Here is a 144179-nt window from a genome sequence, read left to right on the forward strand (position 1 = left end):
TTGAATTAATGCCAAGAAAGGATCAGTATCAGATGTAGTTTCCCAACCCGGCGAGCAAACCAGATAAGCAGCAGTGCTGATTAGTGTTCGGTACAAACGTGCCTGCTGTGTCTTTCTCAGCCATTATGATACCATTTCCAACGTGTAATAACGCACTCGTATTAAACTTGTTTCACTTAAACCTTGTATATACTGAAGTATGTCATTACCCTATTTTTACACTACTGGCCATTACAATTGCTACACCACGAAAACGCGGGGGTTACAGACGTGAAATTTAACCGACAGGAAGAAGATGTGATACGCAAATGATTAGATTTTCAGAGCATTCACACAAGGATGGCGCCGGTGGCGACACCTACAACGTGCTGATATGACGAAAGATTCCAACCGATTTCTCATACACAAACAGTAGTTGACCGTCGTTGCCTGGTGAAACGTTGTTGTGATGCCTCGTGTAAGGAGGAGAAATGCGTGCCATCAGGTTTCCGACTTTGATAAAGGTCAGATTGTAGTCTATCGCGATTGCGGTTTATCGTATCGCGACATTGCTGCTCCCGTTGGTCGAGATCCAATGACTGTTAGCATAATACGGAATCGGCGGGTTCAGGAGGGTAATACGGAACGCCGTGCTGGATCCCAACGGCCTCGTATCACTAGCAGTCGAGAAGACAGGCATCTTATCCGCATGGCTGTAACGGATCGTGCAGCCACGTCTCGATCCCTGAGTCAAGAGATGGGGACGTTTTCAAGACAACAACCATCTGCACGAACAGTTCGACGACGTTTGCAGCAGCGGACTATCAGCTCGGAGACCATGACTGCGGTTACCCTTGACCTTGCATTACAGACAGGAGCGCCTGCGGTGGTGTACTCAACGACGAACCTGGATACACGAATGGCAAAACGTCATTTTTTCGGACGAATCCAGGTTCTGTTTACAGCATCATGATGGTCGCATCCGTGTTTGGCGACATCGCGGTGAACGTACATTGGAAGCGTGTATTCGTCATCGCCATACTGGCGTATCACCCGGCGTGATGGTATGGGGTGCCACTGGTTACACGTCTCGGTCACCTCTTGTTCGCATTGACGGCACTTTGAACAGTGGACGTTACATTTCAGATGTGTTACGACCTGTGGCTCTACCCTTCATTCGATCCCTGCAAAACCCTACATTTCAGCAGGATAATGCACGACCGCATGTTGCAGGTCCTGTACGGGCCTTTCTGGATACAGAAAATGTTCGACTGCTGCTCTGGCCAGCACATTCTCCAGATCTTTCACCAACTGAAAACGTCTGGTAAATGGTGGCCGAGCAACTGGCTAGTTACAATACGCCAGTCACTCACTACTCTTGATGAACTGTGGTATCGTGTTGAAGCTGCATGGGCAGCTGTACCTGTACACGCCATCCAAGCTCTGTTTGACTCAAGGCCCAGGCGTATCAAGGCCGTTATCCGGCCAGAGATGGTTGTTCTGAGTACTGATTTCTCAGGATCTATGCACCCAAATTGCGTGAAAATGTGCTCACAAGTAAGTTCTAGTATAATATGTTTGTCCGACGAATACCCGTTATCATCCGCATTTCTTCTTGATGTAGCAATTTTAATGGCCAGTAGTGTAATTATGCTTACGTATCAAAGTTTTACCTTAATGATCATATCTGGAGAGACGTACTTCTTGGATGTGTGAACGGTTAAAGCATTTTTCTTCGTGGTGCCAGAGTTTGCTGCTAAACAAGAACTCAAAATTTTCACATCACAGCACTTTTCTGGCATATCGATGAAACCTGTCTATGACCTCCATGACGGTACATATAACAATCTGAGCTTTTTGAAACTGCTAGTCTCCACAGGTGCAGAAGAAGATTTTGAACTGTTCCAGTCACGTGTTTCTTTTGTAAACTCCCTTTGAGGGCCAGGTATTTTATCTGCATATACATGAATAGCGTATATGCAAATTTTAGTGCAGCGTCCTCCAGTTCATTTTGGAGTATCCTCCAGATTCATATTGGAGTACCGTAGCACCTAAGAACAGGTATAGGTTTTCGCGACATGGTATACATTAAAATAAATAAATGAAGCTAAAAAATGAAAAAAGTTATTTGCGTGTAAAGCCTGACAAAGATCTAGAACTGTATTGTTTATAAACATTTTTATAGTATTTATCATAATACAGCCGAATATTAAGTAGATGTTAACAGGTTTCAGTAACTAACAACCATCTTCAGATTGTGCGTTAACTATAGTCGATATCTAAAACACGAGTCTGGTCGGAGAACATCGGTCGATCAGTCTCCTTCCTGTTTTAAATCCAAACAGACGTACTCTGAGCACACGGATAGTTTGACAAGCGACTCACAACACCGTTTTTGTGATGGGTAACACTGTCTGATGTTTTAGGTGTCAACTATAGAGGAACCGTGATCCGAAGCTTTTATCGCACACATATTATTAGATTGGACTGCTATCAAAATTATTAAAATTTGTAACAAAATTATTTGTGGTAATTTACACTAAGACGTCGAGAGGAGCTACAGTTATATTGGCAATTTTATCTTCCTTCCTATGACCTTTATCGAGGCGGCAAGGGAACTGAGGAATAACCTTCTCTCGTTTTTCACAGCTATTCTGTTCCTCGTTCACGTCCTTAGGCTCAAAACATCTTTAAATCAGGCATAAAACCCAGTTGGAGGCTGAGGGGGCGTATGCTGTATTTTCCTGCTCAGTGCTCGTGTATCACAGCCGCCGCATAGCAGTTTTCTTGCGGTAGTGATCTACTTTGGGAACTGTGAAACATGGAGCAAGTTTTAGGATTCATTGCTGCTGCCGAAAGCTTTATGTTTATATCCTCACTGAAGAGTTGTAGCGTCGTTTTCTGTGCAGCGATACCTGCTTAACAGCGAGCCAGTTCAAATTTTCTTTATCAATGGAGCGTGTAGAGTTTCGCGCAGATATGGCGAAAGATGAATAATTTGTCTTGTCCCAAGTGGCTCTCCGTAGATAAACCTTCGAGATTATTTATTACGACAAAGAAACAAATAATAACATGAGCAAAATGGATCAATTCATTTCGGCCTCTACATTTACATCCAATTTTTTACCGTACAGTGATCTCGTTTCGAGAAATTTATTTACAAAAACAAACTGTAGAATTAAATAATTTGTGGAGCGGCAAGAGACATGTCATGTAATAAATAATTAGAAACAGTACCCAAACGGGTACGCATTTTAGAAACATATGTATACAAAAACAGGCATCTATGTCATAAATATGCGTAAGAGTATCAACAGATGATATTATACTCGCGCAATATATCTGGTTGCACTCTGGCGTATTACGACATCGTTGGTCAAATAACGCTCGCGTACACACCCACCCAGACAACCCACAGTTATATATATATATATATATATATATATATATATATAATATAATATAAAACACTGTGGGTATATATAGAAAGAGAGAGAGAGAGAGAGAGAGAGAGAGAGAGAGAGAGAGAGAGAGAGAAAGCTTCACAAAACTCGTGTTCTGAAACCGTTCATAGTACATTAATAATGGAAAATACATACGAACATAAAGTGCCAACATACCACATGAATCTCTTTTTTTCATGGCCGGCTGGTGTGGCCGAGCGGTTGTAGGCGCTGGAACCGCGTGACCGCTACGGTCGCAGGTTCGAATCCTGCCTCGGGCATGAATGTGTGTGATGTCCTTAGGCTAGTTACGTTTAAGTAGTTCTAAGTTCTAGGGGACTGATGACTTCAGATGTTAAGTCCCATAGTGCTCAGAGCCATTTGAACCAATCTTTCTTCCATGAAATTTTAAAAATACCTATTCCGTTACATCTATCAGCGTTTGGGACAGCATAGGTTTACTTTTTTGCTTATAATACCATCTGGATCTCTTAATGTACATTCGCCTATTTCTAAAGCTTTCAGCTACTGACGTTGTCAGATCCGAAACTTAGAACTTGTGGAAAGAAGACGAATGGCAGTTGTAATAATATCTACAACCCACTTCGCGGCAGCTCTGTTTTGGCCTACTGTACATGATCTGTTGGTTCAGTTACTCACCGATTCACATGACAGGAACAAGTGTTATGAAAGTTTGAGATGTAAAAAAAATGTTAACTTGGAGGAAAATTTCACTCTCTACCAATAAAATTTTACTTTGTAATATACAATACACCATCTGCAACTAAATAGAAATATACACTCTTGTTCAGAAGGAACAAGGCACCTTGCACGACTAGAGACAGGACGTTCATATTTATAGGGCGTGTACATTAGTATGTTCTGTAGAGTTTATTAGTATTTGATCAATGCCTGTCCACGGGTTCAAGGTCAACATCGGTATCACTGCGCAAGACCACCTACCGTTAAAATGTGCCGGCGGCTCTCGTAGTCGCTGTAAACCGGAGGAAATGGATTAGGTTGACTTGAAGAGACCTGCACGACGCCTCGTACTATCCTTACCGTCAGATCAATGACTTTGAAAGAGGGCGCTGAACCGTGATTTATTTTCAAAGAATATTCTTAAGAATTTATTTAATTTACTAGCGTTTCATCATGGACATTAACACATTTAATCACACTATGTAAGAATGGAAGTAGTTGCCAGGGAGTAACTGATGAAATCATAACCAAATTCCTTTTAACAAATGGGCATTTTATTAACTTTAATAGTTCCTAAAAGCATTTTTTAAAAGAAACAGATTTTAAATTATAATCATAAAGCACCCACTAAATATAAAATTTAAAATTTATTCAGAGCCAGAAAGAAACAAGTTTTGACTGTATGAGCTTTCGGGCAGAGAACCTTGCCGCTCCCATTTCACACGGTCGTAGTTACTATCGCTCACAACAGCCTCTGAAAGACTACACTGGTGCAAATCTGTAACACACCAGATAACTTTAAATTAAGAGTTTTAACAATTTACACAAGCACACAAACTATGCACCCCCCGTAGGAGGGATGGAAATGGTACAAAACACTAACAATTAAAATATTAACCTTGCCACCGAAGGTGCAACTTGATTTTAACTTCTAAGAAAAGTCTTACGGTGAAAGGGTGGCAACTTTATATACTAAAATGATCATTTAAATGAAAGCCCATGAAATGCAATCTTATATAAAATTCTACAAGGTTGGGCAAACAATAGTTAAGATGCTCTACAGTACACAGATAACGCTTCTCAAGATCATAGGCAATAATATCAAAGTTTCCAAATATCAAAACATATTTCAGGTATTAGGCCGTTACACTCCAAACAATAAATTTGTTAACACACCAAATCCGACAAACATGACAGAGGCAGCTACTAACGTACGGTAGATTGATAGGGAGATTACCGAACAACCCGAACCGCAGGTTGCCCTGACCCGCCCCTACTCCACAAGTGAAAAACGGACCACCCAATTTATAAACAACCACCTTCCTGCGGTTGGGCAAACGGAGAAGAATGGTGGGACGAACCCAAAGCAAAACGGCTGGTGACCTCACCAAGAAAACAAGTAGAATTTAACAAGAATAAATCAAACAACATATCACCAATCACTTAATTTATAATAAACTGCGATTTCTCGAGAAGATCTGGCGCAGCACCCCCAAATCGCTGTCCCGAACCGTCCGCTGCCAGTCGCTTCAACGGATGCAGGAAGACGCGCCGGTCTCCCGTCTCACGGCCTCGCAGCTCGCACCGGCCAGACTGATTTCGTGACAGACACTAACTGCCTAACAAATGCGGACGAGAGACAGACTAGCAAGCTGGGGACGAGAGACTGACCCAGACTGACCGACTGGCGCGCTCATAGCGCCCCTTAAATGCACGTGAACAGGCAACCTTTACCCTTCCCCACCAGAGGGAGACACCAAAGCTGCGATTGCCACAGCGGCGCCACTGCCAGAACCGGAGGGCGACTGCTTCACACTACGCGCTGCGGCGCGCTCTTCAAAACAGCACTTTTTACCACGGCTCAGGCGCATTATTGGCATGAGAGAATGTGATGCATCTATCCGGGAAATTGCTGCTCGTGTGGGACAAAGTGTTTCAGCAGCGCAAAGGGCGTATGCCGAGACGAGATGGGCCAGGTCGCACCACACAGACCCTCCCCCCGACAAGATCGACACCTCATCCGAATACCATTGCAGGACAGATCTGCGTCCTCTTCGGCTATGGCGCAACAACGGAACAGTTTAACACATCGTACATTGTCAGCAAGACAATTCATGACCACTTGTTGCAACATGATCACGTTCCTTCTTGGTATCACAGGATGTCAGCCTTTTGCCCCTGGCTCACCAGATCACTACACTTCTCGCCAATCGAAAATGAGAAATGTTGAAACGATGGTTGCAGTGCTGTGACCGAACGTCAACCAGCCCAGATGATGGTTGGTTGTTTGGTTTATTCGGGAGAGGGGCCCAAACAGCGATGCCATCGGTCCCATTGGATTAGGGAAGGGTGGGGTAGGACGTCGGGCGTGCCCTTTCAAAGGAACCAGCCTGGCGTTTGCCTGAAACGATTTTGGGAAATCACGGAAACCTAAATCAGGATGGCCGGACGCGGACCGTCTTTCTCCCGAATGCGAGTCCAGTGTGCTAACCACTGCGCCACCTCGCTCGGTGCACAGATGAACTTTGGAACCAGACGAATGCAGCAAGGATGCCTATAACACTGTATGCCATCACGCACGCCGACCGGTGTGGCCGAGAGGTTCTAGGCGCTTCAGTCTGGAACCGCGTAACCGCTACGGTCGCAGGTTCGAATCCTGCCTCGGGCATGGATGTGTGATGTCCTTATTTTAGTTAGGTCTAAGTAGTTATAAGTTCTAGGGGACTGATGACGTCAGATGTTAAGTCCCATAGTGCTCAGAGCCATTTGGACCATTTGAACCATCACGCACGGAACAAGTTATCAGGACCTATAGGCGGTCCCTGTGCCCACTAGGCAACAGGACACTTGCGGAACCGAGGTGACTGAAATGCTAATCATTTCTGCAGAACATACAAAACCACATGTCCTGTGAATATGAACTTCCTACCTCTATTCATTCAAAGTGTTCTGTTTTTTTTTTTTTTTTGTTTCTGACTATGAGTATTTGTTTATCGAGATGCAACCGTCGTATACAGAGTTTCGCTAACCGCCTGGGTCAGAAATAAGACAGGGACAGAAGCGACAATACTGTGAGATAACATAGTCCTTGAACACAGTGCGATCAGCAATGAGATAAAACGGAAATCACGAATAAAACACTGCCTCCTCATTGACAAGAGCAGCACACACTGACTGAAGGGAAAAAAAAATTATAGGGAAGCAGACAGCGAGGTGATGAGGAAGCCACTCAGAGAAATTGAAAAAATGTTGCTGGATGGGTAAACATTCTTCAACCACACGAAGAATGTGTTTCACATGTCCACAATATTAGACTATCTGGATATTGCCTAGGACAAACAGTGCTGTAAAAGTGACTAAAAAAACTAAAATCTTAGCTCCTCCCGAACAGGCCATGAAGGCCCAAAGGTACCGACCGGCCGGCGTGTCATCCTGAGCCCACAGGCTTCACTGGATGCGGATACGGAGGGGCATGTGGTCAGAACACCGCTCTCCCGGCCTAATGGCAGTGTCCGAGACCGGAGCCGCTACTTCTCAATCAAGTAGCTTTTCAGTTCGCCTCACAAGGGCAGAGTGCACCCCGCTTGCTAACGGCACTCGGCAGATCGGATGGTCACCCATTCAAGTGCTAGCCCAGCCCGACAGCGCCTAACTTCGGTGATATGACGGGAACAGGTGTTATCACTGCGGCAAGGCCGTTGGCTGTAAAAGTGACTAGTACGTCTTAATCACGCTAGTGTTGTCGGGAGATGACACGTCGAATCAACACGCAAGTATACGGGCGAGACTAAAAAACTCATTTAATTATCACAGGGATGAGAAAACAAAGTGTCTTTTCAAGTGAAGAAATTTATATGTAGCCGGGTTATCAAAATTAGCAAATCAAACTCAGAGCTATAGTGACGTTTGGAAAATTTCAAATGATAATGAACACAAAACGTTGCCTAATCATTGTATACTGCCTGGGGATAGAAAGTTTGAGGCTCGTGAAGACAGTAGAAAACTATACAAGATCGCAATGATGTGCTAGATATATAGTATTTTCCTGCGAAACTATCGAAAGTTGTGTGTAGAATGTATAGCTTGAGAGATGGTAGAAGTTGTTACACCACTTTAGAAGGGAAAAATGTTATTATGTGGACAGAATTAGAGCAGAATGTTTTAAGCGATCCACTTATGGAAGAGAAGGAAGATGTAAATTAATAGTTACAAAATTATCTCTGTTGGTATGCACGACACAATCAGTAGTTAAAAGTTCTTTTCGATCATAAATTTGGATAAAAAAGAATTTCTTTTTTCTTTGTGGAACACAAAAACAGCAGATCCCAGCTTTTAATTCGGCAACTCTTTGAAGAACTATGGTAGTTACAGAGAGAATATGACAGTACACATCTGTAAAACTCATAAATTTATTACATAACCATCTTACCGTATCAGCATCATGTTGTGGTATCTGCATACAATAGAAAACCAAAATAAGGAAACTGCATTATTACGGAAGAAATTCGTAAATTTAATAGTCAGCTTATGTAGCTACTAGAGAACTTATACTCTGAAACGGTAATCAGACGTGGTACAATTCATAAGCATCATAAAAAATTATAATTCAAGTCAACTTCTCAATTTAACTAAAAAAAAAGCAGATATAGCGTCTCGTAATTTCGTGATGAAGCACATGACAAAACTGAATTAGCAAGCGATTCTCTGTACACACCACATCGTCAAAGATGTTGGACTGGTAGGAAGTGATCCTACATTGCAAAATATATGACTACTCTGTGGTGAGATGTTGTATCTCTTCCTACCTGTCCAACGTTTTTGATGATGTGTTCCGTACTGAGGATTGCTTGTTGATTACGTGTTGTCATGTGACTCATCTCGAAATCCTTTCCATTTTTTAGCTGAGCCAAAATGGTTTATAATGGTTACGAGTTCTACCCTATCTGATTACTATTTCAAAGTGTAGATTTTCGATAAAGTATGTGTATTGACAGTTATATTTACGATTTTCTTTTGTAAGGAAGCATTGTGCCTTAGTTTGGTTTACTATTGTATCCAGATGGTCTGTTAACGACTGAATCCGGTTGTGTAATAAATATGTGTAATACAGCTGTGTGTAGTCATGAGTTTTCAACGTTCCCTAAAAGTTATAAATCATCTTCTGCTCAAAATAAGAAGTATTATCTTTTTGTCAACTGATAATCAAATAATAAACACTGGTAAATTTTAACTTATGTATTAACAATTAGTTCCCGCATATCGTGTGTTACCTTGAAGCAAATTCACGTAGAACTAAGTTACAGAATACTGCTTAGGCGGGCATCCCGCTGAAACAAAGCTTGAAATCGTAGCTCATACAGTTTCAGCTGTGGGTTTCGTAGTATTTTTTATTCCTAGCCATAAGAAGTCATAATGAAGCTGATTTGTGATGGATAACAGGAGATCCAATTGCTCACTAAGCAAATTTACCTAGAACGAAGTTTCAGAATACTGTTTAGGCTGGCGTCCCGTTGAAATAGAGCGTGTAATTGTATCTCATTCAGTTTGAGCTGTTGGTTTCGTAGCATTTTTTATTCCTAGCCATCAGAAGTAACAATGAAGCTGATTTGTAATGGATAACGGGAAATCCAATTACTCACTAATCATCACAGTTCCCTCACTCAGCGCGAAACAAAATGAGAATTCCGGAAATGAGCCCATGTATATGCACACGGGGAGTGGAAAACTAAGTACGTGATTTGCTCTAATGTTTCAAAGTTTTTTGCCGGTTTGTGCGAGTATCCTGTTCCGTTATGCGAAACTGATGCCACAGAACTTTATTCACTCAAACGACTGACGCTGTAGTGACTGACGAACAGAACCCTCTCCTAATTTAAAAGCTACGTTATTGCCTGTTTGTTAGCTGGGCTTTCTGTGGACACTGTTTCCATGTCCTCTTCAGAACCGCTTGTTACGCATCGGCAGTGCGAAGAAGGGGCACTTGTTCTCTCCTTTGATGCGCTCGCATTATTCGCTTTACAAATATGTACAAGAGGCATTAGCAATTCATAACTTGTTATCTGGAAGCCGCAGGAGCACTCCAGACATCCGGTTAAGGCAACGTGCGAGGCGGGGGCTGTGCCATGTTTGTTAAATATTGAGTAGGCCCCGCTGTTTGTTGTTGTCTGGCGGCAGCTCCCGAGGGCGGAATAAGCGATCTGCAGCTCTGCGACACCGACTTATTATACAAATTAGTCTCGTTATTCGACGATCCCTGATCTGTAGAGCTCGCCTGGGCGGTGATTTCATTAATGTCCTGTCAGTAGACATTTTTCATCATGTTTGCATAGCAGAAAGAAAGGGAGAAGTAATAGTGATGTCTGCAGCTACAACTACGTTCTTCGGAAGACACTGTTTGGTGGTGGGGAGTCCTACGTACCAATACAACAGAATATCTGTCGTATTCGAATCGCGTATTGAAGGAGAGAAACATACACGAGAGAAACTGTAAGCTTTCAAAAGCCCCTTATTTCCACGGTGTTTATCTGAGATATGTGTTAAAAAATCTTTTGCTGCAACACCTTTATTACTTATTGAACAACGTTTTAAGCACCATCACCAGCAAAAATTCCCCTCTAATGGCAATACACGCGCCCCATTATTTCTTTCACTTTTGGAAAGCTACCTGGAATACATCACCTAAGATGGCGCGCAAGTCTCTTATCGCATTATCCAGAATCTCCTATATGATTTGGAAGCGACGTCCACCCAACGTGATTTTAAGTTTAGAAAAAAGTCTGCTAGGGTTAGGTCCGGAGAATATATTGGGTAGGGCAAAACTGGGATGCGATATTTTGCTAGATCGCTGCGGACAGAAGTGCCTGTAGCACCATCGCATTGGCATGAGACAACATCAAAGTCCGGTTTTCCCACAGTTCAGGCCTACCCTGATGCTCACTTCGTCAACAACTTCTCGAACAGTTAAACGGTGATTTCCGCGAATCACAGCACGAGCCCTCTCAACATGGTCATCACCTCAATAAAATACTCCTGGGCATGTGACCGCTCTGTGAGTGTGTAAAATTCTCCGACGTTTCGGCCACTGTTGGAAATGGTTTTTCCCAGGGTGTTTTTGCTAACTGCTGAATGAGAAGAACTTCACTTCTTGAATACTGTCGGAAGAGGCTGTTATCCTGATCTGATAGGGTACTGAGGATGAAGAAGAGGGGTGTCAGACGTCTTTTATTGTATTTGCGTTATTGATTGTCATCATTAGAAACAGAGGTTCTTGATTCGTGTTTGCTTGATTGCTTCCCATTGATGGAAATAGGCGGATGAGAAACGGGTGGCAGTTGTGATACAGCGCTGTTTATTTGCTGCTGGCAGCCAGAAGTATGTACACATCCTCTCTAATGATGTTGGCTGGACGTTTGGCTATTTCTGTCGTCTCTCTAATCTTCCTCATGAAAGTAAGTTGCTGTTTCACCAGTACGTCGGCTTTTCGGAATTTCATATGTTTTCCGCAATCATAGTTGCATTTTGCCGCTGCTGATATGATGTGTTTCTTTAGACATATATATACTTCATGATCAGATATTCGTGTGTTAACCGGTCGCCCCGTCCACCCTCGCGTCAGATTTAGTAAACTACAGTAGCGTGTGGCTTGTCAACTGCCTCTTTCGTTTAATCATCTACGTCTTCTATTTTGTTGCTGAATCGAAAAAGCGGCTTGATACCTGCTTGGCGTAGAATTTTGCCGATACGGCTCAGTGACCCCTCGAGCATATGGCCGCAGGGCGATGTTTCGTGCTTCCTTCTGCATCTTCCTATTGCCTTCAACCTTGTCGCCTTAGTTTTATGTATCATCTTCAGCCTATAACCATTTGATCCAAAAACGGACCTGAGGTTTTGTAGTTCAGCCTTCAGATGTTCTTCACCGCTGATCCTTTCGATCCTCTTGGTTAAAGTGAATAGGACGGATTTCCCCTGCGTAGGTTTATGTTGGGAGAATATCTCACACTGACAATTGGTCACATATGCAGAAGAACGGCCATGGCAGCCTTCGCTTAGGTTGGCAGAACACTTAGAACATGCGACACACCCACTAAAGAGACAGCCTACATTACACTTGTCCGCCCTCTGCTGGAATATTGCTGCGCGGTATGGGATCCTTACCAGGTAGGATTGACGGACGACATCGAAAGAGTGCATAGAACTGCAGCTCGTTTCGTTTTATCGCGCAATAGGGGTGAGAGTGTCACTGATATGATACGCGAGTTGGGGTGGCAGTCACTGAAACATAGGCGGTTTTCTTTGCGGTGAGATCTATTTATGAAATTTCAATCACCAACTTTCTCTTCCGAATGCGAAAATATTTTGTTGACACCCACCTATGTAAAGAGAAATGATCATCATAATAAAATAAGAGAAATCAGAGCTCGAACGGAAAGATTTAAGTGTTCCTTTTTCCCACGCGCCATTCAGGAGTGGAATGGTAGAGAAGTAGTATGAAAATGGCTCGATGAACCCTATGCCAGGCACTTAAGTGTGAATTGGCGAGTAACCTTGTAGATGTAGATGTAGATGTAGATGTTGATGTGGGAGGTTGTCCAGGGTCGGCATCGTCACTGACCGACATTCTGCCCTGTTGAAAACGCTTAAACCACTTATAGCACTGCGTGGGGCTCGTATAATCCTCTCCCCCCTCCCCATGCTTGGATAAGCAGTTTCAGTTTCTCTGCAAACGTTTTGTCGAATTAGCAAAATTTTACACACACACACACACACACACACACACACACACACACACACACACACACACACACACGCATGAGTTCTTCTTCAAGCTCTTCAGCGGCTATAGCTCGTTTACTACCGTCCAGAGCTAAACGCGGAAAACGGCAGTGTGTCGTCTAAACCTTCCGCATCGTGTCTTCGACACCGCAGAGCGCTCTCTATGTCGGTTTTACGCTGTTTCAAAAGTTAGGTTCCTGGTTTAACATACTTCGTATAAATTGGTACAAGCACAACTGTCACACAATCTTACCCGAGTACTGGTTCTGTAAAGGGGCCTTAAAAATTACATACTTCCCCCGAGAGTGGTATGATATTGCAGACACACAATTGCAGACACTTGTTCGGCTAGATAGCTGCTCACTGTTCCCCCGCAGTTTATTTAGCAGTGTATCTCCGGGTCGGAAGTGTTTACGCGAACCACACTACTGCCGCAAAGTGGACAAAAGCGAGCTATGGAGGTGAGAGTGGATCTCATATTTCTGTATTCCACAAAGGAAAAAGTGGGAAAGAAAGTGCCATCTGTTTTTAGCAAGCAACTGCTTCCGTGCTTTAATTCGTGACCTGATACTGCGTACATACGAGGCGACTTCAAAAAGTGCCGGTGGTGGACAGAAATATGGAAACGGAAAACACAGCACAATGTCATGCCTAATATGGTGTAGAAAATACGTTGGCTCCCGAAACATTTTCCAGTCATTTCGAAATCGGTACATACAGCTCCTGCATGGTTTTCAAGATAATCGTACACCATTCGTCCTGCGAAATAGTTCAAGTTCGGGTAAGGATGGTGGAAGCGGATAGCGATCTTCACTCCAAAGTAGACCACAAAGCCCAATAATAATGAGATATAATGATCTTAGTGATCAGGGGAGATGTGACAATTCATTTTCGTGCTGACAATACTAGTCCTGGATGATGCGAACTGTATGAACTGGGACCCTGTGGCACGGTATCACCATTGCGGAACCAATATTGTAATATCTTATGGCTCCGACAAGCCAAAATGGTCACATAATTCTTGGCAGTAATGCAGTCTTGCAGAGTAAGCATGAAGCCCATGGAACACTAAAATATGACTGCTCAAATCATCACTGAACACCCCGTCCTGCCCCCGCACTTGGTTCACTCTAGGGAGATAAACTTGACTAGAAATCGGAAACACTGTGAAGCAAAACTCCTCCGACCAAATGATATCCTTCCTCGCCCCACAGTCACGGTTTCACATCTTCTACACCACCTTTCCTGTATGCGCGGTTGCATCACTGATGAGTGGTTTTGGAATTCCAAAAATGGTTCAAATGGCTCTGAGCACTACGCGACTTAACTGCTGAGGTCATCAGTCGCCTAGAACTTAGAACTTATTAAACCTAACTAACCTAAGGACATCACACACATCCATGCTCGAAGCAGGATTCGAACCTGTCACCGTAGCGATCGCTCGGCTCCAGACTGTAGCGCCTAGAACCGCACGGCCTTGAATTCCAGGTCGTCCTGCAATTCCCTGCTTAAGAAGCTCCCTTCACGTTGTTTTGGTGCTGTCGGGGTTCGAAAATGCGACATTCCGTTCTGCAGTGACTTTTGCAGCGGTAGTCCTTTATTTTTCGTCAAAATCCTCTTCAATGACTGTCTTTCACGATCACTCAACACAAGTATCATCTGCGTTGTGACTTAGTGTTCAAAGTTTTTCACTTTCCCTGTTTGGAACAGATACCTTCGACAGCGTGCCTCTTGAAACACCAAACACTTCGGCTATCTTGGTTACGGAAACCCCACATACGAACACCAACAATCTGCCCACGTTCTAATTCACATAGCTCCGACGTAATGCACTCACAGCTATACAGAACGCTGTTCTGACCACGGCTGATACTTGAAACGTTTTCAGGGCATTGCACGTGCCGCTGGTGATCAAATACAACACCACAAGCTGAAGAATTGGCTGGCGTCTACATTTCGAGCATGCATCTCTCGCGGTGTTTCTATATTTTTGTCGAACTTCTTCAAGTTACTCATTATTAATGGCATGCCAAGCAACTTGTACTGAATGCTGCATTACCCTTCAACATGACACAGTTATTCAACGTAGTCTCGTCACGTGCTCTCTCTTCTGTCAAAGTGCTACTCTTGTTGCGCTATGTTCTTAGCGTGGGACGCATGTGTAACTTCCTTTCTAAAGTCCCTAAATACTTCTTCGAGTATATGGAAACACGATTTTGAATTAAAAATTTATTTATGGTGTCATCCTCCGCATCAATATATAATTATTCGTTTTCTCACGAAAATCGATTTTTGTTGCTGCACTATAATAATTATTTATGTTTCAGTATAACTTTGTCTCTTCTAGGGATTTGTTTTAGAAAATACAGAGTTAAATCTGAAACAGTGCAAACCATCATTTTTTACATTAAGAAAATGTTAGATCAGTTACTTACCCGTTTTTCTGAAACCTACGTTTTGCCTCACTGATCATGTTTTAGGTGGCTCGCTTCCACTAGATGTGCCGATTTCTCATCAGTGTATTGGAAGTTCGGCCCCCACTCTGTGGCCAGATGAAAGTGAAAGGCGTCCATCTCACCGATGTTTCATGAAAGTACGATACATAATGTTTAATTTGGTTTCGATTAATCCAGAGGATTGCGTTTCTGCTACTTATTGTCCATTGAACCATTCGTGGGAGAAGGATTGCGTGGAGAACCAAATTTATTGATTTTATTTCCTTTTACTTCGTACCAGTAGCCTATGTTACCCTTTACCCATAAACTAATAACGGTAAGCTCTGTGATGTGTGAATGTGCAGTTAGTTTGAAGTGCAAGTGCGCTAGTAAAATCAGTACAGCTTTCTTCGTTTTCGTTGTAAAAGTTTTTAGCACAAATGCTCAGACACTTATAAGATTTAAAAGTGGTGCAAAGACTGGCAACTTGCATTAAATCGAAAGAAATTTATGCATTTCACAAAACGAAAAAAGTAGTATCCTATGACTACAATATGAATGAGTCACAATTAAAAGTAAGTCAGCCGGCCGGGATGGCCGAGCGGTTCTAGGAGCTACAGTCTGGAACCGCGCTATCACTACGGTCGCAGGTTCGAATCCTGCCTCGGGCATGAATGTGTGTGATGTCCTTAGGTTAGTTAGGTTTAAGTAGTTCTAAGTTCTATGGGACTGATGACCTCAAATGTTAAGTCCCATAGTGCTCAGAGCCATTTTTAAAAGTAAGTCATCGTATACAAATGCGTGGGTACAACAGTTTGTTGGGATGTAAAAGGAAACGATCGCAGAGATTCTGCCCCAAGAGCGGTGGCCGACTTCAGTTAGGATGTTGGAAAAATATAGGCCGCAGAGGACCCGTCTTACCAATCACTTCTGCATACCTTTATAATGTTGTTCAAGTATGTGAGACCGTATGAAATATAACTAATAGGGGATGACAAACGTATACGACGATAGGTTGCACTAATGGTAACTGATTTGTTCGATTCATCTGAGAGTGTTGGAGAAATGTTGAAAAACCTGAATTGGCAGACTCTTGCAGGTAGGCTGGCTCTGAGCACTATGGGACTCAACATCTTAGGTCATAAGTCCCCTAGAACTTAGAACTACTTAAACCTAACTAACCTAAGGACATCACACACACCCATGCCCGAGGCAGGATTCGAACCTGCGACCGTAGCAGCCCCGCGGTTCCGGACTGCAGCGCCAGAACCGCTAGACCACCGCGGCCGGCTCTCTTGCAGGTAGACTGCAAATTATTTAGCGGAAGCCTACTTACAAAATTTCAGGAAATAACATTAAGTGATGAATCTAGAGATATTCATTAGCACGTACTTACTGCTCGAGTAGGGATGTACAGACAAAATTAGATTAATTACAACACACGTAGAGGCTTTCTTCCCATGCTCCATACGCAACTGGCAAGGGAAGAAATCCTGTCACAAGGTACCGCGTTAATTATCCTTTGCTTTGTACCTCACAGTGATCTTGAGCGTATGTATGTAAATGTAGATACAGCGAGCATGTAGGAGGGAGCACACGCACGCATTGGGAATCAACTCATTCCGTCCCAGATGTTGCCGTTGCCAAATTGGTGGCCAAGTAATCCATCGGGCAGCGCCTCTTGCGTAAATTACCTGCAGCTTGAGACGCGGCGGGCGGATGCTGCGACCGAGAAGTTGCGGGCGGAACCGGCGAGCGATTCGGGAACGACTTTGAAAGTTGGATGAGGTGGCTGGGCGAGTGCCGCGGGCGGCCTACCAGTTAGGCGCGGCCACGGGCCACGGGTCACGGGTGGCCTAACTGGGGCGCGGGCGAGGGGCGCGCAAGTTGTGAGCCTGATGAGTTTCCGCGGGCAGGTGAGCCTCGCTGAGAACCTCGGCTGCGATCGATCCCACCCTCACGACCACTCAGCCACAAGCCGCGCCTATTTCCAGTCGCTGCGCTTCGACGTGGAGCGGCAGGTGCAGCGCTGCAGTCCACATGGGTGTCAGTGTGCTGCTGCGCTCATCAGCTGACGAGTTCTGTCTCTTTGCTCTGTACAAGTTCTTTATAGATTTAGAAGTTTTACTCATCTGCAGATTACTTTTACAAGTATATTGGTTATGTTATGGTATCACAATTTAGGAACAGCGAAAATAACTTAATTCATATACATGGTTTGTTTATTGTCTAGAGATAACGAAGTGTCTCGAAAACTACGCATCAAATTAGAAAAAAACAGAAAAATATCCTTACAGTATTTTTAAAAGTGCTTTCCGGTGATACCAGTGTTGACTCCCTTCCCCATCCATAGGTGGTGGTGTGGGGACCAACTTAGAAACGTTAAATAGGAAAAATCACATTTCTATTGCAGAATCAGATTCTATGGGAGAAAATAACAACGTTTGAAAGCAATACTTCTGTCGTTATTTGGCAAATGGGGCTGCAACCGACAAATAACAAAACCCAGTTCCAAAAGGGTATTGTCTCGAAAAAATGCATTGGACCAATAACAAGCACAGACGTCTGTGGCAAACGACTCAGTGTTGTATAATTTTCTCCATGTAGATGTTTTGAAACATCCTGAGCCGTGTCAGTTATGGATTGTCCTAAGTTATGATCGGGACATCATTCTGCTGTTATCAAGACATGAACTTTGAGGTGCGTGTACATAATCGTTGGAGAGAGTAACAGAAGGAAAGCCACAGGGTGAAATAGAGACGGGTAGTCAGTAAGAAGCGAAGCTCTAGAAGTAACTGTGGTCACCGACGAAGTGCGTGCTCTTTGAGACCAGCCGTCCCACGGCGCACACAGAGGTCAGTGTGTGGACTCTGCGACTGGAAGCGAGACGGCCAGTATTGTGACGGGAGACTTGTCCGCTGGTAGCAGCGCCACGGGTCTAGATTGTGGTGCGTGGATCTGGAATGCATCCACCATGAGTGATCAAGTCTGGCGCTGGACATCGGCTACGTTTTAGAAGCAAACAGTACGTCCAGCTTGGGATACTTCCAAAGCCGTTGTGAAGATGTAAAGCAAGCATATCAATATTTTGTCACACCAGAAAGAAGCGCTTAATTTACAGATCATAACTGAATCATATTACCGACGTATTTCCTTACAAGTGTAGCCTATCTGCCAACGAATTAGTGCGCTCGGTCTACTTAGTGGTAGTAAGAAGAGCTTCTCCGAACTTTGGGGCTTATTAATACACCTCGTTAATATTAACAACAGTCAGAGACGATACTAGACAGACGATACTAGACCTTTCGGAAATCTGATACGTCCAACCGGAGGGTAGGTACTGAGATGTCAGATTAACTTTACTGTATTGCATAAATTAAGCGTAAAGGAAGAATATGTGTATGAAAAATGTCATTGGGCATAAGCCTGTTAATAGCAGAAGTCCTTATTGAACATTCTGCAGTGTAGTGACAGTAAATGTTTAGTTTTAGCTCATTCATTCAAAGATAATTTCAACTTGCACTTTTTAAAACGATATATAAATCAGCTTGACACATTTTTAATTATGAAAAGGTTCTTTTTTGTTAAGGCTACTAGTTTAATGGACGTGCAGTTGTGTACACACAGCGCGACGTAAGCTTTGGTATTTTCTCATGCAGTCTGCTCTCTCAAACGTTAGTGTACTTTGCTAAGTATAAACTTAAATCCATTAAAAATTACGAGCACTAGCAGCGATACGGAAGAGCACGGTGTAACTGTTTAGCAATGCAGTATTCATGTTGGGCTGCTGAGTGTCAAAGTACTTAAAAGTATTTCTTTAACAACTAGTAATCATTTAGCACGTTCCACTTCTCAAAATCCGTGTCCCTACCCAACTCACATTCATTCATTCACTATATGATTTGATCTCAATGTGTGCACGTTATCCGTCATTTCTTAAATACATTCCTTCATAAATACATTGCGTTATTAGTTGATGTGCGCGCTATTACTACAGAAGACAAAACTGAAATGGTTTATATTTGTGGGAAAGGTGCCAAGAATGATAAGCTATTATCCTTTACGCTCAACGTTTTTTAAACATTGTACGACAAGTGTTTCTTTTTGTTTGCTCATTCTAGTGTTCTCCAAAGAGGTAACTGTACATCCACGAAAAGAAAGAACATCGAAGAACTGCTTCTGGAGAGAATGATGAAACTGCAATATTGGCAGCAACGAATCAGAACCCCCACATTTCTTGGCTATTAAGTCATGAATCGTGTATTTGTCATACTAATCAAACGTAGAAAATGCCATCCGTTTCTCCCTCCATCAGGAACTTGATAACAATAATGTCGAGAAGCGAGTGACACTTTGCAAGTGGTCGCTTCAGCAAATATAGAGAGATCCCAATTTGTATCCTTGAATACTGTTCTCTGACGAGACGATCTTCACGAACCACAGTGCATAACAAAATGCATAACTGGAATGTGGAAAACCCACATTGATTACACCAGGAGAACGTGGAATGTGAATGTTTTGTCTGGAGTAATTGGTAACGAACTCATTTGTCCATTCATTATCGATGGCACCTTAAAGGGAGATAAATATCGAACATTACTGTAGGACGATCTTCCAGTATTGCTTGCAGACCTTCCCTTGGACTTGTGACAGGCAATGTGGTTTCAATGCGATGGTTGGCAAGCACATTTTTCTGCAACTAAATGAAAAGTATTAGATAGCGTGTATAATCGACAATGGATCGGAAGAGGTGGTCCAGGGTCTTGGCCTGCAAGATCCCCAAATGTTACTTACACTGACTTTCGTTTGTGTGGTTACTTGAAGAGTGAAGTTTATAATAAAGTGCCATCAATGCACAATAACTAGATCCGTCGTATCACCAATGCATGTTACAAGATTAGATTATAAACACTTCTTAGTAGGGTAGAATCATTCCATATGTACGTAAATGCGGCGAAGTGGGCGACGGCGCTTTTGATCACTAACTGCGAAATCATTCTTACAAGCAAGCGTACTGTCGATGAGAGGTTGAGACGACACTCATCAGACGAGCATGGCGCTGGTGAGAGGTGAGAGGACACATCTCACAAAAGTTTTTTTCACAATTACTGAACACTTCCGATTCTTTTTCCCGGGATAATATAGTTTTAGAACTCAGTTTCTTTTATCGATTACAGCATCATCTATCACGCAACGACGAAAGTGTTACATACAAAAGTTACATACTTTTTTTTACAGAATCCGATTCTACAATAAAAATGGAGTGTTCGTATTGAAGGTACCGAAGTTGCCCCCCATCCACCCCCCCCCCCTCCCGCCAAAAAGGCGGACCGGGGGTAGGTCAACATTGGTATCGCCAGATAGCATTTAAAAATATTTAACACTTGCTTTTCCTTTTCTTAATCTGATACGAAGTTACTGAGCAATTTTGCTGTCTCAAGAAAAAAAAAAAGCTCACCTTTCAAATGGGCATTTAGATAGTTACATGTCTAGTTCGACAAAGATGGGGCAAGTGTCCAGCTTTAACCTTGCAGTAGAAACCTTTGCCTGAAAGAATTTAGTGAAACCACGAAAAACCTTTATGAGAATGATTGGATGAAGATCTGAACATCCATCCCCTCCAATATAAGGCCAGTCTGTTTAAAACAGTGCTACCCTATTCGGTTTATCCATGGTGTACAGCACAATTTCACAAAGAACTTATTTAACAGTGTAACAGTGTTACACCGTCCATTCTTTTCTCACTCCTATTCAGTGTACACACTACACACAATATACACACATTGTTTCGTAATGAAGTACTACACGCTATCAGCTGATATCAGAACCACAAGACGAGGTACAGTTCCAACTGTATGTACCATAACTTCCAATTTGCAATCCTGAGATACTGAGTCAGCACCCCTCTGCAAAGAGTGAGCTGACTCAGAGAAAGGATAAGGTGTTAGTATTGTACATGGTGTAGCTCTGAGAGTAAGTAAAAGAAGAAAAAAAAGGAAGAAATATAGTGTGATAATGTCAAACTGTTATGTGAAACGATATGTGGGTTGTTATCGTTCTTATTGTTTATAATGAGATACACTTTTACTAAGGTCATACTCAGTGTTACGTAAGTAAGCCTCTAATGTATAGAATATGTTGCTTAACAAATACTTTTTACTGTCTTTTTAGGTAGATTTGGACAACTTATCGAAGTTTTCTTCCTTGGTAAAAAAATGCTGTTTTGACTGTTGTAACTGTTCTTCTTGATAAGTGCAAGCTTAGTGTGGCTCCATTGTCATGGACAGAGTTTGTTGTGCACTAATCACGTTAGTTATGACATGTACAAATTATTGGTAAAATTCTTAGTGTTTTGAACAGCTCGACTACTATTTTTGGTTATTATTCTTATGGACGTGTTCGATAGTTCGAAACCTATGGTCAATTTTGCGCATTTGTTCCCTACAAAAGAATTCCATAGCTAGGTGTTGAGTGTACCTATGAATGGTGTGTAACTAAAAGATACTGATTGTTGTACGCTTATGACAGAACTTTAAGGCACAACTTGCTGATGACATTCTGTTTGCAACTATCTTTGTGCGCTGAGACCACTTCAACTGAAAATCAATATCCACACCTAGAAATTTTAGTTTGTAGTGCTGTCTATAGAGGTGCCTTCTACATTTAATTTCACAGTGTTATTGTCTCTCCTCAAACTCAATTCATGGCGTTTGTTTTCTTTATGTTCTATATCATTATTGCATAGGGACCAACTATAAACTTTCTTGAGGGTTTCATTTACTGGTTCTGCAGGAAGTATTCTTGTTTCCTCAGTTACTGTAATATTGCTGATACCATCAGCGACAATTCTTTCCCATGATTAACGTTATTGGGAAAGGCATTGATGTAAATCAGGAAGACTATCAGGTTTAGTTACTAACTTAAGGGACTCTTATATTCATGTTTATCAGTTCTGATAAGCGTCTTAATAAACGCTTAGACTTATTTATGTATGTGTTAGCTCTCATCCGTTTAACCAATCTGCTTGTTGTTCCTAATGTGTCCAGCTTATTAAGTAAAATCTCATGGTCATCAGTATCAAGTAATTAGAAAGATCAAAAAATATTTCTGTGGCACACATCTTTGTTAAGAGCATCAGTACTTGCAGGGGATATATTGGTTTCTGGAATTTTTGTTGTAATTTCTCTGCGACACTTGAAAAACGCTCATTCACACAGTTTGTTAGGTGGTATCAATCATTTATTACTTTATCCCCCTCCCTCATCAGTATTACGTTATTATACCTTTGATTTTCTGGCCATATTTCTTTATTAATGATTCACAGTCTGCTTTACTTTTGTTCTCTATATTGTATATTATTCTGCTATTAAATGACTTTTTTGCAGTGATCAGCACCTTTATATAGATCTTTTGTATCTGTGTTATAAATTTAAGAGTTCGAATCATTCAGATTCTTTTGCATAGAGCGGAGGTTCTCAGCAATTTGAGAGGATTGCTTAATACCAGATGTTATTAATTTGTTTTCTGTGAGACATTGATAGTGATGTGGGTACTTTTGCAAATCTCTTTTCGCAATTCAGTTTAAATAACGTTAAGATTTGGGTAATTCTGCATTTAGTTGATTGCACTATGTGCTTCATTCCAACTTTGGTTTGCTAGTTCTCTTATTTTGATGTGTTTCGTAGACCTCTCTTATAAACTTTTTCTGTGCCTAGTTTTCCTGGTATATATTTGGCAGAAATGGTGTGCTAGTCTAAGATCTTTTTCAGCTTCAACACACTTCAACCTGTCCTTATTTGTGGTCACATGGTCGACTACTGATGAAGTCATTGTAGTAACCCTTGTTGCACTGTTGATGAACAATGGTATGACAAAACTCTGAAAAATATTTGTGAGGGTGCTACTAGTGTCATTTATGATAATTGTGTTTATGTTTATGTCTTCTCACTATTTTCACATTTGTACGTGAGACTTGGTTTAGTAATTCTAGCTGTTTTTGAAAAAGGTGTCCACGTTAGCACTGGGTGCTCAATACACACACAAAATAGTTAATTCCTTGTTGAAGTCAAGCCCTGTTAATTCAATAGCTGATATTTCTACTGTCTTTCTTTGCTTATTCTACTAAGACCATTTCCTTATTTAAACTGTGTTCCTTTCCTGATAGAACCGTATGATCCACCACCCTTTGAAGTAGTTCTAGAGTAAGAGTCTGTCACTTCGTACAAAGATAGTACTACATGTTAGATTTCTGTGTCTCTACACCAGTGCCCAGAAAGACAAACTACTGTGAAATTCAAAGATTGGAGATCAAATTTAAACTGCTGTGTTTTATATTTTATTGATTGTGTACTTTGATGAAGGATTGAGAAGTCTGTGAATTAATGTCCCATGCTTTTTCCAGTAGTTCTTTTCCTTTATAACTTATAGTACGTGTGTCATTTGGTGTGTTAGAACCTAGCTTGTGAGTGATTAATTTAGAATTGTTTGGACTGCTGGAAATACTCTTTGAGCACGGGAACCTGTTGTCTGGAGTTATCTTAAAAAAGACAACGTTTCCTACAAACAACATGAGGTATTTTACCATGCATGACCCGAAACCTACCCGATGTACTTCCCTGAATAAGCTGTACCAATCCTTCTTTCCCTGACCTTTTCAGGCTGGCCGGTGTGGCCGAGCGGTTCTAGGTGCTTCAGTCTGGAACAGCGCGAATGCTACGGTCGCAGGTTCGAATCCTGCCTCGGACATGGATGGTGTTCTACGGATCGGAGCATGGAATGTCAGATCCCTTAATCGAGCAGGTAGGTTAGAAAATTTAAAAAGGGAAATGGATAGGTTACAGTTAGATATAGTAGGAATTAGTGCGCTGGCGGGAGGAACAAGACCTTTGGTCAGGCGAATACATGTTTATAAATACAAAATTAAAAAGGGGCAATGCAGGAGTTGGTATAATAATGACTAAAAAAATAGGAGTGTGGGTAAGCTACTACTAACAGCATAGCGAACGCATTATTGTGGCCGCGATAGACACGAAGCCCACGCCTAATACAGCAGTACAAGTTTATATGCCAACTAGCTCTGCAGATGACGAAGAAGTTGAAGAAATGTATGATGAAATAAAATAAATTATTCAGATAGTGAAGGGAGACGAAAATTTAATAGTCATGGGTGACTGGAATTCGACAGTAGGAAAAGGAAGAGAAGGAAACATAGTAGGTGAATATGGTATGGGGGTAAGGAATGGAAGAGGAAGCCGCCTGGTAGAATTTTGCACAGAGCATAACTTAATCATAGCTAACACTTGGTTCAAGAATCATAAAAGAAGGTTGTATACGTGGAAGAAGCCTGGAGATACTGACAGGTTTCAGATAGATTATATAATGATAAGACAGAGATTTAGGAACTAGGTTTTAAATTCTAAGACATTTCCAGGGGCAGATGTGGACTCTGAACACAATCTATTGGTTATGAACTGTAGATTAAAACTGAAGAAACTGCAAACTGGTACCTGGATAAAGGAGATGGTACCTGGATAAAGTGACTAAACCAGAGGTTGTACAGAGTTTCACGGAGAGCATTAGGGAACAATTGACAGTGGGGGAAAAAATACAGTAGAAGAAGAGTGGGTAGATTTGAGAGATGAAGTAGTGAAGGCAGAAGAGGATCAAGTAGGTAAAAAGACGAGGGCTAGTAGATATCCTTGGGTAACAGAAGAAATATTGAATTTAATTGATGAAAGGAGAAAATATAAAAATGCACTAAATGAAGCAGGTAAAAAGGAATACAAACGTCTCAAAAATGAGATCGACAGAAAGTGCAAAATGGCTAAGCAGCGATGGCTAGAGGACAAATGTAAGGATCTAGAGGCTTATCTCACTAGGGGTAAGATAGATACCGCCTACAGGAAAATTAAAGAGACATTTGGAGAAAAGAGAACCACTTGTATGAATATCAAGAGCTCAGATGGAAATCCAGTTCTAAGCAAAGAAGGGAAAGCAGAAAGATGGAAGGAGTGTATAGAGGGTCTATACAAGGGCGATGTACTTGAGGACAATATAATGGAAATGGAAGAGGATGTAGATGAAGATGAAATGGGAGATACGATACTGCGTGAAGAGTTTTGACAGAGCACTGAAAGACCTGAGTCGAAACAAGGCCCCAGGTGTAGACAACATTCCATTAGAACTACTGACGGCCTTGGGAGAGCCAGTCCTGACAAAACTCTACCATCTAGTGAGCGAGATGTATGAGACAGGCGACATACCCTCAGAGAAGTTTATGGCACAACTTGACTAGAAGAAGGGATCGGTTGTTAGGACATGTTCTGAGGCATCAAGAAATCATCAATTTAGTATTGGAGGGCAGCGAAGAGGGTAAAAGTCGTAGAGGGAGACCAAGAGATGAATACACTAAGCAGATTCAGAAGGATGTAAGTTGCAGTAGGTACTGGGAGATGAAGAAACTTGCACAGGATAGAGTAACATGGAGAGCTGCATCAAACCAGTCTCAGGACTGAAGACCACAACAACAACAACAAGCTCTAGGGGACTGATGACCTCAGATGTTAAGTCTCATAGTACTCAGAGCCATTTTTGAACCCTGATCTATTTAGATCACACATAGTCAAACCCTATTACGGGTAGCCTATATTGGTGGCAAAGCAACATGCACGAAATACGGCTACCATTCATACTATCTCTAATCGTGGACAAAACCGTTAAGGCGTTGCCGGTCATGACGCTAGGACAGCTCGACAAAGTGTACATTTGTGCTACGTGTCAGTTAAGTTATCCAAGTCACCACCTACGTCATGAATCCCATCCCTGTCCAAATTGTTTCCTGCCCCACCAATTATCACTACATGGAACTGTTTTGAAAAATCCTTACTTGGGGACTCACATCCTCTGACACTTCACCTAGCCCTTCACTTGGTTCGTAAATGCTGATGGCCTGCTACGCTACCCATAAGCTTCCCTGCAACTCGATCATGGTTACTATCAGGCAGCAGAACTTTCTCCCACTTTATTTTGCACATTCTTAGGCTTCCTCTTCTTTGTTCAAGTCTGCTGCAAACTTCCTGCTCATATTTCTACCTGAAGCTCCTTTCTACTTAACAGACAGTTGTTTTTAGTGCTGACAATAAAAATATTTCTTTCTCCCTGCCTTTCTACCGACTGCCAGTTACCAAGGACCCTCCTCAACCTATCGTCCTACATCCTGATGAAAGCCTTCCTTGCATCCTCAAGTTGTGCCTAAAGGACGCAGATTTTCCCTTCATGGTCTTCAGTTAAAATGTTTCTGCTGCAGGATCAGCTGTTCCAGGAGGGAGCCTCTTCTGTTTTCTCAGTATTCTGCGAACTACATATTTCCTGCAAGACTAGCAACAAATCCTCCAACTCACTGCCCTATAACAGCTCCCACATTTCTCATTAATGGTCAACTTCGAAAAAGAAGACTTTAAAGCATGTATTAAGTTCGCCAAAGGCGCGAGTTTAGCATACGTAAACGAAAACGATACTAATGTGTTCCGCACAGTTGCCGCTGTTTTTGTACTGATTTACAAGGGTGTAGTCCACCTCTACAGCGCAGCGGTAGCGTTACCGCTTAGCACGTGGGGGTCCGGTGTTCGATTCCCGATACGGGACTGAGTGTTGTGAGTCCATCATGACTTTTAGAATTATTGACACGCAAGTCGCTGAAGTGGTGTCACCTAAAAAGACTTGCAATACGGCAACCGAACCCCGAAGGGAATATCCCGGTCAGTATTTGCCACACGATCATTTCATTTCATTTACGAGGGTGTGACCAAATAAAATTGACATATTTGCAAGGGGTGATCCAAGATATTTCCGTTCGAGTGCGGTGTTGCAGCGTATATACAACTCCGATGCGTATAAGCGCCTACATGTAGGCAAGGAATTAATGTGCCCTTCGATCGGAAACTTTTTGATCGCTCGTTACAACTTTATTCGTTTTCATGAGTGTTGTTTTCTATATTTCTTTGTCATATAATATCAATTTCTCTGATGCGCAAACATTGTAACTACATGTGAGAAATACACTTGTTACGAATGAAATAGTATCTGAAATTGTAAAAATACAATTTTGTAAAAGTAGTTTCAGGTACTGTATTGTATCGAGTCCCTGAAACAAAGTTTCAGAAACAAAATCTTCAGAGTGTGGACGGTCTTTGAGAACATCACGCCGTTAAGAGATGCGCTTGAGGAGTCATATATTACGGCAGTATCCGGTCGAAAGAGCATTGGCGACAACATTGCTGCAATAGGGCTTCAGTAGAAAGTAATTTTACAGCATGTCTTGCAATATTGCTGATGTTGCAGATTGTTGCAGGTAGTTGCCGACGTATTTCCGACTGGATGCCGCTGTTGTCCTCCAATCAAGTGTAAAGAGTAATAGCAGGGAGATATCTGTCTCTGTCCTTGTCCGTGAATGCTTCCCTCCCGCTGTCACCTTTGTTTCCTACTTTTCACCGACAGCACGGCTGTCATGTGTCTGAGCGAAAACAATATTTTGTTCGAAAGTTTGCTCGCGTACATACAGCCATGAGTTTTGCATTTATTCATTGCCGTTAGTTTGTTGTGTACAGCAATGGAAGAGTGAACAAACTAGAAAACTATGAGTTTTATAAATGCGATTCATCTAGGACCAGAGCTATGGGACGTCGAAAGCGAAGAATACAAAGACTGCGGTCTGAAAAGCAACAGCTGGGAAGCTATTGTAGATGATTTCGGAATCATGCTTTATGAAGCAAACACAAAAATCCGAAGTCTTCGAATCTATCCTAAGTGCATAGGAGGAGTGGAATCGCAGATGGCTCTTCATCGATAAGGTTTATATTTGATAGCATATGTTCGTACTATTTCGAGACGTGCCTGAAGCTGGAATTGATATTGTAAATATAATTCGAGAGGTAAGCAAAATATTTTTATATAAACGTATGTATGATAATACAGTACATAGACGTTTTAGCTTACATCTTGCCAAGCTACACGACAACGATCCCTTACTCTTTGGCCCTTGTAATTGCATTCCTGGGTATTTGTTGAAGGCAGTGTAGTCTTACGTTGCTGTTTCACAAAGATTCTGGTAGTATTCGCACTGACAAAAACCCTGACTTTGTGGATTATGGTGCAAAAATTTGGAGATCGAAATTTCAGGAAAAAGTCTTGCCGCAAAAAATGCGTTTGTTTTAATAACTGCCAACACAATTCGAGTATCATATCCGTGACACACTCTCCCCTTTCTCGTGATAGTGCGGAACAAGCCACTCTTCTTCGAACTTACAAAAGCGATTGGCATATTTCTTCCGGAAGAGGCACACTTTACCCTAATTTTAGAGACGAGTGGGGCTTGACCAAAATCAGTGTGCCAAAAATCTTCGTCATCTAATATCTCCTCTTCACACCCGATGCGCACAGATATAAATAGGTATTTGGACTGACAACTGCAACTATCGAAAAACTGTTTGCAGTTCTAATATTTACTTCCACTGTTAGTTACGCACGCAACAGATATGTGTTTTGCATCCACGGCATCTACATAGTTAGAAAATGCCATCTATCTGGGATTTCTTGGGAAGTTGTTTTCCTCTTTTGAGTAGACGATGGCATCTAGAAAAATAACAGATAACTAAATTGAATATAAAAGTAGGATGTGAACCAGAAAAATATGATTCAAAGCAAATTGTGTGTATCAGATAGCGCCTGATTCTTGCATACTGTTTTATGCCTAGCATTTACCAATGATTTATATTGTTTTCAGTCCCAGTTCAACGCTGACAAGTGGACCGAACGAACTTTCCCGAAAACTGAATTTGAAAATTACGGGTGTGCTTGTACACTTCGTATGGTCGCTAGCATTCGATGAGCAGCAGCTGAGCAAGTAAGCACTTACCCTCATAATCGCGAGGTCTTTGGGTCAAATGTCGCTTCCGACTTATTTCTTTCGTTCAGTGTAATTCTAACAAGGCGTGGTGCTCGACGAAATTATGCGACGATGGAGAAAAAAGTTTTTGAGTACAAACCAAGTTTCTTTTACAATAGACACATTAAAAAAAAACATGCACATGGAAAAATTCGATTTTCATTACATGTGCTGTATTTCGCCATAACTATTTGTTTTCATGTTTCTATGATGAGTAACAACCTCATTCGAGTCGTGCTCTATTTAGGTTACGCGTTATGCTTTCCCGAATGTAGATACACTAATATAAAGTGATTATAGTAATATATTTGAAAGTTCGTGTGTATCATATTTTTTTATATCCAATCTGGTGATGAAAACCATGCATTCTATTATTTTCAAGGTGAGGTTATTGAAATAATAAATGAATCACTAAATATTAATAATTTGCATATTCATAACAAATCTGTTCTTAGAATTACGTGAGAATAAAAAAAAAAGAAAAAAAAAAAGGATTTGCACCAGCAGTGAGATTCGATTCAGAGCTCTCGCACTTATAAAACTAAGCTGTTACCTTTTTTTTTTTTTTAACTTGGGCATTAAGGGATCAGGCCCTGGAGTGGTGGAAGCAGGGTGAGCAGGATGTCGCAACCCGGAGCCCGGCCACCATGTCTCCTTCCTACCGTTCCTGAGTAAGTCATCCAACGGATGGAATTGTTTTTAACTTTTATCTATTTATTTTTTGCGATTTACAGGTGGAAAATCACAACATAAAGAAACTAAAGGTGCCATACGACACATCCAAACGCAAAACGTTTCCAAACGCCGTTTGTATTTAACTAATTCATTAACAAAAAAACGGGACCGTGCAACGGCCCGGTTGACGTATGTCCAGGTTGGCTTCTCGCTGACTTAAAAATGAGATATACTCACCTGAGTCCATCAAGCACGAACGTAACCTGAACCATGATCCATCTTCTCACTTCAATTCTCGCACTCGGAACGCCCCAGCTAGTCCGAGGATCCGTGAATAACGAACCCAAGTAACAAGCGAAACATGCTCTATATTGGCTGCGGACTGTTAGGCTAATACAGATCGTGCAAAGTATTTAGCAATGCGTAAAGTTTTCAGACTCGATTTTTTAGAAACACTGTTGACAGTTGCTCTTCCTGTCTACAAATGTTTAAGTTCTGCTCGCCTCTTGCACTTCCCATCAGTTACGGATCAGATCGGTGAAATGAAGTTCCTACGGTCACCTTGTGAGCTCATGCCGCTAGAGCAACATAGTAGATCGTTGGACCTACAAATGCAAGCAACACCTTGCAGGAAACGCCTCAGTAAACACATGAAAGGACATCAGAAGGCGAGCAGCAGCAAGAAATTCAAAAACCCGTTCACATCATAAATAATGCCCATCAAAATCGTTGCTACTCGCCTGCAGCTTTTGATGAACACAGAGCTAACAAGCTGTATTAGAACAGAGGTCGAATTTGAATTCAGCAACGTGTTGTGTGAAGCAGTTTTAAACATGCTTCACAATGAAAGTGGTCCCTCCAGTTTAGTTTCCAGCACGCCTTCGCCAGAATCACTCTCTAGTATAAGCTCTAGTTCCCTGCACGACGGCGAACACGGGTAGGCATGTACAGACATTGTTGCTGCTACTGTCGTGCAAGAAAAAGATTTGTGGCATATTATTTGAAAATTATCTTAATAAAATATTCCAGTCCTTCTACCAGACGATAGTATACTTTTGGTACCAAGAGGATTCTTGATGAATAGTTTATTTGTAAAGGTACATTAAACTCAAGTACAAATCACCAGTTGCTAAAACCGAAGTCGGATCGCCAGTCGAGTAGCTATTCTCATATTTCTACATGTTTTAGCAATTCTCAAACTACCTGCTTCTATCAGATATCAGAAATCGTGTTTCGACATTCTGGAAAAATTCTGGATCACATGTTCACCTAGAATCAGTTCAGGAGTATAATTTGCTGGAGCATTCCGCTTAGCTCCGTGCAAACACTTTGGTCCGGAAATGCATTGATAGAAACACTGTTGGGCAACAGTATGATAGAACCAAGTGTTTACAGTTAAAGTGCACCTACTCACGGAGGTCCAGTGTGGGTTGTAGTATTACTATCGTGTGGCTACAAAACTTGGTAGATATCTAACGCGTTAATATTGAACCGATCTGTGCTGGAAAAAAAAATAGTTCCAATTCTGGCCACCAGGCGCAAATCTCACGCTGTACAGCATCTCGTCGTCGTTTCCGGTGCTCATACTGAAAAAAAAAAGAAAGAAAAATGTGTAACTGGCCATTAATAAGAAAATCAACATTATGCTATCTCACTCATTTGACCATTTTTGACCATGTCCCGTCCCTAATCCATTACATATGGAAACATTTCTGTACGTCTTTCCTGTATTCAAAGGGTCAGATTTGCATATGGTTGCAAAAACTGGAAATAATTTCGTAAATCGGTTTGACATTAAAGCCCAGTACATGTGGCTATAGTTGAAGTGGTTACAATGTTGTCGGACAAAACTGACGCGATGTATTGCCGGCTGTATGCAATTTTTTATGGTGTATGTAAACGTACCTTAAGAGAGACTTGGCGTAAATGTAAGGACGGAAGTGTGAGCGGGTCTGCCACAGCGAATATATATGGTTGGGAAGAGTCACTGCAAATAATTTGCGCCAACTCCTACATATGCACCTACATCCATACGCCGCAAGCCACCTGATGGTGTGTGGCGGAGGGTACTTTGAGTACTTCTATCGGTTCTCCCTTCTATTCCAGTCTCGTATTGTTCATGGAAAGAAAGATTGTCGGTATGCCTCTGTGTGGGCTCTAATCTGTCTGATTTTATCCTCATGGTCGCTTCGCGAGATATACGTAGGAGGGAGCAATATACGAGGTGCATTCAAGTTCTACGGCCTCCGATTTTTTTAATAATTAACTACTCATCCGAAATCGATGAAACTGGCGTTACTTCTCGACGTAATCGCCCTCCAGACGTACACATTTTTCACAACGCTGACACCATGATTCCATGGCAGCGGCGAAGGCTTCTTTAGGAGTCTGTTTTGACCACTGGAAAATCGCTGAGGCAATAGCAGCACGGCTGGTGAATGTGCGGCGACGGAGAGTGTCTTTCATTGTTGGAAAAAGCCAAAAGTCACTAGGAGCCAGGTCAGGTGAGTAGGGAGCATGAGGAATCACTTCAAAGCTATTATCACGAAGAAACTGTTGCATAACGTTAGCTCGATGCGCGGGTGCGTTGTCTTGGTGAAACAGCACACGCACCGGTCTTCCCGGACGTTTCTGTTGCAGTGCAGGAAGGAATTTGTTCTTCAAAACATTTTCGTAGGATGCACCTGTTACCGTAGTGCCCTTGGGAACGCAATGGGTAAGGATTACGCCCTCGCTGTCCCAGAACATGGACACCATCATTTTTTCAGCACTGGCGGTTACCTAAAATTTTTTTGGTGGCGGTGAATCTGTGTGCTTCCATTGAGCTGACTGGCACTTTGTTTCTGGATTGAAAAATGGCATCCAAGTGTCATCCATTGTCACAACCAACGAAAAGAAAGTCCCATTCATGCTGTCATTGCGCGTCAACATTGCTTGGCAACATGCCACACCGTCAGCCATGTGGTCGTCCGTCAGCATTCGTGGCACCCACCTGGATGACACTTTTCGCATTTTCAGGTCGTCATGCAGGATTGTGTGCACAGAACCCACAGAAATGCCAACCCTGGAGGCGATCTGTTGAACAGTCATTCGGCGATCCCCCAAAAGAATTCTCTCCACTTTCTCGATCATGTCGTCAGACCGGCTTGTGCGAGCCTGAGGTTGTTTCAGTTTGTTGTCACACATGGTTCTGCCTTCATTAAACTGTCGCACCCACGAACGCACTTTCGACACATCCATAACTCCATCACCACATGTCTTCTTCAACTGTCGATGAATTTCAGTTGGTTTCACACCACGCAAATTCAGAAAACGAATGAAAGCAGACTGTTCAAGTAAGGAAAACGTCGCCATTTTAAGTATTTAAAACAGTTCTCATTCTCGCCGTTGGCGGTAAAATTCCATCTGCCATACGGTGCTGCCATCTCTGGGACGTATGTTTCTATCTCTTTCCAGTCCGGAGAAAAAAAAATCGGAGGCCTTAGAACTTGAATGCACCTCGTACTGCTTGACTGCTCGGTGAAGGTATATTTCCGAAACTTCAACAAAAGCCTGTACCGAGCTACTGAGCGTCTCTCTTGCAGAGTCTTCCACTGGAGTTTATCTAGCATCTCTGTAACGCTTTCGCGATTACTAAATGATCCTGTAACGAAGCGCACTGCTCTCTGTTGGATCTTCTCTATCTCTTCTATTAACCCTATCTGGTAAGGATCCCACACTGGTGTGCAATATTCAAGCAGTGGGCGAACAAGTGTACTGTAACCTACTTCCTTTGTTTTCGGATTGCATTTCCTTTGGATTCTTCCAATGAATCTCAGTCTGGCATCTGCTTTACCGACGATCAGCTTCATATGATCATTCCATTTTAAATCACTCGTAATGCCTACTCCCCAATAATTTATGGAATTAACTGCTTCCAGTTGCTGACCTGCTATATTGTTGCTAAATGATAAAGGAACTTTCTTTCTATGTATTCGCAGCACATTACACTTGGCTACATTGAGATTCAATTGCCATTCCCTGCACAGTGCGTCAATTCGTTGCAGACTATCCTGCATTTCAGTACAATTTTCCACTGTTACAACCTCTCGATATACCAGAGCATCATCTGCAAAAAGCCTCAGTGAACTTCCGATGTTATCCACAAGGTCATGTATGTATATTGCGAATAGCAACGGTCCTACGACACTCCCCTGCGGCACACCTGAAATCACTCTTACTTCGGAAGACTTCTCTCCATTGAGAATTACATGCTGCGTTCTGTTATCTAGGAACTCTTCAATCCAATCACACAATTGGTCTGATAGTCCATAAGCTCTTACTTTGTTCATTAAACGACTGTGGAGAACTGTATCGAACGCCTTGCGGAAGTCAAGAAACACGGCATCTGCGTCATTATTTGCACTGTTTTACAGTCGCGCTTTAGGAGCAGTGAAAGCACTGTTTGTGTCACAGATGGTGTGATGGGAAATATAATCTGGAATTCCCGCTGAAAAGCTACTTTGCACATGCAGCACCAAAAACTGTAAAATCTAGCTACTTCAGACTTTTAGCTTCGGAAAAAGCTTACCAACATTAGATTTATTTTGACAATGTAATTTGTCATAGTCGCCATTAATTAGAGTATTACCACATTGAAAAGTATCCACCCCCTATTGTCCTGTGTTCTGAGTGACATTATGAAAGTTAAATTTTTGTAATGTTGATAACATGAACTTTGCCAGAAACTAAAACTAAATTTTCTTTGAGTTTAGAAGTTTAGATCGTTTCTAATTAATTAAAATAATTAACTATTAACTTTTGAAGGTAAAACAAGAACTGTTGAAACCATTAAATCTGACAAATCACCGTAAATTTTACTTGTTATTTAATCATATTAATCAGTTTACTATAATTTTGTAATTTTGTGTATCACTATCTTGGCTGCAGTTTACCAGTCTTGCACTGATCTTTTACTGTTGGCTTGAAGTGATTCAGGCTTAAATGAAGTAATACAGAATGTGAATTTTAAATATCTGTGAATTTTTTAAAATTAAAGTTCGTAATAGTAAGGATTGTAGTGTGCTTAAGTTACGCCTTTGTCACGTCGCGATTTACTGTGATCATTCAGTTTGAATTTTCTTTATCATTACTTTAAACAGTTCTAAAGTTCTGAGAATGAACTGTCTCTTAACTATATTTCTTTTGACACTCTGAGGGAGAGAGTTTACTGCCACTCAAATAATGAAAGACATCATCAACAGTAGTGTAACTGACTGTTACGTGACCTTAAGACTGATTATAACTAATTGGTTTCAGAAATAAACTGACAGGTTCAGGACTGGCGACCGAATTATTTTATTGCGTGACTGAAATTACAAATTTTAATAAATGATAAATTGGAGTAACCAATGTAAATTGACCTTTGTAATTATATTTTTTTTATTACTCCAGTGCAGCCAGTTTCCACGGTGCTGATTAGTTGTACAGCTTTTCACATCGTTTCGTTCAAACTGCTCGCAATGAATATCTTTCCGACAAATTGGGTTCACGTAACAACGGTCAATTAAAGCGTATATTGGAGGAAGCGGGCAAGTTACAGACGGAATTTCGTCAGTACTGTGTTCTGCCTCTACTATCGTATGGAACTACTATACCCGAGTCAGAAAACCAAGCGTCGTCTCTAAAGAAGTTTCCGTTCGACTTGTATGACTTTTTTATTGACTTTTTTTGTGTGCTTGTCATTTCTATAACGCTTGATTCTTGTAAAGTTTCGGGCTTTCTCCAAGACTCTCACAGGTACATGTGTCATGGTGCTCTGGTTACGACTCCGAAGCGAAGCAAGTGAAAGACTTCAGATTCGTCTCCTCCCGGAAAAAAGTGAAGACAAACGTCAAAACAATATGGATCACGTTTTTCGGTGTGAGGGGGACTCGTCCATTTAGAGTTTGTTCTAGAGGGTAAGACATTTAACTAGCCTTTCTACGTAAGTATTTTGAAAAGATTGCGCAATAATTTGCAACGGAAGAGGCCTGAATTGTGGCAGTCCGGCGAACGTTTTTTCCTCATCGATAACACCCCGGTTCCCACAGACCCGTCTGTGCGTCAATTCTTGACGATACTTGTGATGACTCCTGTGCCCCATCCCCCGTATTCAGCCGACCTTGTCCCGTCCGTCATAATTTTTTATTTCATCGAATGAAAAGAGACATGAACATAAAGCTGTCAACCGACGTTCCTGGGTTGCAGAAGAAAAAAATGGAGCTGCTGTCCAGTGTCACAAAATACGAATCTGAAAAATTCGAACAATGGAATAAAATAATAAGGAAGCGTCTGAAATACTGTAGCGAGCTGGGGGTGGTAAGATGTCAGCCCACATAACATAGCATGTTATAACCAGAAATATAACTTTATTTTATCAAACAAATTATTCCTTGTTCTTTCAAACACGTAAAATTTACAATACCAAAAGAATACAGTAAGCTCACAAAGTTATTTTATATTTTCAAACTGAGAAACTTTCTGTCAGTGTTCGAGAATGTGAGCTTGCGTGTAGCTTCTTCCAAAATAACTCAATGCTGTATGGTATGAAATTCGCGCCTGGTTAGAACAAACAGAAAAAAATTGAGTTTTCCAATAATGGACAAAAGTAAATTGAGAAGTTACAAGAAAAGGACAAAATGAAAAAAGAAATTAGTTACTCTACTTCCAAAGAAAAAACATAAGTTAGCCGGCCACTGTGGCCGAGCCGTTCTAGGCGCTTCAGTCCGGAACCGTCCTGCTGCTACGGTCGCAGGTTCGAATCCTGCCTCGGGCATGGATGTGTGTGAGTCCTTAGGTTAGTTAGGTTTAAGTAGTTCTATGCCTAGGGGACTGATGACCTCAGACGTCAAGCCCAATAGTGCTTAGAGCCATTTGAACCATTTTTTAAACAGCAGTTAACATTTAATCAGAACGTGAATAGACGTATGCCCAGCAATTTCGAACAACCGATAGGAAATTATGAAAAGAGAAATTAAGGCTTTATCTAAGTTAGCAAATTGATTTGACTTATGAGCCTAGTGCTATGGAAGAATGTATAATCAAAATTTAACAACAGAGAGACAGAAACAGTTAACTCAATACATTGCTTGACTCTAATTGGACTTCCTTCGACTACCACCATGAAAGAATGTGCAAATAAAATTTGAACAATAGCACGCACAAGGCCTCAAATAAAATAATAAAAAAAATAAAGTGAATCATAAGTGAAAAATTTTAAAGATGTGAACGCCAGTAGTATTCCTATGTTAACAGACTCACAGTTACCTGCGTTGGTGATAAAAGGCGCACTGGACAAAACAGAAGTCCGTGCCTTTAGTTTAAGTTTTCAATAGTTGTGGTAATTTTATTTTTTATTGTAATATGTGTAAATTCAGCCGAATAAATAAAAAATATTTTCTGTTAATGGAAATGCATCATTTGCTACAAATACAAAAGGGGTTAGCCTTTCTCTTCTAGGAAAAGGCACAGGGTCTTTAATGATTGGTCCAGTAGAGATTAGAATCACGAACTACCGTGACATAGAATGTACATAGAATGTACACAATGTAATGGCACTGGTGAACTCGTGGAACAAAGTTTTTATCTCAAATCTAAAAAAAAGAAAATATATTATAAGAACTCCTATGGCGTCGTAGGTAGTTCAAATAAGAGTTCACACAGTCTGCACGCTGTGTACTCAGTCAACATGTCCAACCACGGCTCAGTAACCCCACTTTGCACGCGAATTCTGTAGCAACAGGCAGCCAGTCTAATTCCAGGGCTATTATCCATCAACCCCGAGCGACAAAACACGACAACATAGTGTTAATCGCATTTTGCGAAGTAAAAAGACGTTTATAAAGAAAGCAATGAGACAAAGTACATCAATATATGTGTGCGGTGTACTCAAAAGAAGAAGGATCGGTTATAACAAAACATGGCAAGCTATCAGATCAGGACACCATGAAGTTGGGCTTGTAAAACCATATAATTTAAAATCACGTTTTCAATAAACAGAAACCCGCTGTAAATGGCACAGAGGTTCTGAAACATTTTTGGGTAAAAAGAAAAAACAGCGTGTTTGCAAAAATGGCGGAACCCGTAACCCATAATTTAAGTGCAAACGCGGAACGAAAGGACAAGAGCTACGGATCCAAAAGATGAATATAATCCGAGAAACCTGCTTCTCGAGAATACAAGTTGCCATCTTGGAGAATTATACAGCCGATCCAAGTGATATCCAATCTCGGAAAGTGCTCATGACTTTCATGTTCCAGATACCTGCCAGCACTTGTCCTCGGATGGTCGTTCTCTCGGTATCGGTGGTCAACCACTCGAGGAGAGTTAACGCGCCCCGCTCTACTATACTCGGCTCGCTAGAGATAGTGCATCTCACCTAGAGGGACGCGAAGGAGGCACTTGCTTGGTTGCAGAGGGAAAGAGGTGTAAGTAAAATCACGCTTTCGATACATGTCGAAGCGTCGCAAGGCACAGAGCCAGTCGAGATTGCATTGAAGGCCGTTGAAGTTTTTTCTTTCTTTTTTCTAAGCAGTTGAATCCACAAATTAAAAAAAAAAGATACTAGTCTCTTTTTTCGGTACCCCCGCATGAGATATGGTATCCAGAAGTCCCCAAAATTTTACTTTGTGCGCACATAGATGCGAACACATGAAATCCCTCTAGGTGTCTGCCGACAAATTTTTCTTGAAACCGTGCAGCAAGCTATTAGTGAACATATGCCTACTGCAATAAAATCTACTCATGTTTCTCGCCGCTTCAGTCCTCAGTGAGGCTGCGTCATTACGCAACGCATTTTCTCTTCCTTCATCTTGTCGTGAGATGGCAGATCTTGCACTCCTGCTACTTATATAGCCGTCAGCGGCGACGGTGGACGTTTTAGTTCTGCGCCAACGTCCAGTCGGTATCCGCTCCACCCCATTTCCACCGATCCCTCGTGTCCCTGAACGCCAGGTACTTCACCTCGCTTTCTGCATCCATTTCCCTTTTCCCAAATGGACCATTTAATTATTTACTTATTTATTTCTGAGACATCAGTCTTCTGACTGGTTTGATGTGGCCTCCAGGAGTTTCCCTCCTGTTACATCCTTTTCACCTCAGGGTAGCACGTGTAACCTACGTCATCAATTATTACCTGGCTGTATTAAAATCCCTGTCTTCCTGTACAGTTTTCACTATCTATACCTCCCTCTAGTATCATCGAAGTTATTCCCCGTTGCCTTAGCAATTGTCCTATCATACTGTTCCTTCCTATTATCGGTGTTTTCCATATATTCCTTTCCTGGCAGAATCTGTCAAAAACTTCCTCATTTCTTACCTTCTCAGTCCACCTGATTTTCAATATTCGTCTGTAGCACTACATGTCAAGTGCTTCGATTCTCTTCTATTCCGGTTTTCCCACAATCCGTATTTTACTACCACACAAAAGTAAGTGCTCAGAAATGTATTCCTGAAATTAAGGCCTATGTTTGATACTAGTAAACATTTCTTGGTCATGAATGCTGTTTTCCTCTGTCCAGTCGGCTTTTTATGTCGTCCTTGCTCCGCCCGTCATTGGTTATTTTGCTTTCTAGGTACCAGAATTCCTTAACTTCATCTGCTTCGTGATCATCAGTCTTGTTGTTAAGTGTCTCACTTTTCTCATTTCTGTTACTTCTCACAACTTTCATCTTTCTTCGATTAACTCTCAGTTCACATTCTGTACTCATTAGACTGTTCATTCCGTTCTACACGTTCTGCAATTCTTCTTCAACTTCACTGAGGATTACAGTGTCATCAGCGAATCTTATCATTAATATCCAATCACTTTGAATTTTAATGCCACTTTTAAATCTTTCATTTATTTCTGTCATTGCTTCTTCACTATATGGATTGAACAGTAGAGGCGAAAGAACACATCTCTGCCTTACATACTTTGTAACCCGTGAACTTCATTCTTTGTCTTCCGCTCTTATTGTTCCCTCTTGTGCATATTATATATCACCCGTCTTTCCCTATACCTGTAATCTCAAACATCTTGTACCATCTTACATTGTCGATCGCGTTTTCAGTGTCGACATATCCTATGAATGTGTCTTGATATTTTTATAGCCTTGCTTCCATTATCAACCGTAACGTCAGAACTGCCTCTTTAGTGCTTTCAACTTTCATAAAGCCAAACTGATCGTCATCTAACACATCGTCAATTTTCTTTTCCATTCTTCTGTATATTATTCTTATCAGCAACTTGGATGCATGAGCTGTTAAGCTGATTGTGCGATATTTCTCTCTCGTCTCTTACTATCCTCGCAAATATATGGATGATGTTCTTTTCGAAAGTCTTATGGTATGTCGTCAGTCTCATAAATTCTACACTCCAACGTGAATAGTTGTTTTTTTACCGCCCCCCAATGATTTTAGGAATTCCTGTGGAAAATTATCTATCCCTTCTAACTCATTTAAGTCTTCCAAAGCTATTTTAAATGCTTATTCTAACACTGGCTCCGCTATTTCTTCTATATCGACTCCTGTTTCTCCTTCTATCACGTCATCAGATAAGTCTTCCCATTCATAGAAGTCTCCAATCTACTCTTCCCACCTATCCGCGCTCTCGTCTGCGTTTAACAGTGAATTTTTCATTGCACTCTTAATGTTACCAGCATTGCTTTTAATTCCATCAAATGTAGTTCTGACTTATCTGTATGCTGTCCTTCTGACAGTATTTTGCTTTTCGATTTCTTCACATTGTCCGTGCAGCAATTTTGCTTTAGTTTTCCTGTATATATCTATTTGATTCCTAAATGACTTGTAATTCAGCTCTCCTGAATTTCTCTGATCATTTTTTGTATTTCCTCCTTTCGTCGATCAACTGAAGTATTTTTTCCGTTAGCCATGGGCTTTATCGTAGCTACTTTCCTTGTACCTATGTTTTTCTCTCCAGTGTCTGGTATTTCTCTTTTTAGAGATGTCCATTGCTCTTCATCTGATCTGCCTAATGAGATAGACATTATCGCAGTGTCTATAGGCTTAGAGAACTTCAAGCGTATCTCTTCATTTGTAAACATTTCCCTATCCCATTCCTTTACCACATCAAATACCCACCTCTCCTCTCACAAACCAAACCACACCATACAATGTACACCACTTGGAAACTTGTCTGCAATAACCCTATTGATTCCCATCTAATTTCCAAATGTGGTGTGCTGCCATGCCTCTACAAACACTTGCTTAAATATACTATCGACACTAAACTCTTCCCATCTATTCCATTTCATATCAGTGCTACCCATTCCCTCTCCATCACATAATTCCTTAACACTTTCATCATCATGCTACGCCTCTGCTACTCCCTGTCTGTCTTCCTACAGTCCACCCAACACTTGTTCTCATCTCTATAGATACACTCCAAGGGACCCCTACGCTCACACCACAGCCTTCACTTCATGTTTCCCTCTCCAAAGAATTTTTACTCAGCACAGATCCCTCAACTTTAATGAAAGTGCAGTGCTTTTTCTAAAATTGTCACTTGTCTGTAACGTCTGATACATGTCTTTTCATTATTTTGTAATTGAACTTTTTTGTTTTTGTTTTTTAGCACTGCAACGGAGGAAATGAAGAGTTAAGTTTTTGTAAAAGTATCGTCCATGAAATTCGAAATAGTATGAATTTAAAAAAACATGTGGAAACATTTCATCATTTTAACGTATTATTTTGATCCATTTGGATGAAGAGCCGTCCCCTACACCGCTACCCATATGGACCGAGAGGTATGAAACAGCAGTAAAGTGAAAAAAGAGGATTTCAAAATAATCCTCCCAACGGTCCCTCTGTAACGATTGAACCACAAATCCCTCTGGATAAAGCTGGTGGACGTACAATTGTGAATGTGCTTCATACTCTTCAAGAGTAGTTATATTGCTTACATTGTACTGTTTTGTTGTGAAAGAGGAATTTTACTGTCTTGTTGTATTACTGTCTTTTTTTTTTTTAGCAAGAGCCTTAATGTTTAGGCAACAACATTTTATTTTTTCTCAAAGAAGTTTTTTTTATAATTTGTCAAGCTGATTACTGTAAATGTTTCTTGTAGTGGCTATTCATCACTATTACTACTATTAATATTTTTCTTTCTGAAGACTGAGTTTGTTTACACAATATGTAACTTAGGCAGTGCGGTCGATGCTTTTGGACATGTTTCGATAGAAACATTTTACCGTAGGCTACAATTTTCGGCGACCTCAAGCAGAAGATGTAGGGACTAAACGAAGAAAAACGGTAGACGAGGTCGCTAACGAACAACCGTGCGGTAGAGCTTAAGTCAGAGAAAGCCGTGTAAAACCCTTGTGGTGAAGAAATTTTCACCACCAGTATTTTACCGGCAAGGATGGGCCGGAATGGAAACTCTTCGACCACTTTTTTCGGTCATCACGCTTATGACAGGTTCTATGCGGCCATAAGGAATAATTCCTCTCTTACGCCAACCTCTGCATCTAAGAATAACATTTGCATCCTGTCTCTTTAATTATTTGTTGGAAGTACTCCATTATTTGTCTTCTCCTGTAGTTTATACACTCTGCATGTCCCTGTAGTATCATGGAACTTATTCCTTGCTGTCTTAAGTTATGTCCTATTATCCTGTCCGTTCTTTGTGTTAGTTTTTTCTATTTGTTCCTTTTTTTACAGATACTGCTGAGAAACTTCTGTTTCAGATCTTTTCAGTCCTATCCTTCTATAGCGCTACAGGTAAAAAGTTGCAATTCTCTCTTTTCGGTTTTCCTACAGTTCGTAATTCACTAGCAGGCAATGCCGTGTTCCAAAAGTAAATTCTCAGAAGTTTCTTCCAGAATTAAGTCCCTTGTTTGATACTCCTAGAATTTTTTGACGACGAATTCTCTCTTCGCCTGCGCCAATCTGCTTTTAATGCTTCGCCAGCATTTTACTTCCAACGTAGCAGAAACAAACAGCTTTGTCTGTCGGGTGGACCCCGGTGTGTCCTCCGAAAGATACGGAACACAGCCATACATTAACGTGACCACCTCCTATGTCAACGTCAGCAACTCGGGGAGGGGGCGGGCGGAGGGGCTGGAGGAAAAACTTGCAGCCGTTGTCGTAATGCGGAAATCGTGAGATTTATCTGTCGTCACAAAAGACATGATCGTTGCTTTTTGGGCAAAGGGTGTAACCATTTCTGAAACGGCTAAGTTTGTAAGCCGTCCGCGTGCCACCGTGGCTGAAGTACACCGTGCGTAGCCAAATGGGCCCTACAGAAAACCTGCGCCTAGGCACATCTGGTGCACAACGGACCGTAGATGACAGGCGTTAACAATATACGTAGATATGTGTACAGGCCCCCCCATGAACCATGGACCTTGCCGTTGGTGGGGAGGCTTGCGTGCCTCAGCGATACAGATGGCCGTACCGTAGGCGCAACCACAACGGAGGGGTATCTGTTGAGAGGCCAGACAAACATGTGGTTCCTGAAGAGGGGCAGCAGCCTTTTCAGTAGCTGCAGGGGCAACAGTCTGGATGATTGACTGATCTGGCCTTGTAACATTAACCAAAACGGCCTTGCTGTGCTGGTACTGCGAACGGCTGAAAGCAAGGGGAAACTACAGCCGTAACTTTTCCCGAGGACATGCAGCTCTACTGTATGATTAAATGATGATGGCGTCCTCTTGGGTAAAATATTCCGGAGGTAAAATAGTCCCCCATTCGGATCTCCGGGCGGGGACTACTCAAGAGGACGTCGTTATCAGGAGAAAGAAAACTGGCGTTCTACGGATCGGAGCGTGGAATGTCAGATCACTTAATCGGGCAGGTAGGTTAGAAAATTTAAAAAGGGAGATGGATAGGTTAAAGTTAGATATAGTGGGAATTAGTGAAGTTCGGTGGCAGGAGGAACAAGACTTTTGGTCAGGTGATTGCAGGGTTATAAATACAAAATCAAATAGGGGTAATGCAGGAGTAGGTTTAATAATGAATAAAAAAATAGGAGTGCGGGTTAGCTACTACAAACAGCATAGTGAACGCATTATTGTGGCCAAGATAGACACAAAGCCCATGCCTACTACAGTAGTACAAGTTTATATGCCAACTAGCTCTGCAGATGATGAAGAAATAGATGAAATGCATGACGAGATAAAAGAAACTATTCAGGTAGTGAAGGGAGACGAAAATTTAATAATGATGGGTGACTGGAATTCATCAGTAGGAAAAGGGAGAGAAGGAAACATAGTAGGTGAATATGGATTGGGGGGAAGGAATGAAAGAGGAAGCCGCCTTGTAGAATTTGCACAGAGCATAACTTAATCATAGCTAACACTTGGTTCAAGAATCATGAAAGGAGGCTGTATACATGGAGGAAGCCTGGAGATACTGACAGGTTTCAGATAGATTATATAATGGTAAGACAGAGATTTAGGAACCAGGTATTAAATTGTAAGACATTTCCTGGGGCAGATGTAGATTCTGACCACAATCTATTGGTTATGAACTGCAGATTGAAACTGAAGAAACTGTAAAAAGGTGGGAATTTAAGGAGATGGGACCTGGATAAACTGAAAGAACCAGAGGTTGTAGAGAGTTTTAGGGAGAGCATTAGGGAACAATTGACAGGAATGGGGGAAAGAAATACAGTAGAAGAAGAATGGGTAGCTCTGAGGGATGAAGTGGTGAAGGCAGCAGACGATCAAGTAGGTAAAAAGACGCGGGCTAATAGAAATCCTTGGGTAACAGAAGAAATATTGAATTTAATTGATGAAAGGAGAAAATATAAAAATGCAGTAAATGAAGCAGGCAAAAAGGAGTATAAACGTCTCAAAAATGAAATCGACAAGAAGTGCAAAATGGCTAAGCAGGGATGGCTAGAGGACAAATGTAAGGATGTAGAGGCTTGTCTCACTAGGGGTAAGATAGATACTGCCTACAGGAAAATTAAAGAGACATTTGGAGAGAAGAGAACCACTTGTATGAATATCAAGAGCTCAGATGGTAACCCAGTTCTAAGCAAAGAAGGGAAAGCAGAAAGGTGGAAGGAGTATATAGAGGGTCTATACAAGGGCGATGTACTTGAGGACAATATTATGGAAATGGAAGAGGATGTAGATGAAGATGAAATGGGAGATAAGATACTGCGTGAAGAGTTTGACAGAGCACTGAAAGACCTGAGTCAAAACAAGGCCCCGGGAGTAGACAACATTCCATTAGAACTACTGATGGCCTCAGGAGAGCCAGTCATGACAAAACTCTACCATCTGGTGAGCACGATGTATGAGACAGGCGAAATACCCTCAGACTTTAAGAAGAATATAATAATTCCAATCCCAAAGAAAGCAGGTGTTGACAGATGTGAAAGTTACCGAACTATCAGTTTAATAAGTCACAGCTGCAAAATACTAACGCGAATTCTTTACAGACGAATGGAAAAACTGGTAGAAGCCGACCTCGGGGAAGATCAGTTTGGATTCCGTAGAAATGTTGGAACACGTGAGGCAATACTGACCTTACGACTTATCTTGGAAGAAAGATTAAGAAAAGGCAAACCTACGTTTCTAGCATTTGTAGACTTAGAGAAAGCTTTTGACAATGTTGACTGGAATACTCTCTTTCAAATTCTGAAGGTGGCAGGGGTAAAATACAGGGAGCGAAAGGCTATTTACAATTTGTACAGAAACCAGATGGCAGTTATAAGAGTCGAGGGGCATGAAAGGGAAGCAGTGGTTGGGAAAGGAGTGAGACAGGATTGTAGCCTCTCCCCGATGTTATTCAATCTGCATATTGAGCAAGCAGTAAAGGACACAAAAGAAAAATTCGGAGTAGGTATTAAAATTCATGGAGAAGAAGTAAAAACTTTGAGGTTCGCCGATGACATTGTAATTCTGTCAGAGACAGCAAAGGACTTGGAAGAGCAGTTGAACGGAATGGACAGTGTCTTGAAAGGAGGATATAAGATGAACATCAACAAAAGCAAAACGAGGATAATGGAATGTAGTCAAATTAAGTCGGGTGATGCTGAGGGAATTAGATTAGGAAATGAGACACTTAAAGTAGTAAAGGAGTTTTGCTATTTAGGGAGTAAAATAACCGATGATGGTCGAAGTAGAGAGGATATAAAATGTAGACTGGCAATGGCAAGGAATGCGTTTCTCAAGAAGAGAAATTTGTTAACATCGAATATAGATTTAGGTGTCAGGAAGTCGTATCTGAAAGTATTTGTATGGAGTGTAGCCATGTATGGAAGTGAGACATGGACGATAACTAGTTTGGACAAGAAGAGAATAGAAGCTTTCGAAATGTGGTGCTACAGAAGAATGCTGAAGATAAGGTGGGTAGATCACGTAACTAATGAGGAGGTATTGAATAGGATTGGGGAGAAGAGAAGTTTGTGGCACAACTTGACTAGAAGAAGGGATCGGTTGGTAGGATATGTTCTGAGGCATCGAGGGATCACAAATTTAGCATTGGAGGGCAGCGTGGAGGGTAAAAATCGTAGAGGGAGACCAAGAGATCAATACACTAAGCAGATTCAGAAGGATGTAGGTTGCAGTAGGTACTGGGAGATGAAGAAGCTTGCACAGGATAGAGTAGCATGGAGAGCTGCATCAAACCAGTCTCAGGACTGAAGACCACAACAACAACAACATGTGTACAGGAGAATAGATGTGCAACAGCTGCCCTACTGACAACCCAGATGACTCAAGAAGCTAGAAAAGTGTCTGATCGACCACCGTTCAGCAAACGCTGAGCAAGTGCCTGATTCATGTCGCCTTGCTGACTGCTGTTTGTCGGCGGTCCAGAATCAGTGCTGTGGGCATAATGAGTTGGGGAATGTTTTCGTGACATTTCCGGTGTGATCTCATCATTCTGGAAGGCTCAATGGATCAACAGAAGTATGTCTCTACCCTTGGGAACCATGTTAACCCCTGCATGCCGTCTGCCTTTCCTCGGCGCCATAGCATGTAACGGAAGGACAGTGCAACGTGTCACACAACTCGCAATGTACGTTCGTAATTCGAAGAGCACCAGACTCCCGTAGCCACCAAACTCCCCGCATTAGAACCCAATCGTGAATCTGTGGAACCACATTGATCGCCTTGTTCTCGACATGGATTCTAAACCGAGGAACCTAGCACAGCTGTCCGCAGCACTAGAGTCAGCATAGCTCCACATCCCTGTCGGCCCATTCCATAGCCTCGTTGGCTGTCTTCCTGCACGTCTCGCAGCGGTCCCTGCTACAGAAGGCTTTGGACAGGTGGTCATACCAGTAAGACTGGACAGTGAGAAGGAATGATGAATTGCCTAGTACTCAGGTGCAACAGCATTAAAGCTAGGTTTCAATAGAGGGGACAACGAGGCAAGGCATATTTGACGTTTCTGCCTTCTTTCATATAGATAGTTCCCAAGTTGATATCCATTCGCCAAACAGGGATATAAGTGGACACATAGTTGTTCCCAGTTAGTATCAACAGTATTTCAAGACAGTATCCTGACTCATCAATAGTCGCCGGCACAAAGAGCCAAAGTGAAATTCTACAAGAGATAATAGTATTTGTTTAATGGATTGTGGACTACACCACTACCAAAGACAGACCAATGCTCTCGAACAACGAACTGGTGCCACGCACCTTCTTTGTACTATGCTTAAATATTTCTAAAGCTTCTATTAATAAATTACTGTAAGTTGTTTTTTATCTATTTTAGCAACGTTTTTGCCATAGACGTTGCCTAACCAAACTCAGTTCTTTGACAAGGATATACTGCTGCTATGTGCAAGCAAGATACGTCATATCAGTAACAACTATCTGTGGTGAAGGGCACTATCTATATATTTATATGTTTGCCATCATGAGTATTTTAAATACTGTATTCGTCCACAAGTACGTAGCGTTTTTCCGCAAGTTTAATAAACACAACAGCTAGACATAACAGAGGCTTGACTCACCAAGAATATGTTCTTCTTCGCTATTTACAAACGTCTGCCAATACTGGGGTAACTTTTGATTCCACGAGTGTAGAAATCCCGTCATTTTGTGTCAGGGACCTAGTAGACCATGTTTGGAGCGCATTTCCACCCATAGATGAAGTTCCTTGAAGCTTGTCCTATAGAGAGCGGAAAAGTTAATAATCTGAGGGCGTAAGATCAACTGAATAAGGTGGCCGTGGAATCACTTTCCAATCACTGTATAGTCTTTTTGGCGGTCTAGGAAAATACGGACAGATGTTATCGTGGAATAGCGTCACTTCACTCAGTCTTCCTGGTTGTTGTCTTCGATTGCGTCTGCGAGATGTCTCAGTTGTTAACAACAAATGTCAGCAGTGATGGCTGCACCTCGGGCAAGCAATTCGTAGCACACCACGCCGCCGCCGTTCCACCAGATGCATAACATTGTCTTTTGTGGAAGCACGCAGGCCTTGGTAGGAGAGTTGCTGGTTGTTTGAGAGCAAACATTCCTTTTCTTTTTTTTAAGGCATCAGTGTTCTGATCGGTTTGATGCTGCCCGCCACAAATTCCTTTCCTTTGCCAGCCTATTCGTCTCAGAGTAGCAACTGGAACCTAACTGCTCAGTTATTAGCTGGATGTATTGCAATCTCTGTCTTCCTCTACAGCTTTGTCCTCTACAGCTCCCTCTAGTACCATGAAAATCATTTCCTCATGTCTTAACAGATGGGCTACTATCCTGCCCCTTCTCCTTGGCAGTGTTTTCTACATATTCCTTTCCTCTCCGATTCTGCTCAGAACCGCTTGATTATCCTCTACAGCTCCTGCAGTGTAATGGAAATTATTCCCTGATGTCTTAACAGATGACCTATCATCCTGTTCTTTTTCTTGTTGGTTTTCCACACATATTCCTTCGCTCGCCGATTCTCCGGAGAACCTCTTCATTCCTTAAATTATCAGCCCACCTAATTTTCAACATTCGTCTGTAGCACCAAGTCTCAAATGCTTCGATACTGTCCTTTTCCGGCTTTCCCACAGTCCATAACTCGCTGCCATACGATACTGAGCTCAAAAAGTACAATCTCAGAAATTTCTTCCTCAAATTAAACCCTATGTTTCAATGGTTCAAATGGCTCTGAGCACTATGGGACTTAACATCTGAGGTCATCAGTCCCCTAGAACTTAGAGAACTACTTAAACCTAACCAACCTAAGGACACCACACACATCCATGCCCGAGGCAGGATTCGAACCTGCGACCGTAGCGGTCGCGCGGTTCCAGACTGAAGCTCCTAGAACCGCTCGGCCACACAGGCCGGCCAAACCCTATGTTTGACAGCAGTAAATTTCTCTCGGCCAGGAATGCCCTTTTTTCCAGTGCTAGTCTGCTTTTGATGTCCTCCTTGCTCCATCCGTCCTGGGTTATTTTGCTTCCTAGGTAGCAGAATTCCTTAACTTAATCTATTTTATGATCACCAATCCTGATGTAAAGATTCTCGCTGTTCTAATTTCTACTACTTCTTATGAATTTTTTTTTTCTTCGATTTACTCTCATTCCATATTCTGTACCCGTTAGACTGTTCATTCCACTCAGTATGTCACGTAATTCTTCTTCACTTTCACTCTGGATGGCAATGTCATCCGTGTTATTGATATCGTATCATTGATATTCTTTCACCTTGAATCTTAATTCCACTCCTGAATCTTTCTTTTATTTCAGTTATCGCTTATTCGATGTACAGATTGAACAATATCGGCGAAAGGGTACATTCCTGTCTTACAACCTTTATAAAAAAAGGCCACTTAGATCTTTGTCGTCCACTCTTATTACTCCCTCTTGGCTGTTGTACCTCTTGTATATTATCCGTCTCTCCATATAGCGGCGGCCGAGCGGTTCTTGGCCCTCCAGTCCGGAAACGCGCTACTGCTACGGTCGCAGGTTTGAATCCTGCCTCGGGCATGGATGTGTGTGATGTCCTTAGCTTTAAGTAGTTCTAAGTCTAGGGGACTCATGACCTCAGAAGTTGAGTGCCATAGTGCTCAGAGCCATTTGAACCATTTTTTTCTCCATATAGCTTACCCCTATTTTTCTCAGAATTTTGAACATCTTGCAACATTTAACATCGTCGAACTCTTTCTCGAGGTCGACTAATCAACAGCAACGTGAAAATTGCCTCTTTGGTTCCTTTACCTTTTCTAAAGCCAAACTTATGGATATCTAACACATCCTCAATTTTCGTTTCCATTCTTCTGTATGTTATTCTTGATAGCAACTTGGAAGCGTGGGTTATTAAGCTGATTGTGCCATATTTCTCACACTTGTCACCTCTTGCAGCCCTCGCAATTGTGTCGATGATATTTTTCCGAAAACAGATGGTTTGTCGCCGGACTCATAAACTCTGCATACCAACCTGAATAGTCGTTCTGTTGGCACTTCCCCCAATGATTTAAGAAATTCTGGTGGAATGTTATCCTTCCCTTCTGCCTTATTTGATCTTAAGTCCTCCAAAGCTCTCTGAAATTCTGGTTCTAATCCTGTATCCCCCATCTCTTGTAAATCGACTCCTGTTTCTTCTTCTATAACATCAGACAAACCTTCCCCATAATAGATACCTTGACTGTACTCCTTCCACCTATCTGCTCTCTATCCTGCATGTAACACGGAATTACCATTGCACTCTTAATGCTACCATCATTACTTTTAATTTTACGGTCGGTTGTTTTGACTTTCCTATATGCTAAGCCAGTCTTTCAGACAATCATTTCTTATTACATTTATTCACAGTTTTCATGCGCCATTTCACTTAGCTTCCCTGCACCCCCTTTTTTTTCATTCCACAGCGACTTGCAGTTCTGTATTCCTGAATGTCCCTGAAAATTTTTGTACTTCTTTCTTTCGTCGGTCAGTTGAAGTATTTCTTCTGTTACCTATGGTTTCTTCGCAGTGACCTTCTTTGTATCTATGTTTTTCTTTCCAATTTCTGTGATTGCCCTTTTTTGAGATACCCATTCCTCTTCAACTGAACTACCTACTGAGATATTCCGTATTGCTGTATCTATAGCCTTAGAGAACTTCAAACGTATGTAGCCATTCTTTAGTACTTCCGTATCCCATTTCTTTGCGTGTTGATTCTTCCTGACTAATCCCTTAAACTTCAGCCTACTCTTGATAACTGCTATGTTGTGATCTCTGTATCAGCTCCAGGATAAGCTTTACGATCCAGTATCTGATTTCCGAAACTCTGTCTGACCATGATGTAATTTAAGTGATTCTTGAACAGAGTATTTGCTGTTAATAGCTGAAATTTATTACAGAATTTAATTGGACTTTCTCCACTCTCATTCCTTGTCTCAAGCTCCTATTATCCTGTAAACTGTTCCTTTGCTCCTTCCACTACAATTGCATTCAGTCCCCCATTACTATTAGATTTTCATCTCCCTTTACGTACTGTATTACCCTTCAATATCCTCATATACTTTCTCCACCTCCTCATTTTCAGCTTGCGATGTTGGCACGTACACCTGGACTATCGTTGTGGCTGTTGGTTTGCTGCCGATTCTCATAAGAACTACCCTATCACTGAACTGTTCACAGCAGCACATTCTCTGCCCTACCTTCCTATTCATAACGAATCCTATTCACGTTATACGAGTACCATTTTCTGCTGCTGTTGATATCACCCTCTACTCATCTGACCAGAAATCCTTGTCTTCTTTCCATTTCCCTTCACTGACCCCAACTATATCTGGCTTTAGGCTTTACATTTCCCTTCTCAGATTTTCTATCTTCCCCACAACATTGAAGCTTCTGACATTCGACGCTCCGATTTGTAGATCTTTATTCTTGTTATCTTTGTTATTCAATCATTTTCTCATGGTCGCCTCCCGGAGATGCGAAAGGGGGACTAATAGGAAATTTTTTCCAATGTAAAGTTTAACGCTATATTTTTTTCCGTTACAGGCCTCATGTACTGTGGATAAACTTTATGTGTTTTTAATGCGCTGGTATCCATTAAGCCCTTTCTGCTACTTTGACAAGGCCGTTGACAGAACGACGGTGTCCCTTTATGCTTATTATTAATTGGAATTTAAGAGGTGGTAGGTTTCGAACCTGGATTTATGGCGCTTTGATTACTAATCAAAGACGCTACCCCTAGACCTTAAGGAAGCGTGAAGACACCATTTCTTGTCACCAGTAACGGTTTAAGGTAAGAATGACCGATGTAGTTCACGAGTCAATTGATGATGACCCATCAGAGATGTATGTATGACGTAGGACACGCTGTACCCATACTCTCAATTTTTGAAACTTCCCCTATGAATGCAAATGTCGCACGATAGTGGAACGATAACAATCCATTGCATTTCTCAGTTTCTTAGTACACTGACGTGGATCATTGTGAATTAATGCTTTTAAACGATTTTCATCAAATCCCGAAGGTTATTCTCAAAGAGGAGTGTCACTGAAGTCAAAATGATCCCTGCCGTGCCCTTTCCATGACATTATCCTCGTACACGGCACAAATGCTTCTGGCTGCCTCTGCTGCTGTCAGCCCTCTACAGGACTCAGATGAGTATATCGAAAACGATGCGTTATCTCCACTTTACAATCGAATTTCTAGCGTATACAGCTACATTCACTATCTCCAAATGATAAGATAACAATATGTAAACTAAAGTAGCAACAGCATTGTACAAACAAAAAAATGACAATCGATAAATAAACCCATTGCAAGCGGAATACCAACACGTAAAACAAGAACGCTAGGAACTTAAGCATCACCTTAGTATATCCGAATGTCCCTAATGTTGATATTATGTTTATTAATAATATTGTTTCTGCTAATCCTCGTTACTTTCTTCTTCAGTTTACTCTCAAAGTGTGTTTTCATTAGACTGTCCATTCCATTCAACACGTCCTATAATTCTTCGTTGCCTTCACATAGGATAGTGTGCCGTGGCTGGCTCGTGTTATGCTTTGCATTAAACCTTGGTTGCTGTTCTGTTATTAGTCTCACGCAGTTATCGCTATTATGCTGTTATCCTCTCTCTCCGCGAGTGGTAGCAGCAGCGTGTGTCGATATTCGCACCGTTGTACTATCTTTGGCTTCGCGCTTATGGTTTCCAGCTGTGCTGTGCGCGGGTAGTTGGTCGGTTGGCGTGGAGCAGCGAGCAAGTCTCCGTGGCGCATCTCTGGCCGGAGCCGCTGGCGGCGTCCACGCGATGTCGGAGTGTGAGTGGCTGTTCCCATTGCTACGAGGTCCGTGGCTGACCGATCCCGGACACGAAAGTTGAGTATTTACTTAATCTACGATCAGCCCCAACTGTTCACATTGTGTCGCTTGAATTTAGTTGTGGGCTGTTAGGACATTCGCGCCATCAAGAAAGTGTGTTTTCAAGTTGGCGAAATTTTAGCCGCCCTCCTGTAGAGTTAACTTGATTATTTTTGAATTGAAGTGCACCAGCGGAATCTTCTGCCTTGTGGCCGTTAACGTTCCGGTTGCCTGCCCTGGCCGTTGACGTAAATTCAGGCAGTGAATTTTCCTCGTCGCGTTGTGGCTGTCCAGCACGGCTTGTAGTTTGACGGCTGAATGTGTAATTCGCTGTGGACGCCGATACCTTCTGCGTTGTTCCATTGAACTCCCTGTTGTGTGCTGGTCGGGTGCAGCGGAAGTTACCCTGTCGCTTGGTCCGTTGACTTTCGGTTGGGTTGCCGTCGGATTGAGAATTGTTGGGCCGACTGCCTGTCTCACCTAAACGAGCGTTAGTGGTTGAATTCCAGGCCGACCGTTGGAAATTTCTGAGCGCCGTCTGATGTGCTGCCTTCTCTTATTTGTCCTTGTTGTTTGTTTATGTTTGGCTTCTAGCCGATTTTAAATTAAAGTTGTTTTGCCCTTAAGGCGTGAGATTGTTTGGGCCTTCAGCCTAATTTAGAGAAATGTTTCAAGATATGGCCTTCTGCCTTTTAAATTCAAATTCCTTTTTTGGAGTCTTAAGTTATTGGCCTCCAGCCGGTTACAAATTAAAGTTGTTTTGCCCTTTAGGCGTGAGACTGAATGGCGGATTTAGCCGGGAATTAAGTTCTAAAATTAATGTTTGGCATGTTGTGTTTTTAATGTTTTCTTTACTCTTGTAATTTTTGTCAAATGAATAAAGTAGTATGGTCGAGTGCAACTGACAGCCACTCATTTTGGCCCCTTTCCACAAATTAAACTATCTGTGATGTTCTGCGGGTATAGCAGGGGATCTCAGATCGCAATGTCATCAGCGAAGCTTATGCGAGGGTCGTTAAATAAGTAATGCAACACGTTTCTTTCTCGGTAAATTTCTGTTGAACAAATGCAGAATCGTGGAATATTCCCGCTTCAGTTCCCACATGAAGTTCCGGTTGGTGGCGGCGCTATACGAAGCGTCGAAAGTGGCGTCTGTGATGGATGTGCCTTCCAGAGAATCACAGATATTCATAGATACATGCAGATTGCCTACGGAGACCTGGCAATGAACAAAAGTATGATGAATTATTTAGCGAAGTGTCTATCACAATCTTAAAAAGGTTGTGCAAACCTGTCCGGTCACAATCAAACATCTCGCTGCTCAAATGGACATCTCTGTTGATTATGCTGACACGCGCGTCCAGTAGTTTGGTTATCCAAAGGTGTGTGCCAGAGGGGTTCCTTGCCGCCTAATAGAAGACCGTAAGGAGCAACGAAGGCCATCTGTGCGGAACTGGTAACTCGTTACGAGCCTGGTCGTGAAAATATTTTGTCGAACATCGTCACAGGCGACGATACACGGGTCGATATCTTCGAACCGGAAACAAAATGGCAATCCATATAGTGGCGCCATACATCCTCTCCTCCGGAGAAAAAATTCAAAGCCACACCCTTAGCCGGTAAAGTCACGGCGACGATCTTCTGGGACTCTGAAGATGTCCTCCCTCATGGTGCAACTTCAGACACTGAAGTGCATTGTGCATCCGTCAGGAAATTGAAGAAACGACTTCAGTATGTTCGTCGCCACAATAACGCAAACCAGCTTCCGTTCTCGATGACAAAGCAAGAGCCCGCATCTCGTGGTCGTGCGGTAGCGTTCTCGCTTCCCACGCCCGGGTTCCCGGGTTCGATTCCCGGCGGGGTCAGGGATTTTCTCTGCCTCGTGATGGCTGGGTGTTGTGTGCTGTCCTTAGGTTAGTTAGGTTTAAGTAGTTCTAAGTTCTAGGGGACTTATGACCACAGCAGTTGAGTCCCATAGTGCTCAGAGCCATTTGAACCATTTGACCCAACAAAGCAAGATCTCACGTAAATACCCGCACCCGAGAGGGACTCGCAAAACTTCATTGAACTGTAATTCCTCATCTAAGCTTCTTTCTGATTTGTTTGCCGCGCTGAGTGACCGCGCGGTTTGAGGCTTTATGTCACGGACTGCACGGCCCCTCCCGTCGGAGGTTCGAGTCCTCCCTTGGGCATGGGTGAGTGTGTTGTTCTTAACATAAGTTAGTTTAAGTAGTGTGTAAGTCCAGGGACCTACGACCTACGACCTACGACCTAAGCAGTTTGGTCCCTTGGGAATTCAGACACATTTGAACATTATTCTGATTGGTATGATGTGGCTCGCCATGAATTAGTCTCCTGTGCCGCCCTTTTCATCTCAGAGTAGTTCTCGGAACCTACGTCCTCCAATATTGCCTGGATATTTCCCAATCTATGACTTGCTCTACCCTTTTTGCCTTCTACAGCTTCCTCCAGTATCGTGGAGCCATGGAAGCTAATCTCTAATGTCTTAACATATGTGCTATCATCTTTTCCCCACTTCTTGTCAGTGTTTTCTACCTATACTGCAGAGAACCTCCTCATATCTTACCTTATCAGTGTATACAGTTTACAATATTCTTCTGCAACACCATCACTCAAAGCCTTCTGTTCTCTTCTGTTCCGCTTTTCCTTCAGCCCATATTTCACTAGCATACAATTCTGTGCTCCAAACGCACATTCTCAGAAATTTCTTCCTCAAATTAAGACCGATATTTAAGGCTAGTAGACCTCTCTCTGACAGGTTTGCTGTGTTTGCCAGTGCTAGTCTGCTTTTTATGTCCGCCTTGCTCTATCAGCCATCGCTTATTTTGGTGCCTAGGTAGCAGAAATCGTAATCACCTATTATAGTGTTAAGTTTCTAGCAGTTCTCATTTCTTGTACTTATCTTCAGTTGCATACTACAGCCGGGATGTCGCACCTTCCGACTTGCATCTGTTTGCCGCAATGAAGGATGCACTGTGCGGGAAACACTATGTGGATGATGGGGAGGTTACTGATTCAACAAGACGTTGGCTTCGACGTTGCCCAGAAGAGCGGTACCAGGCGGACATACGGGCTTTCCTAATAAGGTGGCGTAAGGTCGTCGCATTGATGGAGATAAAATAGGATTTTGCAGCCAAGGGAGTGGGCAATAGTATGGCGCATTGGATTCCTAAATAAAACCAATGAGCTTCCAGAAAAAAAATTGCATTACTTATAAACATCCTTCGTAATTGAACCGTGAATTATTTTCAAAGAATATTCATAAGAATTTATTTTATTTACTAGCGATTCATCAATAACATTAACACATTTAATCACCCTATGTAAGCATGGAAGTAGTTACCAGCGAGTAACTGATGAAATCATAACCAAAATCCTTTTAAAAAATGGGAATTTTATTCACTTTAATAGTGCCTAAAAGCATTTTTCAAAAGAAACAGATTAAAAATTATAATCAGAAAACACCATCTAAATATCAAAGTTACAATTTATTCAGGGGCAGAAAGAAACAAGTTTTGACTGTATGAGCTTTCGGGCTGAGAACCTCACCGCTCTCTTTTGACACGGCCGTAGTCACGACCACTCACAACAGCCTCTGAAAGACTACACTGGTGCAAATCTGCAACACACCAGATTACTTTAAACTAAAAGTTTTAACAATTCACACAAGCACACAAACTATGCACCCCGTAGGAGGGATGGAAATGGTACAAAACATAAAAATTAAAAGATTGACTTGCCACGGAAGATGCAACTTGGTTTTAACTTCTAAGAAAAGTCTTATGGTGGAAGGGTGGCAACTTTATATACTAAAATGACCATTTACATAAAAGCCTATGAAATGCAATCTTACATGAAGTTATACAAGGTTGGCCAAACATGCTCTACAGTACACAGTGCACACATACCGCCTCTCAAGATGATAGGCAAGATAAAAACACATTTAAGGAATTAGGCCGTTACACTTCAAGCAATAAATTCGTTAACACACCGAATCCGACGAACATGACAGAGGCAGCTATTAACGTATGGCAGATTGATAGGGAGATTACCGAACAACCCGAACCGCAGGATGCTCTAACTCGCCCTACTCCACAAGGGAAAAACGGACCACCCAATTCATAAATAATCACCTTCCCGCTGGTGGCGAAACGGAGAAGAATGGTGGGACGACCCCAAAGCAAAACTGCTGGTGACCTCACTAAGAAAACAAGCAGAATTTAACAAGAGTAAATCAAACAACATATCAGCAATCACTTAACTTCCAATAAACTATCGTTTCTCGAGAAGTCCTGGCGCAGCACTCCCAAATCGGTCTCCCGAACAGTCCGCTGCCAGCCGCTACAACGGACGCAGGAAGGCGCGCCGATCTCCCGTCTCACGGCGAGCAAACTCAAGCACACTGACGGCCGAACGCACAGACTCAGATGCAGGAACTAAGCCCCGACCGGGCGACCACTCGCTGAGTTCTCTTACTGGCGGAGTGGAAAGACTCTGATTTTGCCGGCTTTAAAGGTTGATCCGAACGACAGACATACTAGCACTCCGAACGACAGACAGACACTAACTACCTAACAAATGCGGACGAGAGACAGACTAGCAAGCTGGGGACGAGAGATTGACCCAGACTGACCAACTGGCGAGCTCATAGCGCCCCTTAAATGCGCGTGGACAGGCAAACTTTCCCCTTTTCCACCAGAGGAAGACACCAAAGCTGCGATTGCCACAGTGGCGCTACCGCCAGAAACGGAGGGTGACTGCTTCACACTACGCGCTGCGGCGCGCTCTTCAAAACAGCAATTTTTACCACGGCTCAGTAATTGACAAGCTTCATCCAGAATTTTAGTCCCATTCTTGAAGCTTTCTCTCACTTTCGTCATTGCTTCTTCGATGTACAGGTTACACAATAGGATCGAAAGAATACATCCTTGTCTGACATCCTCTTTACTCCGAGCACTTCGCCCTTGGTCTTCCCTTCAATGATAGTAACTTTCTTTACCAGTTTTTTTGCAGGCGGCTGTCTGGACGTTGGAATTACTTTATCTGTCTCTGACCGATTTCCTCTCACTTCCGATTCGTGGATGCCGATTCGTGGATGCCGGCGCAGTGACAACCACCTGCTGTGCAGAAAATAGAAGAGTGTCGCCTCACCGCCGGCATATACTTGTGCGATCGGCCCACAAAGGCGGCGAGGACGCTGCACACCGCTCAGCGCTCACCGCCGACGCCCCTGGTGGCCGGCTCGTAAATCGGGCGCGCTCAGACGCAGCACGCACTTTTATTCCAACTTCGCTATCAATTGTGGCGCGCCGCCAGAGAGACGCCAGTCGCCCGTGGAAACCTGCCAGCGCGCCGCGTCGCCCCTTCCTGCAAGCGAAACGCGTGATAAATTTCCTCACCTCGTCGATTCGGCAATAACGAACGAAATGTATCACAAAGACTACCGCGCCAATCTCCAGCACAGTCGAGAGACGCCACGCGCAGGCCTAAACTGAGACGGAGAAATAAAAGGAGAAAGGCGAGTTGTATTCATCGAGGCTGCGAGCATCAGCGCCTAGCGCCGAAAACGGCATTCAGCAACGGGTGCCGTAATCGAGACGTTTTAGCATTGCTTCTCCCTCTTTTTTACTTCTAGCTTAAGTTATCTACGAGATTTATCCTTCTTACTCACCATTTTTCTGAATGTCATCTGTGCTCTTCTTAGTTTTTCTTATTTGTCTGTTGGTTCTTTAAATTATTATTTATCTCTACATCTACATCTACATCCATACTCCGTAAGCCACCTGACGGTGTGTGGCGGAGGTTACTTTGAGTACCTCTATCGGTTCTCCCTTCTATTTCAGTCTCGTATTGTTCGTGGAAAGAAAGATTGTCGGTATGCCTCTGTGTGGGCTCTAATCTCTCTGGTTTTATCCTCATGGTCTCTTCGCAAGATATACATAGGAGGGAGCAATATACTGCCGGACTCCTCGGTGTAGGTATGTTCTCGAAATTTCAACAAAAGTCCGTATCGAGCTACTGAGCGTGTCTCCTGCAGAGTCTTCCACTGAGTTTATCTATCATCTCCGTAACGCTTTCGCGGTTACTAAGTGATCCTGTAACGAAGCGCGCTGCTCTCCGTTGGATCTTCTCTATCTCTTCTATCAACAAAAATGGTTCAAAAAATGGCTCTGAGCACAATGCGACCTAACTTATGAGGTCATCAGTCACCTAGAACTTAGAACTAATTAAACCTAACTAACCTAAGGACATCACACACATCCATGCCCGAGGCAGGATTCGAACCTGCGACCGCAGCGGTCGCTCGGCTCCAGACTGTAGCGCCCAGAACCGCACGGCCACTCCGGCCGGCCTCTTCTGTCAATCCTATCTGGTACGGATCCCACACTGGTGAGCAATATTCAGGCAGTGGGCAAACAAGTGTACTGTGACCTACTTCCATCGTTTTCGGATTGCATTCCTTAGGATTCTTCCAATGAATCTCAGTCTGGCATCTGCCTTACCGACGATTAATTTTATATGGTCATTCCATTTTAAATCAGTCCTAATGCCTCCTCCCAGATAATTTATGGAATTAACTGCTTCCAGTAGCTGACCCGCTATATTGTAGCTAAATGATAAAGGATCTTTCTTTCTGTGTATTCGCAGCACATTACACTTGTCTACATTGAGATTCAATTGCCATTCCCTGCACCATGCGTCAATTCATTGCAGATCCTCTCGCATTTCAGTACAATTTTCCATTGTTACAACCTCTCGATATACCACAGCATCATCTGCAAAAAGCCTCAGCGAACTTTCGATGTTATCCACAAAGTCATTTATGTATATTGTGAATAGGAACGGTCCCACGACACTCCCCTGCGGCACAACTGAAATCACTCTCACTTCGGAAGACTTCTCTCCATTGAGAATGACATGGTGCGTTCTGTTATCTAGGAACTCTTCAATCCAGTCACACAATTGGTCTGATAGCCCATATGTTATTACTTTGTTCATTAAACGACTGTGGGGAACTGTATGGAACGCCTTGCGGAAGTCAAGAAACACGGCATCTACCTGTGAACCCGTGTCTATGGCCCTCTGAGTCTCGTGGACGAATAGCGGGAGCTGCGCTTCACACGATCGTCTTTTTCGAAACCCATGCTGATTCCTACAGAGTAGATTTCTAGTCTCCAGAAAAGTCAATATACTCGAACATAATACGTGTTCCAAAATTTCTTATTGGTTTTCGAAATGGAGGAAGCATTAGTTTTTACACTCCACAGCACTGCAACGTCTGCACTGCTATCACAAATAGATCTGGCACAAGCGAAGAAAGTTTTCTTCAGTAAAGGAGCTCTGCTAGTGTCACATACTGATGCAAAACTTCTTGGAATATTACACGTGCAGCACAATACTGAATGGAAGCGAAACGGAGAAAAAAAAAACAGGAAGCATTTGCAATACGATTCTATCGAGATTTGCTGAAAATTAATTTGACAGATCAGATTCGAAGTGTGTGAGTAAAAAAAGGAAAGGTGAGTACAGAAATCTATGGAAACACTTGCCAGAAGAAGGCGATGCTACGTCATCGAGGAATAGTTGCCGCTGGAAGAGGCAGTAGAGCGAAAACATTAATTACAGACAAAGATTAAAAGATGCAAAATAGTTTCTAGTGCGTAAACATTTTGCTCATTACATTGTAGCAGGGTGGTACAGCAACTGGTTTTGAATTATTTAAGAATAAATCCAGTACTGTTTGCAAACTCATTTAATAGGAAAAATGCGTTTCACCTACGGTCTTGGGGTGGCGTCTTTGATTAGTGCTCAAAACTTTCGAGCTCCCAGCTTCGGACCCAGTAACCGCTTGCATTTTGAATCACAAATCATCAGAAATGGCGGCCGAAGACGTCTGACATAAGAAGTCACCCTCATTCTACCAACGGCCTTGTCAAAGAGGGCGAGGAGCGGACAGAGGTTCAGGGACCCTATTTCGCTTCAGTTGCGAAACTGCCCCTAAAAGCGGAAGAATCAGCTATGATCAACGGTATGAGGATGCAGAAGGCAATGGAAACCTCTGCATTAAAGACACACAAAGCTTATCCACAGGACATGTGGCCTGTAACGGAAAAAAGTGTCGTGTTGAGTTTTCAATTAGCGAAAATTCCCGGACTAATCCCCCGTTCGGATCTCCGGAAGGTGACCAAGAGAAAAAGACTGCATAAAAAACTAAAAATAAGATTCTACGAGTCGGGCCCTGGAATGTCAGAAACTTGAACGTGGTAGTGAAGTTAGAAAATCTGAAAAGGGAAATGCAAAGACTCAGTCTAGATATAATGGGGTCACAGAAGTTAAATGGATAGAAGGATTTCTGGTTAGATGAGTCTAGTGTAATATCAATAGTGGCAGAAAATGGTATAACAGGCGTAGGATTCGTTATGAATAAGAAGGTAGCGACAGAGTGATAGGGTTATTCACACCAGAATCGACAGCAAACCAACACCGACAACAATAGTTCAGGTATACATGTCGACATCGCAAGCTGAAGATGAAAAGATAGAGAAAGTAAATGAGAATATTGAAAGGATCATACAGTACGTAAAAGGACATGGAAATCTAATAGTCACGGCGGACTTGTTGGTTGGTACGGGGGAGAGGACCAAACAGCGAGGTCATCGGTCCCAAGTGATTAGGGAAGAATGTGGAAGGAAGTTGGCCGTGCCCTGCCAAAGGAACCATTCCGGCATTTGCCTGAAGCGATTTAGGGAAATCACGGAAAACCTAAATCAGGATGGCGGGACGCAGGTTTGAACCGTCGTCCTCCCGAATACGAGTGCAGTGTGGTAACCACTTCACCATCTCGTTCGGTTGGCGTACTGGAATGCGGTTGTAGGGGAAGGAGGAAAGGTTAAAGAAGAGTATGGGCTTGGTACTAGGAACTGGAGGGGAGAATCACTGTATGAGTTCTGTAGTAAATTACAGCTAGTAATAGCGAATAGAGGAGGAGGTATACTTGGAAAAAGCCGGGTGATAAGGGAAGATTTCAGATTGCATCACGGTCACACTGAGATTCCGAAATCGGATACAGGACCGTATGGCGTACCCAGGAACAGATATAGTCTCAAATCACAATGTAATAGTGATAAAGTGTAGGCTGAAGTTTAAGAGAGTAGTCAGGAAGAATCACTGGGCCAATAAATTGGGAAACGAAAGTATTAAGGAGTAAAGAGATACGCTTGAAGTTATCAAATGCTCTAGATACTGCGATAAGGAATAGCTCAGTACACAGTTCAGATGAAGCAGAATGGGTATCTCTAAAAAGGACAATCACAGAAGCTGGAAATAAAAACATGGCTAAAAAGAAGGTAACTACAAAGAAACCATGGGTAGCAGCAGAAATACTTCAGCTGATCGATGAAAGAAGAAAGTACAAAAATCTTGACGAAAATTTAGGAATACAAAAATACAAGTCTTTTACGAATAAAATACATAGGAGGTACAAGGAAGCTAAGTCGAAATAGCTGCATGAAAAATTGGAAGAAATCGAAAAAGATTGTCGAAAGGACTGACTCATCACATTGAAAAGTTCAAACAACGTTCTGTCAAAATGAAAGCAAGGGTGGAAACATTAAGAGTGCAACGGGAACTCCAGTGCTACACGCAGAGAAGAGGGCAGATAGGTGGATAGAGTATACCAAAGACCTAAACTTGACCGATATGATTGAAGAAGAAACATCAGTCGATAGGGAAGAGGTAGGGAATTCAGTAATAAAATCAGAATTTAAAAGGTCTTTGAAAGACTTAAGATCAAAGACAGAAGGGATAGCAAACATTTCCTCAGAATTCCAAGAATAATTGGGGGAAATGTCAATAAAACGGCTATTCGCGTTGGTGTGTAGAATGTGTAAGTTTGGCCATATACCATCTGACTTCCGGAAAAATATCATCGACACAACTGTGAAGACGGCAAGAACTGACAAGCGCGAGAATTATCGCACAATCAGCTTAACAGACCATGCTTTTAAGTTGCTGACAAGAATAACATAAAGAAGACTGGAAAAGAAAATTGAGGATGTGTTAGATGACGATCAGTTGAGCTTTAGGAAAGGTAAAGGCACCAAAGAGGCAGTACTGATGTTGCGGTTGATAATGGAAGTAAGTCTAATGGAAAAACCGTTCGACAACATCAAATGGTGCAAGATGTGCGGAATCGGTGAGAAAAATAGGAGTATATGGAGAGACGGGCAATATACAACATGGACAAGAGCCAAGAGGGAATAGTGAGAGTGGTAGACCAAGAACGAATTGCTCGGATTAAAAAGGGTGTAAGACAGGGTTGTAGTCATTCGCCCCTTGTGTTCAATCTGTGTAGCGAAGAAGCAATGATGGAAATAAAAGAAAGGTTCATGAGTGGTACTGAAATTGAAGGTTAAAGATATCAATGAAAAGATTCGCTGATGGCAGTGCAATCCTCAGTGAATGTGAAGAAGAATTACAGAATGTGAAGAATGGAATGAACAGTGTAATAAGTACAGAATACGGACTAAGAATAAATCGAAGACAGACGGAAGTAATGAGAAGTAGCTGAAATGATAACGGTGAGAAACTAAACATCAGAACTGGAGATTACGAAACAGGCAAAGTTAAGGAATTCTGCTATCTAGGTACGAAAATAACCCAGACGGACAGAACAAGGACGACAGAAAAAGCAGACTAGCAGAGTAAAAGGAGCCTTCCTGCCTAAGAGAGGTCTACTAGTATCAAACACAGGAATTAAATGGAGGAAGTAGTTTCTGAGAACGTACATTTTGAGCACAACATTGTGTGGTAACGAAACATGGACTGTGGGAAAACCGAAACAGAAGAGACTCGAAGCATTTGAGATGTGGGGCTACAGACGAATGTTGAAAATTAGGTGGACTGATAAGGTAAGGAATTAAGAGATTCTGCGCAGAATCGTAGAGCACAGAATAAGGACAGAATACGTGGAAAACACTGACAAAAACGAGGGACAGGATAAGATTACATCTGTTAAGACCTCACTGAATAACTTTCATGGTACTAGAGGGAGCTCTAAAGGGTAGAAACTGTAGAGGAAGACAGAGATTAGAATACATCCAGCAAATAATTGAGGACGTTGGTTGCAACTGCTACTCTGAGATGACGAGGCAGGCACAGGAGAGGAATGCGTGGCGGGTCGCTGCTTCAGAGCAGTCAGAAGAATACTAAAAAAATTCCTTTTGAGGCATCATTAACATAGTCTATGAAACAACAAACGAATGTGTAAGGTAAAATAGAGTTAGAGGCTTTATTGTGCGATTACTAGAATCAATGGAAACATGCGTAAAAGTAGCTGGATATATAACGTAGTTGTCATCAGCCTTATAGTCGTAAAATGAACTTGATATGGATTTTTTTTTGTCAGAACTCCTCTGACTGAATCTATGCTGCTACAACGAATTACTCCTCCCTAAGGCCAACCTCTGAAAGAATAACACTTGCATCTGGTATCATCAAGTATTTGTTGGAAGTACCCCATTATCTGTCTTCCCCTATAGTTTGTACCCTCTACTGCTTCTTCCAGAACCATGGAAATTATTCCCTGATATCTTAAGAGACGTCCTATCATCCCGTCCGTTCTTCGTGCTGGTGTTTTCCATATGTTCCTTTTTGAGAAATTCTGCGGAGGAACTTCTATTTCACACCTTTTCAGTCCACCTAATATTTGACATCCTTCTGTAGCATCACACGTCATACACTGCAATCACCCATGTTTCACTAACAGGCAACATTGTGATCCAAAAGTAAATTCTGAGGAGTTTCTTCCACAAATTAAGTCCCATGTTTGATACTTGTAGAGTTTTTTGATGAGGAATTCACTCTTCTCCTGCCCCAGCCTGTATTCGATGTCCTCTTCGCTTCATCCAACATGCGTTACTTCTCTTCCAAGACATTAGAATCTCTTAACTTCTTTTATTTTGAGGACCCTACTGTGTCGTCCGGGATATACGAACACAGCCATTCATTAATGTGACCACCTACTACGTGGTGGTCAGCAACTCGGGGAGGGGGGGGGGGTCTAGGAAAAACGTGCAGCCGTTGTCGTAAAGCGGAAAAGGAGCGTTTTATCTGACGTCCCAAAGAACATGATCATTGCTTTTCGATAAAGGAGTGGAAACATTTCCGAAACGGCTAAGTTTGTAAGCCGTCCGCCTGCCACCGTGGTTGAAGTACGCCTTGCATGTCAAAATGGGCGCTATCCAAAACCTGCGCCGAGGCAACTTTGGTGCACAACGGACCGTAGATGTCAGCAGTGAACAACGGCTGCAGAAATGTGTACAGGAGAATAGATGTGAATCAGCTGCGCAACTGACAACGCAGATGAATCAAGGGGCTACCAAAAGTGTCTCATCGACAACTGTTCAGCAAACGCTCGTGCATATGGCCGTACGGAGAAGGTGCCTGGTTCATGCAGCCATGCCCACTGCTGTCAGTAGGCGGCGAAGGCTTGAATTTGCACGCCAGTACCGCAAATGGACTTCCACAGAGTGGCGACAGGTAGTCTTTTCAGACGAATCGCGTTTCATACTCCATCGGACTGAAACCAAACACCCTGCAATAATCATCGGGAGGGTCCAGAACCAGAGGTGCGGGCGTAATGATTTGTGGAATGTTTTCGTGGCATTTCCTGGATGATCTCGTCATTCTGGAAGGCGCAGTGGAGCAACAAAGGTATGTATCTATCCTTCGGAACCATGTTAACCCCTGCGTGCCGTCAATCTTTCCTCGGTTCCATAAGATGTAACAGAAGGACAGCAACGTGTCACACAACTGGCAGTGTACGTTCGTGGTTCGAAGAGCACCACGCTCCCCTGGCCACCAAATTCCCCGGATTGAAACCCAATCTTGAATCTATGGAACCACATTGATCACGTCGGTCGCGACATGGATTCTAAACTGAGAAATCTAGTACAACTGCCCACAGCATTAGAGTCAGCATCCATATCCCTGTCGATACATTCCAAAGTCTTGTTGACTCTCTTCCTTCGCGTCTCGCAGCGGTCCGCGCTACACAAGGCAGTCATCCAGGCTTTTGACAGGTGCTCACACTAATACAACTGGACAGTGGGGAGGAGTGCCGAGATACCTAGTATACAGGTGCAACTGAATTGAAACTAGGTTTCAATAGAGGGGGCAACGAGGCAAGGCTTATTTGACGCTTTCGCCTTAAGTCATACACATAGTTCCCAAGTTGACATCCATTTGCCAAACAGGGATGTGAGTTGACACATGGCTCTTCCCAGTTAGTATCAACAGTATTTCTACACAATATCCTGACTCATCAATAGTCACAACCACGAATAACCCAAGTGGGAATTCTATAAGAGGTAGTAGTGCTTGTTTAATGGTTTGTGGACTACACCGTAGTCAAAGACAGATCAATGATCACGAAGCACGAACTGGTGCCACACATCATACTTAAAATCTTTCTAAAGCTTCTATTAATAAGTTACTGTAAGTTGTTGTTAATCAATCTTACTAGTGTTTTTGCCATAGACGTTGCCTAGCCTCGTTTCTGTGACCAGAATGTATAGTTGCAACTTGCAAGCAAGTCACGTCATATCAGTAACAACTTTCGGTGGTGAGGGGCACTCTATCTATATATTTATATGCCTGCCATCAAGAGTATCTGGTAAATACTGGGTTCGTCCACAAGTCTGTATCGTTTTCCCATAAGGTTAATAAATACTACAGCTACAGATAACAGAGACTTGATTCATCAAGGATATATTCTTCTCCACGATTTACAACAGTCTGCCAACGCTGGGATGATTTTTGATTCACGTGGTTTTGAGGCGAAGACCTCGTCGAGCCATGTTCGGAGCGCATTTCCATTCGGGAAGGGAGGTCCTTGAAGGTTGTTCGATACAGATCGGAAAAGGTAAAAATCTGAGTGCATAATTTCATATGAATAAGGTTGCTGTGGAACGACTTCCCAACCGCTGTACACTGTTTTTTGGCAGTAGAGCAAGATGCGGGCAGATATTATCGTGGAGTAGCATCACTTCATGCAGTCTTCCGTCATAAAAAAACATAAGTAAACCGCAAGTATATCGTCAAGAAAATGATGGCGGACTATCGCGTGTTATTTTAAGCACAGTAGCTGACTCCGCCATAGCAGCTTTGACTAGGACCAAGCTTACAAAATAAACACTGTACGATCCGCATACGGCACCATGTCCAATTGGCGCACACACAGGTATTACTACGACAGATTGGGCGCAAACACAGCGGATAGTGCAGCAAGAGGAACACAGATGACGCGCATTGCCAGTGTAAGGCACATTCACGAAATACAAAAACTACGTGCAACAAATAAATTACCATGCATGAATGCAAGACGTTTCAATCATATGAAACCAAAAATACATGCATAGTGGCTCAAAATATGTCATCAAACCTGTGTCAGACGGAGCTAAATTTTGCATAGTATTGACAGACAGAATGTTTACCACTATGTCCATCGAGCATATGCTAACTAAGAAAGGTCGGATTAAATAAAATTCAGCATCTGCTGAGCGTCTTAAGCGGAGGCCTATCTCCCACACAAACAAACTTGAGAACGCTACGCCTTGCTGAGAAATTGAGAAAGCTGAATCCTCTCGAGGCGCTGGAAGTGGTTAAACATCTGTATGTTGATAAAAACATGTTGAACGATCATATGATTAGCAGAAATCGGGTACATAATGATACAATAGTACCAGTGTGTCTCTTTTGGCTTTCGGAACATGTTTTTGTATTTCGTAAATGTACCTTATCTCGGTCATGCTTGCCACTTGGGCACCTCTTGCTGCGATTTACGCATTGTTTGCTTTCCGATCTGTCACAGTAATATATGTGTGAGCGCCAAATGGGTATTTTGCTACATGCGACTCATACGGCGTTTACGGTCATATGCTTAGTGCTAGTGGGGAGGCAGCTGGTTTTCTTAATGTATCATGCGATAGTCGGTGAAATTTTCCCGTCACCTTCTGGTACCTTTTTGATGATATACTGGCGGTTTTCTTTTGTTTTAATTAGGTCCACGGTCCATTTTATACGTTTTTTTTGTGACGGATGTGTTACGTATCCAGTTACTTTTGCGTCTGTTTTCCATCTTTATGACAGGACTGTTAGATATGCAGCTTTATGTAAGTTTCTATTACTTTTAGTTAATTTTACCTTTTTAGTCGAACAAGGGGGACCATGCCCCTTCCTCCACTCGTTTCTAATAGAGTGATTTCTTGTTTTATAGGCAACCTGATGATGCATTACTGATATTAAATAAGCAACCAAAATTGTTTTTGTTCCGATATTCATAGAGCATTTTGGATGTAGTTCTTGAGAGAGAAAAGATTAGCACACGTAAAGAAATGGTTGAGAAAAACACAGAACCGATAGAAATCACCGTCCAGATTGACACTTATAGAAAGAGGAGTCATAGTCATGGAAGTGCCTCCCTTCTCTCATATTTGGACAAATACTGGTGGTGAAAGTTTTATAGTCACTAGGATCAGAACCGGTTACTTCTGAACCGAGCACCACCGTAAAGAACTGCGTTAGCGATCTTGAATACTGATGTGGGCTTAGCAAGGGTCCAAATACTATACAAGTGACGAATATCCAAAGATATACATATTTTTTAGTTAAGAGTAATATAGGGGAAACTTATGTTTCCTTATCCACTCCCAAACAAACTTTTCATCAGATCCCCGTACCTGATCAGCTCAGAAATGTACCCGTTCTTCCACTTTCAACAAAATACCTTTCTTCCTCTTCGCGGCACGCAGCATCGTTCCATTCCTTAACAAATGCTTGGATTCAGGGCCTCTCCCGCAGCTACTCCTCCCAGATCCTTTCCAAATCAGTCTCCCTCAAACAAGCATCCTAACCTACAGCTGTATCCATGTAACTCCTGTAATCTAAGGCGCTCTGCTTTTTTTTAACAATTATCGTCAAATTTCTTTACTTTAACGACAATATTTTAATTACTTTTGAATACATCGTGGTAGCAGACAGTGATCAATGTTATTACTAATAGTTACTATTAAAATCAGTCTTGATCACAAATTTATTTGTTCTGAACGAATTTACCAGAACAAATTTACCAGAACAAATAAATTTGTGTTCAAGACTGATTTTAATAGTAACTGTTAGACATTATTTTACATAACACTTGAATGTAACGATTTTGAGAACTTGAAGGTACTGTTTTATATTTTTAAAATATTTGGAAAATATGCCTGTATAAAAGCGCCAAATTTCGCTGCTAGCCCACTCTAGTCGAAACTTTTTTTTTTTTTTTTTTTTTTTTTTTTTTTTTTTTTTTTTTTTTTTTTAAAGAGGAAAAGAATTCACTGCTGTTCAACGCAGAAAGCTATCACCAGCGTTGCTTATGGTTCACAGTATACTGGGCGTTTGACTACGATACGTATAAACAAAACGGACAGATAAGGGACAATGAAATAAGCCATTAATACTAATAAACTAGGTCTGGAAACCAATGGTTTTCCCAGTATGACGTATACGACTGGATACATGAACACCTTCTGACAAAGTCGCCATAGATCCAAGCTGCAGATACGCACGTGAGAACAAACAAAGTGTTCCACTGTGGCTACTGCGAAAGTAGGCTTCAACAAGTCTCCTCATCAGTGCCTGTTCACATTCAAAAATAACAGGCGCGTTGCAAATGTACTGACAACCTTCCGCAATGCGATACCGGAGTTCATTGGCGCTGTCAAAAGGGTTGTTATACATCAAAGCTTTTGAATATCCCCGCATGTAAAACTCCAACGGGTTCAAGTCGGGATATTGGTATTGACGAGCCACGATGGTATACACTTGCCGAAGATACATGCTGCTTATTCCAGAACAAGTACACGAAAGTGTGGCGGTGCACCGTCGTTCGTATACCACATACGTATCCCTTCACCTTAACGAACACCATGCAAATAGTCAATTAAATTGTGTTGCAGGAAATGGAGGCACACACGACTAGTAAATCGGCCAGGAAAGAAAAAATGTTGATATTGTATGGTAAAGTGGCCTCGGACACACCATTACGACCAAAGGGGCATAGAGCTTCTGCGAGTTTGAGTAATCTGTAGAAAGTGTTTGCGCTAAAGGAATTGCTGATATGAATCTGTGAGTATTGGAGGTAAATATATAAAGCTGCTGTTATTATTACTTACGTATTTTTAATTTCAATTAAATAACTTTCTTATGATTTTCATCACATTTGTGTAGAATTGTCTTGTTTGTGCACTCATGGCCTTGTGAATAGGGACTGCAGTCCTCGAATTTATTGTAAATATTTTCACCTTTTAAAAGGAAAAATTCAAGATGCACATAACGCTGGCTGTTAGCGTGCTGAAGTATCGTAAAATGCACTATGTGCGATACTACTCCAACCACAGAAGCACTTACATGCTGCCATATGTGACTCCAAATAGTTCATTATTTTGTGTAAGTAGTAGCGTAACCCGTACCTGCGCATATTGGCCTGGTAGGAAATGCTGTCCTGTCAACCGATCACCGATAAATACCCAAACTTTAACGGAAAATCTCCGTTGTCGTGCCCTCTCGCAGCATGTGGGCTCTCCTAAGCCCAAAAGTGTGTGCTGTGGATGTTGATAATGCCGTGTCGGGTAAAGCACGTTTTGCATGTGAATAACACATGCACAGGGAACAGTGGGCCATTCTCACATTGTGTCATTGTGTGAAGATTCATTGGAAGATGGCAACCCTGGCTGGAAAGTCGAAAGCGCAAGTTCTTGCACACTTTGTACGTGATCAGAGACCATTGTGCCTCGTCTAACATTCGCCGTGTGGTGGAGGGCGAAGTGCGTCCTGTTGCAGCAAAGCTTCTGGTGCTAGTGCCAAGTACTAAATCCACTTTTTACAGTACACACTCATCCATCTGTGATGTCGTCACTATTCTTGGCCTACCTGCCTGTTGGGTTTAAATGCACCGATCTCACACAGGTGCCGATGGTGCCCAGTGAATACTCTGCTGCCTGTCTGCCTTCTTTCGGGACACGCTTCGTGACACAGTCATGCTGCTTCCCACGCATTGCCATTAGCACACTGATAAATGAAGTGGTCGCCAGCCACGTCTTCATTTCAAAATGTATGTAGAGCCGGTTACCGCTTCAAATACACTCCGTCTGCTGGTCCGTGGAAACAGATACCTAAACGGTGTTTAGAAAGGATAGATTGCATGCAACCGGTGGTGGAGTGTTCGTCGCTGTTAGTAGTAGTTTATCCTGTAGTGAAGTAGAAGTGGATAGTTCCTGTGAATTATTATGGGTGGAGGTTACACTCAACAACCGAGCTAGGTTAATAATTGGCTCCTTTTACCGACCCCCCGACTCAGCAGCATTAGTGGCAGAACAACTGAGAGAAAATTTGGAACACATTTCACATAAATTTTCTCAGCATGTTATAGTCTTAGGTGGAGATTTCAATTTACCAGATATAGACTGGGACACTCAGATGTTTAGGACGGGTGGTAGGGACAGAGCATCGAATGACATTATACTGAGTGCACTATCCGAAAATTACCTCGAGCAATTAAACAGAGAACCGACTCGTGGAGATAACATCTTGGACCTACTGATAACAAACAGACCCGAACTTTTCGACTCTGTAAGTGCAGAACAGGGGGAATCAGTGATAATAAGGCCGTTGCAGCATCCCTGAATATGGAAGTTAATAGGAATATAAAAAAGGGAGGAAGGTTTATCTGTTTAGCAAGAGTAATAGAAGGCAGATTTCAGACCACCTAACAGATCAAAACGAAAATTTCTGTTCCGACACTGACAATGTTGAGTGTTTATGGAAAAAGTTCAAGGCAATCGTAAAATGCGTTTTAGACAGGTACTGAGTAAAACTGTGAGGGACGGGAAAAACCCACCGTGGTACAACTACAAATTTAGGAAACTACTGCGAAAGCAAAGAGAGCTTCACTCCAAGTTTAAACGCAGCCAAAACCTCTCAGACAAACAGAAGCTAAACGATGTCAAAGTTAGCGTAAGGAGGGCTATGCGTGAAGCGTTCAGTGAATTCGAAAGTAAAATTCTATGTACCGACTTGACAGAAAACCCTAGGAAGTTCTGGTCTTACGTTAAATCAGTAAGTGGATCAAAACAGCATATCCAGACACTCTGGGACGATGATGGCACTGAAACAGAGGACGACACGCGTAAAGCTGAAATACTAAACACCTTTTTCCAAAGCTGTTTCACAGAGGAAGACCGCACTGCAGTTCCTTCTCTAAATCCTCGCACAAACGAAAAAATGGCTGACATCGAAATAAGTGTCCAAGGAATAGAAAAGCAACATGAATCACTCAACAGAGGAAAGACCACTGGACCTGACGGGATACCAATTCGATTCTACACAGAGTACGCGAAAGAACTTGCCCCCCTTCTAACAGCCGTGTACCGCAAGTCTCTAGAGGAACGGAAGGTTCCAAATGATTGGAAAAGAGCACAGGTAGTCCCAGTCTTCAATAAGGGTCGTCGAGCAGATGCGCAAAACTATAGACCTATATCTCTGACGTCGATCTGTTGTAGAATTTTAGAACATGTTTTTTGCTCGAGTATCATGTCGTTTTTGGAACCTCAGAATCTACTATGTAGGAATCAACATGGATTCCGGAAACAGCGATCGTGTGAGACCCAACTCGCTTTATTTGTTCATGAGACCCAGAAAATATTAGATACAGGCTCCCAGGTAGATGCTATTTTTCTTGACTTCCGGAAGGCGTTCGATACAGTTCCGCACTGTCGCCTGATAAACAAAGTAAGAGCCTACGGAATATCAGACCAGCTGTGTGGCTGGATTGAAGAGTTTTTAGCAAACAGAACACAGCATGTTGTTATCAACGGAGAGACGTCTACAGACGTTAAAGTAACCTCTGGCATGCCACAGGGGAGTGTTATGGGACCATTGCTTTTCACAATATATATAAATGACCTAGTAGATAGTGTCGGAAGTTCCATGCGGCTTTTCGCGGATGATGCTGTAGCATACAGAGAAGTTGCAGCATTAGAAAATTGTAGCGAAATGCATGAAGATCTGCAGCGGATAGGCACTTGGTGCAGGGAGTGGCAACTGACCCTTAACATAGACAAATGTAATGTGTTGCGAATACATAGAAAGAAGGATCCTTTATTGTATGATTATATGATAGCGGAACAAACACTGGTAGCAGTTGCTTCTGTAAAATATCTGGGAGTATGCGTGCGGAACGATTTGAAGTGGAATGATCATATAAAATTAATTGTTGGTAAGGCGGGTACCAGGTTGAGATTCATTGGGAGAGTCCTTAGAAAATGTAGTCCATCAACAAAGGAGGTGGCTTACAAAACACTCGTTCGACCTATACTTGAGTATTGCTCATCAGTGTGGGATCCGTACCAGATCGGGTTGACGGAGGAGATTGAGAAGATCCAAAGAAGAGCGGCGCGTTTCGTCACAGGGTTATTTGGTAACCGTGATAGCGTTACGGAGATGTTTAACAAACTCAAGTGGCAGACTCTGCAAGAGAGGCGCTCTGCATCGCTGTGTAGCTTGCTGTCCAGGTTTCGAGAGGGTGCGTTTCTGGATGAGGTATCGAATATATTGCTTCCCCCTACTTATACCTCCCGAGGAGATCACGAATGTAAAATCTGAGAGATTAGAGCGCGCATGGAGGCTTTCAGACAGTCGTTCTTCCCGCGAACCATACGCGACTGGAACAGGAAAGGGAGGTAATGACAGTGGCACGTAAGTGCCCTCCGCCACACACCGTTCGGTGGCTTGCGGAGTATAAATGTAGATGTAGATGTAGATGTAGAACGTAAGGCTGTTTCGATGCTGCAGTTTAGCTGCTTGTGTATTACTGTAAAGACCTGAAACCTAAGCTGTGATTATTTGCATTACGATCACTCGTCGCTTCAAACTACCGAAAATAGCGCACGACAGCGACGTGACAGTGGCGGACGTGCAGCATATAAGTAGCCTTAGACATTAACGGCTTCGTATCACTGGCTGCACCGTCGATACCGTGTATCGAAGAAACCACTCTTTTACGGTTCTATATTTATTAGGATTAGTTGATTGTTTTATTCCGATCTACTCACCCTTTCTTCAGCACTGTAATAGTCAAACACCTTAACAGCGAGAGAAACTTGTAAGGGTGTTATAGAGTAGGTTGTGCTGGCTGATAAATAATTGTTAAAAATTCGAGTCGTAGTGCCATTTCCGAGTTAATTAGAACTGATGCTAGCCAATCAAGTCGTTGCGGGTGAAAATTCAAGCACGCTACTGGATACAGCTAGTATCATTTGCAGTGGTGTACTCAACATAACTGATGCTCGGTGTACGACACTTTATTGGTTTATTGGCGCCCCCTCCCTCATCGGAGCACGGGGTACAGCACTTAATTGGCGCTCCCCACCCCCTCCTCGGCGTCAGGGGTGCGACACTAATATATAAACTTTGATCCAATCATATCTTCGAGAAAATTTTGTTGTCTTGGAGACCACTTGGCGTCTCTCTGATAGTGGCACACGGGGCATGGTAGCCCCCTCTGCCACCACCACCACCCCCTCCGCCCCCCCCTCCACCGCTTCGCCACTGGTCAGTTGTTCTAACAGTTTCTTAGCTACATGATACTGCATGAGGCTTGTCAACCTTTTGTAGGTCTTATCCCTACTAGCATCCTACGTCCAATTTTTGTCTCGCTCTTTTGTCTGGTTTTAGGAAACCAAACGAAGAACACGTTTCGCGACACCGTCTCTGGCGGGGCGCTTGAATTTACACGTGAACAGCCTGAATGGAAAACTTCAGTGCTATGCTATTTCGGTTTTTTCTTATCAATTATTTATCAGCACAACCTACTGTAGAACAGCCAACAGCCTCATAAACTTTTCAGCCCGTTCCTCGCCACTCTGTATAGCAGCATTAATAGTATATTACCGATGCCGAGCATCCCGATGGGAACAAAAGACTATTATATCCACATCGTCGTTCGTCGATAAAAAAAATGGCTCTGAGCACTATGGGACTTAACTTCAGAGGTCATCAGTCCCGTAGAACTTAGAACTACTTAAACCTAACTAACCTAAGGACATCACACACATCCATGCCCGAGGCAGGATTCGAACCTGCGACCGTAGCGGCCCCGCAGTTCCAGACTGTAGCGCCTAGAACCGCTCGGCCACTGCGGCCGGCGGGTTGTTTGGGGGAGAGATCAAACAGCGAGGTCACCGGTATCATCGGATTAGGGAAGGATGGGGAAGGAAGCCGGCCGTGCCCTTTCAAAGGAACCATCCCCGCATTTGCCTGGAGCCATTTAGGGAAATCACGGAAAACCTAAATCAGGGTGGCCGGACGCGGGATTGAACCGTCGTCCTCCCGAATGCGAGTCAGGCATGCTAACCACTGCGCTACCTCGCTCAGTCACACTTGTTTGAATGGCAGTCGTTGCTGGTCCGCAGGCCATGGTAATTGGCAGTTGCTCTGTTAGAATGTCTTGTTGGTTTCAGAATCAGGTATCAGAACGTTTAACTTAGTGATAGACTCCATTAGTCAATTTACTTTCTGGCTTTTATTTGCTAGGAAAGAGTTGCTAGGCCCAGTACAGTTGATCATCCCAAACGTAGTTTCTAACCGGGCACTGAAATGGTTGACCATATTGTACTATAAAATCAAATTTGCAGCACTAAAGTAAATTTCCAACGTAAGTATCAAACGTTACAACACAAAGGTTTACATACACGTCGCAAATGAAGTGTAGAAACAAATTCGTCGGCTCTTAATCGTAAAAACAAGCACACTTGATATTTGTCGATTACAACGCCATCTACCACGACTGGAAAACAATTGTTTGAATGAACCGTACATATCTGTCGGCGTGTAGTTCTAACGTGCAATATAAATGGCAGTTTACATTTTAGCACGATACGTTGTTTTCCGGATATTTAGCTGTCTCAAGTTAATACAACAACCCTGTAGACACATGGTTGACGACATACGGAAGTTAAGGTCTAGCCTTGAGTCGTGCTCGGGCAGCCTATTCGTAAGGCGACCGCTCACGATAAGCGGGAAATCCGGATTCGAGTCTCGGTCTGGCACAAATTTTCGTTGTCATTCCATTATACAACTGATGGTTGTCCATATTCACATTTGCGAATACATTTCGTATTACACTGTATAATGCTCCGTCGCTCAAATCAGTACCGATCCCAAGATAACAATTCTCGGCGGACGTCGTAACAGCCGATAAGATTAACGCTTTCTAGCTGCTCGTCCAGCTGTTTCTTGCGACATCCGTCTTCGCCGGCGATGTTCACCCGTTCGCTGCTGCACAGCAAGAGACTCACGCCGTCGCTCGCTGCTCAGCCGTCGCCGCGACCCCACTAGCTACGGCGTCCCAGGCGTCAGCTCCAGCCGCGTTCTCTTCCGACACCGCGGGTGTCTGCGGGACTTAGAAACCATTGTGCGTGTGGTGATGAGGTCCGGAAGGTAAGTGGCACCTGACCCACGCATCTGCACTCGAACCTTGCCACCCCCAATTTCTGGAAATCTGCAAACTCCGCACGCAGCTCTGTATCAAGCTTCACTAATCAGACTGCTCGAACTCCTGAGCCTAAACGTGCGCATGCAGGCTCTTCATGGGTACACGTACAGTACATCTGATCCCATATTTGCCAGAAATTCATCCAGAACATAGCGCCTTCGTATCTCCGCCCTTCCCCGTACGCCAGATGCGTCCGAGGCTGACTGGAATTCATTGCTACATGATCTTTCTGCTGGTACCTGAAATATCTAGCATTGGTCCATCCCGCTGAACCGTGAATTTACTTTCAAAACAATTTCTTAAGATTTTACGTTATTTACTAGCGATTCATCAAGAACATTAACACATTTAACCACACTGTGTGAGCGTGGAAGTAGTTGCCAGAGGGTAACTAATGGAAAACAAATTAAATTTCTTTCAACAGATGGAAATTTTATTCCTAAAAGCCTTTTTTTTAAACAGATTTAAAGTTATAATCAGAAAGCATCCTCTAAATATCAAGTTACTATTTATTCAGAGGCAGAAAGAAACAAGTTTTGACTGTATGGGCTTTCGGGCTGAGAACCTCGCCGCTCTCTTTTGACACGGCCGTAGTCACGACCGCTCACAACAACCTCTGAAAGAGTACACTGGTACAAATCTGCAGCACACCAGATTACTTTAAACTAAAAATTTTAACAACTCACACAAGCACATAAACTATGCACCCCATAGGAGGGATGGAAATGGTACAAAACACTAACATTAAAAGATTAACTTGCCACCGAAGTTACAACTTGATTTTAAACAAAAGTCTTACGGTGGAAGGGTGGCAACTTTATATACTGAAATGACCATTTAAATGAAACCCATGAAATGTAGTCTTACATGAAATATACAAGGTTGGCCAAACATACTCTGCATTACGCACATACCGCCTCTCGAGATGACAGGCAAGATAAAAACATATTTCAGGAAATCGGCCGTTACACTTCAAGCAATAAATTCGTTAACGCCGAAGCCGACAAGTATGACAGAGGCAGCTATTAACGACCGACAGACAGACAGACCGACACTAACTGCCTAACAAATGCGGACGGGAGACAGACGAGCAAGCTGGGGACGAGAGGCTGACCAAGAAAACAAGTAGAATTTGACAAGTAAATGAAACAACATATCACGAATCACTTAACTACTAATAAACTGCGATGTCTGGCGAAGACCTGGCGCAGCACCCCCAAAACGCTCTCCCGAACCGTCCGCTGCCAGCCGCTTCAACGGACGCAGGAAGGCGCGCCGATCTCCCGTCTCACGGCGTCGCAGCTCGCCCCTGCCAGACCAATGTCGTGGGTTAACTCGTGCTGCTCTCGTATCGGCCTCGAAGCCACTACCCCTCGCAATACAGCGTGGCTCACTGGACTGACGAGTCGGCCGGAGTGGCCGTGCAGTTCTAGGCGCTACAGTCTGGAGCCGAGCGACCGCTACGGTCGCAGGTTCGAATCCTGCCTCGGGCATGGATGTGTGTGATGTCCTTAAGTTAGTTAGGTTTAAGTAGTTCTAAGTTTTAGGGGACTCATGACATCATATGTTAAGTCCCATAGTGCTCAGAGCCATTTGAACAATTTTTTGGACTGACGTGGCGACCTCACATGCGTCGACGCTCAAGACGGACAAGTCATCTTGTGTCCTAGTGCGCGACCGACCAACCTATCGATCGAACCGCCAATGACCATTGCCTGAACAAACTCGAGCAGGCTGGCGGCCGAACACATACTAGCAGTCCGGACGACAGACAGACACTGACTGCCCCACACTGATCCGGCTAACCAACTGACCGCTTAGAGAGCTCATCGCACCCCTTAAATGCACGTGAACAGGCTACCGTTCCCCTTTCCCACCAGAGGGAGACACCAAAGCTGGGATTGCCACAGCGGCGCCACCGCCAGAAACGGAGGGCGACTGCTTCACACTACGTGCTGCGGCACGCTCTTCAAAACAGCAAATTTTACCACGGCTCAACCATCCTGTTCTTTTTTTGTGCCACACCCTACCGCCAGCCTTGGTACTCATTCGCATTTGGTCGCCATGTCGACACGTCTCTAGTTTTGTGGTTGTTGACTGGGTTACACGTAATTAAGAGACAGATTCCTGGTTCCGTAGCGTAAGCTACAAGTGCTACGTCCACATTCAAACTCGTTGAGTCAGCTCAGTGGTTCTGGGCTAAAGTTGATTGGTTGGTTGGTCGATTTGGGGGAGGGGAGCGAACAGCGAGGTCATCGATCCCATTTGTTTAGGGAAGGATTGGGGAAGAAAGTCGGTCGTGCCCTTTCAAAGGAACCATCCCGGCATTTGCCGAAGCGATCTAGAGAAATCACGGAAAACCTAAAACAGGATGGCAGAAAGCGGGTCCGAACCCTCGCCCTCCCGAATGCGATTCCAGTGTGCGAACCACTGTGCCACCTCGCTCGGTCTGTGCTAAGGTTAACTACTTGTGAAAGATATAAATTGTTAGCGGGGCTAGTCCCTGATAACTAATTAAGATATTATATATTGCGGTTCTTCCCCATAGGACTATGTAGGTTAGTAGTAGTTAGTTATCATTACAAAGCCTAGTGCTGAAAATCTATGGCTGCCCAGTACTAAGTTATTCGTAAGTTGCACTAGCTAGTATAAATAGTGCTTTCACGTTGTGGCAACATATACTAGTTACACACAGGCTATCATTTGATTGGCTGGTTCTCTGTGTATCTGTGTAGCCACATGCGTGTTACTTCTTCTTGTTATTGTGTATGTGTCTTTGTGGCCAAGGCTGATGAGCAACACGTGTAGATGCATCATTTAAATGTCTTGTATTGTTAATTAGGTTTTATTTTCAAATTTTAAGTGCTAACAAATTTAAAGTAACTAAAATAGTAAGTGATCTTATGATATGCGTTCTTGCTTGAGAGTTCCTTTTTAAATTGTTGAAACGTTTTAAGAGTTACAGTCCATTTTCAATCAACAAAGTTTCAGAGCCATAAAATTCAGATCTAAATAACGCAATCAGTTTAGAATTTTGAAGTTGCATAATTGTAACAGCGAGTTATTTAAAGCTATGGAGAGAATTCTTGACAAATAATCCAGAATTGCTAAGTCAGTGTTCTGGTAAATGACTTACGCCCGCCTCAATCCTGCTGTGACAGAAGCTGTCACTTAAGAGCCTGGGAGTTGTACGGATCTCTGTTTGAGAACATGCTACTGGCCCTTGTCGCAGGAGTCTATCACAGCTGACTGCGTATGGTGCATTAGTCCCTCGTTCCTACGTAGAAGAGGCGCCAGAAGCTCTTCATACATTTTACTACTGATATCAAATTTGAATCAAGAAAATTGAGCTCAACCGTGTCAGTTAAATTAACCTGGTCCTCGACTCTTTAACAGTATATCGTCGTAAAGGAATTACTAAATTGTCGAGAAAGACCAGTAACCAGATTGCAACATTTTTACAATTTTCGATTAAACTACAACAGCAGACTAATGCTCTTCAAATTTCTGATTTTGTAGTTCTTCAGATCATGTACCCATTGCCTAAAGCCTGACCGCCTTTACTGATCAGGGTATTAAAAAATGGGTGCCTTGAGTAATTTCCATGGTAGGGTTATTCACCATGTTTTTCTGATAGACTCAAAAATGAATTAATTAACATAAAGTATCTTCAAGTACAAGATAAACAAGACACCTTTGCGAATCATTTTGAGGATATCAGTCGGCTCCAGTTAGCATTATGTGCTGAGGTCAGTGAATATCAGGTTATTGATAACATGCTTGAAGGGGTGCGACCGGAAGGCTGTCGTGGGAGTATTTGATATAAAACTTGCTTAACTTGGATCTAAATGCGTAGGATAAAGAGATAGTAGTTTCACTCAGAGAGTCTCTGAGCAGAAGGCTGTATTACCTCGAATCTCTTCTCCTCAATATTACGAGAGCAGCCAAAGTGGACGAGATCGTGAAAATTGCACTATGTGTTATAAAACGGGGCATTTTGCTCGATGTGGAAAAGGTAATGACAGATAAAGTTTTCAGAAGCATGGTTGGGAAGGCGAAGAGAGTAGCCACTCAATGAGTGTAAACAGTTACGTGGAATCAGTAACTCCCCCCGATCCTCCATGTATGCCATCGGTGTGTAGACTCTTGGATTCTGGTAGCAAATATTTCCTCCCTTAATTGTGCATGATATCTCAAGATTAGTAAGATTTTTTAAATTTCCCACTTTAAGACCAATGGATAAACAGGTTCAGACTGTTAATGGTCAGTCATTACCTATATTGGGGAGATGTAAGTTTATATAAAAATTCAGCAGTTCTCATGGTCTATTAAAAACTTTGTCTCTGAACATTTGTCTACTGGCTCACTATTGGGGTACGATTTCATAGACAAAACGAGTTGTGTCTTAGACTACTGTGGAAACAAGGTTGTCTCTAAATTCCATTCGAGTTAGGTTGACATTATCAACTTCCTTCAGTTAATAGGCTACTATAGATTTCAGTGATTTCCAGTTGGACTTCTGACATTTTGGCGAGGGTAAAGCCCAAATTCGTTACGTTTGTTAAGCGAATTTCCGTATGTTTTGATGGAAAAACTGGGTGAAACCAACAAAGTCAGTTGTCAAGTGTTTTGGAGTCGCTGCTCGTGTCAGATCTTCACAAGCGATTTACTTGGTTTTCTGGAGCGGACTGATTCGCGATTTTGGATCTTAATCAAATCTACCACCAGATACCACTAGCAAGAGAATTCAAACCTGTGACTTCTTTCTGCACGGATTGGAACTTGAGTTCAACACAGTTCCTTTCGGATTGTCAACTAATTCGCATCTGGCAGATTTCATCTTGGGCGACATGAAGCTTCGTTTTGTATATAATTACCTCAATGACTTCGTTATTTAGCACGAGACCTTTGATGGACACCTTCATCGTCTTAAGGAGGTCATAGGATAATGGGACTAACAGCCATACCTGCTAAGGTTAATTTTCGTCAAGACAAGATTTCTATTCTGAATATTTAAGTTCAACAAAGCGGCTTAAAATTGATAACTATTGAGCCAAGACCATCTATACCCTCCCCTCCCCGTCTCCCCACCCCACCGAGTCCCTGGAGTTAGAAGGGAATTACACAATTTATTGGAATTTTTAACTCTTTCATGAAGTTCATTCCAAACCTCCCTCTGAATCAACATCGTCAGAGGGGAGAGCGATTTCAGTGGTCATATACCCAGCAGGCAGCTTCTGATCCACTGAAGCAGGCATTCGGTAAGGTCCACGTGACGCCTTTCGAGATTTTCAGAACCAGTTTTTTCTCCATGCTGATGTCTCCAACTCGGGGTCTCTCCAGTCCTGTTAAAATACTTTGACGGAGATCGGCAGCCCGTCATGTATGCAACAGAGGTGAAATACTACATATGGTAGTCGAAAGCGTTGGCAGTCGTATTTGGGCTGGATAAATTAAGTTCGTTTTAGAGCATAGACATTTCTTATTAGATAATCAGTCGCTAAGCTGGGTAGAGGCTATGTCCCTTAAGTCCCTTAAGTAGTGGTTCAAATGGCTCTGAGCACTATGGGACTTAACATCTGAGATCATCAGTCCCCTAGAACGTAGAACTACTTAAACCTAAGTAACCTAAGTACATCACACACATCCATGTCCGCGGCAGGATTCGAACCTGTGACCGTAGCGGTCGCGCTGTTCCAGACTGAAGCGCCTATAACCGCTCGGCCACACCGGCCGGCCATAAGTAGTGGCTAGGTCCCTTAAATAGACTTGATAGCACACTAGCCAGTTCGAAATTTAGGGTTTGCAGTTTCCCATGAAACACATAAAGGATTCTAACAACCAGCTGGCTATTGCAATGAGTCGTGTGTTTAGTGGAGATCAGAAATACGCTGGGACCATGTATTGCAGCAGTACTAACACAGATGTCATCACTTTTCGGGCATTTGAAGGAGGACTAGGAGGGATCAAGCAATCTGGAGATCAAGGATCAGCTAAATAGAGGGAAGCTTGTAGCTGGGTGTCATCTTAACAAAGGGGCCCATTACGAAAGAAAAGTTAATGATTTGTCTCCTCAAAATGTTAATTCCAGCTGTATTAAAGTACTTTCATTACCCATTTGTGGGGTCATTTATGGTACTCTATTTGGGACAAATTGTTCGTGGATTATTTAGAACCGCTTCCATACACTAAGAGTGGAAATGAGATTTTTTATTGTGCTGGATGCTTTCGCCTAGTTTGTGTGGCTTGTTCTAAGTAGCGGTACGACAATTGTTTAGACAGTTTAGCTGCTGGATAAAATAATTTTTTACTTTAGTCCTCCAAAGAAATTAGTCGTTGGTAGCGCGCCTACCTACACTTATAGAGAATTTAGGAAATTCTGTTTTGGTAACACCATATTGCGTATCATTGCCATCCCATACTATCCTCAACCATTATTTGAAGAAGTTGTTAACCGGGAATGTAAATAGGAGCTAATTCGTAAGCTGCGACATAGTCGCAAAGTGAACAGTGACCCGCATACAAAATAAATTTCCTTTTCTTCACATCTATGGCCAAAACATTTTTGCTATCAGACTACCGGTTTCTGTCTATAATGACTATCTTCAGATCTTTTTTTATAAAAACATGTCCTAATATGCTGGAGCATATGACGACGCCGTTATGGCTTCAGTATATTAGGAAATGTTTTTATAAAACAGATCTGAAGATGGTCGTCATAAACGGAAGCCGGTAGTCTGATGACAAAAAATTTGTGACAATAGACATGAAGTAAAGGAAATTTAGGCGCTGATTATTTATCATAGCCAGTCTCAGAATAACTGGGATAAATCCGTCAGTTTGCTTAATTTTGCTTTCAATTCGGCTGTGCATGATGCGCGTAAGGCCACACATGCACAATTAATGCTTGTGTAATCGATTAACTATCCGACATCCAATCTTGGTTCATCAGTGACGTCCTTCCCGAGGAAATTGGTCCTGACACCATTAAAAGAATTTGGAGCAAGGCGATTAGTACCACTGGAACAAGGCGAGAGGCCCGGAGATATGACGACCGTAAGCAGAATAACTAGTAAAGAATTGGGTATCTTGTTTTCCTTAAGAAATTCTGGGCGCAGAACAAGGGAGCACACAGAATTTCTGCCAAGCAATGGCTGTGTTTTGCTGGACCGCGTTATATTCTAAAGATGCCCATACAGGTTAGACTCCTAGTTAAAATTGTAGCTACTAGTAAACTCCATAGGGTTCGTCTTAGGTCAAGATTGGCGCTCCTTCTTATAACAGTGAGGTTGGTGGATCTCAATAAAAATGTTGGACTTTTAGGAGGTATGATTGATCAGTGCGGTACTTCAATATCAAATCGAAAGCCTCATATAATCTCTTCGCTTTTCTAGCTAAGCAACGGCCTCCTTCGCTTCCTGGAAGGGCGCATGCGTACCCTCTACCGCGCCTACTTAATGGTGTTGCTAATAGTTCGCCCTCAATCGTTTTCCATCGGAACTGTAGGATGACCACAAAAGGACAAGGGCTGCAAGTCAAGTGGGACATGGATGGTGTGAGCATTTGCCGAAGCTGAATATCACTTTTTAGCCGATGAGGTGATTCTCAATTTTACGAAATTAGAATCGCCGAGAAGCACGTCGTTCAGATTTGGTATAAGACGGACTTGGAAGTTAATTTGATATTTAGCAAATAAATTCGCCAAATATCCGTGCAAAATTAAAACGTTCTTTTTATTTACGGTACCAGTATCGGCAATGAGGTACATCACATAGGAGCTAATTGAATTTAGCGTGGGAAAATTGTAGGTGCTTGTGCGGTGGATGTTTCCATAATGAAGGTAGCCCAAGTGTATGGTGTTCCAAGAGGCACCGCATCAAGGACTTATACCGCTTGTAGGGAAAGCGGAAACGTACCTTCCGCCAGGACACAGCACGAAGGAAATGTGTGTTAAGTGATGATGGCGGACAGTCGTTGAAGAGGATTGTGACGAAAAATAAAGACGATGTTGTTGTTGTTGTGGTCTTCAGTCCTGAGACTGGTTTGATGCAGCTCTCCATGTTACTCTATCCTGTGCAAGCTTCTTCATCTCCCAGTACTTACTGCAACCTACGTCCTTCTGAATCTGCTTAGTGTATTCATCTCTTGGTCTCCCTCTACGATTTTTACCATCCACACTGCCCTCCAAGGCTAAATTTGTGATCCCTTGATGCCTCAGAACATGTCCTACCAACCGGTCCCTTCTTCTTGTCAAGTTGTGCCACAAACTTCTCTTCTGCCCAATTCTATTCAATACCTCCTCATTAGTTATGTGATCTACCCATCTAATCTTCAGCATTCTTCTGTAGCACCACATTTCGAAAGCTTCTATTCTCTTCTTGTCCAAACTATTTATCGTCCATCTTTCACTTCCATACATGGCTACACTCCATACAAATACTTTCAGAAGCCACTTCCTGACACTTAAATCTATACTCGATGTTAACAAATTTCTCTTCTTCAGAAACGCATTTCTTGCCATTGCCAGTCTACATGGCAGTCTACATGACAGCTGCAAAAGTAACTGTGCAACTGAAAGTCGCAGTCGCGAACCTAGCCAGCTAGGGCGCCCCAGAAACTGGAAACTGGGCGAGCTGTAAATCCGAAGCCATAAATTACTGACGTGAATGTTCGTAATAGGGAAACCTGGTGCCGAGACCAGGAACAATGGACCATGGAACAATGGACCATGGAACAATGGAAGGAAATCATTTGCTCGGATGAGTCTTGTTTCACACTGTTATCAACTTCTAGCCGAGTTTACGTTCGAAGAGTCAAATGTGGCGGAAGTTCGTTGATGATTTGGGCAGCCATGTCGTGATTTTCTGTGAGCTCATGGTAACTCGACATGGTCACGTTACTGGCCAGGATTACGTGAGCATTTAACTGAGCAGGTCCATCCCATGCTACAATGTTTGTTCTCCAATGTTGATGCTGAGATCCAGGACGACAGGGACCCTGCTTACACAATTCGCATCTTCCAGGATCGGTTTTGTGAGCTCGAAGATGAATTGCAGGATCTCCGGTGGCCACAATAACCCTCAGATATCAATATTATTGAGCCTTTGTGATATACTGTGGAGAGAACCGTGCGCGATCGCTTTCCACTTCCATAATTGTTACTTGCAGTTGCCAATATTTTGCAGGAGTATGGTATAAGATTTCCTTGAATACCATACAGCTCCTGAATTTATCCTCTATAAGACAACTGGAAGATGTAATTAAAACCAATGTTTCTCTTACACCGTATTAGGCAAGGTAATGTGTTATGTTTTTGGTGTTACCATATTAATGTGACCCCCTTTATATTCCTTAGCAGGAAAGATGATTCACAAAATGGAACCGGACGGCCGCGATGGAAGATGCAGCAGCACAGAATGTCCGTGAACTCCATCCCACCAAGGCCTCCAACACAACGAGTATGAGGATAGCAAGGCATAGCGCACAATGCACAACAAGCAACAAGTGATACCCAGTTTCAATTTCTCCGAACGCATTCCAGAAGTTTAACCGCTGACATATACTATACAGAAAAAAATGAAAACAAACATGATATCCGAGTAGACTGTAGTCTATAATCTACAATCAGCATTCTCACCGCCCCCTCCTCGCTCCCCACCAAATGATCTTGGCTTATGGAATGGACGTGGGCCAGACCATTTCTAGTACAGAAATCTCTACAGGACTGTCCAGAGGCTCACCAAATTTTTCGTACAACGTGATGATGATTTAAATCACACATTTTGATCTACATCTACATCAACATCTGTACTCTGCAGATGTACATATACGTCAACATATACGCTCTTCAAATCACTGCGAAACGCATGACAGATAGGTGCTTCCCATTGGACCACTTACTGTAGCTTCTTCCTGTTTTTGAACCGTCACGTAAAGATGCTGTGGTGTGTGATGTCATAATGAAACAGTATTTACTTTGATTCTATATTTTTTTTGATAGGAAGGTTGTGATGATAGACGGTAGGGTATTCCGAAGTTAGGTTATGTTAAACATGACAGTTTGCTTGTGAGTTATCGAAGCCAACGTATGAGAACTTTCTACTGTGCAAAGGAAGACGAATTTTGCCGGTAATGGCACTCCCTTCCGCGTCCTCTCTCGCAAATTATTTTCGCAAGGCGTTCTTTCGGTGCAGCCCTTCTGACAAGGGAACCTCCCCATCGCACGCCCCTCAGATTTAGTTATAAGTTGGCACAGTGGATAGGCCTTGAAAAACTGAACACAGATCAATCGAGAAACAGGAAGAAGTTGTGTGGAACCATGAAAAAAATAAGCAAAATATACAAACTGAGTAGTCCATGCACAACATAGGCAACATCAAGGATAGCGTGAGCTCTGGAGCGCCGAGGTCCCGTGGTTAGCGTGAGCAGCTGCGGAACGACAGGTCCTTTGTTCAAGTCTTCCCTCGAGAGAAAAGTTTATTTTCGCAAAGTTATGATCTGTCCGTTGGTTCATTGGCGTCTCTGTTCACTGTAATAAGTTTAGTGTCTATGTTATGCGACCCCACCGCAAAACCGTGCGATTAGTAGACGAAAGGACGTGCCTCTCCAATGGGAACCAAAAACATTTGATCGCTAGGTCATAGGTCAACCGATTCCTCCACAGGAAAACACGTCTGATATATTCTATACGACACTGGTGACGGCAAGTGCGTCACATGACAGGAATATGTTGTCGACCCACCTAACTTGTACACTTGGCGAATGGGTAAAATGATTCTTCTACCTTGCTCGATTTAGGTTTTCTTATGGATGTGATAATCACTCCCAAAAAGTGATGAAAACATAAGAGTTAGTCACATAAACTGCAACAAATGAATGCAACAGTTTCACAGTCGCAGTTTTCCCTGTGCTCTGTCAAAACATATGTTTTTAACGTTTTCAAATTTTTCCGTGTGTAGACCGTCAAATCCTGCATATGTCCAAGCAAATCTGAACATGTCCTGGAATTTTGGAGAGCGAAGTTGATTATGTGTCCCCATACCACGGCGCAGTTACCTCACATCGGACGGACGGACGGACAGATAATAATTGTCTGAAAATAAAAAATTAAACTTTTGTCTCGACCGAAGGCTTGAACCAAGGACCTTACGTTCCGCAGCTGCTCACACTAACCACGGGACCACGGCGCTCCTTAATTCGCAACTCTCCTTGATGTTCCATATGTTGCAAATGGACTACTATGTTTGTATATTTTGCTTATTTTTTTCATAATTCCACACAACTTCTTCCTGTTTTCTCGATTGATCTGTGTTCAGTTTTTCAAGGCCTATCCACTGTGCCAACTTATAACTAAATCTGAGGGGGGTGCGATGGGGAGGTTCCCTTGTGAGAACACTTTTATCTAAGTTTTAATGGCTTATTGATTCGAAATGGAAATGAACTGTTATTAATTTCGAAAGCGTAGAATGCTTTTTACAGTCTGTAATTTGAAAACTGATTCCACAATTTCAGCTCAAGCTGTAAGTTAAGGCTACCGGTGTTAGAAATCCAGTTCCGTATTATGTTTATAAAACAATATGCAATATTTCTACTGTCCGTCATTAAGTAGTGAAATTACTGATACTCGCGATAGCACGCACTTCTTTTCACCAGTGGGACCGTCAGAATGCTGGCCATAAACTACTCATCCAGACCCAATAATCACCTCTTAACAATAATTCTACTCGTAGTTATTCTCATGACGACGGGAATTCCCAGAAGTCCCACTGGTGAAAAGATGTGGGTGCTATCGCGAGTATCTGTAATTTCGCTACTTAATTACGGACAGTAGAAAGATTTCTAATACCGGTAGCCTTAATTTACAACTTGAGCTGAAATTGTGGAATCAGTTTTCCAATTACAGACTGTAAAAAGCATTCTACGCTTTCGAAATTAATAACGGTTCATTTCCATTTCGAATCAATAAGCCATTAAAACTTAGATAAAAATGTTCTCAGAAGGTCTGCAGCGAAAGAACGCCTTGCGAAAATAATTTGCGAGAGAGGTCGCAGGAGGGAGTGGTATTACTGGCAGCATTCATCTTTATTTCCGCAGTAGAAAGATGAAAGCATAGCTTCGTGCTTTACTTGTGTTCTCCTGAAGGTTGTTGGTCAAACGCGAGCATTTTGCTTGAACGCATTATCTGAGGAAACACGACTGTAGAACAGATGGGTAAACTTTGTTATGTTATGATGCTATGTAACATATAAGTCGGTATCTCTTATTAGAAAGCAAATTAATCACTCTTTTAAATCAAGACACGTACTGTGAATGTTATACGGTGATTTAGTTAGCTTCTTGACTGACATAGACGTACCAAGCATAAAATAACTTTCTTCATCCAAGACGAAAAGGTACAGGTAAAGAAGTTCCGTCAAAGACAACAGGAAAGCGCAAAACCTAGTGGGAAACGTAATCATTCTGTGTGGAACCGCGGAGCGTTAGGAACTGTTGAAGCAGTGAATAAATGTAAAGCGAGAAGGTGCGTACAAGCGAAACACTGTTCACCGTACTGAAGGCCAAGATTATGAGTTTCTGAATAGAAATCTATACTTGAAGAATTACTTACTATTATAAGTTGTTATTAAGAGCATAACGTCATATACAGATGAATAATACCGGTTAACTGCCGAGGAGACATTCATATGATAACATTGCAGATTCCAGATTTAGAGTACAGCCAAAATAGAATAATTACAGAAAAAATCGGAAATTTATGGCGTGATTGACAACAGGGGAAAATTGTTGAATCAGCTGATCGACTTGGTTTAAGCAAAGACAACAAGAATATAACAAGAAGCATCTGATCATTTCCCATGAACTGAGTACATTGTAACAACTGTTAGTTATTCTCAAGGGTTCCTGTAAGTTCAGCTTTCGTGCTTTGTTTGCTGAGAGGTGGATACACGATGTGTTTGGTTGCTGCGATCTTCACTCAATACATGAGCAAGAAGCGGAGAATCAGACTTTCACAAACTCTTTCTTAGTTCATATCCAAGATATCTTGCTGCAATACCTCCACCAAAATGACCAATATATCGCATCCCAGTCATGAGAAGTTTTCTTAATTATTCCAGTGTTGTCCAGTCTAAGCTTTTCTGCGAAAATGAGATAGACTGTGGTATCTCTTACGCACTACAGTATTTTACGTTATTTTTGGAAAATTATAGACTACATATTTGTACTATGACAGTAACTGCAAAAATGTGAAGGAACATCAGATTTTGAATCTCTAGTAAGATACTGCCGATTGCGACAATACATCTCTGAGTACCCGTTTAAATGGTCGTTTCTTACACAATTTGTTGGAAAGGAATAACACATAGTACTCAGAAAAACATTCAGTACGTTGTAAAGTAGAATGTAATACAAAAATTCTGCGGAGTTTCTTATGGCGATATTTGAAAAATGCATACTAAATCATTGTTTTGTTCATAGTCTTGTATGTTCCGTGTGATTACCGATTCAAATAGTATCCATAGTCGCTCACCAAATCTTTAGCGAGGTTACTGTCTTAGTACGGAAAGTTCGTCTGACAGGCTGTTTCTTTTCATTTCTACACGCGTTTCGCTTTTTTGTTATTTCAGAAGCAATGCCAATGACGATACTGTGAAGATCTTTCTTCTCATCTGCACCTATATGGTTCCATAGTTAGTTACCCTTTGCAGTCCAGGGGGTCCTAACCTAGACATGTGTGCACATTTGAGTATTTGTCTTTCTCTGTTTTTACTGAGGGAAAAAAACATGCAATAAACACACTTTAAAAATACCTTTGTTACACTACTGGCATTAAAATTGCTACACCAAGAAGAAATGCAGATAATAAACGGGTATTCATTGGACAAATATATTATACTAGAACTGACATGTGATTACATTGTCACTCAGTTTGGGTGCATAGATCCTGAGAAATGAGTGCCCAGAACAACCACCTCTGACCGTAATAACGGCTTTGATACGCCTGGGCATTGAGTCAAACAGAGCTTGGATGGTGTGTACAGGTACAGCTGCCCATGCAGCCTCAACACGATACCACAGTTCATCAACAGTAGTGACTGGCGTATTGTGACGAGCCAGTTGCCTTGCCACCATTGACCAGACGTTTTCAATTGGTGAGAAATCTGGAGAATGTGCTGACCAGGACAGCAGTCGAACATTTTCTGTATCCAGAGAGGCCTGTACAGGACCTGCAACATTCGGTCGTGCATTATCCTGCTGAAATGTAGGGTTTCGCAGGGATCGAATGAAGGGTAGAGCCACGGGTCGTAACACAAGCCGTCAGTGCGAGCAAGAGGTGACCGAGACGAGTAACCAGTGGCACCCCATACCATCACGCCGGGTGATACGCCAGTAGGGCGATGACGAATACATGCTTCCAATGTAAGTTCACCGCGATGTCGCCAAACACGGATGCGACCATCATGATGTTGTAAACAGAACCTGGATTCATCCGAAAAAATGACGTTCTGCCATTTGTGCACCCAGATTCGTCGTTGAGTACAGCACCGCAGGCGCTCCTGTCTGTAATGCAGCGTCAAGGGTGACCGCAGTCATGGTCTCCGAGCTGATAGTCCATGTTGCTGCAAACGTCGTCGAACTGTTCGTGCAAATCGTTGTTGACTTTCAAACGTCCCCATCTGTTGACTCAGGGATCGAGACGTGGCTGCACGATCCGTTACAGCCATGCGGATACGATGCCTGTCATCTCGACAGCTAGTGATACGAGGCCGTTGGGATCCAGCACGGCGTTCCGTATTACCCTCCTGAACCCACCGATTCCGTATTATGCTAACAGTAATTGGATCTCGACCAACGGGAGCAGCAATGTCGCGATACGATAAACCGCAATCGCGATAGACTACAATCTGACCTTTATCAAAGTCGGAAACCTGATGGCACGCATTTCTCCTCGTTACACGAGGCATCACAACAACGTTTCACCGGGCAATGCCCGTCAACTGCTGTTTGTGTGTGAGAAATCGGTTGGAAGCTTTCCGCATGTCAGCACGTTGTAGGTGTCGCCACCGGCGCCAACCTTGTGTGAATGCTCTGAAAAGCTAATCATTTGCATATCACAGCATCTTCTTCCTGTCGGTTAAATTTCGCGTCTGTAGCACGTCATCTTCGTGGTGTAGCAATTTTAATGGCCAGTAGTGTATAAACAGGTTAATTTACAGAAAATGACACTTTGGACTACGTGACATTTATTTCACTTCGTATAAAGAAAGCAGTCGGAAGCTGGACTTAAATACGGAGCCAAGTGACGAAAATGGAGTTACCAAGTTTAGCATGATGATAAACACGCATAATAAATACGAGGGGTGTTCGATTATTAATGCAACAATTTTTGTTCAAATGGTTCAAATGGCTCTGAGCACTATGGGACTTAACATCTGACGTCATGAGTCCCTTAGAACTACTTAAACCTAACTAACCTAAGGACATCACACACATCCAAGCCCGAGGCTGGATTCGAACCTGCGACCGTAGCGGTCGCACGGTTCCAAACTGAAGCACCTAGAACCGCTCGGCCACACCGGCCGGCCAACAATTTTTGTCATAGCAAGTTGGTTTTATTTAGGATTCCAACATACCACATTATTCCCTCCTCTTTTGGTTATAAAAACCTATTTTTCAACATATTCTCTGTTCAATGCGACGCCCTAACGCCAACTTACTGGGAGGGCGTGTATGCCCGCATGTTGTAACGCTACTGGGCGACGTCGGAGCCTGCGTCTTACTGAATAACCTCCACATCACCCACGTACGGCTTCCCTATGGGTGCGTGCTTCACTAGGCCAGACAGGTGGAAGTTGTTTATGGTCATCCTTTAGGCGGAGAAGATCCCAGCGGGCACACACGTCTAGTACTCCAACTTGGGGGACGAGGGTGTCAGCACTACCAATAGAGACGTCGAGTTGAGCAGCGAGGTGTTTGATTGTCATCCTTCGATCAAATTGAATGAGAATGTTCTCACGTTCCAACGTGGCAGGAGTCACAGCTGTGTGCAGCCGACCGGCACGCCAGAGATGGGACATGATTACACGGACTTGTTACTATGGTGACAGACGCCTCGCCTCCTCTTCCAACGACTCATCGTGGTTTTGTTCCCTGTCTCGTCTGCGTAGACACACTGCAAACGCCTATGAATATCTACGATGCTCTGGTTTTCCACCAAAAGAAACTCGATGACAGCTCTCTGCCTGGAACGCACCGCCGTTACAGACGCCATTTTTAAGGCGAAGTATAGTTTCTCCACCTAGCGGAACTTCATGAAACTATAGGGGCTGAAGTGGGAATATTCCACGATGTCCCAGAACAAATTCGGCAATTTTTCAACCGAAACTGCCCGAGAAAAGAAGTTTTGCATCACTTATTAAATGTCCTTCGTCGTTTCCCTAAGCCGTATCTTATATACTTGTAGTTAGCTCACGTCTCATCCGGCCGCAGTGGCCGAGCGGTTCTAGGCACTTCAGTCTGGAACCACGCGACCGCTACGTTCGCAGGTTCGAATCCTGCCTCGGGCATGGATGTGTGTGATGTCTTTAGGTTAGTTAGGTTTAAGTAGTTCTATGTTCTAGGGGACTGATGACCTCAGATGTTAAGTCCTATAGTGCTCAGAGTCATTTGAACGAATTTTTTTGAATCACACGTCTCCGTTTACAAAAGAAAGTGTTTGGATTCTTACTTACATCGTGTGTGGGATGAATACGGGGTGTTCTAGAAGGAGTTATCCTATTTCGTAAGAGTATAACTTCTGCATGAATGAAGACTGAATCTTAGGGTTAATTACAACTTTGGCATCGAAGCTAAAAGTGTAGCACCATTTGTAAGTTTTCGGTTCATGGATGTTTGGGTTGAATCTCCATAACGCAGCTGATTCGCTCGTTCATTACTCAATGTACGACGAGTCGATTCTGCGGCGTCACAGCAATTACAGCCGTTTTGCCTTCGCGGTCTCAAAAGGTGCAGTAAAGTTACAACTGTGCGGCGTGACTTTCGTCAACACTGCGGCACTGCGCCTGCATTCAATAACGGCACGGTAATTTCTAGATTCTGGTTGTTTATGTACGTGTTTATTTTATTGATGAATGTGGAAGACTCCTTCTATCATCCTCCCCTGATAACAACTGTGCGTGAACTGCAATGCGGTATAACAACAGCAGCGAAGACGATTACCGCTGGACATACTCGTAAAAGTGTGGGGCAAGTTTACTGTCGTCTGGATGTTAGCCGTGAGTCCCGTGAGTGCAGTCTAAACATTTGTGAAAAGTAAATAATAACTTTGATCCTAAACGTCGTATGTACAAGCATGGAAAAGTTTTCCCTCTGTACAAACTCATAGCTGTTTTGAAAATAAGAAGAAAAATTTGTTAGTTCTTTGCGTGGTAATATTTACGCTGGTTTCTAATTTCACTCATGAAGAAGACGACGTTTTTAGGCAGCATATACTATATCCTGTGACTATCTTCCTTCTGCCTAAAATGACAGAGCTTTGATCGAGAGTGCCGTTTGTTGGCTTTGTGCCACGATAGCCGATCCCAGGCACTTGACCTCTCTGTTTAAGCACAGTGTTCAAGTACGCTTGCGAAAAGTTTCAGCGACGACATAAACAAAATTCATATGGGCCTGACAGCTTGTCTGGCGTTGAGAATACCATGTTGTGGAACCTGCACAATATTTCTACGACGCATATGCTCCTCATCTTCTGGTACTTTACCAGTTCCTTCAACGGCTTTCCAATAACTACAAAAAAGTGTCTGGTACCGTATATCTTGGATAATACTAGAAGAAGGAAGAGTGTGGTTTAACGTCCCGTCGAATACCAGTTTATTAGTGAGAGATGCCGACGTCGGATTGGAAACGCTGCGGAAGGAAATCGGCCGAGAGCTATCCATCGTAACCATTTGCATTAAGTGGTTTAGGGAAATCACGGAAATTTTGAAGTTCGATGGCCGGACAGTGTTTTGAACAGATGCCCCCCGGAATACCTGTTCAGTGTCATAGCAGTGCGCCAGTAAAGAGTATTAATCAAACAATAAAGTTACATTCTGCCTTGATTGCTATCATTTGATGAAAGTATCGCTTCGATGTCTCGAAAAGTTCAAGAAATGAAACTGGGGTGTTATTTTTAGTGTGATAAACAAAATATAAATGTGTTTAAACATCGTAGTCCAGTATCTAATAAGGCTGTTACCGTTACAGAGCACATTTCATCATCATCTTAATGTTGCTAGTGCTCTACCGATGTAACCGTTTCTCGCCTTCTGTATGCCAGTACTGCGTATGGTTAATCAAATGAAACATTGTGGTTCCAGAGATCTTTTCAAGTCTCAGACTTCTGTGACGTATGTAAGTAGACTGAAGTGACAAACGAAAATTTGCACCAAGGCTAGGGGTCAAACCCAGGTCTCCCGCTACCTAGACAGATCCGCTAACTACTACGCCAACCCGGCACAGGGGCTTTGCACAACTGCATGAGTTACCCTGCCACTCCTCCCGCCTTCGTATCTTGCTAGCCACTTTCTAGTAGTCATCATGGGTCATATGGCCCAATTTGTGACCACTAGAGTCATCCACACTGCTTACTGCATACCAAGCATTCTCGGTTTTCAAATACAGACGGTACTGAAGGGTTCGCGATTTGACCTAGTTAATACCACTGGATTCTATATTCATAGCGTTCAAGTTATTTTTAAACCAAGGCACGTCCACAGCTTCCATTTTAAATCATTGGGAGCCACGTTCAACGTCTACAATCATAGCTTTAGAAAAGCTTAGTGTAACGACATAATTTTAAGCATCCTGCGTTTCACCTTGTTTACCGATCTCTCAGCATGGTGGTAGTGGTAATTTCCTATGGGACCAAACTGATGAGGTCATCGGTGCAGAGGTTTAAACACTACTTAATCTAACTTAAACTAACTTACGCTAAGGACAACACACACACCCATGCCCGAGGGAGGACTCGAACCTCCGACGGGGGGAGCCACGCGAACCGTGCAAGGTGCCTAAGACCTCGCGGCGATCGCTTAGCACACCTATATAAACGTTCAGATGAATCTATAGCGGTGTAGCAGATTCTACTAATACATCAGCAAACCACAACAAAAGATATGGCAAACCCTACATTTTATTTTACAGTTTAGTATTTTTCACGTTAGATATACGCTTAAGAATGTAAGTGGGGAGGTATGGTGGCTTATGTGCTTCTTTGGGATCTTCTGATGGTACAGTTTCTACATCTACATCTACATCTACATCTACATCCATACTCCGCAAGCCACCTGACGGTGTGTGGCGGAGGGTACCTTGAGTACCTTTATCGGTTCTCCCTTCTATTGCAGTCCCGTATTGTTCGTGGAAAGAAAGGTTGTCGGTATGCCTCTGTGTGGCTCTAATCTCTCTAATTTTATCCTCATGGATAAATTTTGACGGAAGCGATATGTAGTATGGTGAATAATATTTATTTATTACGCCCTGTAAACTAATTACTAGAATAATCGAACGCTTTCTGGAGAATAGAATCCCCGAATCTAGCTGGCAGGCTCTACACACGGCAACTATCACAGTTTTTTGGGTGTCTTATGTGTTTTCTTTTCGGAAACTCTATAATCTTTACACAAATCCACTTTTTATGTTAAAATTGTGACATATTATTATAGTTTTGAAGATGACGGTATGAATACGACAAAAGTTTTTCATTTCCTCCTCCAAGGCGACTGCTTTCCCCCACGTTAGTACACTCAGCCCTAATGCGCGCGTTCGGGCTTTGCCGCAGACGCACGAAGTCATTGGTATTCATGGAATTCGTTGCCTGGCGATCGAAGAAAGAGTGCTCCAACTTGTAGGAATTATACGAGAGTCGCAGCTGAAGGTTCCCATCTCCTGTTGTATGCGGTGAACCACAAGAGTGAAATGAAATATGGATGTTAGTCTTACATGGGAAGAGATTATCTGAAAGAGTTGAAAACTTAAAAACTGTAGGGTGTTCGTATATCTTAAGTCACGACACATGTAAGAGTAACAGCATGTACCGAAGCTCCGCTCCGCGCAAGTACAAGAAGAGAGTTCCCTTTGCCTTGCGCGCAGTCCCTATACTTAATTGAACAGAGGACGCGTGTAGTTGGTAAAGCCTCCCATACTTTGATAAGACGGTAAATTTGCTGCAGTCTTATCCAGTTGCCACTTTCATCTCTCAGGAGTCCATCACGTCGTGTTGCGGGCTTAATATGTTCAGCCGAGCAATCGCCAGTAATCGATATCGGCAAGCTGTTCTGTGGGAGCACAGTCCAACTCAAACAGCAACTGCTGTGTACCGGGAGCCCGCGCAAACATTTCCGCTGGTTTCCTTGTTCTGCTCCGTGTGTGATCAGCACCTCATTGTGGTAATGGTACGCGCTCCGTCTGTCTCCCAGTCGGTTCCTCCACCTCAATTACGTTGGAGTAGTCCGGCTGCTACCTGACGCTTCCACACAGCAGAAGCACATTATGCTGTATCGGTCTACTATAGACGTATAATAGCAAGTACTTTAACACTGAACTCGATGACATAGAGTCGTGTTAGCTTTTTGAAGCATTTAAATGCAAAAACGAAATAAAAGAAGGAAGAGCATGTTTTAATAGAGGTGATTGACGCTGCAGATAAAGTAACACAAAAGGAAGTTGATCAATTAGTTTGGGGATGTAAACAGATATAAATGAACACGTAGTTGTATTAATCTTCACGCTAACTGTCCTTACAATCTTTTATTTATGATCATGTTTATAATGCTTCACACTCTTCAATTTTATTTTTTTAGAATTCATTTGTCTCTATGTTGTTGGCGAGGATGACCAATGGTCTCTTCAATGCGGTTGCACACCAGGCTCGAACTCTTACAGGAATCGACAAAATGCCGCGAATAATGAGCAAAGGAGACTACATTAGTAGTCAGAATGAGATTTTCACTCTGCGGCGGAGTGTGCGGTAATATGAAACTTCCTGGCAGATTAAAACTGTGTGCCGGACCGAGACTCGGCCTCGGGACCTTTGCCTCTCGGGGCAAGTGCTCTTCCACCTGAGATACCCAAGCACGACTCACGCCCCGTCCTCACAGCTTTACTTCTGCCAGTATCTCGTCTCCTACGTTCCAAACTTCACAGAAGTTCTCCTACGAACCTTGCAGAACCTGCACTCCTGGAAGAAAGGATATCGCGGAGACTTGGCTTAGCCAACAGCCTGGGGGATGTTTACAGAATGAGATTTTCACTCTGCAGCGGAGTGTGTGCTGATATGAAACTTCTTGGCAGATTAAAACTGTGTGCCGGACCGAGACTCGAACTCGGCACCATTGCCTTTCGCGGGCAAGTGCTCTACCATCTGAGCTACCCAAGCACGACTCACGCCACGTCCTCAGAGCTTTACTTCTGCCAGTATCTCGTCTCCTACCTTCCAAATTTCACAGAAGAGCACTTGCCTGCGAAAAGCAAAGGTCCCGAGTTCGAGTTTCGATCCGACACACAGCTTTAATCTGCTAGGAAGTTTTTAAATAAGTAATGTGTGGATAAGTTGGGAATTTGAGTCTGACAGAAGGCACACTGGGGTAGTCGGTGCAGTTGCGATGCATCCTCTGTCCGGATGGGTTAGTGATTCGTACTGTTTTGATAATGATTCAAGCAACTCACACATTCACGTCTCGTTTGTTTCTCTGCGTCCGTCCCGCTAGTCTTGAACCCCCTATTGATGTTGATCGCATAAATTATAAATTAAAACACATTCGTGACTTCTAGCTTGCGGTGAGCTATTGAGGGGGTGACATTTTATGGAGACCCGTCCTCACCATGCAACTCCTACAGACTCGCTGGAAAGCAGTCCCTTGCGCGATCCTCGTTGAAAGACAGCTGCAAAAAAACCTGGACAACAGTTTGGTGTAACATCAGTCTTACAATTTTACTGATTCGCGTAGCGTCCTCTTGGTATAAGATAGTAAATAACTTGATTCCAACGAAAGAGCGAGATTTCCGTAGTGGGCTTAGCGACACGGATTTATGTAGTCGTTGTACGTCTACAAATGCGATACGACACCGCTTTGCTTGTGGGGGTCGTATGGCAAAGTGGTCTTGGGTTAGGACGCAACCAAAAGAATTTTTTTCTAAAGGAATTTATACACTTTGTAAGGGCTGGAGGACTTGCATTGAACGTGAGTGAAATTATGTTTAAAAGCTTTGTATCACTTCTGCACAGTAAATAATACTTAAAAAAATATTTAAGATTTTCATTTGACTCACCCATGAACAAAACGTACTGCCCTTAAATGGTTCAAATGGCTCTGAGCACTATGGGACTTAACTACTGTGGTCATCAGTCCCCTAGAACTTAGAACTACTGAAATCTAACTAACCTAAGGACAGGACACACATCCATGCCCGAGGCAGGATTCGAACCTGCGACCGGAGCGGTGGCGCGGCTCCAGACTGTAGCGCCTAGATCCGCTCGACCACTCTGGCCGGCCGTGCTGCCCTTCTTTGAACTTTTTCGATGAGCTCCGTCAGTTCTACCTGGTCACAGCATCCCACACCACACACCAGTATTATAAAAGAGGACGGACAAACGTAGTCTAGGCAGTCCCCTTAGTAGATCAGATACATTTTCTAAGTGCGGCGCGGCACGTTACTTTTTACCACCCTGCCAGTGTCCAGCAATGTTCATTTGTCTAGCTAAAAGCTGTTGTAGAAAATATTAGACCACTACTGTCTATTACAGGTCGCAAAAAACATAGAATTTTCCGGTAAACGGGATGTGGCTAGCTACTGAAATAAAAGTTTTAACTTGGCAATGTAAATTTTCAGGTGTATTTTTACGATAAAGATCACAGTTAATACTGCCAAGTCCGTACTAAGAGGCAACACAATGTAAAGTTCACACGCACACCACAATCATACATGCAGCCAGTTTATGGTATTTAAACCCGTTACCGAAGTTAATAGAGTTCACTTATGAAAATGCTCGCTGAAATGTTGTGCACTCTGCTCTACACGTAATACCTGTTCCAGTCTTAGACCGCACAACACGCCACGCGGTTTTAACAAACAGTCAAAGGCAATAATTTTGATATTCCGTCCGAAATTCCACACTACTTCCAATATACCGTTCACTTAAGTACACTTTATACTACATCGCGATCTCGTAATAAGTATTTTTCCACAATTTTACAGTACTTTCGTTGGAGCTGCTTTCAATGAGATGTTACTAATTCGAACCCTCAGCTCCGACCCCCCTAGATCACACCAAAGGCTTAGTTCCCAAAAAATGGTTCAAATGGCTCTGAGCACTATGGGAATTAACATCTATGGTCATCAGTCCCCTAGAACTTAGAACTACTTAAACCTAACTAACCTAAGGACATCACACAACACCCAGTCATCACGAGGCAGAGAAATCCCTGACCCCGCTGGGAATCGAACCCAGGAACCCGGGCGCGGGAAGCGAGAACGCTACCGCACGACCACAAGCTGCGGACCTTTGTTGCCAACATAAATTGACGCGAGCCTGCATTAGTAAATCCCCTGTATAGTTTAACTGGTACTTCATGAATAAACAAAACTATTTTCATTTACTTCTGTTCTTCTTAACTCATACAACACTCACACTGCTAATTACTACAGATATAAAACAATTATAATCATGCAAATACATTAAATATTAAACAAACATAACTTAACAACATTGTTTTGCGGAGGAGGAGATTAGTGTTTAACGTCCTCGACAACGAGGTCATTAGAGACGGAGCGCAAGCTCGGGTGAGGGAAGGATGGGGAAGGGAATCGGTCGTGCCCTTTCAAAGGAACCATCCCGGCATTTGCCTGGAGCGATTTAGGGAAATCACGGAAAACCTAATTCAGGATGGCCGGAGACGGGATTGAACCGTCGTCCTCCCGAATGCGAGTCCAGTGTGCTAACCACTGCGCCACCTCGCTCGGTCATTGTTTTGACTACGACTGCTAGCACTGTCCATCAACTGCTGACCTCTGCCACCTACTAGTACAACTACGTACAGCTCTGTAACTCAGGTCCATGTCAGCTGGTGACATCTGTCGATGACTCATGCCTATAACGGTATCGTCCTAACAAGTGACTGGATCGATGTGAAGGCGCTACGCCTCACACCCCCTGAGATTATTAAAATTGTTGAAAACAACTTTTTATAATTTTACTACATCGCGACTGTCTCCTTACTCTCAAAACAAATGTGAAATTAGAAAATTACTAATCTAAGTTACAGAATTCTTACTTCTGACGTGGCATACTAGCCTAAGTCTAATATTTTATAAAACTTTTTGATTTTTTAGGAGTTTTTTTGCAAAACTTTACAACTGAACTAATAAATTTTTTCATTCAAAACCAAACTTTCCACAAATTGTGACTTTACATAAACCAGTTCTTGTCCATTACAATAAAATTTTTCGCCTTTTTCCTCCTCTTATTTACATGAACTCAATTATTCTTTGAATCTCCACCCGCACTTTGATTGGTGTCCTGGTGTAATTTTGAAATCACTCCTACCTTACACGTTGCTCTGCATAAGTGTCCTGTACCTAACGATTTTTCTCTTACCTTGTCACAACACCCTGGTTGGTTGGCGTCCATAAAATTGCCCATTGGTCCACTCTCAGGCCAGTCCTTATTGTACAGTGTTTTTTACCTACAAAACATAGTTTCGTCTAAGACTACTAATATACGTAACTGTCTCAACACATAGTATAAAATTGTTCTCTCTATGCTTTACTCTTTAATTAATTATATTTTAACCATTCAAAGCAAATTAACAGAACATTTAACTCTTAAACTGCAAGAAAATTTGCATTTTCTTTTAAAGTGTTTAACTACTTCAGCAAAATTATGCGTTGCTATTGAAGGCATACACTGAAATCACTTAAATAGGTTAAATTCTTATTATTCCCTATCCACTAAATCTTTTCTCAAAACTTGACAACTATGTCAAAGTATTTATGACAGTTTTTACCAGGTTCCATAAATACGCTTAACTTTATGACTTCTTCTTCAAAAATTTTTAAGAAGTCTTTTACAATAGGAAACAATACACAAAATTCAAAACTTGAGCATGACTTCAAAATCACATAAGATATTAAATCCAAATTAATATAACTATTTACAAAATCCATTATATACGCCCATCCACTCTTACCTTTCACACCTGGTAGCATCAGTATTAGTAATATTTTGGTTGTCGTCACTATCGGTTTATTTTATTAGTCACCTCCGGTAAATTTCATGTCATTTTTGGGATAGATTCATTTTCCATTATGACCATGCATCTTCATGCAAATCGTCTTACTCGCTTTCCATTAGTAATCAAATGCTAACTAACACCCTTTTTTTCAAACAACTTTTGTAATAACACTCCACAATTACTTTACCATTTTCCAACTGGATAACACTCCCTTCTACAACAAGTTATGCCCTTCCTCCTCATTACTCTGAGCCCTTTTATTATACTCAATAATTAGTCATCTCTGTTACTTCTCTCACTACTACTTCTAAACGTATACCTTCATATACAACATGACAACACTTCACTACTGCAAAATCACCATAACGCATCATTTTATTTTTCAAATTATATCCGCCTGTCTCATTACTCTAACTTTCTTAACTCCTTTTTCCACTGTTACCACTATTCATCTCAACAATACCCCCTGCTACTCCTTCTCATTTCCAATAGAGTGAAGAGTATGAAAGATGTCAGATAAGTTCATAAAGATAGAAGAGGAAGACTGACAACACGAAAAGAAAGTGAAGTAGTATTGTCAGTAACTCGAGCACCTGGTGATCGTCGGTCATCTAGCATTGCAAAGAGTACAACGCCCTATGAGGTTTTAGTACCCCCAGATCCTATTCTACACGCAAATATCTATTCAGGCCAATAATATTCCACAATCCCAACAACTTTCCTGATTTCCAATATGCCGACCTATATGCATTTGGGTGCGGCTTTTCAATAACTCTGAATGGAACCATGTGCTCGTCAGTAAACGTTTTAGTTTCCGAAGTTATCTTTTTGGACTTTTCTCTGGTTTTAACAAGAACTACGTCTCCTATCTTAAAGCTTGTAGGTGGTGCCCTTGCATCATGCCTCCTCTTTCGCTCTAATGCCTTCTTCTATATGTTCTCTCGAGATACAGTTTCCTTCTGATCCTGGGATAAATCAACGATTGCTGGAAATTCCACAACATCGAATAATAAGTTATTAGGTTTTACACCACACATCAGTTCACAAGGAGCAAAACCTGTTGCCTCATGCTTTAGATGGTTTATCACTTCCTCAAAATATTCTAAATATTGTGCCCATGCAGTATGCTTTCTGTGGCAATACGTTCGACACAGTCTGTTGAGCTCTTTTCTGACATCGGTCACACATTTCTACTCTGTTCTGTACTCGACGCCACATGTTATTAAATATTACTGTTTCTCTCAGCTTTGCTATGCACTTCTTTGCCCCATAATGTCCAAACTTTTTATGTACATAGTCAATTAGTAGGTCTACATGCTGCCCAGGAAAACAAATTTTCCACTGACTGTCGGTATACTCCTTTCTCCTAAATAGAATGCCCTTATGTATTTGGTAGTATTCCACTATTTTAGGGTGTGCAGGATCACCCAAATAACTCTTTACAAACTTGATATTGTCATCTTGATTCTGCTCCCTTCATAAATTTTTACAAATCTTTTTCAACTGTCCTTCCTCATCTATTTTCATCATAACTGCAAAATTACATACCCCTGCCTTACTCAACATTGGTCTTTCACTTTCTTCGTCATTCTCCACACTTCTAGTTAATGCATCTGCTACCACATTTTCAGATCCTTTTATATACCTAATTTCTATGTCAAATTCCTGTACATACATTGCCCACCGGGTTAGTCTCTGGTGCTTAAGTTTACAAGTCTGTAAGTAAGTCAAATCCCTGTGATCGCTATATACAATCACTTTATGTCCCAACAAATACTGTTGATACTTATGCAAACCGAAAACAACAGCTAAGGCATCTTGTTATGAAATGCAACAATTTTTCTCAGACTGCTGTAAGGACCTACTTGCAAATGTTATAGTCTTGTGAATTTCTTCTTCTCCCTCTGTATCCACTTGAAATAATTCAACAGCAATTCCATACCCACATGCATCCGCTACTAAACAAAACGGTATTGTAAAGTCTGGGTGGTGTAGTACTTGACTATTACATAACGCTGCTTTCAGTTCTTTGAATGCAGACCGACGCTCAGCTGTCCATATGTACGGTACATTTTTCTATAAAAGGTTCCTTGAACATGGAGTATTGAACAGTTGACCTGGCACAAAACGACGATAAAATCCAAATAATCCGTACATACCCTTCAAATCTCTTCTATTAATAGGGGCCTTATTTTCCCTAATTGCTTCCATTTTTCCAGGATCTGGCAGTATTCCTTCCCCACTAATAATATGTCCTAAAAACTTCAACTCTTTCTTCACAAAGTCTGTCTTGTCCAACTTCAATTTCATTCCCCCTTTTTGAATAGCTTCTAAAACCTTGTCTACCAGCATGCAATGTTTATCCCAAGTAGATGTGGAAATCAGCAGATCATCAACATATACTGTAATTTTTCTAAGCAGCTCATCACCTAAAACCTGTGACATTGCTCTAACAAAAGCACAAACACTTATATTTAATCCGAAAGGAACGACTTTGTACTGATAACACCGGCCTTCAAACAAGAACGCTGCGTACTGCCTTGATTCTTTAGCCAGAGGCCAGTTCCAGTAACCATAAGTTACGTCCATTGATGTAAAGAATTTAGCTCCCTTACATTTTTGAAGCAGTTCGTCAGTGTTTTCGGGTCGGTCACTTCCCGGTAAAACCACCTTATTTAAAGCTCTCGCATCTAGTACCAACCTTACTGACTTATCCTTGATCACCACAACTAACGGATTATTAAATACACTTACTGCTTTCTCTATTATTCCCCATTTAAGCATGCTATGTATTAAATCCCTCACAGCTTCTTTATGTTTTTCAGCAATTGGTATTGGCTTCTTAAAAAATTGCGCACTTTCTTTAACATTCAAGTAACACTCACAGTCTCTTACCAAGCCTGGCTGATCGGAGAAAAATTTTTATTTGAGTAAGACATCTTTCAGCTCCCCTTTTTGAGTTTCGTCTAAACCTTGAATATCTCTAACTTTTATCTCTATTTTATTCTCTATTAAGAGCATTTCATCAGGATCTACCTCCACTTCTTCCCCATATTCGTTATACCCTTCCAGATCTGTTCTCTTCCTACAATATCTAATCGGAATCTGCTCACCTTCCCACTTTGTAAGCTTTCTTTTCTTAGAGAAAGGCACTATAATGTTTTTCCCAGTGAATTGTAGGCTTATACAGTCATTTTCAAAGTCCAGACTCCCCTTGTACTTCATTAAGAAATCAATTCCCACTAACGTATCTGTACTTAAGCCCTTAATAACTAGAAAGTTATGATACAACTGGTTACTATTTATACTGATAGGCAACATCATTTCATACTTTACATGCTTCTTCACTTTTCCTGTGGCTACAATTATCTGGATTCCCATGACAGGCATAATTACTAGCTATCTTTTATTAGGCAAAGCATCTAATCATTGCTGACTAAAAGCACTCAAATCACTGCCATTATCAGCTAGGCACTGTACTTCTTCCACTTGCACTAACAGATTGATTACTGGTCGAACTTTCTTTTCTTCCTTAACAGTGACTTCATCCTCCTCAAGCAAGTCGTGTACAATTTTACGCCTTTCGAAACCTTCCTTGTGCCCAGAGATTATACAAATATCTACTGGATTGCTCTCACTACTCTCCCTTCCTACATTCTTTAGCCTACCCACTATGGATAGATTAAAACACTTCTGCAAATCTGCAGCTCGCTTTTCTACAGTAATTAGTTTCTCCACTAAATCTTCTATGTCATCTTCTCCTTCTACATCGTTTTTACTCGGCTGACCCCCATTCTGGTCATCACCGGTATGAAATGCTTCCATAGCTTCCTCTAATTCCCTATTTACTGACATCAATAATTCTTCTACCCACTTCTCATCTAGCTCCTGCAGTCCCTGTATATTCGTATCTCCTCCTTCTCCCTGGCAAGATTCCTCATTCACTCTACTGTACACTTCTCCCCCACTGCTAGATTTTACATCACTTTCAACATCTTTTCCCAACAAACAACCTGCAGCACAGTGCTCCTTTTGCCTTCTCCCATCTACATAGCCACCTTGTACCATGCCTATTCTATCATCCTTCGCTTTACTACTTTCAATTGTATCATTATTGTCAATAATTTGGACTTCAGTTACTTTATTCTTATTGTATACAAAAGGTATGGCCAGCGGATTCAAATTACCGCTACCAGTTCTGCAAATGCCAGCCCCTTCACAGTCAGGATCTAGTTTCCCATGCCCTGTGATTCTGCTTCATTTCTGTCTCGCACCTCTACCTGATCTCTCTTCTGAAAATCATTGTCATCATGAATTGGCGATCGCGATTTGTAAGCGTGCCCCTGATCAATTGTCCTAGGAACTGGAGCATAGCGCACAACCCCTTCCTCTCCTTCCTCGGCTATTATGTGACACACCCATTCTGTTTACATTAACGCTCTGACCTCTCTCAACTGTATTCTGAGGCCTAAAACTTCGATTTGCCTGCTCCTCTTCCTGCATAAGCTTCTCCACCCTTTCCAAATAGCTAATAAACTTATCAACATTGTCCCTAGAAGCAGCAACTACACTCCTGGAAATTGAAATAAGAACACCATGAATTCATTGTCCCAGGAAGGGGAAACTTTATTGACACATTCCTGGGGTCAGATACATCACATGATCACACTGACAGAACCACAGGCACATAGACACAGGCAACAGAGCATGCACAATGTCGGCACTAGTACAGTGTATATCCACCTCTCGCAGCAATGCAGGCTGCTATTCTCCCATGGAGACGATCGTAGAGATGCTGGATGTAGTCCTGTGGAACGGCTTGCCATGCCATTTCCACCTGGCGCCTCAGTTGGACCAGCGTTCGTGCTGGACGTGCAGACCGCGTGAGACGACGCTTCATCCAGTCCCAAACATGCTCAATGGGGGACAGATCCGGAGATCTTGCTGGCCAGGGTAGTTGACTTACACCTTCTAGAGCACGTTGGGTGGCACGGGATACATGCGGACGTGCATTGTCCTGTTGGAACAGCAAGTTCCCTTGCCGGTCTAGGAATGGTAGAACGATGGGTTCGATGACGGTTTGGATGTACCGTGCACTATTCAGTGTCCCCTCGACGATCACCAGTGGTGTACGGCCAGTGTAGGAGATCGCTCCCCACACCATGATGCCGGGTGTTGGCCCTGTGTGCCTCGGTCGTATGCAGTCCTGATTGTGGCGCTCACCTGCACGGCGCCAAACACGCATACGACCATCATTGGCACCAAGGCAGAAGCGACTCTCATCGCTGAAGACGACACGTCTCCATTCGTCCCTCCATTCACGCCTGTCGCGACACCACTGGAGGCGGGCTGCACGATGTTGGGGCGTGAGCGGAAGACGGCCTAACGGTGTGCGGCACCGTAGCCCAGCTTCATGGAGACGGTTGCGAATGGTCCTCGCCGATACCCCAGGAGCAACAGTGTCCCTAATTTGCTGGGAAGTGGCGGTGCGATCCCCTACGGCACTGCGTAGGATCCTACGGTCTTGGCGTGCATCCGTGCGTTGCTGCGGTCCGGTCCCAGGTCGACGGGCACGTGCACCTTCCGCCGACCACTGGCGACAACATCGATGTACTGTGGAGACCTCACGCCCCACGTGTTGAGCAATTCGGCGGTACGTCCACCCGGCCTCCCGCATGCCCACTATACGCCCTCGCTCAAAGTCCGTCAACTGCACATACGGTTCACGTCCACGCTGTCGCGGCATGCTACCAGTGTTAAAGACTACGATGGAGCTCCGTATGCCACGGCAAACTGGCTGACACTGACGGCGGCGGTGCACAAATGCTGCGCAGCTAGCGCCATTCGACGGCCAACACCGCGGTTCCTGGTGTGTCTGCTGTGCCGTGCGTGTGATCATTGCTTATACAGCCCTCTCGCAGTGTCCGGAGCAAGTATGGTGGGTCTGACACACCGGTGTCAATGTGTTTTTTTTTTCCATTTCCAGGAGTGTATTTTATTTCTCCAGCTTAGAGGCAACTTTCCATCTAACCCCATAATTATTTGCTCAGGCTCTAATTTGTTCGTCAAATATGACAAATTAGTCACCCATCTTAAAGCAAATCTTTTTGTATTCTGTTTCCTGTGATTGAACTTTTCCCCAGCCCAGAACTGTTTTGCAATTCTATTTGCTTTTGCTTGCCCCAATATTCTTTGAAAATCGCTTCTTTAAACAGCTCTAACGTCTCATATCGTTCCGTTGCAGTCGTTTCCCATATCCTAACCTCACCCAAAAACTTCGATATTACGAAACCAATCTTCTGTCGGTCACTCCACAAACTAGGCAAAACATTTTCAAAATCGTTCCAGAACTCTTTCGGATGAACATTTCCAGCTGGATCAAACCGAAGAAACTGTCTGTTTGTAATATAAGAGACTTCGGCAGTTTCCGTCACCATACTACAGTTCACACCGTTAGCACCCAATCTAATATTACGTTCCACTTTGTTTAGTCTACTGTCATACTCATTTAATTTAAGTGTTATTTGTTCAGTTTTGTTAGTAATTTGTTCTCCACCACTCACAACCGCATTCACTCGTTCAGACACAACTTTAACACTGCCAAAACAATTTTCATTCACAGAATCAATTTTTCTATTTAAATTTCCATGTGCAGTTTGACACATGGATTCTACCGATGTCAGATTTGACTTGACTTGACCTACTTCTTTTCTTATCTGATCTATATTCTGTTTGCTTCCAATAACAACCTTGCTAACCAGTTCTGTTAATTCACTTTTGACATTTTATGAAGACTTTTTACACCTACTTTCTGCATCAGAAATTCTCTTATTTACATTAGTATTGAACACCTGCAAATCCGTCCTCCACATCTTCTTAAGTTCAACAGCCTGTTGTTCTATTTTCTCATTAATTTCAGTCGTAAACTGTTTCAGATCATTAGCTAGCTTGATAATACTACCAGACTGTTGTTCCACTTCCTGATCTAACTTCCCAAAATTTTGTTTTACCTCAGTGAAATTCTGATTAATATTACTGAAATTTTGATCCATATTCGTCATTAAAACTGCAAACATATCTTGTAAATTTACTGGTTTGTTTTGTTGTTGTACAATTTTTTGTTCAGCTAATTGTACAGGCACAATATCAAATTTGGTATCTGTTCTGTCAGCCTCCTCACTCACATTAACACTACTGACATCAAACAAACTATTAATACTTAAATCATTCAACTGACTATCGTCAAGATTTAAACTGTCACCCATACCAGAATCGGTCGGAACATTATGTTCCACTTCCATCTTTACAACTGGAGATATCTGAGGAACATCGTTACTTAATACCTCCATATTAATGGTACCCCTACTTGTTTTCGTTCAGGAATACTTGCCTGACTAGCACTCACATCAAACTGACTTACATCGAGCTCTCTCGCAACCACAGAATTATCATTCCCATCCATACTAGAAAGTCTGTTTACACATGCAAATAATACACTATATAAACTTAGCTTATATTTCTTCGTCCGACGTCGTCGCAGCGTGTTGAAAACAACAATCTGCCTTTCTCCCCGCGGTGTACCAGATTCAGGGCCCCCATGTGCTGCCACTGCGGTGGAAGCTGCTGCGCCTTGCTGTCCGCTTACTGTGGCATCTGTTGCTCAGCGGACCAATTCTACGCTGCGCCTTCAGTCCCGTAGCATCCAGTTCGCTATAAAATCTCCGTTCTACAGGTTCTCTCTCTCCTTGTTGCATCTCAAAATGTGTGTTCGTCTTCACAGCAATATCTCACTCGCACCTACAGTCACTGTTGCAAAGTTGCTTATTGACCGTTCCTCTCGATCACGAATTCGGTTCCTACAACTTTATAGATTTCCGGCCGATACACTATGTGAGGCGCGGCACGTTACTTTTTACCGCCCTGTCAGTGTCCAGCAATATTCATTTGTCTAGCTAAAAGCTGTAGTAGATAATACTAGTTCACTACTGTCTATTGCAGGTCGCAACATACATAGAATTGTGTGGTAAACGGGATGTGGCTAGCTACTGAAATAAAAGTTTTAACTTGGCAACGTAAATTTTCAGGTGTATTTTTACGATAAAGATAACAATTAATACTGCCAAGCCCGTACTAAGTGGCAACACAATGTAAAGTTCACACGCACACCACAGTCACACATGTAGCCAGTTTATGATATTTACACCCGTTACCGAAGTTAATAGAGCTCAATTATGAAAATGCTCGCTGAAATGTTGTGCACTCTGCTCTACACGTAATACCTGTTCCAGTCTTGGATCGCACAACACGCCACGCGGCTTTAACTAACAGTCAATAGCAATAATTCTGATATTCCATCCGAAATTCCACACGACTTCCACTATACCGTTTACTTAAATACACTTTGTACTACTTCGCGAACTCGTAATTAACATTTTTCCGCGATTTTACAGTACTTTCGTCGGAGCTGCTTTCTATGAGATGTTACTAATTCGAACCCTCAGCACCGACCCCAATAGATCACACCAAAGGCTTTGTTCCCAGCATGGATTGACGCGCGCCTGCATTTTTCTGATTGACTGATATCACAAACAGCAAATCAGGTTGCAGTATTATCCCGCGCAAACCCGCGCTTTACTTCAATGACCAATCATAGTAAAACATTTCTTTCTATGGAAATTGTTAAATAAATAAATTTAGAAAAGTATCAAATATAAAATTACTCCTACTGAAATTACCGATTAATTTGTGTTCTACTCACGATTTATTAGTACCATAAACTGACTGCACATTTAATTATAGTAAATCCCCTGTATAGTTTAACTGGTACTTCGCGAATAAACAAAACAATTTTCATTTACTTCTGTTCTTCTTCGCTCATACAACACTCACACTGATAATTACTACAGATATAAAACAATTATAATCATGCAAATACATTAAATATTAAACAAACATAACTTTACAACGTTTTTTGACTACAACTGCTAGCACTGTCTGTCAGCTGCTGACCTCTGCCGCCTACTAGTACAACTACGTGCAGCTCTGTAACTCAGGTCCATGTCAGCTGGTGACATCTGTCGAAGACTCATGACTATAACGATATCGTCCTAACAAGTGATAGGAGCGATGCGAAGGCGCTACGCCTCACTGCCAATAAAATGCAGTCTTTGGTTAGCCTTCACCATAACATTTTCTATGTGTTTCTTCCAATTTAAGTTGTTCATAATTGTAGTTCCTAGGTATTTAGTTGAATTTACGGCCTTTATGTGATTTATCGTGTAATCGAAGTTTAACGGATATTTTTTGGCACTAATGTGGATGACCTCACACTTTTTGTTATTTAGGGTCAACTGTCAATTTACATACCATTCAGATATCTTTTCTAAATCGTTTTGCAGTTTCTTTTGACATTCTGATGACTTTATTAGTCGATAAACGACACCGTCATCTGAAAACAACCTAAGAGGCCTGCTCAGATTGTCTCCCAAATCGTTTATATAGATAAGGAACAGTAAAGGGCCTATAACACTACCTTGGGGAACGCCAGAAATCACTTCTGTTTTACTCAATGACTTTCTGTCAATTACTACGAACTGTGACCTCTCTGACAAGAAGTCAATAATCCAGTCACATAACTGAGACGATATTCCACAAGCACGCAATTTGTTGGTTATTCTGATGATAGGTGTTTTCTTTGTTATCTATGTTTCCCATATGATTTGCTTCGGCTTGTTCTCTCCTAGTGTACCTGCTCGTTTTGTTTTGTGTTTTGACTCAGTATCGCTTCAGTTTTATTGTAAAATGTGTATAGATGAAGTATATATACACATAAGCGTATACAATACTTGAAATCAGATAGAAATTTTTCTTAGTTTGCTTTTTAGAATACACTCTGATTTCGACGCGTTTCTGCTTTTTTAGATTCTATCTAAACACTAAATATCTAAAAAATACGCTTTTATTATTCTTTTGTTATCATAATTAATTTTTCTCCCATTTGCAGCTTATATTACATGACGATTTGACTATGGTGTACTGAAGTTTTAAGATAGTACCAAGTCACTCTGATAATGAAACAAACCAAAAAGAAGTGGTCAGAGCAAGTGCCTAGTAAACGAGAGACCCAGGTTAGAATGCCTATCTAGCACAAATTTTCGGCTTTCCAAATTGATTTAAATCAATGCCCACTCGCAGCCAATGTCTATAATTACTTTATGTTTTTATTCATTTGTCATTGTAAATTTTCATTTCCTTCACCTTATCTGTGGCATATACATGTATTGTCTCAATACTTTTTGATACGGCGTGCCACTATCCTGTGATCTTATTTAAAGCGCGCGCTGTAATCGATTATAGTTCGCTGTTCTGGTGCGGGTGGCGCTCCGGTGGTGATTTGCTATTACGTCGCTGGCGTATGTTTGCGGTGGCCGGCGGAAAGCGAGAGAGTAGTCGGTTTCCGGGTTTTGCACGTAACATGAAGTTCGCTCTGCCTGACCTGCTGGTGACTAGCGCTAAGGTTGTTATGCTTCGCAATATGAGCAGAGTGGTCTGGGGTGGAGGTGACTCGCCGCTGTGCTGGCCATGCGGTGGTGATTAATTGGAGTCGGCGTACTTGTTCTGCCTGCCTGTCTGATGTGGAGGTCCGGTGGGGTCCTGTGATACCCTGGCCCGGAGACAACTAGGTGCTGAATTTTGGAGACGTCTGTCAGTTTAGGGTGTGGGTTCGGTAGGCTCGTCAAATTTTCTGCTGGAAGCTCCAGCAACGGTTTCTGAACTTCATTCTGATGTGGGACGGCGTTGTTGGAAGTTTGGGCTGTGGCACGTTACGATATTTGTTGGTACTAATTTATTTGCTCAACTGGAGTATCTTTTGGTTATCCCGTTGAGTGGGTCGTTGCCCACCTGGTCTGCTCAGCGCTACCATTGGTGGTGCCTGTTTGTTCATTTTTGAAGGAATTCACGTAAGTGGTTCCTGTTACCTGCCCGGAGTTGCGTTTGTGTATGGTATATTTGGCATTTGATGTGTTTGGTAAAGTCTGCCAAAGAAAGGCGGTTTTGGACAGTATATGCATAGTGAATTACTGCTGCTTGGTATATGTGGTGTTCTGGGACCTGAACAACACGATCTCGTCAATTTGGTTTGTGTAGCAGCATTTAGTGGTATGTTCTGTATTTTCATCTCACTGTGTTATTATTAACTTGGTTGAATAGTCGCGTTTGGTGTCGTTAAGGCACTTCTAAGACTGTGGTTTGACTATTCATGTGCGCTTGGCTTTTATTGTTTTGTTTTAAGAAGCGAGAATTGTTTATTAAGATTTGTGTGTGTTGGCTTCCGGCACTTGTTAAGAGCGCCCGAGTTAACGGTGCCGTGGTTACCATGTGCTGTCTGTATGTTATATTGTTATCTGATTTTTGAATATTATCTTGTGTTGATATTATGTCGTGTGTTACAAAGCATAACCAAGGTGCGTAAGTGATGGGCAGTTGTGGGAGGCATGTCGGGGAGCTCTCAGCGGTTTATTTCGGGGACCATTTCTAGTGGGAAGTCTCTGAAGTGTTGAGAGCTCGCTCGTCTGAGATTGCGTTGGGAGTTGGCCTTGCCCTTTGGTTGTATCAAATTATTATTTTGTTATTATATTTATTGGTTGTGTGTTGCACCTCTTTGATTTTATGGTGCCAAATGCCATTATCTTTCTCAAAGTTTTTTATATGAATGATTTTAAATTGTAATGCCAAGTTAACTTATTATTGGATCTTGGTCCGTGGAGTAAAATCTTTTAAAGCATCATTGTAATTTGTTCTTGCAGAAGAAATTTCTCTTATTTTATGGTTCCAAGTTGCCATTATTATTTTTTTAGTTTATTACTGCTCTTAATGTTTTCCAATTTTATGATGGCAAGTGTCATTATCATTCTTAAGGGTTTTTGTTTTGCCAAGTTAACTTGTTATTGGACTTTGTCTCTTTGGTAAACTCTAAAAGCACTATTGTAAAAGGTTCTTTGATTTTATGGTGGTAAGCCGCCGTTATTGTTTTTAAAGCTCATTCTTTTAACCATTTGTTAAGTTCTGTAAGTTATATGAATTTGTTGTTATTTAGAAGAGTTTAGTATTGGCAATTTAATAAATTGTGTACAGAGTCTGCTGTTTGGATATTATTGGGTGGAAATCCTTGGATAGGTGTCCTATAAGAACAAACATTCCACCTTTCGTTTGGATAAACGTTTATTTCTGCGTAATTAAAGTTGCTCAGCCGATTGAAAATGCCTCACATTGTGAAATACGGGCTGTTACTCGTGAGAGACGTGAAATACTGTATGTCGAAACTTATCGGCAGGTTAGTGAAGCGTATGGAGAAAAATGCTAAGAGAGCTGGAAACGTTGTTGAGTATTAAAATATGGCCACACGAATGTTCACGATGAAGACTAAGTGGTCTACTGTCCGTCGATATCTGTTGCAGAAAGTCGATAAAGAACTGGAGAAGGCAGGCGATACATGATTTTTGCATAATGCCTTTCCTCACGTTTCAGGAAGTGTTCGGTGTAAATTGTGACAACACTTTTCCGAAATGGTGACTTGCGCAAAACCATTCATTTAGCCAGTGCAATGACGTTCCTTCAAAGGCACTGTATCGAAGGAAATCGTTTTAGCCAATTAGCTACTGGTAACGAAATATGGGTTTCTCAAGTTATACCAGAACAAAAAACAATAGTCCTTGGAATGGAAGCAATCAGCATTCCTCAAGAAACTTAATTTCCAGCAAATAATTTCATGGCGAAAAATTATGTACAATGTTCTGGAAATTACAGGGTGTTTCGCTTGTCAGTTCTTTTATATGTTGGTAGCACAGTCGATGCAAACAGTCATTATCAGATTTTAAAGTAACTCACACTGACCGAAGTACCTAGCGCCTAAGTATTATTTGTTCTTGCAGATTATTTGTTCTTGCAGATTATTTGTTCTTGCAGTGACGAGAATCCTTGCTGGTCAGTGCTACGACGAATATGTGATATCAAAAATTCAGTATAGGACTGGTTAAAAAATAATGCGGTAGACTACAGTGAGGATAGATTTTAGAAGCGCACTGTGGGTAATTGTTTTCATATGGGTGGGAAATATATGGTGAAGTACATTAAGTTAAAGGCATCCATTCAAAAACAAAATTGTTGAAACATTGTTTTATATTTTATTTTAAAACGGTTTTTTCTTGAAAAACACCCCTCGCACATAATATTTTTAGTATTACTGAATCTTTATAACCTTTACTATCGTGAATTAACATAGTTGAGGAGCTGAGAGTACATGTGGTAGAAGTGACATTTGACAAGAAAATGATCTAACGCACATTTGGATAGCGAAACTATGGATCTTTTATGAGTAAAAGAAGTACCAGCTATTCTCTCCATAGTGCTGCCCTCTATGATGATAAAGTTGAAGCTTAAGACAGTACCCTGACTGAATTTAAAATACAGCTAGAATAGGTGATCAAAAATGGTGCAAATAGCTCTGAGTACTATGGGACTTAACTGCCGTGGTCATCAGTCCCCTAGTACTTAGAACTACTTAAACCTAACTAGCCTAAGAACATCACACACACCCATGCCCGAGGCAGGATTCGAACCTGCGAGCGTAGCGGTCACGCGGTTCCAGACTGAAGCGCCTAGAACCGCTCGGCCACCCCAGCCGGCAGAATAGGTGAAATTTCGGATAAAAGGGGAACTGCTTCTATCTTTAATGAAGGTTCACTTATGTATATTTTTGAAAGTACAGCAATAGCGTAATGTGTATTCTTTTAAGAATACTTAAAGTGGTATTTAATGCATTTTAACAGGCCATATTTCAAAATACCGCTTATAAATCTTGAGCCAAAAGCTGGATATTGACACAACAGATCATAAGGTCCTTGAACCTGGCCATTCATGAGCTGAATGTGATAAAGATTTTAGTCTAGCAGAAAAAGTAAAGAAACACTTCAAGCCATGTATTTGTTCCCCAAGATTGGACGGTAGCAGTGAAGCAGGTCAGAAGAAAGTTTTCCATAGTGGAAATGAAAACGGATTTTTTCAATTTAAGCCATGGATAATAAAAAAAGGATAAAGATATTAAAGACCGAGAAGGAAAGAAAACACAACGGAGGAGTACCAGCTAGATCGGAGTCAGCAAAGATAATCCTCTAGCAATGTAGTGCAGGTATTCACTAAAACTCGCGGCGGGGTCAGTGATTTTCTCTGCCTCGTGATGACTGGGTGTTGTGTGATGTCCTTAGGTTAGTTAGGTTTAAGTAGTTCTAAGTTCTAGGGGACTGATGACCATAGATGTTAAGTCCCGTACTGCTCAGAGCCATTTGAACCACTAAAACACGATCTTGAGTTCATAGAAGCGGCTTTTAGGAAACCCAATATTCGTCCCCCATCAATGCCTTTACTGCAGCCTTTTCGGCAAGATGAATTTGAAACAAAATTTGAAAAATGGAAAAATCCTCGGGAGATGACTTCTGTAACAATATATTCCATTACCAGACAGCTGTTACCATACGTGTTAGAAGGGTGAGTTGAGAAAGAAGAGGACATGGCTAAAGAAGGAGACAAGAGGAATTGAAAAATAGAGAACACAGTGGTAAGCATCACGAGTATCGTTCACGAAAGATATTCTTCAAGAAATGCCACAGAAGGAAATCATTTAGATTCTATAAACACTGATGTGAGGGGATTATAGAAAATGACCATGATTAATCTGTCGTACTTGTTGGAACCACGACAATTATTTCAATTCTGGTATTTTAATTTTATTTGCTTTTACCAAGGTTTTTCAGCTTCTTGTATTAATTTCACAATAATTAATCACGTATCATTGTTTTATAATGAAGATGTATTCTACTATGTATATGGTGCGTGTTATACCAAAAGTCTTTAAAATATTGCACGGTAAATAAAATGGTTCTGCACATGTATCTGTTTTAGGCGCAAGAAGAATAAGCATTTTTAATATATTATGAAAGTTAATATGGTGTCACTGCAATCTCAGACCATACCTACAACTACACTCCTGGAAATGGAAAAAAGAACACATTGACACCGGTGTGTCAGACCCACCATACTTGCTCCGGACACTGCGAGAGGGCTGTACAAGCAATGATCACACGCACGGCACAGCGGACACACCAGGAACCGCGGTGTTGGCCGTCGAATGGCGCTAGCTGCGCAGCATTTGTGCACCGCCGCCGTCAGTGTCAGCCAGTTTGCCGTGGCATACGGAGCTCCATCGCAGTCTTTAACACTGGTAGCATGCCGCGACAGCGTGGACGTGAACCGTATGTGCAGTTGACGGACTTTGAGCGAGGGCGTATAGTGGGCATGCGGGAGGCCGGGTGGACGTACCGCCGAATTGCTCAACACGTGGGGCGTGAGGTCTCCACAGTACATCGATGTTGTCGCCAGTGGTCGGCGGAAGGTGCACGTGCCCGTCGACCTGGGACCGGACCGCAGCGACGCACGGATGCACGCCAAGACCGTAGGATCCTACGCAGTGCCGTAGGGGACCGCACCGCCACTTCCCAGCAAATTAGGGACACTGTTGCTCCTGGGGTATCGGCGAGGACCATTCGCAACCGTCTCCATGAAGCTGGGCTACGGTCCCGCACACCGTTAGGCCGTCTTCCGCTCACGCCCCAACATCGTGCAGCCCGCCTCCAATGGTGTCGCGACAGGCGTGAATGGAGGGACGAATGGAGACGTGTCGTCTTCAGCGATGAGAGTCGCTTCTGCCTTGGTGCCAATGATGGTCGTATGCGTGTTTGGCGCCGTGCAGGTGAGCGCCACAATCAGGACTGCATACGACCGAGGCACACAGGGCCAACACCCGGCATCATGGTGTGGGGAGCGATCTCCTACACTGGCCGTACACCACTGGTGATCGTCGAGGGGACACTGAATAGTGCACGGTACATCCAAACCGTCATCGAACCCATCGTTCTACCATTACTAGACCGGCAAGGGAACTTGCTGTTCCAACAGGACAATGCACGTCCGCATGTATCCCGTGCCACCCAACGTGCTCTAGAAGGTGTAAGTCAAGTACCCTGGCCAACAAGATCTCCGGATCTGTCCCCCATTGAGCATGTTTGGGACTGGATGAAGCGTCGTCTCACGCTGCACGCTGCACGCTGCACGTCCAGCACGAACGCTGGTCCAACTGAGGCGCCAGGTGGAAATGGCATGGCAAGCCGTTCCACAGGACTACATCCAGCATCTCTACGATCGTCTCCATGGGAGAATAGCAGCCTGCATTGCTGCGAAAGGTGGATGTACACTGTACTAGTGCCGACATTGTGCATGCTCTGTTGCCTGTGTCTATGTGCCTGTGGTTCTGTCAGTGTGATCATGTGATGTATCTGAACCCAGGAATGTGTCAATAAAGTTTCCCCTTCCTGGGACAATGAATTCACGGTGTTCTTATTTCAATTTCCAGGAGTGTATTATAGCCAATGCTTTAAAAGAATTTTTTTTATTATGTTTTATGTCAGTCAAGGATCATCAGCCCGTATAAGTAAACTTCAATTCTGGGAAGTGGGTATTTTGCTGAAAGTTACTGTTGTTGTGCTATCTGTTTATTTAGTGCGCTGTCAGCCACTTAAAACTTAAAGGTTAAGGTATTTTTTGAATTTATTGGAAAATCAACTGTGGGCCTTCAGCCGCTTAAAGCCATATTCTCAAAATTTCCCCTTAAGCGAAATCATTGCGGCCTTCTGCGTTAAAAGATTATGGTAATATATTTTAAAATTTTGAAATTTAATTGTGGTCTTCAGCCGTTTGTATTGCACCTTGTATACGTTTGTTCTATCCACGAGGCTTTCAGCCTAGCTGTGAAAATTTTTTATTTGCAATTTTAACAGCGTGTTTTCATTCACTTGAAATTTATCTTGTTTATTTTTAAGATTTGATGTTTGGAGGACTTCAGCCGTGAAAGAATTGGATTTTGAAACTCGTAGTTGTAAAGGTTCGGCTACGTGCCGTTTTGGTTTAAATGTGTTATTAAATTACAATAAATTACAGTTTTGAAGTGAAACTGACCCCCAACTTATTTGGCCCTTTCTATAATTCTAATCACCTGTTCTGCCCAGCGGGTTTAGCATGCGTTTCAAACTGTACGTAGACATAGCATATATTCTACAGAAAATTTTTACTACATCTACATCTACATCCATACTCCGCAAGCCACCTGACGGTGTGTGGCGGAGGGTACCTTGAGTACCTCTATCGGTTCTCCCTTCTATTCCAGTCTCGTATTGTTCGTGGAAAGAAGGATTGTCGGTATACCTCTGTGTGGGCTCTAATCTCTCTGATTTTATACTCATGGTCTCTTCGCGAGATATACGTAGGAGGGAACAATATACTGCTTGACTCTTCGGTGAAGGTATGTTCTCGAAACTTTGACAAAAGCCCGTACCGAGCTACTGAGCGTCTCCCCTGCAGAGTCTTCCACTGGAGTTTATCTATCATCTCCGTAACGCTTTCGCGATTACTAAATGATCCTGTAACGAAGCGCGCTGCTCTCCGTTGGATCTTCTCTATATCTTCTATCAACCCTATCTGGTACGGATCCCACATTGCTGAGCAGTATTCAAGCAGTGGGCGAACAAGCGTACTGTAACCTACTTCCTTTGTTTTCGGATTGCATTTCCTTAGGATTCTTCCAATGAATCTCAGTCTGGCATCTGCTTTACCGACGATCAACATTATATGATCATTCCATTTTAAATCACTCCTAATGCGTACTCCCAGATAATTTATGGTATTAACTGCTTCCAGTTGCTGACCTGCTATATTGTAGCTAAATGATAAAGGATCTATCTTTCTGTGTATTCGCAGCACATTACACTTGTCTACATTGAGATTCAATTGCCATTCCCTGCACCATGCGTCAATTCGCTGCAGATCCTCCTGCATTTCAGTACCATTTTCCATTGTTACAACCTCTCGATACACCACAGCATCATCTGCAAAGAGCCTCAGTGAACTTCCGATGTCATCCACCAGGTCATTTATGTATATTGTGAATAGCAACGGTCCTATGACACTCCCCTGCGGCACACCTGAAATCACTCTTACTTCGGAAGACTTCTCTCCATTGAGAATGACATGCTGCGTCCTGTTATCTAGGAACACCTCAATCCAATCACACAATTGGTCTGATAGTCCATATGCTCTTATTTTGTTCATTGAACGACTGTGGGGAACTGTATCGAACGCCTTGCGGAAGTCAAGAAACACGGCATCTACCTGTGAACCCGTGTCTATGGCCCTCTGAGTCTCGTGGACGAATAGCGCGAGCTGGGTTTCACATGACCGTCTTTTTCGAAAAAAAAGATTAGGCTCTACTAACTGTAGAGATCAGTGGTGCAGACAGATTTGAGGTCCACCACGACCAATATCGGTTGGCTGCCACACGTAGAAGGACGAAGAACCACAGCATAACCGCAACAACGGCGGGAACCAAACGCAGATAGACAGCCAAGTTCAAAGAAACGCATAGTTCGGAGTGAGCACGGTTCACAGTTCGTCCACATTGTCTGCCCCAGTGCCTTAGAGGTCAATGTGTGTGCAGTCTACTGACATTTTCGAACCTGGTTGACACGCTTGGGCTCCATGAACTTCCCACAAGAGGTGTACTTTGCTCGCCAGTAATAGCACTGGTGTCGCTGATGACTGGCAAAACGCTGACAGCAGGAAAGAAGCTGCAGCGGATAGCAGTGATTCCCCTTCAATTTACAAACAGTGTTTCACAGCTGCTGTATCTGCGTGGTGTCTGTACTTTCGAAGGAACAGATACCGAGCATTCGAATAATTAATAAGCCTGGCTGGGCAATAGATCCACTTTCTTCGGTGCGATTGCACAAATACGTCCGACCTCCTGTGGTAATTCTAAGTAGTAGGCAGGAGTATAATGGACAGCAAATGCGGATAGTTGGCGCTCAGTGGATCGGCCGTGAGGCACACCGAGATAGTCCGTGCAGTTGGGATGACACCGTGTCCCGGATGGCACAGTGTTTACCGGTGCGGTAACCGGGTTCGAATCTCGGTCCGGCAAACATTTTCGCTCGTCGCCGCTAATTCCGTATAATGGCCCGCTGCAGCTGACAGCAGTGATCCCCATTCAATTTACATATAGTGTTTCATAGCTTCTGGATCTGTGTGATCTCTGTTCTTTCAAAGGAACAGACACTTTGCATTCAAATAAAAAAAGAAACTACAATCACCTCGCCTCAACTGTGTGTTCTTTGATTGCTCTCGGAGATGGTTCCTTTTTAATTAAAACACCTGAAATATTAGTTCTTTTAGATACGTAAGCGATTAAATGAGTTACTTAACTTTGACACAGCTATTTTCCACAGGAGTACTGGATAATTTACAGTTCTCGTGTACTAGTCAAGCTTCGCTTAATGTACTAATTTACGAACTTTTCTCTTGAAATACAGTGTTCAGACTTGGCCAACGTATGTCCGTCTGAAACTTCACAAACGTACGAAAACTGTATTACTCGATGTTGTTGACTGTTGAGTATGAGGACTCAAACTGGGAAGAGCCCTTGCTAATTCGACACTAGTTTGACCCCAGGGTGAGGGAGCTGCAGTGTTCAGAGGAGAGACGCGGTCTTCAGGGGGGCATTCCATACGTCGTTGCAGTATTATCAAAGATTAATAACACGTCTACTCCAACGTCGACTGAAGCAAAACGTAAAAGAAGTCACTTCTTGAAGTAGAACAATAATACTTCTTGCCGATGAAGGTCGGTTGCATTGTCAGTGTCTAAGTTCACCAAACACGTACTTAATAAAAGTCAAAGTCCCGTAGGATGCACACAGGTAAAATATGAACAAAATTTTAAGTCATTTAGGGGAGCAGTTGCTGTGAACAGTTCAGTGATTGAGTAGTATACATCGGAATCGACCGAAAACTAAGAATACACGCCATCGTCGCAAGCGTAAGGTCAGGACTTAGAGAATGTATGTCAAGATTCTGAACGGGTAATTCGGTATATAAAGGGAGATAAAAGTCTAATAATCACGGAGGACTGGAATGCGTAGGTAGGGGAAGGAATAGAAGAAAGAGTTACGGGAGAACATGGGCTTGCAGTAGGTACGAGTGTACAAGGATCACAAAAGGATGGAGTATACTTGGAAAAGGCTGAAAGACATGGGAGGCAGAGATTCCGAAATGAAATATTAGATTGTAGGGCATACCTGGGAGCACGCATAGACGCAGATCAGAATTTACTAATGATGAAGAACAGGCTGAAGTAAGAGATTAGCCAGGAAGAAACAGTGTGCAAAGAAGGGGGATATCGATATACGAGTAAATGAGGCGATACGCCTGAAGTTCTTTGAGGCTATAGATACTGGGATAATGAATAATTTAGTAGGCAGTTTAGTTGAAGAAGAATGCACTATCATGCTCAAAAGTATCCGAATGTCCTGAATTACGTTTCGCTTGATTTTCATGCAGCCCACATAACATAACTGTCATGCAATTCCTCTACTCTCATTTGGGTACAGTTATTTGTCTATACAAAATGGTTACCACAAGTGACCACTGGGAAACTCTGCTCTGTGTGGCCGTAACTCTAAGTGTAATTAATACCGCGATACTACAAATGTCAAGGGGCACTAACAAAGTCCTTAACGAAACGAAAGTTTCGCAGGAGAGCTTCTGTAAAGTTTGGAAGGTAGGAGGCGAGATACTGGCAGAAGTAAAGCTGTGAGTACCGGGCGTGAGTCGTGCTTCGGTAGCTCAGATGGTAGAGCACTTGCCCGCGAAAGGCAAAGGTCCCGAGTTCGAGTCTCGGTCGGGCACACAGTTTTAATCTGCCAGGAAGTTTCATATCAGCGCACACTCCGCTGCAGAGTGAAAATCTCATTCTGGAAAGTCCTTAACGCTTGTAAACCCAGATTTATTATAATAAGTGACGTTTCTAAACTTTTACCGCTCTTATTAGTACCTGACACAAATAATACCTGCAATTCTAACACACCAATTATTGCGTAACCGTTACTGAAAACGAAATTAGTTTGCGAAAACAAATCGCTATGGTTACCCTAAGAATTCTTGCTTCTCGAAGGTTTTCCAACCATTTTTCAACCTTCGTCCACTTCGCGTGTGTTTTTCCATAAACTAAGTAATAAGCTAACGAGTTAAAAAAAAACGTGGTTAACAGCGTCAAGAATTGATAGTCATTGCTGACTAGATTTAAAGAGACGTGATATAATAAATTTTAGCCGGAATCAGTTAGCAAATCTGAACTTTAAATAAAAGACGAGAATTTTTGGACTGGGCAGGATAACTACCCAGAAACTGTTGTCCGTGTTAATGTGGTTGCATTCCCAAGTAAGAAACTTGAAATGACGTAATATATGCGATTTATGACGATTCGAACCAAGTAACGAAGGCGAGTTTTATATAATCACAGACAAATTCCAGACTGTTGCTCAGTAGTAATGAGATGCTTCAGCCTGCAGTGACGAAAAAATTCAGTAAATTCTGCATTCCTGGGATTCGAGCCCGCCACCTATCGCCGTTGTTTTCTAGCCACGAACGGACATTATATGTAATTTTCTTTTACCAGAAGCGTATTGTGCGCATATTTGAACTAGAAGTGGCGTGAGCGAGGAGTACAGTGATGACTGGGAATCGAACCCCGCCCACATTGTCTTGGCCACAAACGAAGACACGTTTCCTACAGGATCCTTTTTCACCTATGGATAGGAGTGACATGTCTGCACTTGAAATGATGTGACGGAAAGATCAGTATGTATCTGGGAGTCGAAACCGTCACATATCGTTATTAACAATGAACGAAAAAAGTTTAAAACTCAAAATAAATTTCCATCAACAGTTAGGTGAAAACTGATAGGACATGATGAAAATTTTTGTGCCGAACCAAGAATCGAACCCTGACACGCACCTTCTGTGCAGAACTTGAGGAGTTTGGAACCTCGAGTAAACAACGATTTGATGGCACCAAGTCGGAAGGAAGGATCAAAATGCCGTGAAACCATAACCAATATACTGAACATTACAAGCTGAAATAGAAGATAGTATTAAGCCCTGTAACCAAAGATGGCGTTTCCTTCTTTAGCTACAATAAAATTTCCAACATAAGAGTGACTACTAGCAGCAGAGTTAGTACATGCTGCCACTTATGCCTGTGTAACGGCCCAATATAATCTGTTGTCAGTAGCGAAGTGACATTACGTTTAATGTGAATTTGGAACCACGGTGGAATCGTATGTTTTTCAATTGTCGTAATCAGGGGTAAGCAGGATGTACTGAAGTTTGTAAAAAACCTTCACCTTAAGTTGAAATCGAACCCTCACCCTACGTATACTAACTTACAATCCATCCCGCAAACTACTGGACTCCACATGTGGCTGGGTCATGACTGTGTCGTAGTACTGGTGTGCCAGACTGGATGAGAATTCTTTCCTGACTCCCTGAAGTAGACTACAGTCGGTTCAATACATTCATTTCCTGCTCTACCAAATCAGCATTAACCAAGTGCCTAGCTACCTAGTGCATACATTCAACTTGAGTTTGTAAACACTGCAATAAAATCACATAACGACTGTATGCACAAACTGCCAACACTGAAGGGTGCCTAAGTTGCCGTAGCAAGTGTTGCTTTATCTTAAGCTACTCTCCACTGTCAACGTCGCAGAGAGAAAAAAAAAAGAAGTTGAGTTACTCAATCCGATTCTTCCGTGATCCAGTAAACTACAACTCGTTGGGCTGCGAACAGTATCAATCTGTTGGAAGCTGGGAAATAATTTACTTCATTTTATAACCCAACAGCAAACGGCAAAACCTTGGGAGAAACGTTTCCGTGAAGAGCTCGCGGCTGTCTGTGCTGGTCAGAACAGTTTCCTCTCCACCGGCCTTTGGCCGCCTGACGAGAGTCCGCGTCAGCTCGGCTGATCGCGACTCATCGCGCCTTAAGTCTGTGGTTTGCAGCGGACGTCTCTACACTGACACTGGCAAACAAAAGTAACCAGGTGTACCGGTATGAAATGAGGTTTTTTTGTGAAAATGAAACACTAGTTTTGAATTGAAAAGTAAAAACATATTATTCAAAGTACTGACCATTGCTTTCTGTACATTTTGACCACCTTTCTGGCACTTTGTGGACACCACGCCAATAGAAATGTTCGTCTTTTGAAGCAAACCAATCAGACAACCAATTTTCGACTTCTTCGTAGGAATCCAAGTGTTCCTCAGCCAATGCGTGACCCATTAATGAAAACAAATGATAGTCGGAAGGGGCGAAGTCTGGTGAATACGGCGGGTGTGTTTTGATTGTGTCCTGAACCAGTTTGGCTTTGTGCGCAGGTGCACTGTCGTGTAAAAAAATTACTTTGTGATGTCTTCTGGCCCATTCAGGTCTTTTTTCGATCAATGCATAGTTCAAATTGATCATTTGTTGTCTGTAGCGATTAGTATTCACAGTTTCACCGGGTTTTAGAAGCTCATGATACACCACACATTTCTGATCCCACCAAACACGGAGCATTGTCTTCTTGCCGAATCGATCTGGTTTTGCAGTCGATGTTGATGGTTGTCCCGGATTAACCCATGATTTTTTCATTTTTTCCATTTTTCATCGCCAGTAACAATTCGATGCAAAATTGATTTTCTTTCGTGTCTTTGAAGCAAAATTTGGCAAATGGTTTTTCGGTTTTCCATCCGTGTTTCATTCAATTCATGTGTCACGCATTTTCCACACTTTTGGATCTTTCCCATAGCTTTCAAACGGTCAGATATTGTTTGTTGTGCAACATTTAGCATTGCTGCCATTTGCTTCTGACTCAAAGTATCATCTTCATCCAATATTGCTTGCAATTCGTCGTCTTCGAACTTTTTTGGTGGTCTTCCACCTTCTTCATTTCTTACATCAAAATCATTATTTCTGAACGATTGAAATCATCTTTTGCACGTTGCTTGTGATAGGGCATGATCACCATATGCCTCGACAAGCATTCAATTCGACTCTGCAGCACTTTTTAGCAAATGAAAACAAAAAATGGTACAAAATTCGACGTTGTTAACACGATGAAAACATATGATCTTGTTTGTTTCATGACTTGATGTATACTAAATATCTTTGACAGATGACATGCCAACTAAACAAAAAAAAAGTTTAGGCTTGTTCACAACAAATGTTCCCTTTCGACACATTTGTATCTTAACGCTCATTTCATACCGGCACATCTGGTATTTAATACAGTAGTTGGGTCTTAAGGGCGAGGTATTTTCAATAAACAGTATGTACACCGTGTAGTAACTACAACATTGTAAGCAGTATTTTCGCAGCATGTGACGCGAGGAATACTAAGTATGTAGTCTATCATTACGAGCAAAATTTATGAGCAAAAAGAGGCTGGTGCATAGGTTTGTTACGATTCTGGATTTAACAAAAGGGAGAAGACAAGAAACTCGAACATCTGTGCTCTATACGAATGAGTGTTATTGAAGAAATGAAGTGGGATAAATACTTTCTAGTGTCAAGCAGGACGACTTTGAGGTAAATTATCTGTCACATTCAGCAAGCCGAAGCGCTGTGGCTCTGTGACATAAGAGTTAAAATGTTAATCTCTTTTGAATTTAGAACCTAGATTCAATGAAGTTTTGGTGTCGTAGTGAGACGTCGTTTCCACTAACCTAGCGACCTGATCCCTTATTGATGGCTAAGAGAGATAATTCGTAGTGAAGACGAAATTACAATGAAGACGAAATTACTTGTAGTTTCTGCGTGGATCATGGACCAAAAACATGCATCTGATAATTATATGACACACTATAAGTGAAAATCGTTTAGAATGTTTAACTGAAAAAAAAGACATCATCAAGTGAATTTAGCAGGATAGTCCTTTGTCACTCCAGGAAGTATCTCGACTATCACATGGTTGATAGACATGATCTACAATGTTGCCAAGGCCCAATCATACTCGGAGGTGGAAGGAATATATTTTCATTGGGTAGGCTAACAATCTATGAGTAAAGATTGTGATTCAAAAACTCAGCGAAAGAATCTCTCAGTTCACAGACATCTGCAAAGCGCCAGGTGAAAGCAAATACTTATAACTGAACAGAAACAGCATAAATTAAAACCAGGGGAAATGGTATGGATGACTTTCATCTTCATAGCTGTCAGCATTTTATATTTATTTCATTCTACAGGTTATCAGAATAGACACTTGAGTATTATCTACGAGTAACTGTTAGACTCTACTCCAAAGTCAAGTTTAAATTGGAAAATAATTCGCGCTCTTTCTAATCAAGGGCTCAATGATTGCAAGTACTGAAATAAAAAGGAATTAAGTAAGTAGCCCGCAGTGGCGTTTACACACAGTTACCCACAGCAATGTCTGGGGACATGATGCGACGGTATTGATGGGCAGATGGTACACGAAAGTGTGCAGACTATTCCCTCACTAAGTCAGACTACCAAGGTTCTTTAACAGTGGTCGTTGTCAACTAGATTATAACCCAGACTTGATTTCTGATGTTGAAACAGGTGGGCAGCAGTGTGTGAACAGCATCAACACCTTTGTATCCGACACAAAATACAACTCTCTCGCTTACTAGTTAATCACAACAATAAGGCTTATGGTTACACCTTGATGTTGACAGTTTAATTTCTTCGTAGCAGACAGGCCCCTTTTTTTTTTTTTTTTTTTTTTTTTTTTTTTTTTTTTTTTTTTTTGAGCTGATAAACGGGAGTAACAGTATCTCACAATATCACGTACCTCATCCATCCTCACTACTCTGCCCACCCTAAGCTCCGTAGTGGATTTCTCATAAATTAAAATCACCACACACAGAAACATAACATAGTTTTGTTGTATTTCCGCGCTCGAAATAAATGTTTCAATTCCCTTTGGATCTCATGTTTGTATCTTACCAAACTTGTGTATTACCGAAAATAATTACAATGTCCTCAGTCTCTTAGGGCGCTATGATCTCTAGTCTATTCTACACTCCTGGAAATTGAAATAAGAACACCGTGAATTCATTGTCCCAGGAAGGTGAAACTTTATTGACACATTCCTGGGGTCAGATACATCACATGATCACACTGACAGAACCACAGGCACACAGACACAGACACAGGCAGCATGCACAATGTCGGCACTAGTACAGTGTACATCCACCTTTCGCAGCAATGCAGGCTGCTATTCTCCCATGGAGACGATCGTAGAGATGCTGGATGTAGTCCTGTGGAACGGCTTGCCATGCCATTTCCACCTGGCGCCTCAGTTGGACCAGCGTTCGAGCTGGACGTGCAGACCGCGTGAGACGACGCTTCATCTAGTCCCAAACATGCTCAATGGGGGACAGATCCGGAGATCTTGTTGGCCAGGGTACTTGACTTACACCTTCTAGAGCACGTTGGGTGGCACGGGATACATGCGGACGTGCATTGTCCTGTTGGAACAGCAAGTTCCCTTGCCGGTCTAGTAATGGTAGAACGATGGGTTCGATGACGGTTTGGATGTACCGTGCACTATTCAGTGTCCCCTCGACGATCACCAGTGGTGTACGGCCAGTGTAGGAGATCGCTCCCCACGCCATGATGCCGGGTGTTGGCCCTGTGTGCCTCGGTCGTATGCAGTCCTGATTGTGGCGCTCACCTGCACGGCGCCAAACACGCATACGACCATCATTGGCACCAAGGCAGAAGCGACTCTCATCGCTGAAGACGACACGTCTCCATTCGTCCCTCCATTCACGCCTGTCGCGACACCACTGGAGGCGGGCTGCACGATGTTGGGGCGTGAGCGGAAGACGGCCTAACGGTGTGCGGCACCGTAGCCCAGCTTCATGGAGACGGTTGCGAATGGTCCTCGCCGATACCCCAGGAGCAACAGTGTCCCTAATTTGCTGGGAAGTGGCGGTGCGGTCCCCTACGGCACTGCATAGGATCCTACTGTCTTGGCGTGCATCCGTGCGTCGCTGCGGTCCGGTCCCAGGTCGACGGGCACGTGCACCTTCCGCCGACCACTGGCGACAACATCGATGTACTGTGGAGACCTCACGCCCCACGTGTTGAGCAATTCGGCGGTACGTCCACCCGGCCTCCCGCATGCCCACTATACGCCCTCGCTCAAAGTCCGTCAACTGCACATACGGTTCACGTCCACGCTGTCGCGGCATGCTACCAGTGTTAAAGACTGCGATGGAGCTCCGTATGCCACGGCAAACTGGCTGACACTGACGGCGGCGGTGCACAAATGCTGCGCAGCTAGCGCCATTCGACGGCCAACACCGCGGTTCCTGGTGTGTCCGCTGTGCCGTGCGTGTGATCATTGCTTGTACAGCCCTCTCGCAGTGTCCGGAGCAAGTATGGTGGGTCTGACACACCGGTGTCAATGTGTTCTTTTTTCCATTTCCAGGAGTGTAGAAACGCTAAACCACCTAGGGCCCCTAGTTTATGATCTATTCATTTTCACCAGTCAGAGTTGTAGGTACAGTATTATCGACATTTGTATCAGCGACGAGGTTTTGCCCCTAGAAGCACTGCTTCATAGAATAACTCCCCCACTGTGAATACTACAATAGTCCACGGAAAATCTACACATCATCTATAGAACAGACGACAAATGTAACATCTTTTCATTAATGGTATACAAATGAATGCATCCATCTTGCGTGCCCTAAGCGCCTAGCTGGTTTAATTCACTGAAGGTCCCACAGATAGTCCCGTTATTTAGTGAAATCACATTTCAACTAAGAATAATAAAGAAATCGGGGAAATTTCTTCTCCACCAACTTATTCCTATAGCCTTGTAGATGAAATTTTACAAAGTAGCTCGGTGTTCTCAAAGCAGTCGACTGTGGCTACGGGCACAGAAATCTGAATCATCGTTGCAGGGGACCTATGATCTGTTTTCAGTATCATACATCAGACGAGTAACTATTTTGGTTCAAAAGCCAGATGAATGCAGTATTTCAATCTTTTCATACTTCCTTATCGACGCTTCAGAAACCTAGTAGCCTGAAACCATTTCTGCCATTTTCAGTTAATTCAATGGACCAAACAGATGAAAAAACAGAAAACTATTCTAGGCTAATCAGGGATTCGTGACCTTCTTGTGGTTTCACCGCATTTACTCGTTATATAGTGGGAGAACATGCTCTGATATGAATTACTTTGGCGTTACAATGATAAGTCTGCGTAAATGGTTGTAGATTTTACCTAGAGTACCGGCTCCTTGTTATCAGGTTTTGTGACTCTGTGTTCTCGTTTTACTCTGAAAATTAAGTGAACAGGAAAGGTAAAGGAGAATGTCACATGAGATGAAAATCAAAGGCTTCCATCTTTCCAACTCAACATTCAAAAAATAGCGTCAACAAGCGACATAAGACTTAATAAGGAGAACGAATAACAGCAACAGTAATAATATTATAGTAGTAATTAATTAACTTGGCACATTCCAACATTCAGCTGATTATTACAAAAAGTTACCTCTTCACTCCACACAAAACTGCAGTACAAACTCAGAGACTTTCTTAATACGGCGTTACTGAATTTCATTCTGGTCGTTTTCAGTTATGTTAGAGCAGGGACAATACAAATAACTTAACATATACCCTTTTTTAAGCGACGCTCCACGCTATGGCTAAACTTGCATCAGAAAAAAAGCGATATCACAGAGCTAATGAAATGTCGATGCGTGGAACATTCTCTCATTGCTGTAGTAACAGTTAAGTCAGAAGGAACAGCGTAGCATTCACAAGCAAAAGCTACGATGAATTATAAAACTTTAGGAGTAAAATTACTTTCTTGGAGCCACAAAACTGATTTTCTCATTGTCACTTATTACATTCAGTATGTTTCATCAAAATTATAAGGAAATATTCAATGAATTCGGAAGAATATTCATCTCTAGTTCAGAAAGTAAGTCGACATCACAGAGTTGCCAAATAAAATCTCACTTTACTGCTGCTACTCAAATCTTGCTAGATGTCTACGCTACCAGACATCAGTATGAGGGCAGACTTCATTCAGCGCTGTATGTATAGTACCACAGAAACACTGTAAATCTAAGTAAAGTTTTCTGTGATTTATGGAATTGTATTATTATGTGTTTATATGTGTAATTGTGTAAAGAAGATATAACCACGTCGTGATAACTGTCAGAGATGAAAGCTCTTATGCAAAATTTTTGGAATGATCCTTTCCTTTGGCAAAGATAGTTCAGCCATTTTTATAGGATTATAAAACTTCGAAATCGGCCAGGATCTGGACTTTTGGCAGTTTTACTAAGAAACACATCTTGAAACGTAGAGCCAAGGCTTTTCAAGCGTGCCACAACAGAAAGGAATCTGAGAAATTCCATTATGCTAATGGAAAAGTTCATAGAGTACGAACTAATGGCAAAAATTAAATACTAACACCCAGCTACTGAAGACACGTTCCTGTTCAAGAATTATTACGGATACATATTCGCTGTCATCTTACTCCTGCAGATAAAGGTTACTCATTTTAGCAGAAGTCAGCCAAACGTCACCCTTTTCTTAGCTTCTTGAAACAATATAATCATCGGATACAAGTTGGCTAATTTGGTAAATGGCAGGCAGAACTGTAATCCACCAAGTGGCTTAATTTATTTGTCCTTTAACACAAGATAAGTGACTTGCGAACATTAGTTTTGACATCTGTGTGATAGGACATTTACGTCATCGTATTTTCAGTTACTGTTTTGTGACAGCGCTACCACACGCAAAAATGAACATGAATCAATGAATCACCTGCTTATTGAAACTACTGGTCAGTAAAATTTAAAAAAAGTGAAAAACATTGCAATGACCGGCTGCTTATTCAAATAACTATTGTCCAGAAAAATTCAGAATAGCGAAAAAATATTACAATAAACTAGTTATTAAACTTGTTACAACAGACAGAACCTGAACAGTGATTCTTATTTCAGTTGATAACGGACGACACGAATTGTTTTCGAAATATCTGCATATTTAACACCTTGAAATTAGCAAAAATTGTCAGTGTTATAGGACGTTGTCTTCTTTATGAGAACTATTTATTTGCCAAGTCGCAAGGAAGGATACATCGATTAATAGATTCTTCAGATAACATAATAGAAAGCAAGAGTCTACATCGACTACTGGTGCAAGACAATTTGCAACTGTCGTGTTTACATTACAAAGATTGTAGTTATGAATATTCGAGTTTGTAGTTGTAAATATGATTGTAACAGAGCGTTGTGTGTCAGTAGTCGAGATAGACACTGTTTTCTATTATATGATCCGAAGATGGACACTTTACGAATTGAAACTAGAAATCGATGTACCCTTCCTTGAAATCTTCGAAAATAAAATGTTATTGTAAAGAAAAATACAACACTACATAAACATACTTACAAGAAAATGAATTCTGTTGTAATTTTAATCGCATTTACAGCGCAACAATAAAGATTTACGTTCGCTAAAGCAGAGTATTCAATTTGATGTTATCTTCAAGAGATGTCTTTTAAAATGCAGCGTATTTTGCAAACGACGGTAAAACGTTCAATTCCAGAGTGAGCAATATTTAATAGTGGAACTGCGAAGGGAAAAATGTGGGTACACAGTAACGTGGTAAACCTGTTACTCTAATCACCTCCACAACAGAATGACATTAAATATGCTACAGAAAAGTGTAAAGATACGGCATACTGTTGTGATTAACAAGCACATAAAGTAGCCGTGGAATCCTGCAACCAGTATGTGTATACTGGAAATTAATTTCTCAACACTTAAGTCGGTCGCTAACAACGACAGTCTATTTGTCGAAAATTTATTAGTTTATGGAGATTATCTACCATCAGAACGTCATATAAAGTGAGTTACGAACTCAATATACAGTGTCATGCAGCATGATATCAGTCTTAACATTGGTTCTCAATTAAGACTAAAAGACGTGACATGAACCTTTGATTTGTAATTAAAACCGTCTACGTCGCTTAATACAAGGAACATTCGATAATTAAAGGGACATATTGATGTAGAGAAAAACTGTGCGTTTTTACAAACTATACTTTTACTCCTTCTCAATATTAATACACATTCCCCAACAATGAACTACTTTGTCTCAACCTGATACAAAGAACACTTTGGCTTGTTGTTTGAACCACTTCCCACACATCATTGTTCCATATTTCCTCTTTTGGACTCTGGCTCAAAATGGTGAATCATAGTTTCATCATACGCTAAAACCATGTTTAGAAAAGGGTCACATAGCCTTTGATAGCGTTCTTTTAAAAATGTACCTTTTGAGTCTACATTCCTTGTGTTGTTGCGTTAACTCTTTTGGGGACCGTCTTGCCCTTTTCTTGGTTGTACTTCAGATTGTTACTGATAACGTTATGAACTATGCCAACACCTACTGGAACTGTTTTTGCTATATGTTTTAATTGTAATATGTCGGTCTTCACGAATAATGTCGTCAGTGCGGGTTTGAAAAGAAGGAGTCGACACTTCTCCTGACTGGCCAGGACGTTGCTGGTGAGTCACTGAAGTTCGACCGTTTGTGAACCGTTCTGCTCACTTACGATGACTACCACAGTTGATATAACTTTTACCACAATACAAAAACATTAGAGATTTTAGTCAGTTTTTCACGTAAAAAAAGGGGAAGTTTAAACAGCCCTGGTATCGTTAAATACAATATTGAGGTTATAAACAAAACAATTTCAATCCGTCAGCTGTTCTCAGCTGATCCCTGTGATGAAAGCTGAAAGTCATGAAAGTGAAAAATTCCTCCTACAAACATTTTTATTACTGGATAAGTTTTTCTGTTCACTTACTGAATGTATCTCGTCCAGATCATTAGTCATCACCTCTTTTCGATTGCAAAAACTATGTATGAAGTCCTTTTAGGTGATGCTGTGATGATGGGCTACACCCTAAACGCGTAAACAAACAAATTTGTAAGAACAAGTAGAGCGTTATTGGCAACCGAATAAAGCAGTGAAAGAAGACATGCCCATTATTAACTAGTGCAACTTGGGACTGCGGTGTGTCGATGCCGTTCACACAATGTGAGAAGGTTTGAGTAATAATGTGGTTGGCAATAAACTCTGTTAATGAATCCTTACATTTCAACATAATACGACAGCTTCTGGATAGTCTTGTTATTTATACCGTAGCATCCTATCCCCAGATGCTGCTGTGGATAGCTGACTGTAAACATCACTCCATGCTGCTTATTTAAATTCTTTACATTTAAGGATTTGTGGCCACCGAGCCCTTCACTATGTAAGGTGGCGTGGTCTCCTGAGCTTCATTTCTTACATATTCCGTCCTCACAATCGTATTCTGCACGTCAAGATGCTTCATTCGAACCCCAACTCGATAAGGTATTATGCGCTACAGCGTATGCGAGCCCCATCTTTTCTCCATAACAGTACACTCCATTACATTTCTCACTTGACAGCCTTAACCATACCTAGAAAAGTTATTCAAGTTGTGTAGGCGTTGTTCTCAGCCATTCTGTCAAGTAAATGACATTCTTCAAGAAAAGGGGGAAAATAACTCTTCCATACTTTGAGAAATAATAGCATTCCTATGCATAAGAGGCAATCTACTGTTCCGAAAAGAACCCGGAAATTTATTAATTTATAAGAAAAAGTTTCACTTGATTTTTCAGAATTTTTTTGCAATAAATAATATTTTTCGTTCGTTTAATGTTTTTCTTACACTAACTAGCAATACTCCAGCACCCAAGTATTCCGGTAATTACGTAAGAATATAGAATATTTTTGTGTCTTTTCCATACAGAAGATATTTGTTGCTGAATGTTTTTCAAGCAGTTATTGTTGGTACATTAGGAGCGTCTGTCTGACTTCTGTAGTAGTGTGAGGTGGAAATTGTTTCTTGCAGGAGCCAAAAGGTACTTGTTGGAACAATTCATTGTGCAACTTGACAAAATAAAACCCAGACACTCACAACTAGGAGAACACTAGTTAAAACTTGACTAAGCAGTCGATTCTAACAGTTACTCCTCGATAATTCTCGGATGAATATTCTGATAAACTGCACACTAATACAGAAATAAAATAATGACAACTATGAAAAAGAAGGCCACCGATTTCATTTTCCCTGCTATAATACATTTTTTCTGTTGAGTTACAAACATTTGCTAACACTTTTTGTATTTCTGGTATTTGTCGACGCGCGAGACTCATTCACTGCATGTTTGAAGCGCAAGTTTTACCCGTGGATTGCTAGCCTGATCAAGAAACTCATCGCTAGTGGAATCTTATTCCTTCCAGCTGCGAGGATGATTGGGACTTGGCAGCATTGTAGACAATATCTAGCAACTAATTGATAATCGATGTTCGAGCATACTGCCTTCTCCCTTTTGTTAAATCTAGAATTATAACAAACCTATGCGCCAACCTCCTTTTTGCTGTAGGTTACATACTCAGTATTCCTCACGTCATATGCTGCGAAAATACTGCTTACAATGTTATAGTTACTACACGGTGTACATACTGTTTATTGAAAATATCTCGCGCTGAAGACCCAACTACTGTATTAAATTTGTTTGCCAATGTGAGTGTAGAGACGTCCGCCGCACACCAGGAGTGGCGTCAGGCGGCCAAAGGCCGGTGGAGCGGAAACTGTTCTGACCAGCACAGGCAGCCACGAGCTCTTCACGGTAACGTTTCTACCAAGGTTTAGCCGTTACTGGTGGCTTATAAAATGAAGTAAATTATTCCTCAGCTTCCAACAGATTGATACTGTCCGCAGCCCAACGAGTTGTAGTTTTCTGAATTGTGGAAGAATCGGTTTGAGTAGCTCAACTTTCGTTTTGCACTCCGCGACGTTGACAGTGGAGAGTAGCTTAAGATGAATCAACACTCCTACGGCAACTTAGGCACCCTACAGTATTGGTAGTTTGTGTATACAGTCGTTATGTGATTTTATTTCAGTGTTTACAAACTCAAGTTGAATTTATACACTAGGTAGCCAGGCAGTTGGTTAATGGTGATTCGATAGAGCAGGAAAGAATTCTCACCCAGTCTGGCGCACCAGTACTCCGACACAATCATGACTCAGCCACATGTGGAGTCCATTTGTCTGGGGGATTTTATCCAATCGTGAATCCAAAGACTCATCAATCCGTTGTTTGCTCAAGCTCCTCAGGTGCTCCGTATAAGGTTCGTGTTAGATTTCGAATCCTGGTTCAACGCAAAAATTTTCATCATGTACTTTCAAGCTTTAGCATAAGGATAAGTAACCGATTATGGAAAAGTATATTGATTTTTAACGTCACTTCATTCATTGTCAGTAACGATATGTGACGATTTCGACTCCGAGACACATACTGGTCAAAAATCCCACTCCTAGCTACAGGTGAAGAAGAATCAGATAGGAAAGATGTCTTTGAGGGTGGGGTTCGATGCCCAGTCGTCACTGTACTCTTCGTCACGCTACTTCTAGTTCAAATATGAGCACATCTCGCTTCTGGAGAAAGAAGACTGTATGTAGTGTCCAGTAGCTGCTAGAAAACAACGGCGACAGGTGCTGGCAGAAATTATTCATTTTTCTCGTCACTGCAGTGTGAAACATCTCATTACTGCTGAGAAAATCCAATATCTGGAATCTGACTGTGATTACATGAAAATCGGCTTAGGTGTCAGGTTCGAATCGCCATCCAACGTACATTACGTCATTTCCAGTTTGCTACTTCGGAATGAAACCATATTTAACATCTTTCGTGGATAGTTAACAGGAACAACAGTTTCTGGGTAGTTGTCCCGATCCAGTAGAAAAATTTTCGTCATGTAATATAAAGTTGAGATTTGCTAACAGGTACTGGCTAAAAATAAATGTGTTATGCCCTGGCTCATTGTCATTATTCGACAATGACGATTAGTGTTGTGGTCCAGCCTCGCAACACATGAGTAACTTTCATTTTTAATATCAGTTTGTGTTAGATAACATGTACGATAGATGGTATTCGAACTGCTCAAAGATCAATTGCTATCATGAATATAGTGAAATTACGAGTAATGCTTTGTTGTCGGTGAGTTTTCGATACAGCACTTGCCGCTGTAAATCATGGTTTTTCTAAGTGGTCAGTTTATGCAAAAGCACACGCAAGTGAACGACGGGTAACAGATGGCTGGGAAGTTCTTTAGAGAACAAGAGTCCAAGAATGACTGATGTGTTAGAGTTAAGGTCATTATTTGTGCCAAGTACCAATAAGAGTGGTAACATTTTACAAATGTCACTTATTGCAATAAATTCGAGTTTACAAGTGTTAAGGGCAGTCTCAGGTGTTCCCTGATATTTGTGTAGTTGTTGTATTAGTTTATATCCTGAGATGTCACACGTAGAGAGAAGTTTTGGTAGTAGTCAGTTGTGGTAAGGATATTGTATTGTCAAATGACCGCACCGAAATTAAGTTAGAGGACCTGCAAGACAGGTATGTTATAAGGGCTGCATGAAAATCAGCAGTTCGGGTCATTCGAGAAGTTTGGAGCATAATAGTATATCTCTAAAAAGGACCTTCACCCAAGCTAGGAAGACAAAAATAGTAAAACGAAGGTCACTGCGCAGACACCATGGCTAAGGGAATATATACTTCAGTTGTTCGATGAAAGAAGGAAATGCAAAAAAAAGTTCAGGAAATTTCGAAATGCAGAAGTACAAGTCGCTTACGTATGAAATAAATAGGAAGCGCAGGGAAGCTAAGGCGAAATGGTTGCATGAAAAATATGAAGAAATCGAAAAAGTAATGACTGTCGGAAGGATGTTGCTGGGTATAGAAAAGTTAAAACAACCTTCCGTGAAATTTAAAGCAATGGTGGCAACTTTAGGAGTGCAATGGGAATGTCACTGTTAAATGAAAAGGAGATTGTGGGTATGTGGAAAGAGTACATTGCAGCTCTACTTGAGGGGAAGGACTTGTCGATCACGTGAAAGAAGAACAAACAGCAGTGTATGAGTAAGGCATAGGATATCTAGTATTAGAATCGCGACTTCAGGATCGCATAAGGCAGAAAAGAGAGACAAAATTTCGTCAGAGTTTCTAAAATTGTTGGGGAAAGTGACAAAAAACGATCATTCACGTTGGTGTGTAGAATGTGTGAGACTGGAATAATGCATCAGACTTTCAGAAAAATATCATCCACACAATTCCGAAGAATGCAAGAGCCGACAAGGATGAGAATTACCTCACAGTCAGCTTAACAGCTTATGCATCCAAGTTACTAACAAGAATAATATACAGAATAATGGAAAAGAATATTGCAGATCTGCTAGACGACGATCAGTTTGGCCTTATGAAAGGTAAAAGCACCAGCAGGTCTTGCGGCACCGTTTTGCGCACATTTCAGAATCCCTCCACCTTCCGTACGGGGCGCTGTCTGTCAGTTTGATGGTTCGACTCGGCAGTCTGCGTGACCTCAACGTGTGCAGAGGTATGGGGGTGAGATCTTCTCTCGTGGACTGTGCTTCAGTATAAAACTAGATGGTAGTCTTGACCGCCTCGTGCTGTGCAGATCATGTTTTCCTCGTTTTGTCGTCGAGAGAGTAGTGCTGTATGTAGATGCTTATTTGACGGGAATGATATCACAACGTTATGGGCAATGAAGAGGACTGTTTAGTATTTATCTTATTAGCTACGGTCAGCTAAGTGTTTGCTCAGTTCCGGTGTTTGAAATGTCCGATTGGACTTTTATTGTTTATTTGTACGTGCTGTCATAAGAGTTCGCTTAGTCGGCGAAGTTATGCATTGGCGGTACAATAGCCAGTTTTTTCCAGCGGTTAGTAACTTATACGCAATAGTCGATGGGCTTTTGCAGGAAGAATAAAAGCCTTTGTTCCTGGTATATTGTGTGTCCTGTGTTTGGGAATTTAGTATAGCTCAATGGGTATTGGTTCCACTGTGACTTGCCAGGAAGGGTGGGGGGGGGGGGGGCTAGTTGCACGAGGTGGGTGTTCATTGGTCGTCCAACGGCTAAAATTGTTCCTTTGATCGGCAGTCACAAGTTGTTGTGGGAGCCGGTTAACAGTGCCATTGGCAATGATAAATGTCAATTGTGTTTGCTAGTTCAGCCGCTTGATAAGATAGTGCCCTAAAATTTGGCTACCTGTTGTGTTGTATTAGCTTGTGTTAAGACCGTGCAGCTACTGTTGGAAATATGATCGATTTAGCGTCTTAATGATAGGATACAAGTAGAGTTTACTGACTAGGAAATAATTTGCACTTTCCCGAGAGGATGACCAGAAAGTATCAGCATACTAAGCGCAATACCTGTCACTGAACTGAGTCCAGAGCTATCACTGTTTGTTAGATGTCCTTTTAGTGGCATGATCTGTGAACATGTTTATGAGACCTGTATCTCAGTATTGTATTTGTCTGATTGGCTTTTAGTTTGCTATGATCTCGTTGTTCGTACTTCTGAGAATGTCGGCGTGTTTAAGTCTGTCGCCATCATGTATCCTTGAATTGGTTTTGTCTGCTCCCGTTGTAAATTGGGGGATGACTTGATTCTAGTTGATATGTGGTCTCAAAATTGTTGTGCATTTTGAGCACTTTTAAAAATGCGAAAGCCTTGGGGCTCGTCGTATGAACATGTTTTATGCTAGTATTACGAGAGTCTCCACAGTTAATTAGTTGAGCTTGAGTTGTGCTAAGGAACAACGCACATGTTTGTTGTCGCTGTCGTCCTCGTCTCTGTGGCACCAACGCGTTTCTTTTGTGGAGGCCTGCATCAAGAATTGCTCACCTGGTGGTGCTTTTGTAGCTTTAGGCACATTTTACTAATACAGTACATTGAATTTTAAGATGTGACTGGTGCGTGGTAAAGGGGTAACCTGTTACACCGACTAGAAATAAATGGGCATTTCGACGAAAATTTGAACTGGAAAACCCATACAATAAATTATATAGAATAAGTCAGTAAGTCAACATATTTCACGTACATATTTTCACTGATGTTCTGAGGGAATATTCCGTAGAGGCAAAAATATTCCTTGCACAATCGGAAACGGTTGTGAAAACACACTTGACCTCTTAGCAACAAATAATCCTGAGTTAACAACGAGCATAAAAACGGATACAGCGATCAGTGAACACAGGGTTATCGTAGCGAGACTGAATATTGTAACCCCAAATCCTCCAAAAATAAAAGAAAAATATACCTGTTAAAGAAAAGCAGATAAAAATTCACTTTATGCCTTCTTGAGGACCAGTCTCCACTCCTTCCAAATTAATAAAATAAGAGTAGACCAGATGTGGCTTGAATTCAGAGAAATAGTATCGGCAGCAGTTAAGAGATTTATACCAAATAAATTAACAAACGACGGAGCTGATCCCAATGGCACACAAAACGGGTCAGAACACTGTTGCAGAAACAACAAAACAAACATGCCAAATTTAAACAGACGCAAAACCCAAAGACTGGCGATCTTTTACAGAAGCTCGACATTTAGCGGGACTTCAATGTGAGATGCTTATAACAGTTTACACAACGAAACTTTGTCTAGAAACCTGGCAGAAAATCCAAAGAGACTCTGGTCGTATGTGAAGTATGTTAGCGGCAAGAAACAATATATGCCTTCTCTGTACGATATCAATGGATATACTACGAAGACAGTGCTGCCAAAGCAGAGTTACTAAACACAGCCTGCCGAAATGCCTTCGCAAAAGAAGACGAAGTAAATATTCCAGAATTCGAATCGAGAACAGCTGCCAACATGAGTAACGTAGAAGTAAATATCCTCGGAGTAGTGAAGCAACTTAAATCACTTAATAAAAGCAAGTCTTCTGGTCCAGATTGTATACCAATTATGTTCCTTTCGGAGTATGCTGATGCATTAGCTCCATACTTAACAATCATATACAACCGTTCGCTCGACGAAAAGTCCGTACCCAAAGACTGGAAAGTTGCACATGTCACGCCAATATTCAAGAAAGGTAGTAGGAGTAATCCACTAAATTACAGGCCCATATCGTTAACGTCGATATACAGCAGGATTTTAGAACATATATTGTGTTCGAATATTATGCATTACCTCGAAGAAAACGGTATATTGACACACACTAAACATGGGTTTAGAAAACATCGTTCCTGTGAAACACAAATAGCTGTTTATTCACATGAAGTGTTGAGTGCTATTGACAAGGGATTTCAGATCGATTCTATATTTCTGGATTTCCGGAAGGCTTTTGACATTGTACGACACAAGTGGTTTGTATTGAAACTGCGTGCTTATTGGAATATCGTCTCAGTTATGTTACTGTAATTGTGATATCCTGTTAGAGAGGTCAGGTCACAGTTCGTAGTAACTGACGGAAAGTCATCGAGTAAAACAAAAGTGATTTCTGGCGTTCCCTAAGGTAGTGTTATAACCCCTTTACTGTTCCTTATCTATAAAAAAGATTTGGGAGACAATTTGAGCAGCAGCCGTATTAGGTTGTATGCAGATGACGCTGGCGTTTATCCACTAATAAAGGCATCAGAAGATCAAAACAAATTGCAAAAAGACTTAGAAAAGATATCTCAATGGCGCGAAAACTGGCTGTTGACCCAAATAACGAAAAGTGTGAGGTCATCCACATAAGTGCTAAAAGGAATTCGTTAAACTTCGGTTACACGATAAATCAGTCAGTTCTAAAGGCCGTAAATTCAACTAAATTCCTAGGAATTACAATTACGAACAACTTAAATTGGAAGGACACATAGAAAATGTTGTGGGGAAGGCTAACCAAAGACTGCGTTTTGCTTTCAGGACACTTAGAAAATGTAACAGATCTACTAAGGAGACTGCCTACACTATGCTTGTCCGTCCTCTTTTAGATTTCTGCTGCGCGTTGTGGGATGCGTACCAGATTAGATTGAGGGAGTACATCAAAGAAGTTCAAAGAAGTGCAGCACGTTTTGTATTATCGCGAAATATGGGAGAGAGTGTCACAGAAATGATACAGCATTTGGGCTGGACATAATTAAAAGAAAGGCGTTTTTCGTTGCGACGGAATCTTCTCACGCATTCCCAATCACCAACTTTCTCCTCCGAATTCGAAAATATTTTGTTGACACCGACCTACATAGGGAGAAATGATTACCACGATAAAATAAGGGAAATTAGAGCTCGTACGGAAAGATATAGGTGTTCGTTCTTTCTGCGCGCTGTATGAGATTGGAATAATAGAGAATTGTGAAGGCGATTCGGTGAACCCTCTGCTAGGCACTTAAGTGTGATTTGCAGAGTATTCATGGAGATGTTTTAATGGATCTATTTCTTTGATAATGTATCCATGGAAATAAAATGTTTTATAGATAGCAGAACTGAGTTCAAATGTAGATTACACGTTACTCGACTATTCCTTTATACCATAGAGGAATTCTTGAATATAAATTATGCATCATTTATACAAACAGAAACTGTAAATGATCCATATTTTTTGATTTTATTATAATGTGTTCTATGTTGCCCAATTGATACGTTCCTCAACTTAAAGTTTATCGTCAATATTATATATAACTTTATAACTAACTGCTCGGAAAAGTGCTGTAGCGGAAAACACTAGGATTTTAAATTCCTTGGCTAGAACAGATTTCTCACTGCAAGAGTTTGTTATGAGTGGATGTCACTCATTTCTTGAAATTTCTGTAATTAAACTGTCATTCTGCAGCGGGGAAGACGCTCTAGCGAAGTACGTAAAATGTTAACGATTTATGTCATTTCACTCTCAAAACCTGACTTTTGCCTTTTGCGGACAACCTTTGTTCCTTTTACCCAGTCTGGTTTGTGGGGAAACTTTCGTGAAAAAATAAGAATGCAATAGACGCAATGACCAGTCTCCGTAGAGAAGATCACAACGAAAACATATCTTAATAGACCAGTTCTTAGCGCACTAGGCTAATATCTCACCAAAGCAGTTAAATAACGATGTGGTTGGACGTAATGCCTCCGATACCATACTTTGTGCACGATATTTCGAAGAGACATGTACACGCATACCCTTCAGAAACTCTGCAACACCAATGCAGCAATTTGAAATCAGCGACGAAATCTGCCATTCAAACCTAAAAATTGTGCATGCAAAAGAACGGGAAAATGACTACTATTGGTATGGGAAAATTGCCTGCATAACTGGCAATCATTGCCTAGGCAAAAGAGACTGTTTACAACAGGTGTGTACAAGATGGCATCACAAGAACGCATCACTATTACGTACGAAAAATTGAGTAAATGAATCTGAATTCATACATTATATTGACTTTTAATGGAACAGTGAACAAAACCCACGTTGAACTAATAATACACGTAAAACTCAAGTCCAAATTCTAGCAGTCACAGGAATGGAAGTTTTATATGAAGGGCTTAATTCAATAGTGGTACAAGTCCAGTTTTGTTCATATTGAGACAGAGTCCTAAAGTTAAATTAGCAATGAAAAATCTGCAGTTGAGATACCAGAAATATTCAAGCATATGGCTTCTTGCTAGAGATGAACCTTTCTTTCTGTTTGTTTGGCTCATTAATTTCAGAAGCATTATAGACAGACAAGTGGAGGTAATAGACTTGTACCACTATTGAAATAAGCCCTTCATACGTACGTCTTCAAGCAAAGCATTGAATTATCTAACGCACAGGAGAGAAGGAAAAAACTGAATACGTAATACTTCGGACTGCAAGCTTAGAACACTATTCTGTAATGTATTCAACACTTTCGGGAAAAAAACGGTCACTGAGCCTCTGCAAATATCTTGTACCTAACTACCAGGTCCCGTTCGCAGTTTATCACAACTACAACTCACAAAATGATTGTAAATTAACTGTGATAACAAAAATGTTACACAACAGAAATGGTTAAAAATTGCATATTAAAAACAGCAGCAAATAACTGTAACGGACTCACCAAATCTCCAATCTGCAGCCGCCACCTCGGAACTACTGCGCCGGCCGCAGTGGGCGAGCGGTTCTAGGCGCTACAGTCTGGTACCGCGCGATCGCTACGGTCGCAGGTTCGAATCCTGCCTCGAGCATGGATGTGTGTGATGTCCTTAGGTTAGTTAGGTTTATGTAGTTCTAAGTTCTAGGGGACTGATGACCACAGCAGTTAAGTCCCATATGCTCA

Source organism: Schistocerca cancellata, chromosome 1 (assembly GCF_023864275.1).
Source record: "Schistocerca cancellata isolate TAMUIC-IGC-003103 chromosome 1, iqSchCanc2.1, whole genome shotgun sequence".
Taxonomy (NCBI): domain Eukaryota; kingdom Metazoa; phylum Arthropoda; class Insecta; order Orthoptera; family Acrididae; genus Schistocerca; species Schistocerca cancellata.